The 121,370-nt window shown below is 37.9% G+C and overlaps 13 protein-coding genes across 16 annotated transcripts; 4 read left to right on the forward strand and 9 right to left on the reverse strand.

The window, feature by feature from the left end:
* Positions 1-5,434: 5,434 nt before the first annotated feature.
* LOC134816746 (gamma-glutamyl hydrolase-like) lies at positions 5,435-7,421 on the forward strand. Of its 2 annotated transcripts, none has more exons than XM_063825735.1 (5): positions 5,435-5,815; positions 5,975-6,072; positions 6,284-6,389; positions 6,553-6,653; positions 6,815-7,421. In XM_063825735.1, exons 1-5 carry the CDS (start codon positions 5,611-5,613, stop codon positions 7,319-7,321), a joined length of 1,017 nt encoding a protein of 338 aa, XP_063681805.1. In that variant the 5' UTR covers positions 5,435-5,610; the 3' UTR covers positions 7,322-7,421. The 2 variants fall into 2 exon arrangements, with proteins under 2 accessions (XP_063681805.1, XP_063681806.1); XM_063825736.1 differs by having other exon boundaries at positions 5,984-6,072.
* Positions 7,422-7,711: 290 nt separating this feature from the next.
* Positions 7,712-23,253, reverse strand: LOC134816788 (cytosolic carboxypeptidase 6-like). The gene is made up of 16 exons (XM_063825781.1): positions 23,079-23,253; positions 22,787-22,911; positions 22,170-22,264; positions 21,871-21,979; positions 15,406-15,513; positions 15,152-15,191; positions 12,102-12,191; positions 11,892-11,963; positions 11,554-11,733; positions 11,266-11,393; positions 10,510-10,644; positions 10,172-10,371; positions 9,755-9,835; positions 9,497-9,610; positions 8,379-8,505; positions 7,712-8,171 (listed from the first exon to the last, which is right to left on the reverse strand). The coding sequence occupies exons 1-16, from the start codon at positions 23,239-23,241 to the stop codon at positions 8,049-8,051; spliced, it is 1,890 nt and encodes a 629-aa protein (XP_063681851.1). The 5' UTR covers positions 23,242-23,253; the 3' UTR covers positions 7,712-8,048.
* Positions 19,949-21,655, forward strand: LOC134816789 (cholesterol 24-hydroxylase-like). Its single transcript, XM_063825782.1, has one exon. The coding sequence runs from the start codon at positions 19,979-19,981 to the stop codon at positions 21,479-21,481; it is 1,503 nt and encodes a 500-aa protein (XP_063681852.1). The 5' UTR covers positions 19,949-19,978; the 3' UTR covers positions 21,482-21,655.
* Positions 23,254-24,221: 968 nt separating the features above from the next.
* On the forward strand, positions 24,222-27,756 carry LOC134816947 (glutamate receptor ionotropic, kainate 2-like). Its single transcript, XM_063826006.1, is given in 3 exon segments — positions 24,222-25,006; positions 25,008-26,751; positions 27,502-27,756. Coding segments are annotated over 3 exon segments (2,784 nt in total).
* Positions 27,757-33,101: 5,345 nt separating this feature from the next.
* LOC134816753 (leukocyte receptor cluster member 8 homolog) lies at positions 33,102-41,024 on the reverse strand. Its single transcript, XM_063825746.1, has 13 exons — positions 40,941-41,024; positions 40,225-40,733; positions 38,163-38,243; positions 37,802-38,026; positions 37,196-37,646; positions 36,838-37,033; positions 36,440-36,632; positions 36,040-36,166; positions 35,257-35,356; positions 34,854-35,109; positions 34,648-34,728; positions 34,346-34,480; positions 33,102-34,213 (listed from the first exon to the last, which is right to left on the reverse strand). Exons 3-13 carry the CDS (start codon positions 38,163-38,165, stop codon positions 33,650-33,652), a joined length of 2,331 nt encoding a protein of 776 aa, XP_063681816.1. The 5' UTR covers positions 38,166-38,243; positions 40,225-40,733; positions 40,941-41,024; the 3' UTR covers positions 33,102-33,649.
* Positions 40,941-45,992, reverse strand: LOC134816754 (uncharacterized). Of its 2 annotated transcripts, none has more exons than XM_063825747.1 (7): positions 45,875-45,987; positions 45,568-45,681; positions 44,824-44,973; positions 44,442-44,626; positions 43,065-43,232; positions 42,898-42,959; positions 40,941-42,753 (listed from the first exon to the last, which is right to left on the reverse strand). In XM_063825747.1, the coding sequence occupies exons 1-7, from the start codon at positions 45,984-45,986 to the stop codon at positions 42,180-42,182; spliced, it is 1,365 nt and encodes a 454-aa protein (XP_063681817.1). In that variant the 5' UTR covers position 45,987; the 3' UTR covers positions 40,941-42,179. The 2 variants fall into 2 exon arrangements, with proteins under 2 accessions (XP_063681817.1, XP_063681818.1); XM_063825748.1 differs by having other exon boundaries at positions 41,169-42,753; positions 44,824-44,964; positions 45,875-45,992.
* A 138-nt stretch (positions 45,993-46,130) lies between these two features.
* On the reverse strand, positions 46,131-48,243 carry LOC134816755 (uncharacterized). The gene has a single exon (XM_063825749.1). The coding sequence runs from the start codon at positions 48,231-48,233 to the stop codon at positions 46,272-46,274; it is 1,962 nt and encodes a 653-aa protein (XP_063681819.1). The 5' UTR covers positions 48,234-48,243; the 3' UTR covers positions 46,131-46,271.
* Positions 48,244-48,541: 298 nt separating this feature from the next.
* On the reverse strand, positions 48,542-49,870 carry LOC134816619 (serine/threonine-protein phosphatase CPPED1-like). The gene has a single exon (XM_063825551.1). It carries the CDS (start codon positions 49,648-49,650, stop codon positions 48,733-48,735), a length of 918 nt encoding a protein of 305 aa, XP_063681621.1. The 5' UTR covers positions 49,651-49,870; the 3' UTR covers positions 48,542-48,732.
* Positions 49,871-50,353: 483 nt separating this feature from the next.
* LOC134816620 (serine/threonine-protein phosphatase CPPED1-like) lies at positions 50,354-51,563 on the reverse strand. Its single transcript, XM_063825552.1, has one exon. It carries the CDS (start codon positions 51,512-51,514, stop codon positions 50,618-50,620), a length of 897 nt encoding a protein of 298 aa, XP_063681622.1. The 5' UTR covers positions 51,515-51,563; the 3' UTR covers positions 50,354-50,617.
* Positions 51,564-59,578: 8,015 nt separating this feature from the next.
* On the reverse strand, positions 59,579-61,445 carry LOC134817244 (ELAV-like protein 2). Its single transcript, XM_063826385.1, has one exon. It carries the CDS (start codon positions 61,443-61,445, stop codon positions 60,156-60,158), a length of 1,290 nt encoding a protein of 429 aa, XP_063682455.1. The 3' UTR covers positions 59,579-60,155.
* LOC134817243 (uncharacterized) lies at positions 59,579-63,705 on the reverse strand. The gene has a single exon (XM_063826384.1). It carries the CDS (start codon positions 63,703-63,705, stop codon positions 62,386-62,388), a length of 1,320 nt encoding a protein of 439 aa, XP_063682454.1. The 3' UTR covers positions 59,579-62,385.
* A 4,201-nt stretch (positions 63,706-67,906) lies between these two features.
* LOC134816949 (ELAV-like protein 3) lies at positions 67,907-75,158 on the reverse strand. Its single transcript, XM_063826008.1, has 6 exons — positions 74,095-75,158; positions 70,133-70,336; positions 69,735-69,872; positions 68,816-68,900; positions 68,463-68,671; positions 67,907-68,292 (listed from the first exon to the last, which is right to left on the reverse strand). The coding sequence occupies exons 1-6, from the start codon at positions 75,155-75,157 to the stop codon at positions 68,003-68,005; spliced, it is 1,989 nt and encodes a 662-aa protein (XP_063682078.1). The 5' UTR covers position 75,158; the 3' UTR covers positions 67,907-68,002.
* A 6,404-nt stretch (positions 75,159-81,562) lies between these two features.
* Positions 81,563-99,063, forward strand: LOC134816444 (probable maltase-glucoamylase 2). 2 transcript variants are annotated; one of them, XM_063825281.1, is made up of 25 exons: positions 81,563-81,704; positions 82,066-82,162; positions 82,744-82,823; positions 82,998-83,145; positions 83,265-83,443; positions 83,664-83,851; positions 84,068-84,246; positions 84,508-84,623; positions 85,022-85,132; positions 88,508-88,654; positions 89,031-89,105; positions 91,679-91,761; positions 91,877-91,995; positions 93,136-93,253; positions 93,462-93,598; positions 93,858-93,941; positions 94,273-94,346; positions 95,674-95,791; positions 95,930-96,045; positions 96,351-96,441; positions 96,727-96,829; positions 97,196-97,337; positions 97,812-97,888; positions 98,020-98,092; positions 98,315-99,063. In XM_063825281.1, exons 1-25 carry the CDS (start codon positions 81,582-81,584, stop codon positions 98,381-98,383), a joined length of 2,847 nt encoding a protein of 948 aa, XP_063681351.1. In that variant the 5' UTR covers positions 81,563-81,581; the 3' UTR covers positions 98,384-99,063. The 2 variants fall into 2 exon arrangements, with proteins under 2 accessions (XP_063681351.1, XP_063681352.1); XM_063825282.1 differs by lacking the exon at positions 82,066-82,162.
* The last annotated feature ends 22,307 nt before the right edge of the window (positions 99,064-121,370 follow it).

Consider the following 121,370-nt stretch of genomic DNA (forward strand, 5'->3'; position numbering starts at 1 on the left):
CGGGAAGGATACTTAATATCTATTTGTTTGAAGAAAATTGTGCTGGCCGAAATTAGCGCTAAAAAACCATCCTACAGTCGGCACGCGCGGCTCACTGTCGATGGCGCACTACCTACTCTTAGTACATACACTAATAGACTAAATACCAAATTTGTCATACCTTTTTGGAAAGATCAGTGAGTTTCGCCTAGGTGCCATATTTGATGGTGTGCGGCTTTTGGAGCAAAAGTAGCTGTAAAAGTTGCGTAATTTGACCAAATTCGTCCAAATTTGACCATTTTTGTCGTATTATTCGGATATATCTTCAGTTCCTTAAATGAGATCATTCTGGAAATTGGCGACAACCTTCCAATAGGGCTTTCACAACTGTCCGAAAAATTTGGTGGATATCGGAGTTGATATAGTGATCAAAATGCGGCAAAATACGCTGCTTTTAGCTGTAACATAATGTTTGATAGTTGGATATGCTTTAAATTTTTCGGACACTTTTCTTGTAAGTCTATGAGTAAGCTTACCAATTTTTGTTGCAATTGGAGGTCGGGAAAGATACTCAATATCTATTTGTTTGAAGAAAATTGTGCTGGCCGAAATTAGCGCTAAAAAACCATCCTAGAGTTGAGAGTCGGCACGCGCGGCTCACTGTCGATGGCGCACTACCTACTAACCCTAACCCATCACATTGAAAGCAATATAGTCAACAACAGATGTCTTAACGGCGTTCTTCAACATTTCAAGTTGTTCAGTTTTACAGTCCGAAAACTCTGACTGAGCTTATCGGATAGTTACTGGGCGGCGCTTTGATTGACGATGTCAATCCGTCGAGATCTTCGCAGAGCAACGATCGACGACGAAGCAAGAATGCTAGTTTGCGCAAGAATGCTAGTTTGCGCAAGAATGCTAGTTTACGCAAGAATGCTAGTTTGCGCAAGAATGCTAGTTTGCGCAAGAATGCTAGTTTGCGCAAGAATGCTAGTTTGCGCAAGAATGCTAGTTTGCGCAAGAATGCTAGTTTGCGCAAGAATGCTAGTTTGCGCAAGAATGCTAGCATTCTTATATGCATTAAAATAAACGCAACCGCTCAATGCTCTATTTATTTACAATTTAAAACGTTCGCCAAAATTCGAACGGATATTAAAATGAACGGACATTAAAATGAACGCTAGTAATAGTATTTAACTTGTAGCATCTGGAATTTGCATCTATTAACTTATGTCCGTAAAAATAAAGTCCAATAAGGACAAATTTAAAATTAGCGTTATTGATCATAAAATTTGAGCGCCGCCTGGTAAATATATAAACCGACACAATTAGTATTACAGTACAACTACAACAACTGAAAGTCTAACTTGAAGTCGAACATTATTTGTAAAATCGCGTGATGCCTGCAGGCCTGCTCCTGCTGTACACTGTACAGTACAGTGTACGCAGGCGAGTACAGAATTAGTAATAGTATGTAGTAAATTAGCGCACGGCACATGGCGGATTTTTTTTATTGGAATCAATGACCATTTTGCAATAACTTAAACGAATAACGTAATTGCTCATTTACAATTTATTAATGATGTCAAATGATGCTCTGAATTGTCTTTAGATTTCCTGGCAATTCTGAAAAGTCCTGCCAAGGCCTATTAAAAAAACCCAGCCAACATGGTGGAACATGACTAAAGCCGTGTTTCTAAGTTACATTTTCCCCGATCCATGGCTCAAAGTGCCGAAGGCACAAAAGAGTCAAGGACAAGGGTTAGCAAACGAGGTTTTTTTGTATATGGTAGCTTTGCGACCGTGCGTACGACCGTTATTTCGCGAGAAATTCTGAATTAAATAATTGTTGTCGCGCGGCGCTGAACTGACCAAGTAAATTGTTAATGTTAATTTCATTTCACCATGATATGTTAATGTACGTATCCCAGTAGGCACTATGAGTCATAGTACCATAAAAATAAACTTGCTCGGATTTTAAAAATTTTTGTACCATTAATTGTTTTCTAGAGACTGTGAGAATTTTCACAATACCAAATTTGTCATACCTTTTTGGAAAGATCAGTGAGTTTTGCCTAGGTGCCAAATTTGATGGTGCGCGGCTTTTGGAGCAAAATTAGCTGTAAAAGTCGCGTAATTTGACCAAATTTGACCAAATTCGTTGATTTTTGTCGTATTATTTGGATATATCTTCAGGTCCTTGAATGAAATCATTCTGAAAATTGGCGACGACCTTCCAATAGGGCTTCCACAACTGTCCGAAAAATTTGGTGGATATCGGAGTTGATATAGTGATCAAAATGGGGCAAAATACGCTGCGTTTAGCTGTAACATAATGTCTGATGGTTGGATATGCTTTAAACTTTTCGGACACTTTCCTTGTAAATCTATAAGTATAAGTAAGCTTACCAATTTTTGTTGCAATCGGAAGTCGGGAACTGGAAGGATATTTAATATCTATTTGTTTGAAGAAAATTGTGCTGGCCGAAATTAGCGCTAACATCCTACAGTCGGCACGCGCGGCTCACTGTCGATGGCGCACTACCTACTATGACTAATTGATAGCATACTGTTATTATTGTTAGTTTTTGTATTACTATTTTGCACAGATCCGTGTCAGGTTGCATAAAGTTTAAACAATAAACATACGGTTACTCGATTTTCAAATTCGATATCAGTGAAAGCAGGATTAATGAACGAATAGTGTGACATTGGGTTCTCAACCATGGAAATTTAGAAGTCCCTACATGCTGTTCTTTCTGGCTCCATGTGCTAGTTAGGGGTCTGAGGTATCCGAAAAATCATGTTTTGAGTACCCAAAGTGTTCTGGGTGCCAAGAATGAGGTTATTAAAGCGGCGAAAATGACCGATTTTGGACTATTTATGAGCTTTTTTGCCCATTTTCATGAGATAAAGAATCAGGAAAGCTGCTCTAGATGATTGAAATGGTTGATACCAATGAGGATACACCCAACACACATAAATATTCGTGATATATGTGATTTTAATGAGAAAAATATGATCTCAGGGCCCATTTTATACCAAAATTTGCCAAAACCACTCGCACTTGTCAAAGCTTCCTCATTTTAGACACATTTAATGATTATTATGGTATCTAACTTATGGTGTATCTGATAGGAGTATGTCTTAGCTTCATTTAAGCCATCAATGAGCATGCTGGTGTGTATGAAAGTACTTTTATCCACCCGTGGCCGTCCATTGATATAGTCTGGGCCATGCGCGCGCGCGCGCGCGCGCTTTTACAAACATGAATTTTCTCCCTCAGTATCTATCTAAATCTTTTAAAGACATGATTTGAATGCTATCCTACTCAGCACATGAGTGCTACAGGATGGTGAAAGAATTTCTATAAAAAATCGTTAAATGTGGAAGATATGAGGTCATTATATGTGTGTGCGCGCGCGCGCGCGCGCGCTTTTACAAACTTGATATCCTCAGTCCTTTCACATAAACTGAGATTTTGTTTCAAACTTAATTGACTCTGAACCGAAATTGCCAAAGGAAACAGATAGTGTAACTCAGAAAGACCACAAATGTATAGTTTGTGAGATATTGAGGTTATACTCCAAATAATTTACAATGATGTCACACCAGAAAACCTCTATTTTTGGTATATTTAACCTCATATCTTGAACGCGCAGTACTGGATTGAGCTAAACTTGGTCAGGTTTGGTAGCCCTGACTATCCTTGATCATATGGAACAGGAATAAAACTGTTTAGATGTTCTATCTTAATTATATTAGGCACTTAGTTCTGAAAAGTGAGAATGTCATTAATACTGCTTTCACTGATATGGAATTATAACTGGGCGGCGCTCGGCCTGTCACTCCGCTATATTTGCATGCCTATAAACAGCTAAGACTGGGGACCCAGGTTGTACTTGTATTGAATATAAATATAATAAAGTAAGCCATCACGGATCGGCAAATTGAGCGGCCATCCACAAAAGAAAAGCGGCAGCATTTCTTGTTGTGATTATTGATCAAGGGTGTTCATGTCATTTTGATTTAATAACAGTTTTTGAGAAGTACCTCATACTTTTAACAAAACATGGGGTCAGAGGACTTTTTAGTCTTCGAGAATGTACCCAGTAGAACGCGTGATTAGCTACCTTGTCCTTATAAACGTTAAGCTTACACTTAAGCAAAATTTAGACGCGTATATCAATATCAATATCATTCGTCACAATAATGGATAAAGGGTGTAGCCCGCTGTAGGCAATGTTTATACAATTATATAGTTTTTTGCACAGTTTACGGTGTGGAGATGTTTTACCATGACGGTAAATTCTATTTGTTCTGTATGGTCCTGTCAAAAATAATAATAATAATTCGTCATGACTCATGAATGTAGCAAAAATAAAATCGAAGTTGTAAGGAAAATTTGTAATTTAGCCGAACGAACAGGAGATGGACAGTTTTTATTTGCGGATCATAACACTAACAGTTCAATCAAACTCAAAGACAGCTGACGGGGGGCCGGGGGGCGCCAAATCTTCGTTTGAGTGTGGGAAAATTTAGAAAAACTTAACTTAAACTACAGTACCAGCAAAACTGTGCGTTTTGCTCTAGAAACACACTTTTTAGATATTTTACCGGCTTATCCTCTAATATCATCTGATTTGTTCAATTTTAGGGAGGGGCGCCAAAAGTGGAGGGGGCACCATCAAGGGGGCCCTTTTTTCAGCGGGCGGGGGGGGGGGGGGGGGGGGGCAACAGGCAACGTTACGCCACTGGTATAATAATACTTACTGTAATTTGAAACCACGGGTACCATGTACTGTTGATCACGAGCAAGTTTTTAAATAAGATAATAAATGAATATTGGATTCCGAAGTTCTAGTACTGAAGTACTGAGTACGTGAGGTTTGCCTTTGCCTAGTTTTACGTTTGTACTTATTCAATGCTAATACTCTATAATAGTATATTGAATATACTGGATGATGATTAATCACTCTACACTCGACTATCACGTGACTTACTTAAACATGTTCTCTAGATGTTCTCTACTTTGACCCCAACCCTTACCCGCGGCCCTAACCTAATTCCTAACTAATAGTTAACCTTATGTCACTTAAACATTTCGAAGTGTAGTCGTAGAGTGATTCAGCACGCTTGGAATATAATGCATGTGTTATATTCAGACCACTATAACCCAGCAACTTTCCTTTGTACTGTTTGCATTGTATTACTATATTTACACCTGCGACTCATGTTCACGATCAATTAGCTTCGATTACCTAAACAATTTTTAGACTTTAAGATTCAATTGTTTACATTTTATGGTCCTGTGAGGGTCTCCTCGTTGAGTGAAGCTGATCAGAAAGTTGGTTAGCACCGCGATTTCCATTGAATTGTGGCCTACGTATCCTAGACGTGATCATTGAGTTTTATAGTGAGAATTTGATGGAAAAATCTAGTGTCTCGCGGTCATCGGCTATTTATATAATACAGGTCCCAGATTGTGAGATGCACTGTAGTTATTTCTATCCGGTTTCTGCATTCCACCAATTTAATCTCAAGTTTAATAATTGTTGAAACCGCTGACCAACCGAAAATCGTAAGATTCCAGGCTACAACAGTAGTAGTTGTCAGTTAAAGTAGCAGAAAATGATGACGGGTTATCTGCTCTTGGTTCTGGGTATGGTAGTTGGGATGAACTGTGCTCCAGCCACGGCAAACAAAGCTGTCTCCTACCCTCCAACTTACAAGGGCCCAGTTATTGGCATCCTCACTCAGAAGACCAATGGACAGTTCCAGAGGTACGGACACTCCTACCTTGCTGCTTCCTACGTCAAGTTTTTGGAGATGGCAGGTTCGAGACTATTTTTTTAACTTTTAGTTTTAGTTATGCTTAAATATTTCACGTCCAGTACAAGTCGAAGGTTAGGTTTATCTGCAAATTTCTTAGTAAATAAATCAAGTGATTTTCCCTTCATTTAACTATTCTATTTATACTATTGCACCCCTATAGGCGCACAAGTTATTCCAGTCATTGACTCCATGTCTCCTGACCAAATGAACCGAACTCTTCATTCCATAAATGGAATGTTAATCCCTGGCGGCGCCCAGGTTTGAAGAGGAATTGTACAAATCATGTCCTATCTATACTTATTTACTTATCGCGAAGAATCACAGATTATTATACAATTACTTCTGATAGTTGGTATCCTAATTAAGTTGGTTGGTTGAAGGTGCATTAAAATTGTACATTCTGAAGATAAAGTTTAAATTTTTTGAGTCTACCTTCTCTTCAGAGTTCAGACATCATATAATGTTTCAGATATTCCCCAACTCCAAGTTCTATGAAGCCTCCAAGTACATTTACGACTGGACAGTGAATTCCAACAAAAACGGATCCTACTTTCCACTTTGGGGCACTTGCTTAGGTAAATCCAATAGTCATTACCCAATTTATACCTGATTTCATTCATCATAGTCCAAACTCCAAACTCCAAACCTTAAGAGTAAGTAGAACCTTAGAATTAATCATGTAATGGTCTATCGCAGTGAAGGATTAATTTACTTGTATCGTAACGAAAATTTCCACAGGTTTTGAGGCTATACTGTACGCAGAAGCAAATGCCAACGTTACAACAGACATACGATTTAGGTGCTCCGCTCACATGCCAAACAATCTCACCATTCAGGAGGTAAGTAGATAAGGAAAATGGAAATCTTTATTGTTCTGAAGATTTGAAGGGCAACATTTCGTGCTATTTTCGTAAGGGTATGTAACACTACCGCTACCATCGCTTACCATCTCAATGAAAAAGAGGCGTCAAATTTCTCAAACATTTTAATCTAATTTCAGGGAGCACAGGACTCAAGAATGTTGTCTAATCTAGACAGCAAACTTTACCAAGCTGTTCAAACCGAACAACTGGTCTACAATGCACACTCCTTCTGTATCGGTGCAGAACAGATCGAGAGTCCCGATGGTCCGCTCCACAACAATTTCAACCTACTGGCGGTAAATTGGGACGCTAATGGGAAACAATACATAGCTCTGGTGGAACACAAAAAAATACCGATCTACGCTTCTCAGTTTCACCCAGAAAAGAACGCTTTCGAATGGACGACGTATAAAAGTATTCCTCACACCAAAAATGCGATCCTTTTTATGCAATACCTGGCTAACTTCTTTGTTGGCGAGGCTCGTCAAAGCAAAAACCAGTTCTCCGAGTCGGTGGAGTTCTACAAGAGAAGCATCAACAACTACAACCCCGTTTACACCGCGATAGCGCTCAACTCTTCTTTAGAGTCGTGTTACTTCTTCCACGACAGGAGAGATGACTTGCTCCTCAATACGACCGATTAAACAACTGTATCGGCCATAGAAAAACCCAATACTTCTGCACCAGACTTTATTGCAAAATTCAAAATTTTGAAAAGTTCCTGTTCGTTTGGTTTTGATTATTATTATTTTTCACATGCACCCTAGACCTTTTGTATGTCTCTTACCTACCGAAAGTTTCATTAAACATTTCATCTAAATGATCCTTCACTGCCTTGCAATTTTATGTTTTTAGTTCTTCATCTTTCCTCTAATTATATGGATTTCGAAAGATCTGGTCACTGCAAAAAATTTAACTTGCATCATCAACTCACCGAAAGATTGTCTGAAGTTTGCCTTAATATAAGTTAGATGAAGTGTCATTAAATAATAATAAACCAAATTTGAGGCGAATGAAGAATTAAAATAAACATCTCTCAACCAAACTGATTATTCATCAAACGAAATCTGAGGAAATAAGAACACTATATCAAAGACCTGAATATAATACTCTCAAAGTTACATAAATAAACATTAATTATTTAATAATTACATTTTAAAATATTTACATTTATAAACAATTCATTACAAACTGCATCTGCAACCAACTCAAAGTAATCTCACTGACGCCGAACGCCCAAAACGCCAAACCCAAAACTAGAACTATCAAGATCTTGATGATCATGCTATCGTCAAATTTAAAGTGTTCCTGACCAGGTCCATGCTGTTTGATGAATATTATATTCTGAATCTAAAGATGCTGACAGTCAGTTCACAGAGAATTGTCGTGCTGTAGAGGGTTGAGGAGGTAGTTACCGAGTTTACCGTTCCCTCGTCTTCGATATTCGGAACTTGGTGCGGGAGGCATTGTCGCCAACTGCTGGTTCCTTCGACTCTGTCGGGCAAAGTTATAATAAATATAAGATAATAATAAGTAGTTATACTATTAGTTAACAATGTCAGGGCATTGGTATTGTTCAAGGGTGCAAAAATGTTTCAGGTAAATGCTAAATTGGGTCCCAATTTTAGCATATACTAATATAACTAAGCCGTGTCCGATATAGGAATGAATAACGTCGTGCTACTACTAATAAGAACTAACTTGGTCGGGTAAAGGGTCGTCTAGTCCCCTCAGAGCGGGGCCCCGGGGACTGGTCAGGGCCTGTGGAGGAGGAGGTGGTCCTGGGAGCGGGCTTGTCGGGCTCATCAACGTGCTGGTCAGTTGAGACCTGGGTGAAGGCCTGGGGTGTCAGCGTTAGTACTAGGTGACATGTATTATTATAGGTGTTATTAGGTGTTACTAAGTGTTAATAGGTGTTACTAGGTGTTACTAGGTGGTGTTAGGTGTTACTAGGTGTTACTAAGTGTTTAATATGTCTTAATAGGAGTTACTAGGTGGTATTAGGTGATACTACTATACTAGGCGTTACTGGGTGGTATTAGGTAACACTAGATGGTATTATGTGTTACTAGGCGTTACTGGGTGGTATCAGGTAATACAAGGTGTTAATAGCCAATAGGTGTTACTAGGTGTGATTAAAGAATCTCCCTATTCGTCGATAGGCAAAGACAAAAAATATGGTTCAATACAAAATCTCAAATTATATGGAAAAATAACATGTGGATTAGAATAACTCTCGTAATGAAACTCTCCACTGTTTCTTAAAACCTATAATCCAACCCACCTCCGAGACTCTAGTGAAAGATGAGTTGTTGTGATGGGTGACAGGTGGTGGGTGATGGGTGACGGGTGATGCTGACCTAGCACTAGGCGAGTATGATTCATACAGAACTGTAACAGGTGACAAACTACGCAAAGTTTCGTACGCCCGCTTTGCAGTGAACATACTGCTGAGAAATAGTGAAAAGAGTGGATAATATTAACTGGTATGTACATATTTATTATTATTATTATTTATGTGTATAATTATATTGAAGTTTGTGATAAGTTTGTGAATGTGGAGTCCTAAGATAAGATAATGATTGACTAAAAATGTTAAATGTAAGACGTTGAGTTGTAGAGATTGTTATGAACATTCGCGGCAGTAAATGTGCGGTGAATGTACAGTAAATGTACAGTTAATGTACAGTAAATGTACAGTAAACGTACAGTAAATGTACAGTAAATGTACAGTAAATGTACAGTAAATGTACAGTAAATGTACAGTAAATGTACAGTAAATGTACAGTACAGTCAGCAATGTAGCCTGCATAACAAACCTGACTGTAGAATTAGGGGTACACATCATCTCCTTGGAGGGAACTTGTTTTTGTGTAAGTTCCCTGGCCATCTTGCTCCTCAACTGTTTTATGTAGGATTGTAACGACGTCGTGCTGTAACATGCGAATCAAAAAATTTAAAATTTGAACTTTAATCTGAGGCTTGAAATCAAACATGCACATGCTAGGGCCTAAATACAGGAAAACATCAGACTTTGCATGATTATAATATGTGTTTTACAGCAGTTGGTGTCTGACCTGTTCGAAAGTTGGGCTTCATAAGCGGGTTTATAAATTGCATCAGAGGGGTTCCGACTAGAATCTGTTTGGAGGGTTGTCCTGTGGGAAATATGCTGTGTTTGTCGGTTCATTAAGTTTTATGATTTTAAAAAAAAATTCTATTTGATTACATTTAATACAATTTATCTAAATTCTTCAAGCACTGAGCTGTGGCAACGATACCCTTTAAAGCTATCCGAAAGTCCAAACAATTTTGGACCACCTTGTATGCATAAAACTAAAAATCGATTAAAAATAGAAACCCCGGAAAACTTAGAGGTATTATTAATTTTATCCTAACGCTGAAATGTGCTGACAAGACTTCACAACTTAATTCGCTGGGTCCTGATAACTTAAACGTAACATAATAAAAACTAAAGTGTAACTCCCGCCTACTTTGAAGTATTGTTTCGTTGTCTATGGACCATGAGGACCTCATCTCTAATATGCGCCCTAAGTTTAGACTTGTTAACAGGCGGCATCAGCTGGGTAGCAGTGGGGGGAGTGGTGACTGGTGTTAGTTGGTAGTAGTTCAGGAAGGTTTTAGCCACGTTCCGTCCCAGGCTGATGTATCCGTCTACTGAGTACGGGATCACCTGGAGAAATAACAAAATTGGAGGCTGGCACTGGTATATGTATCATCATGTGTGATGTTAACCAAATTCTTATCATGATAACTACTTACATTTTGAAACTTCTTTTTACAGGCCTGGTGAGAGTGTTTCAATGCTTACCTGGCTATTCTGAGTGGTGTAGCTGTAAAAGGACACTTCAAGTGTGTAACAGTTTGATCTGGGACTGAGGCACGATCCCAGGAAACGCCTACCAGTCCCCGCCTTCACTGCATCTTTGTTAAACGAGGTGAAGGCCTGGGAGTGTAGTGGTTCAGTATTGTTATATATGTAATTATGTAATATGTATGTATTATGTAATATGTATGTATTATGTATAATACATAATACATACATAGCAGGAAACCGTATAACCCTAAAATGGTGTCAAGACTCAAGAGACTAAAATAATTATTACTTTTGTAATTCGCATTTTTGATACCACTTGGGGGTCCAAATTTTGGGCTCTAAAATTCCGATTCCTTGGCCTATTTTTTATTTTTTGATGCTGATTTGAAGGCCATTAAAACATTTGACCCAGTAAAAAACGTTTCAGTTGTTAATCTTTTACGGTTTTTGCGGAAAGTCGCGTTAATTTTGATGCCGTGGTGTCAGTAAAATGGTACGGATCCATATATATATCGTCTCGCTTTATATATAGTAAGATGTATTATGTATTACTATTATCTAATGGGATGGGTCATGGAAGTGCTTAAATCAGCCGTAGCTAATCCACACCCTGGCTCCATAATATGATAGATTTGTTTTCATTCTAAATGAAAAGCTCGAACATATGTTATCAAATGTAATCATAAAAGGATAATATGACAATTTTAGTATTGTGCTCAATATAAACAAAGACAATCACGTGACTCCTACCAGAGAAAAGTCCTCAGCGTTGTTACAAAGGAGTTTGGGGAACACAGCTTGCCGTTCAAATCTGTCATTATCATCGTACACATTGCCGTACATGAACCCGTTCATAAGAGTTGAGTGCGCGTGGATATCTGAACAAGAAGGTGATATTTAAATAAACAGTTGCAAAACATCACAATTGAGAGCACATCTAAAGTTATATTACTATATTACATGCCGTTGCAAATCGGGTGGTGAACCCAAAATGAAATTATGCAGCAGATTGACCATAAAACCTAAACAACAACTGACCGATGTAAAAGTCCAAATCAACACTAGGGTTATCATTGTATTCCAGGAGCAGAGCTTTAGTAGCTTCAAGGGTAGGATGAGCCCACCTGGACGGGTCAGTCCAATGTCTGTTCAGATCAAACCCCATTAGTGAGCACCTGTAGTTACCCAGCGCTACTCCGTCAGGATTCAACATCGGCACTGCAGAACAAGGGCTCGTGTTTAAGGGAAATTATTTAGTTTTCTTAGATTCATTTTAGAGGATTGTAACTGTTCTGCTCTCGTCAAGTGGCTTTCTTTAAATCTGTCTAGTGTCTATACAGTACAGACAGTATACTTCTTGAAGTGAAAAATTGTACCGAATTTAAAGACTATGTGATCCCTTAGAGCTTTGGCTTCAGGTGTGTCCTCCAATATAAATTCCATAAGCCCTGAAATAAAAAAATATTTTCATAAGTCAAGTCAAAATTTAGATGCCTCAATATCTCAGTATTACAGTCATTTTCACTCTTAGACGAAAAGATATCCAGCTTAAAATGTCGCGTCAAAGATAAATTGTTTAGACCTACCTTCGCAGACATACGAAGAGGGTGATTCTCCTGGATGAACTCTGGCAGTAATGAATATCACTCTTTTCTGTTTAGTAGGGTGAATGTTATCTGAAATAATGTCAAAGTCAAAAGTGTAAGTTATCACGTCATATTATGAGTGTACATTTTAAATTTATAGCGGGTAAAGTAAGTGTTGAGTCATGAGCTAGGATTAATCCAGGTCTGAAAACCTCGGGATCATTTCCTCATCTTATTGACCTACTACGAATCCTGGCATGTTCCCAAGTAACCGGTCATGTAGCAGGTCACGTGATATCACTGCTTTTACACGTGATATCACTGCTTTTACACGTGATATCACTGCTCAGGTTTTTTTACATACTTCACTGTGTTCTGGAGAAGTCTCTTCGAGTCACAACAATTTTGATTGATTACTGTCACGGTTGTTTTACTTGTCTAGCGATTTTTTAATAATTGTACTTTGAGGATTAGGTCGTTACAAATAACAAATAACGCGATCCTTTCATTGATAATTTTGCTTGCTAAAACTGTAAACAATATTCTTAGATCTCAGAAGAGTTTGAGGGGGTTCAAATCAAAAAGGAGATGACAGAAACTCTACAGGTTCAAATCAAAGAGGAGAAGACAGAAACTCTACAGGTTCAAATTAAAGAAGAGATAGCACACGCCCAACAGGTTGATACTAAATCAATCTGGCCCTCTTTAACACGCACTTGTAAGTGTGATGACGACGCCGAAAAATACAACCTAAAAGCTGACGGCGTATCGGCTAAACAGTCGGAATTTGATCATGATCACTTTAAAAACCAAGACGCAAACGGTAAAGTCATAACAACAGAGGATACGAGGAATATTTATAGTGTAGTTGCTAAAGCTAAACCTTTTGACTATAGAGAATTTCAGTGTGATAGTTGTTATCTTCCGGTCTCTACATCATCGCATACTGAAGGAAAGTCCTCTCCTATTCCTGAAACTACTGAGCCTCAGGACAGATTGGGTGATCCTCTACCTGTTAAAGATACATCTCCGTCTGGATCTGTACAGAGATCAGCTAAGCTTGTTAAAAAACCTTGCAAATATGCTCCTGGCAATTTGCAAAAGCACAGAAGGATCCACATCGGAGAAAGACCATTCAAATGTGATATGTGTAGCTATTCAGCTGCCCAAAACGGGAGTCTTCAAGTTCACAAACGAATTCACACAGGAGAGAAACCTTACAACTGTATTGTATGCGACTATAAAGCGAGGACGGTAGGAACTTTGAAAAGGCATATGTTGACGCATACCCGAGAAAAACATTTTATATGTGACGTGTGTGACTACTCGACTTATAGAAAGAAATATCTCACTACTCACAAATGGATGCACACGGGAGAAAAACCTTACCACTGTGCTGTCTGCGACTATAAGTCGAGGACGGTAGGAAATTTGAAAAGGCATATGTTGACGCATAAGCCATAACCGAGAAAAGCCTTTCATATATTGACGTGTGTGACTACTCATCTGATTGAAAAGACGATCTAACTTTTCCCAAACGAACACAGACCGGAGAGAAGCCGAGTTCAATAACTGGCGTTGGATTATAGTAGAGAAACTAACTATCTAAACTCAGCACTTTTCACAGTTTTTTTCATTACTTCAATTTCCCACCAGTTTTAAACTTGCGTCATTTCATTTCCTCATTTTAATGACCTGCCACCAGGTCGCCTGTCATGTAGCAGATTTTCCCTGGCGGAGGAAAACTTAAACGCGTGATCTCCTCAAGTGTCACTGGATTCTGTATCAGAAGAGGTCTCTTCAATTCACAACAATTTCGATTGATTACTGTTACGGTTTTTTAACTTGTCCAACGTTTTTAAATAATTGTACGCTTATCTTATCACATGAACAATGGGTAACTAAATGATTATAAAGAAACTTAAATCCAGAAAATATCTGGAATGGGTTATATAAAACTTCATTATAATTGTAATCTGTATTAGAATTTCAGCTACAAATATGGTCATTATTAAATATTGTTTGTTTATTAAAGGTGTCTTAATAATCGATTCATTTCTCAAAGAATTATAACGAGTGTTATATAAGTAAAAACCCTCGAAAACATCAAGAACACACAATCAGAGAGGACACACATTTGAGGAGGCATAATTTATGTTGACTCATAGTGGAGAAAAGCTTTTTATATATTAAAGTCACTATTGTGACGGTACATTAGAACCAGACAGAAACAAAGTGTGAAGGGCCTTAACGGAACCCCTCGGTTTCAGTTCCTTGTTATATGCGAGAAATTTGATTACAAAACTAACAGATCGAGTACTGCTTTGAAGAAACATTTGTTCGCTCATAGTAGACTGTAAGGCCGTATGGCTGAGAATATTTTGACTGTAATATTCAGTCCGAGAAACGTTTGTTAAACATATGCTTCCTCACTTAAACAAAGGTAAATAGATAATTATAAATAAAGTTTATTCCCATGAAATGTTGGGAATGGGCTTCCTTAAGTATAGTTTTTATCAAATAAGTTAAGTAAAATAAGTCTATTTTAAGTATAGTTTTTGTTGAAGTTAAGTTAACTGTAAAACAATCGCTTCATTTCAGAAAATGACATTTCTCAAAGAATTGTGAAAAGCCTCGAAAAAATCAAACTATTTAACTCACGTCGCGCGCGATTGCACATGTTATATTTACACTAGATGCTCGTCATGGCATTTTATATATCAAAATAGTTTCGCGCGTGCGCCGAACGCATAAAATTATTGTGACAGAGACACTAAATCATGTTCTCCCATTCTGTGACCTTTAACGAAATGGTTGATGTAATATTGACAAGCATAGCAATTCGAGTTAGAGTCATTGTATACATGATGCAAAATGAGGCCACCTTCATAACACACTCTTTTAATCATCAAGGCAACTTTTATCGGCTTGAACAATAAATTTATAAACACTGTTTTTACTACTCCAGTAGCGAGCATCAATCTGCAAAATTTCTGGTGCATATTTTCCATTGCAGGATCTTATTTTATTTTTTCAACAAAATGTCTTACCGGGTGAAGTAATCGTGATAATATCTAGATTTCTTTGTTGCTGAAATAATATACTTTGTCATCAAGATAGAGAAACAACCATTGCGAAAAGATTAATAAAATATTTAACTTTTTGTCTCAATGAATAAATGGCGTGTAAATGGCTACCGAAACGAGCAGAAAATCATATTTTATTTTCTATTAAGTACTAAGTAAATTTTCAAGTTGTAATTAATCTCATTTATCACAACTAATTTTCTGTTACCAAAACCTACCACAGTATCACAGAGTACATCTGCGTAAAAGTAATCAATATCTCTTTCTTCCTGCTTAGCTATCCAGCTGCTTAGACGCGCGTTCGTATACGGGAAACAGTATGCAAACTGAAACCATAATATTCATCAGCTTTGTGGTTTAATTACGAGAATATCTTCTTATAATATACCGTTGTCACACCTCAAAGAAGATAAACCGATTAAACATTGGTGTCTGGTATCTGTACTGAAAAGTAGGTGAGTCGTATTATCCTAACACAGTGTTATATTGGGCACCTTATAATGTTATAATGTTATGCAAACAGAATTGTGTTTTGTTGAGAGTTGTTTGTGGAGAATGTTTTGTTGATCATTTTCTGTAGAGAACCACATTTGGTGCCCAATATTTAACCTAATAGTACATTAATATATGTAGTTGTAATACAGTGTGTCGAGGTACTGGGAGCCTGACTACCTTTCATTATTGAGTGGGTAATGAACGAAATGTAATAATGTAAACAGTTATAATGATACACCCATATACCATTCCATACCGCGCTCTCTCTTTCACTCCTTCGTTGTGTTAAATGTACTTCCTTCGCAGTTTATTAGAGAATCAATGACTTCTGTTGTTACTCGCTGCACTATTTATGCAGCTTTTTGAGAAAAAAATCGCTTCATATTTTAAGATTCATTTATACCAGGATTTGTTAAATGGGACTCTAAAGTCGCCTCTTACCCTCTAAATGTTAGTTACTGCTTTAGTGAAATGTTCTGGAAACAAACGCTATTTTCATTCAGCACATTATGTACACGAATTGGAGTACACAGTGTAGATTGGTTCACGTACTGTAGTGCGACACGTACCCTAGTGCGAAACCTCCAAGATCGACACTGTCGCAGTAGAGTACGCTACCTGGATCGTAGTGCGACACGTACCCTAGTGCGACAGAGAATTTTCAAGGCCGACACTGTCGCACTACAGTGCGCTACCTAGACTGTAGTGCGACACGAACTAAAGTGCGACAAAACACTTTGCACATTCAATAAAAATTTTACTTTCCATTTTTAACGACAAGAGTGTAGTCGTGTATGAGTAATGGGGTTAAATATAAAATCAAAGATTGCAATCCCAATATTCAATTCAAAATCATTGTTCAAACACACTTCAACTAATCCATTCTGTCATAATCATCGTAACTATCAATCACAGCGTTCAAGCGACGGTCTTGATTCACGATGTCAATCCTTCGCATCTCGCCGATCTGCGAGAAGCATTATTGGATGCGCGCGCGCGACCCAGTAGTGCATCGCGCTACAAGCGACGGTCGTAATCAGTCCACTTCTTCAGTCGGCGAGGAGGTAGTTGTCTGAGCATCTTCATTCTTCTGGTTGATCTTCCATCGGGTTAGATCATGCTCCTTCTTCAGGACGTCGATAAATCGCCAGATAGTAGGGTTGGTGCAGCCCATCAAGGGGGAGAGGAGTTTTGTATTCCGACCCAGGTACGTTCGTAGTAGTCACTAGGCAGCAAAGGAATCCATCTCCGAGGGAAGGGTTGCTTTCAGCTGCGTCCAGGTCACAGTAGTGTTGTTCGTCAGACTGAGACGTCCGGAGCAGGTCTTCTCAGTGCATCGCCAGTAGGTCTTGTCGTCACAATTCTTATCCAGGCAGTAGCGGTATCCGTCGTGGATAACGTTTCTTGAACCAGTAGTGTGTCCAGGAATGAAGGTGATTGAAGAAGACATGTTGATGTTGTTCGATGCTTTGGTGGAATCATCGTGACCTTATTTATGGCCCAAGCATATGAACTTGTTATCCCAATCGGAGATATACCTTCATACGATGCGTGTGATAGGAATGAGGATCATATGCTGCTTAAGAGTAACCCAGTGGATCACACACTGCATACGTGGCTTGAACTGACCCGAAGGAATTATGATCAGTGGATAACTTCGAAACACGTGATGTGAACTGACGAATCGTATTCGCAAGATCACTTCGAAAAAAATGACGTGAACCGACCCGACGAATCACTTAATGGTCCATAAGAAGGATAGGATGTGACCTGAACTTGAAAATAAGTCAGGATATTTTTTCGCACTAGAGTACGCTACCTGGATCGTAGTGCGACACGTACTGTAGTGCGACAGAGGGTGTTTTTGTCGGACTTCGCACTAGAGTACGTGTCGCACTAGAGTACGTGTCGCACTACAGTACGATTACCGTGTAGATTGTAGACTGTGTTGATCACGATGCAAATTACTCTGTAGTAAACTGTAGTTTGTATATTGTAGTCAATTTCATAATACTTTTTAACATTTTATATCCGTCAACGAGCCCAGCTATGATGTAAAAGCTTCTAAAACTGTCTGGTTCTTTCTAGCTACATTTTAGCTCATTTTTAGAAAAGCTGTCGAGTAGAATTTGCTTTGACAAACCCCGATTCTTGGTCTTAATCACCATGCCATGTAATTGCTCGAAAAAAAGATCTACACCCAATTTCATGCTATTTACATATTATCTTTTCATGTATGAAATATTTACTCATTACTTTATTATTTCAGGTCCTAATTTTGTTACACTACTTAATATACGCTGTAACTACATGTACTTACTCATTCGTTGTCTGACTGTGGGAACTATTGATTCTTGATCTAACTACATACTACTACTACTACTACCCTTGTATTCACTTGAAATACATTTTCACAAACTCTTACAATAACCGATTTGCAAAAAGTTCCTTGATACAGTTTACAGGCTTTGGGCTGCAACCCCACCCAGCACCCTTGCATGAACAGCTGATCAAAATTGAAACGTGACACCAATTACTGATCTTGCATAATGCATAGCTGTTATACTGTGATACCACAATCTATAGAAATTTGATATAGCGGAAATGGAATGGGAAGTTAAAAGACCACTGCTGCCTCGTACCACTTCTAGGTTTCGTTCTAGTCATTTTGTTGAAGAATAGTAGGGTCTAAGATGTACCTATATTTAAAATAATCTTATTCTAGTAATCAGTAATTTAATAACCCGTTAATTTGGTATTTATAGAAAGTTGTGGCAAAATTTGCTTTGACTTATTATCTTTATTCCTTATAATCTTGATTACTTCATCCTTTATCACATTTTCTTTATTTTATCTCATTTGATTACTCTAAGAATACCTCCTTCACATTCATGTCACACCACTGTTTGAGTTCTGTGAGACGGAATCTAACGAGCATGTGTTTCTTCTTGCATCTTACTCCTTAATAAAGATTAGTTGTATTAATGCTTTTTAAACAAAGTTACAACGAATTCTTCAAGTAGTGCATCCTGGGTTTGGACAGGATATTTTGTAATTTTACATCTTACATTTTGTTGCAAATAGCGAGCTCTGTTATAAGCTGTTATACTGTGTACTGTGTACTGCGTACTGTGTACTGTGTACTGTGTACTGTGTACTGTGTACTGTGTACTGTGTACGGTGTACTGTGTGATGTGTACTGTGTACTGTGTACTGTGTACTGTGTACTGTGTACTGTGTACTGTGTACTGTGTACTGTGTACTGTGTACTGTGAACTGTGAACTGTGTACTGTGTACTTTGTACTGTGTACTGTGTACTGTGTACTGTGTACTGTGTACTGTGTACTGTGTACTGTGTACTGTGTACTGTGTACTGTGTACTGTGTACTGTGTACTGTGAACTGTGTACTGTGTAGCCGATTTGGCCGATGACCCCGATTATGTTGATCCGTTCAAGATCAGGCATGCAGACCAGGTAGGGGGGGGGGGGCTAAAAGTAAAAACAGTGTTTTCAATGAGATGTGTCAAGACCTCAGAGTGGAGGACTACGGATTCCTCGTATCAACTAACTTGAACAAGCGATCAGTTTCGAAAGAAAAACTGTCGTCTGTCTTATTGGCTGGAAACTGATTGTCACATTTTTAATTGTTTTGCAGCCCCCCATACGCACAGTAAGCTTATCGAAAAGAAGGATGACGAACTCAAGTCAGTCCAAACAACAGTTCAGACAGAGATGAAAGCAAACAAATTAAGACAGGGGCAACAGTTCATTATATTCTCATTTAAACCTTATAATTGCTATACGTTGTGTGTTTTCCTTCGTTTCCAAAAGCATTATAATTGCTCTGTAAAGTCTTAAAAGTATTTAATAAACTTTTCTTAAACATTTATGTACCCACTGTTGATTTGATAATATAACTTGACTGATATTTTATGATATATGTTTTATATTTCGGTTTGATTTTATAAGATGGTCATATCTTAATATTATGTATTATAATCCCTAGGGAGGGATGGCTTACGACGTTTATGATATGTCACTGCTCAAGAGTTTTCTCACGACTAAAGACTCTCTAAAGGAATATGAACGACTTAGAAGGGACTTGATACAAATATGAGACAATTGTGATATTAATTTGTATTATGAACAATTTGATAAACATTTCATTCAATAAGTGTATTTCAATAGATCCAAGAAATGAGACTCAATTTAACTCAATATAACACCCACTATTTAATTATTTTAACCACTTTATTATTTTGTAGGATATCGACAGCAGAATACAAGCAAAGTCATGTTCCTTATCTTGAAGATGCTCGTTCTGTTCCTTTTGAGCTACATCGCACTTAACTTGTATCTTTTCTGGAAACGACGACAATACCGACACATCGCTTCATTTCCCATACCCATTTCGTTGAAGTGGTTCATGGGCCATCTTCCAAATTTAAGGATGAGAATAAATCAGGCCCCAGAGGAAAACTTTATGCAAATAGTCGGTGAATATCAGAAAGAGTCAGGTGAAGAAACAGTAGTTTTGGCGCTGTTCACCATGAACTTGGTCTTGACTCTGGATCTTAGAATTATACCCAAACTCCTCACCGACCGGATTACTTTTCATAAGAGGGAAATACTGAAGCAAACCTTGGGTTGGTGTGGTAAGACTCGAGCATTCGGAAACCATGGGTTACTGAGTGACCCGGGAGGGGATGTGTGGGCAGCTAAAAGAAGAATAATGGACCCTGCCTTTACCAGATCTTTCCTTCGAACAACCATGGACGGAATGAACAAAGTTGCTGAAAGATTGGTCAAAGTCCTGAATACAAAAGCCGAATGTGGCCAAGCCTTTGACATCTCAGAATTTTTGGACAGAGCCGCTTTCGAGGCGATTTCGTTTTGCGGATTTAACTGGAGCGAAGAAATGGCAGCAGAACACGGAGACGCAGCATTGAAGATGGCCCGAGTGATGGTTCAGTTAACGGCAGTGGTCTTCAAAAATCCACTGTCCTTCAAGAATCCGTGGGGAAGATTACCTGAAAAAGAGCAATTCAAAAATGCAGTTCAACCGATTCGAGATTTAAGTAGGAAACATTTGGAGAAAATAGGAGATAAAGCTGTTACAGAAAATAATGTTTTATCGCATATCATCCGAGGAAATGACTGTTCAGATGATCTGACGATGGAAGATGTGATTGATGACTACAATGTTTTCCTGGTAGCTGGCATGGAGACAACATCCATAACAATGGCATGTGCTGTATGGTTCATATCAATGAACCCTCATGTTTACCAAAAAGCTCAAGCCGAGGTTAAGGATGTTTTCGGAGACAGAGATCAGATATGTTTTGAAGATGTTCAAAAGTTGGTGTACATTGAAATGATAATAAAAGAGAGTTTGAGGCTCAAAGGACCAGCCGTTGGAACTACAAGACAGTGTCAGTCTCATGGAACAAGTATTAACGGAGTATCCTTTCCAAAAGGAACCAAGTTTAACGTCCCATACTTTAACCTGCACGTTGATTCCAGGTATTGGAAAGACCCTGAAGTTTTTGACCCAGAACGATTTTCACCGGCCTCCATGAAAAACATTGTACCCTATACCTACATGCCTTTCTCAACAGGTCCAAGAAATTGCATTGGGAAAAACTTTGCCATTTTGGAGATGAAAGTAATTTTGGCGAATATTTTTAGAAAGTTTGTGGTTGTGAACGCGACCCCACAGGAAACAGATCTTATGATGCTGGGAAACATTACAATTAGACCAAAGAATGGAGTTAATGTTAGAATTTTTACGAAGTAGAAATAAATTGTTTTAAGTTTAGATTACTGAATAATGTGATCTATCTTTCATTTATTAAAATTTGATGTTTTGTGATTTAATTACCTGACCGTACTATATTCAAGATGTGAATTGGTCTGATGTTACATTTTATTGTGCGATTAAAATGATAAAATAATTGTTTACTAATCATTACATTTTGAATTTTCTTTAAATTATTGAAATAAAATTGGCCGATGCTAGACGCTGACTGGTTAACCACTCACCACTGTCTGACTGTCACGCTTATTGTAGAATAATAATTTTTTTAATTATCAATTCATTAGGTTGGTAAAGAAAATCAGAAACTTCTAAATTAACAATATAAAAATCACACAACGAAATTTCTCTCAAAGCAGAGGTAGCCTTACCTCATACACATCGTCCTCTCGATCAAACTGGAAAGCAAAGGACATAACATAGTTCTTTCTGTGGTCCGGACACTTGTAATAGAACACGTTCTTTCCAGGAACTCTTTGCCTAAACAAAAGAATTTTAGAGGTTTGTATACTTTCCAGAGCCTTTATAAATATCAAATTATGCATTGTATTGTGCAAATTATAGATATACACAGATTTATAAAACAGCTCGTCTAAATCTTAATTATGAGACCACTGCTTCAAAAACTATTCGTGGGGAGCCTAAAAATCCAAGACTTTATTTTTCTTACCATTTTGGTCGTGAGGTAGATCTGACAACGGGGCTCATCCCTTCCCTGTACAAACTCTTTGTCTTGCTAAAGTTCACGATGTTGAATATCACCCTCTGAAACACGATACAAGGGGTAGTTATTAATCTATTTTAAAATTAAGTTTCATGATGCACCATTCCTGATAGATGAACTTAGTTGTATTAATTAAGCATAGTTGCGATAGAGTTGATAACTTAAAGTTGATAAATGACTTTGTTTTGACGTGTAACAGCGGTTAATGTGCACGACTGTTTGCACGACGGTTAGCACGATTGTTTGTTATAACTACATTAAGAATTATGTTGAGCCTTCATGTTACCCACACGATCAGTAAAACAACAGAATATTTAGCAATATCAACTAAAAGTAAAAGCATGGAGGAGTATAAAATTTGGGGGCGTACGACGTTTGATTTTCCGTAAACTCGCGGAATTTTACTACGCATTCAACGTTACCTTTTACTCATAATACCGAATCCTCATCCTATTTCTATCCACAACGCTAACCGTGACTCAAACACCAACTTTATCATATTATTATTACTATAATCCAAAACGACTAACTAACCTTAGCTAAGATTATCGTCAACTACAAACCTGGTCAGACTTGACATTCTCGACAGTAAAATAGAACCAGACTCTAAAGCGAGGATTGCAGGTGTCCGGTCTGATAAAGATATCGTACTCTAACTCCGTTATGTAGTCCACCCGCCCCAGATTACCTGGCAAATATACAGCAATTATAATTCAATTATATATCAATTATATAACAATTATGATTGATATGACGTATAAAAAACACTATTCCAACTTACATTTAACTAAACTACCATCGTCTATAATTATTATTGATCAGATTTGCATTATTCCACACACGTAACTAACTAACCACTTTCAAAGTTGGCATCAAATATGAGATGTCCCTTGCGAGGCGGACCCCGGTATCCAGGAGGAAGCACACAAAGTTTGGATACATTCCCCACAACCTCCTCACTGACTAGTGGGTCAGGTTCTCCGGGTTCGGGACTGTCTCCGTATACTGTGTTTCTCATTCTATCAGGGAGATCGCTTTAGTGAACTTAAAATTGAGATATAGGAACGAAATAATTTTAGACCGGCCCTTATAAAATATTTTGAAATCATCGGGTATCGGGATTTTCTTATGTTAAGCTGCATACTCAACACTAATCACTGGATAATATACTGGTAATTGCTAAGTAATTGCTAAATAGGTCTCAGGAAGAGGGGCAATTATAAGAATTAAGGAGGAGATTTCTTGCTAGGTTCTGATATGCTGTTATATAATCAGCAGGAAGCAAGGTGGAATAAGTACCATCGGTGCTCAGGAATCATTGAGCATTATCGTGATGCAATTAATTACGAACAAAAAATTGTCTCAGTACTTAAGATTTCATTGAAGCATTTTTCAGCTAGCTAAGTTTACTTGTTCAAGTTATTTTTTTTCTCGCACGCAAAAAAAAACCTAAGCCTCACGTACTTTGAGAGTAGAAATGTTTAATTTATCAATTCCATTTTCTTCAATCAGTGCACGTTGCAGGAGTCATTAAATATATTATCGATTTCAGCAGCTCAGTCAAATTTCGGACCAGTTTAAGTTCAAACGAATGGCCTGTCGTGCCATTGGTTAGCAATAAATTGAAATGGTTCGATTCTCACCCAAAGTACGACCTTGTAGATGCTAGATGCCCGATAGATTATTTGAAATCTTTACTGATTTTAAATAAGCAAGTTCAATAATAAAGTTTCGAGCTCTTGACACCGAATATTTTCAATGAAATACATTTTAGGTATCAGGTACCACATGCTGTTGGTGTTAGTGCTGTGCAGTCTACACGGAACTGGGGCAATACAAAACTTCACCATAGGTTTTCTCCTCTCCAAGCAGAACACATACAAGACAGCCATAGAACAGTTGGTTCCATATGCAGTAAATAGCTTCAATACTGAATCTAATTCCTTAAAGCTCCAATTGAAGGTAGAAAAGTACGATGAATTCTCACTATATGGCCTGATGAAGGCAACTTGTAAGCTTATGGACAGCAATGTTGTGGCTGTAATATCAGGAGACGGATCAGGTAGCATAGCTGCCCAAGCTGACTTGCTAAATCCACGAAATATCCCACTCTTGTCGAGTGTTGCTACAGACCCTCACCTTATACGTGGGGTTAGGGAGAAGGTACTTCTACTGTCACCAAATGATGGAACACAAGCTCATGTCATTCTTGATATCCTCAATTTCTATATTTGGCAGGAAGTGAGCATAATTGCATCTGACAGTAGCTATGGTATAAACGGGGTAACACATCTTCAGCAGCTTCTTCTTGAGACACACTCACACCGAGGAAAGATACACTCAATTATAAAGTCCATTTCATTCTTTCATGCAGCCGCAAACCCAGAAGATATCGAGATAGTGCAACAACTAGGCAACATGAGACGCTCCTTATCTCGAGTTGTTGTTCTTAACTGTGAAGCACGTTATGGAAAAGTGGTCCTGAGGGAGGCGCATCGTATGAACTTGCTGACTGATGGGTATGTGTGGATTGTTACTGATGGGATTACTGGAAATCCTGAGCATCTCAAAGAAAATGGACGATATCCATCGTACCTTGAAGGGCTTATAGGCATTTCTCATGCTCTTTATACAAATAGTGATGAATTTCGGCATTTTAAAGACCATTTTCTGAAAGAAAACCAGAACCTTAATGTACATCACATCACACCGGGACTTGCCAAGTTGTATGATACTGTACAAATTATTGGGCAAACTTTAAAGAGTTTCAAAGATAATGAAACAAATTTCATTCCCAAATGCAACATGTCAAAACAATTCGTGGATTCAGGGAGAAAAGCTATTTAGGGGATTCACAGAGCAAACCCTGAGTGGAGCATCAGGACCCCTATCATTTGATAGCAAGGGAAACAGCAAAATTGCTAAGTTTGATGTAGTCAATTTTGTTCATCCAGGATACTTCAACAAGATAGGTATATGGGAAAGTGGCTTGCAAATGCTTTACAAACAAAATTCAGATGTTGTTAGGTTTCTTGGTCAAGTGCACAGAGATGATGCTGAAGTACCATCTGGCCTTCCAAACAGTCTGAATGGGCAGCATCTTAAAGTGGGTGTAACCTACAGTCCGCCGTTTGCCTTTCAAAAAGTGGGAGAATGTGTAGGTAACGATTGCTGGGAAGGAGTTTGTCCAGAGATCATAAAGGATTTTGCTGCTCAATTAAACTTCACATATGAGTTTATAATGCCTGATGATCGTAAGTTTGGAAGTTTGAATAAGACTACTGAGAAGTGGAGTGGTCTGATTGGTGACTTACTGGCACACAGGACTGACCTAATAGCCATTGACCTCTCTGTAAGCTACGAAAGGAAGGAATACATCGATTTCACTGTTTCATTTATGGATTCAGGAGTGAGTCTAGCGATTAAAGGGGAATCTGGTAAAAGCAACATTTTCTTCTTTTTGGGACCATTTGATTGTAGTGTTTGGATATCGATTGTTGGGGCAGTGTTCTTTGCATCAGTTATTCAAAACTTACTAAATAAGTTGTCACCTTATGGAACATATGGAAAACGAATACATGCATTGCAGTCTTGTAAATGCAGGAGATGTGCTGAAAAGAGAGCACTGAAGTATTACAGGGGGGTGCAATTTAAAGATCTAACAACAAGTGATTGCTTGCTGGATCAGGCAGAAGAACAGGGCCCTGAGACCTCGGACATGACATTCTACAACTCTCTGTGGGTGATTGGAGCTGGTTATGTAGGTCAAGGGGGCCAATCGTTACCTGAAAGTCCATCAGGAAGGTTCTTTCTCTTCACATGGTGGTTCTTTGTGATGATGATTGTGTGCATGTATACTGCTAATCTAACTGCATTCATGACGCTCGGCAAAATGGGTGTTTCAATAGACTCAGCAAAAGGGCTAATCTCACAAGATAAGTATTCATGGGGTATAGTGGATCATAGTTTCTTGGAATACCTTCTTCAAAACAATGTTGATCCAGAGTACAGGATACTCCTCCAAGGTGCAGAAAAACTGTCAGGTGTTGCTGAGGGTATAATGAGACTTCATGATGGACATTTTGCATTTATTGACGAAACTGTAGGCATGAAGTATTATACTAAGGGGATCTGTGATGTCTACAGAGTGCAGACGGAATTTCAAACATTTGACTATGCTTTTGGACTGCCGAAAAATTCACCCTACTTGAGTCTTTGGAATGGGCTGATTTTGAAAAAGAGAGAAGAAGCTTATTTTTCAGATCTTTGGAAGAGATATAATGATGCTGCAGGATCTAATCATTGTGAAAATGAAATTGGAAGAAATGAAAGTCTTCAACTGATGACACTGAAAGGCATATTTTACTTCCTGGGGATGGGTCTCTTAATAAGTACTCTTCTCATTGCAATAGAATATGCAGTTGCCACAGCCTCTGACAGATCTGATATGAAACATAAAACATTTTGCTCAAAGTTAATGAGACGGTTGCAATTGAAACTTGATGATATAAATTCAGAATGGCTTAATGTAACGACTTATTATTGCATGTTTACAAATACATTAACACTGTCTACGAGACTAAAAGAAGGATTTCAGCTTCGAATGAGTAATTTATTGATTAAGCTCAAGTTGAATGTCGCAAATGTCCAAAAGGCAGCTCTTATTACTATGATTATTTTGGTGATAGGTTTAGGAATATATTTGATGAACAGTCCAAATATGTAGATTTTGAATTGTTATAAAATTAATATTTATTTGCTCTACTAGAAAATAAATAATATTATTAATAAATTGATTTTATTTTTATACTGCACCAAAAGTTCGAAATAATTTAAATTCAACCCTAATGCTAAGCTGTAAGATACTTATTTTAAAATTCGAGAAGTTGTGCATTTTAACCTTTACTTGGAATGAGGTGAAGAAAATAAACTGTAAAATGGTGTAGGTCATAGGTGACGTAAGTTTTATTTTTTGTGTGTTATCCTTGTAATGGCATGGACAATGGCCAAAATCTTTATTGTTCAGAATTAAAAAATTGTAATTGAGATTACAGTAATTTTCAAGATGTTTTATTCATTTTAAAGTACAGTGTCTTAAATTGTTTAAATACATTTAAACAAAAACGACAAACATATCACTATCTATACTATATTTAAAGAAGAGAAAAATTATTCAAACAATATACATAATACACATAATATAACAATTACCCTATATAAAAATTCAATATAAATTCAATAGAAAACTAAATAAAATTAATAAACACCCTTTAAGTAGTATAAGACAGAAGAGATAGAAGCCAACGGATGGGCTTGCAAGCTCCAGACAGTAGAAGTGGGAGCTCGAGGCATTTACAACTATAGCCTCCCAACCTTTATGAACCACCTGAACGTAAACAACAAAGAGAAGAAGAAGGCCTGCATGAAGATCGCTGAGATCAGCCTGAGGGCATCGTATACCATCTATTTGTCCAGAAACAATACCATATGGACAGATGATTGGGAGTTAGTCAAGAGACCAGTAATAGCATAGTAGGAGCGTAGAATGTTTGGGCCCAGAAAAACATGTTTAATACCGCTATGAACCCGTCATAAGCCGGGGACTACTATGAAAATGATGATGCTGTGTTGTTGAAAGACCTTCGACCAATCAAAGATGTACCTCATCACGCCAAGCAGTTATGCTTGTAGGTGAATATACACTTATAGAGTACAACAACTTTATAACACTCCCAGTTTAACCCATTAGGGACGATAGGGTCGTTTTTATAACCCACCTTTTCTAGACGAAAAACCAAATTACTAAACACTATAACGAATCTATAGCATATATGCTCAAAATTTATTGGGCTACATATAAAAACGACCCTATCATCCCTAATGGGTTAAAGAACTGGCTCCAAATTTATATCTATACTATATTTTGAACTTAGTGAAATCTCCCAGCAACGGCATAAACAATAAAAACACACAAAATTGACCAAAAAGTGACTTTTCGGGTAAACAAATTACAGCTCACAAACAAATTTCATCCAAAAAGTCAATTATTAAGAAATTTGATTTCTTCGAACTTATATGAACTAGCGCGCTGCTTCCTTTTTGAAATAGTGCTACGAAGTAGCGCTTGCCAGGTTAGTTTATTAACAATGCAATGGCATGAAGGCGCGCAAATGGACAAGCCTTTGCAGCTCGGCGCGAACCAGTAGTGAATTGAATTGCGCTACAAACGCGTAAGAGTATCGAGCAATAGACTACTAGACTAGCAAACTATGTAAATCACTTTGTAAATTAAAAAGATTATTTACTTTTCTAAAAATTTCAATCAAATGCGCAGGTTCTATATATACAATATATATTGCATGTTTTATTTTCACCGAAAGCATGCTCCCCAAATTCAAAATTGCGCGGCGCGTATTGTTGTAACTTTTATGAATCGAAATCATAAAATCTTTTAAAAAGCAATGTAACTTCAGTTATCCCTTATATATATGGCACAAGGAGCTGCAATTGATCAGCTCTTATATTATTGGGCTGCAATCATTGACAGGCCCATAATTACCCAATTTTAAATGAACAATATCTCATTCTACAAAATGATGAGCGTAAACAGAATGCTTCCCGGAATCAGCACAATGAAGGGAACAAGATGCTGTTGGAATTTCAATTATTCATCTTCCACCGTACCCAGGTGGAAGATGAATAATTGAAATTCCAACAGCATCTTGTTCCCTACAATGTAAATGCTCTAAAAACTGCGAAAGTCGTTCCTATCCACAAAGGTGGTTCAAAATTGGAAGTAGCTAATTATAGGCCGATCTCTCTTTTGGGATCGTTCTCGAAAATTTATGAGAAACTTATGCATGCTCGTGTTTTAGAATTTTTAGATAAGAACGATTCTCTTTTCGAAAATCAATACGGATTTCGACCAGGAAGATCGTGTGAACATGCACTGCTCAATGCCCAAAATTCTATACTACACTCTCTGAATAAGAAACAAATTTCCCTACTGCTCCTAATGGGCTATCTTTAAATGTAAAAAAACGTGTTACATGATTTTCACTAGAAAAAGAATCGACTTCAGCGGCTTTAATTTGTCCATTGACAACACTGTAATCGAACGTAAGACTGAAGCAAGATTTTTAGGAGTGATCCTAGACGAAAAGCTCACTTGGCAAAAACACATTACGGCAGTTAGAATAAAGATGGGTCGCTACCTCGGAGTTATGTATAAGCTAAAGCACCTTCTACCTATCAAAGCCCGCCTAAACATTTTCCAAAGCCTTATCCAATCCCATCTAAATTTCTGTTCTTTAGTGTAGGGATTTGCCTCAAAATGTCACATTGAATCTCTGTTCACCAAGCAAAAGCAGGGAATTAGAGCTGTTATGTCAGGATATGTAAATTATAGATATAAAGACGGCAATCCCCCGGAGCACACAAAAAGTGCGTTTAGATTGCATAATATCCTAACAGTCCATAGCGTCATTGTAAAAAACGCTCTTATTCTACTACACAAAGTAAGGAACATGCCAAGCCTTCTCCCTAAATCCATCAAAGAACTTTTCCCTCACGATATTCCCACCTATAATTCCACATACGAACATAACCTTTCTTGGTTCACAACTTACAACGGCCCAACATTTAGAAATACTCTTTTTTCAAAGGACCCATGTTCTCTATTACAAAACAAAGTAAGGATATAACTATTCCAAGTTCTACCTTTTCAATTGAAATCTTTAAAAATTCAGCTAAGCGCGAACTCCTCAAGCTGCAAAGCTCAGGAGACGATGAAAATTGGCCAAATTTCTTACTTTATAGTATACCTGGGCTAAGAAAGTCTCAAAGAGAAGGGCGCTCGCAAATAGACTACAGCACCGAGTTAGTAATATAAGCGACAACGCGTAAAGAAAGATCACTCGCGACAAATGACTATGATCTTTTATCAACAACATATCATTTTAATTTCACTGCCATTATGCAATGCCGAATTTACATCTGCCGCGCAAAACTTTTTATCAATTATTACTAAATAGTAATTAGCATGTTTACAAATTGCGACTTCAACCAGTTTTATAGACCGTTAGTTATATAGTACTTTTAGTAGGGCATTTATTTTAATATATTTTATTTTACATTATTATATTTTAGTGTGACTATAATTTCATTTATCATGTAATTACCATTGATTAATAAATTGCAGCACACACCAACCTCCACCGTGGGGTTTCAAAACAAACAAAATGTATTCAAAATCGATATATATTGCACGTAATATGCAAATCAATTTATATAATTGCAATACTTTCGAAAGAGGATAACAAGCTATAATACGCTTAGTTGAGGTATTTCTTTGTTGTCTGTGAAACCACAATAGTGTGGGTTGGAGGACTTCGCCGCTTCGACGCGCCGCGCAAACTAGCATTCTTGCTTTGCAGAGCAACGATCTTGAAAAGTAAAGGGTTGAAATCGTCAATCAATAGTGTGGGTAACTTTTGTCAAGATTTATTTGGGGACCTCAGGCTATCATGTTGAATAGAGATTCGGCGGAATGACAGGCTGAGCGCGGCCCAGTGATTCAAGATGTGCCTCGAAATTGTCCATTGTTAATCATTCGTGGATTTGTATTGCGCGACGTTGTGACTTACCTGGGGACCTCAGGCTATTATGTTCATAAACATAAAATAGAGATTCGGCGGAATGACAGGCTGAGCGCGGCCCAGTAACGTTGTGCAAACCCCCCATAGTCGTTAAACTGTACTCGCGTTTCTACGATACAGGTCACCGCGCACCGATTGTGCGCGCCGGGTCATACAATTTATGAAAATAATGGACTAAGCTGTAAGCCAGCGCGCGCTACTTCGTATAGCACTTACCTGGGGACCCCAGGCTATAATGTTCATTCCGCAGAATAAAGATTCGGCGGAATGACAGGCTGAGTGCCGCCCAGTAACGTTGCACTTGCTTCGGGCTAATATTTCGAGAAGAAAGTGGCGCGCGCTACTTTGAAGAAATTAAGCTTAGACGAGTAACATGCGTTCGTCAACCTATAGTCAACCTATAGTCAACTTGGAGGACTTCGCCGCTCCGACGCGAACTAGCATTCTTGCTTCGTCGATCGTTGCTCTGCTTCACAGAGCAACGATCTCGATGGGTTGACATCGTCAACCAAATAGTCAACCTACTAGCTCGAAAGTGATCTCGAACGATCATTCCCCGTTCAATTTTGGCCGTAGAACATCAACTTAGTACGTATAATGTAGTACAGAATTAAGAAAGTTAGACATATTTCATAGCTTATCAAATTGATTAGCTTTCGGTGGGGATATAACATTCGCCTTAAGAATACTATATATAATTACTTATCAAAATCTGACTGCAATTTATGTAATAAATTACTATTAGTCCATTAGCTGCAATTAGACATTTCCTTGACCATTGTTAATGATCTGGCCCGGTGCGCGCTACTTCGTAGCTCGTGCCATAACATTTCGAGTAGGGGGTGCACGATAAAAATAAACTTGCTCGGATTTTAAAAATTTTTGTACCACTGTTTTCTAAAGCATAGAGACTGTGAGAATTTTCACAATACCAAATTTGTCATACCTTTTTGGAAAGATCAGTGAGTTTCGCCTAAGTGCCATATTGCTACACGTTGTATACCTCTCGTGCACGCGAAGCGTGCACGCCGGCCGGCCGCGCGCGCTTCGTGCGCGCTCAAAAGGGGTTACAGCGTGTGTCAAGTGCCATATTTGATGGTGCGCGGCTTTTGGAGCAAAAGTAACTGTAAAAGTCGCGAAATTTGACCAAATTCGTCCAAATTTGACCATTTTTGTCGCGGTCGTATTATTCGGATATATCTCCAGTTCCTTAAATGAGATCATTCTGGAAATTGGCGACGACCTTTCAATAGGGCTTTCACAACTGTCCGAAAAATTTGGTGGATATCGGAGTTGACATAGTAATCAAAATGGGGCAAAATACGCTGCTTTTAGTAGGGGGTGCACCATAAAAATAAACTTGTTCGGATTTTAAAAATTTTTGTACCATTGTTTTCTAAAGACTGTGAGAATTTTCACAATACCAAATTTGTTATATCTTTTTGGAAAGATCAGTGAGTTTCGCTTAGGTGCCATATTTGATGGTGCGCGGCTTTTGGAGCAAAATTAGCTGTAAAAGTCGCGTAATTTGACCTAATTTGACCAAATTTGTTGATTTTTGTCGTATTATTTGGATATATCTTCAGTTCCTTGAATGGTATCATTCTGAAAATTGGCGACGAACTTCCAATAGGGCTTTTACAACTGTCCGAAAAATTTGGTGGATATCGGAGTTGATATAATGATCAAAATGGGGCAAAATACGCTGCTTTTAGCTGTAACATGATGTCTGATGGTTGGATATGCTTTAAACTTTTCGGACACCTTCCTTGTAAGTCTATGAGTAAGCTTACCAATTTTTATTGCAATCGGAGGTCGGGAAGGATACTTAATATTTATTTGTTTGAAGAAAATTGTGCTGGCCGAAATTAGCGCTAAAAAACCATCCTACAGTCGGCACGCGCGGCTCACTGTCGATGGCGCACTACCTACTACTAGACTAGCAAACTATGTAAAAAAATTGCAATCAAATGCGCAGGTTTCTAGCTTATCAAATTGATGAGCTTTCGGTGGGGATATAACCTTCGCCTTAAGAATACTATACATAATTACTTATCAAAATCTGACTGCAATTTATGTAATAAATTACTACTAGTCCATTAGCTGCAATTGGACATTTCCATCCGCCATTCAAGGCAGACTTGTAGCTTGTGATATGAATTGTAACGGTCATCACTATAACATTTATAATAATTATACTGTATAGAAGTAAAAGTAGCTGTAAACGACGAATGACATTTGAACTGATCCTTTATTTCAAAAATAAAGCCACATTTTTTCAATAGTTGCTAAGAAGGAGTTAAAAATCATATGACAGTAACAAACTAAATAACGTCAATTTGACAAAAGTTCGAATTTAAGAAGTGAGCGCCACTTCTCGTTAAAACTCCTCGGTAAAACATTCCCCGAGCTTTTTCTGCAGTCAGCTCTAATATATTTCAAATGTGTGAGTGCCCAATGAAACATTCGCATCGACACTAAAGTCTAAAATTACAACGTGAAACTGAAATGGATAAAAATAATTTTGTTAGACGAAACTTTTCTCCAGCCCACAATGAGGGATAATAGAGAATGTACAAGATCCCAACATCGTTCACAAATCAAAAATCTGATTTTATTACAAATTATTGCAAAAAATGCACAATTAGCGCAATGACTAAATTTTAAACCTAAAAAAGGGCGTGATATTCAATTAGAAATTGCGACCCAGTGTCCGCACTGCACTATTTTATGCATATCAATGAATGTATGTATAATTAATATAAGATATCACAGCTCAATCGTAGTTTTCTTGCAATCCACGTTGGTCTTATTAGGATTAGTGTACACAACCTTCAGATCATCCAAGTAGACCAGGGCTGTTTGAATATCCGGATATCCCAATAACCCTGCTATTTTCTGTACCGAGACAGAAGGTTTGTACGCTTTAAGCAGCACTTTCATACTAAGGTTCCGTTCTCTTTGCACGTAACTGTCCATCAAATAGCCACTCATCTTCGGGGCATCAAGATATAACTTAAAGAACTGGCAATAGTTCCTAGAGCACCAAGCATTGAAAACATTCACCGCAAATTTTACATCGTCGTCAGACTTCTGGACTTGAGTCAATTGGGCAATGAGCTTCATGGCATCAGAGTTGTTGTTGATGTAGATATAATACAAGATACGGTAACAGAGGAACTCCCGGGGGTTGCCCACGGAGCTGTTATTCTCGTACATTTCGATTAGCCGTGTTTGGCACTGGTTGTATTCTGTTGTGTCCAGTTTCTCCATCGCTATCCGGGCGTGGCACTCGTACACCTTCACAGCAAACGCGTTGTTTATGTTCTGAATCTGGGGGAGGGGTAGAGTTTTAACTATGTCAAGGAATGTTGGTTATTTCCAAGACAATTTGTCCATCACAACTGCAACTGTTTTAAGACATTGTTTAAGTAAAAACAGGCAAAAGTTTTCGATGTAACTCACGATTAAATCCTGGCGAATACTTTTGAGCTGCTCGCAAACAAAGGAATAGTTCTGCTCCTTCTTCCACTTGTTCATGATGTGAGACAGAGATTTAACAAGGATGGGTTCAGGGCGAACTTGGTCGGGAGACGGAGCCTGGAATAAAAAGATAAAGTAAAATAATAATAACAATACAAGGTTAATTTTCACGATTGAAAACGGTAATAAAAAATACATTAGCTTAGGGCGGAAAAATCCACAATATCTCTGTTCATTATTTGAAGGGAATTAGGAAGAATTTAAACATCTAACGGGAAACTTACGCAGGTAAGACGAAGATAGGGTTTCTCCAGCGATGTCATGGTTCCCACTAAATGCGTGTCTGAGAAATGAAGATCTTCACCCTGTACGAACAAATGTTATCATCTTTATAACCAAAAGCTAAAAACTTTCAAGGACATAACAATAAATTTGTATAATAGGGTACTTTGACAAAATTGGCCACAAGATACCGAAAAAATAAACTCACCCCTCGTTTGATAGCAGATTCCATCAGCGTGGAGATAGTGTCACTAGCTCCCATAGATATTTCCTTCTTAAACCTATTGGCACGCCCCTCCTTCTTCTCAACTGTATCAAACATTATATTTCCAATACAACTGCTTCCATCTTGCTTTTGTTTCTGTTGTTGTTGGTTTTGACCACGGCCACGGCCCCTGCCTCGACCTCGACCACGTCCAGCAGCACCTCGACCTCTAGGGCTATTTTGTGGACTGTTCTCACCACTGAGAGATTGGTTAACATGGCTTTTTCATTTGAATGGTATGTCAAATAGTTGCACTTGAAAAGTACAACCTATGAATAACAATCTTATTATTAAAGTAATTATAAAAATTACCCATTAAAATAATCTCTTTGTTGCTGGTACTTACAGTCCTGAAAAAGAGTTGATCCTTTCCCCCTGAGGTCTATCTCTACCAGGAGCCGGGGAGTTCTTCTGTTCGCCATCATCTCCAGGCTTGAACATTGCTTCTGAGGAAAACACTCGTTAAAATGGAATTCAATTGTGCTATTCTGCCTCATGGAGTTACCATAGGTCTACAGCGTATTTGTTGGTACTTGGTAGAAAAGGCTAGCCACAACACATTTAGGGGGGGGGGGGCGGGGCACATTTAATGATGACGCCGATTTTGGGTTAAGTTTCAAAATTAAACAATAGATTACTCTTTGGATTGGCGTGAGTTTCTTCTGCCATATTTAAATGCACCGAAAGAAAATGTATGTCAAACATGGCAGTAGAACTAACAAAAAAACATATGTTTTAAAAAAACATATGTTTTAAAAAACATAAGCTTGCTCAAAACACAGGTCAGCAGGATTGACTTAAAAAGACGTGACAGCATTTAAACTGGCATTACAAGTAAAAGCTTAATGCAGTAATGCATTGTGAAACAAAGATCGCATATTATGTAATTGGCATAAGAAAAAAAAATTATCCAAATTCGTCAATTTTAAAACACTGCCAATGGTAGACAGTTTGACAAGACGGGTGTATAATTTTAGTACATACTCATGATTATATTTGAACATTTCTAAATATAAAATCCTTAGTTAATTTGGAAAATTCGTTCCATTAACTGCATATAACATACATAGAATTAGAAGTGTATAATATTTAGCTGTACAATAATATGTGAAATGGAAGGTGAACTCACTTCGCAGTCCGCGGCCCCTGTCCATCATTTTAGCGTTTGGCTGGAAAGAGGGGAACTCCTCAGATTGGGACATATAACTCTCTTTGATGTTCTGTGCTAGCATGTGCTGTCTCTGTAACTCCGGGTTCTGAAACATTTGGCTAAATAAGTAAATATTTTGGCGGTTTTTAAGGCTAGGTGTAGCGAGGAAAGCTACCAGACTTAAAAAATAGAAATCAACTCTTGATATTATACTTCAGCTACAGGACTGAGGGGGGGGGGGGGTGACATGTCCGCCAACGTGACACCCCCCCCCCCCCGGACTGAGGGGTATCTCTTTATTAAACTCTCTAAGCTTTGAAAATCTAAAAATCTAAATTAATTCAGTCATCAGCTATGAAATCTTTCGTACATCACTAACCCGTTGCAGAGCATTTTGTCGGGGCTGGAATTTAGTCTTTCCCTTCAAAGAGAAGCCAACCTTTTGGGGGGATTGGCTGTTGCTGTTATAGTTGGTGTTGTTGTTGTTGTTATTGTTGTTGTTATTGAAACTCTTGTTACCGTTAAAACTGGTGTTGCCGTTGAAGTTGCTGCTGTTATTGCTAACTGATCCACTGAAAATAGACCACGTAAAACTTCATAATTAAACTGGTAAAGAGAGATTGGCAATATTAAGCTTTCAGGTGATTGGCACTTTAAAAACCCTACAGAGTGGACCGATTTGAAGTTGGTCTATGCTACCCTCAGCTTTTTTGGAGAGCCAAATTTCTTTTTATCAAACTTGTAAAAAAAATTCCACCGAAAAAGTGCAAAACTTACAAGGGCGTTGCCTCGTTAGACCAATCAGTATTCCAGATAAAGCCCCCGTCAGTCTCACTTGTCTTCAACCTGTTCTTCAAGAAGACTTCAGCCGCATCCTTTTCTTGATCTGTAGTACAGCTCGCAAAACATCTGGTCACATAATCACGCAGAGATTTGGGCCAGTCATCCGGGTTTGCTCCTTTAGGCCTGCCTGCTGCAAGAGAAATGGGTTTAATTTAGGGCATTTTAAGGTGACAAGTGCCTATGGTAGATGCTAAAAAACAGCTCATATCTATATAATACAAATGTTTGAGAGAAGCAATTGGACTGAAACATGATTAGGACCCTTCACATTATCAGATCAGAGCAAACTTACTCGGAGTGAAAGTGGGTGGAGGTGTCTCTGCACCAATGTTAGCTTGAGTTCCACCTCCCCTGTTCTGTAAACCACCCGTATCAGCTCCAGTTTGCTCTGTTTCGTCCTGTCCCTCCTTGCTGTAATTTCTCCAATCATCTCCGGACTGTTTAACTGGTTTTCCCTCCAGTCCACCACGTGGGGGCCCACTATCTCGTCCTCTACTGTTACCTCCTCTCGTGTGATCTGGTTCTCCTCTTTCAGGGTCAAGAGCGTTGAAATTTGGTTCTTTTCTGCTGCTTTCAGGATCTCGGTTGTTGAAATCCTGGAGTCCGTCTGTTTTTGTCAGGGTCCCGGTCGAAGTCGGGACCACGTGATCTGCTGTTTTCAGTGTCTCGGTATTTTGGGTCAGGTTCCCGGCGATCGTAATCGGAGCCACGGTTCGCTGTTCGAGGGTAAAAATCATCCCGACCTGAAGATGGGGGAAATTATTAGCAAGAAAATAAGAGTTAATGCTTCTGTGTAAAACCTTGTACCTATAATGTATATTGTGTTTCTACGTTCATTTTTATACTTCTGAGAACTTTAAGATTAAGATCACAAAATTGTATAAGAATAAAGCTCCACCTCGATTTCTATCACCAAGTCGCGTTCTAGGACTAAATCCAGGGGGAGGCCCTCTGTCTGATCTCTGCTCCCCTTCTCCCCACTCTCTTCCCTTATAGTTGTCGGTTCGAGGGTGGTCCGATCTGGAGAACTCTGTTCTCGGGCGTTCAGAAGATCTTGAGTGATCTGGTCTTGGATGTTCTGACTTTGGGTAGGACGATTTGCTTGGAGATTGGCGCTCTTTGTCTGAAATGTAAGGTTGTTAAGATCAGCTAACTTTAAATTCTATACATTACTATGTCACGTTGTCATAACACCGCTTATCTTTTCCTACATATACTGAAATTCTAACATTGAAAGTAATTGAACGAAAAAGTCTCACCATCGAAGCGACTATTCACGGAAGAAGATCGGTCATTCCTGGGATTCGGTTCTGGAAATGGTCTTTTGTTGTTGGTGGAACCTAGCGGGGATTCAAAATTAACTCTAATAATAATTTTACCAAGCATCTTGATCTGAAATTAACATTGTAATAAAATCTTACCTGGACGTAGTGAATGAATCCATAGATGATGGGTGACCTCTTCTGTTTAGTATACATGAATAGAATATTGGAATATACCAAATAAAATGCTATTAGGAGGCGAGTTGGGTCCAAGCGATCTTATTATTAGGAACGCTTCCATTATCATCCACATAACCAGCTTGCATTCCCACTCTTCCCAGTTCCCCTCTCGTCTTACAGACCAGACCACAGTGATCACTAAGCTTTTATCAATCTTTGACATCGTCGTAACAGGAATGATTCTTTCAGGGTTGAATTAGTCGTTCTCCAGGGTTGAAATCTTCATCGAAATTATTGTACTGTTAGCAAAATTGTTAACTCCTGGTAAATTGGACGTTGGAAATTTTTTATAAATTGTACTCACGCCTTGAACTTTAGCCATTATACTCACTGGACTTCATCCACCTCGTAATTGGAAAATAACATATTGAGAGAGGGGTTGGAGCCGAGCAATGTGATAAGGCACGCATTATCATCGACAATTACAGGTTGCGTTTCAAGTTCTCCACTTCTTCAAGCACGTTTCGCACTAACACATAAGCTTTTATCAATCTTTGGCATCATCGTCACAGGGGAAATTCTTCCAGGGTTGAAATCGTTCTCGATCTATCTTCATTGAAATTATTGTAAAATTGATAACTCCTGGTAAATTGGACGTTGGAAACTTTTATAAATTGTACTCACGCCTTGAACTTTATCCTTTATACTCACTGGACTGCATTCAATTTGCTAGGAATATACGTCTTTAGTCTTCTAAACGTTGTAGACCGGTAGACTTAGCTTCAGCAACATCATCATCGTTCTGTATTTTAACTAGTTATACGGAGTTTAGGAGAAGAAATTTTAAGGATTACTTTCAGGAGATATTTGAAGGCTTTATCGGCAACTACAGGTCTTGTTGATCTTGTTGACCCGGATGGAGCCGGTGATTCTAATGACCAATTCCAGGTCTTTCTATTTTCTTTGACTGATCCTCGCTCGTCTCGTTCTTAGCCCAGGTTAAACTGAAAGCCTAATTGTGATGAGCTGCATACAGCTCATATTCGACCTGTTTCACAGGTTAAAGGGATTCCATATATTGCAACTTGTACTAGAAACTGACACCAGAAAACCCTCTGAATAAAATTATGTTTCTAATATTTGGAACTGGGCCCCTAGCATTTGTCTTTGCTTAATATGGGGCAATATTTGCTGGATACTGCATACAGCATAACGGCACCGAACAGAGACTTCATTACGTCATAACCGGTGTGTTGACTACAGCAGGCCAACCGTGGAATACGGTTATTATCACTTCTGTTGCAAGTTATGCTCGTCATCCAAAAAACAGCTTTGCTCAATCGTTTGGACGAATATTTAACACATTAAGGAGATTTTGATCGATGATTGCTCCATCCAAAAATATAGAATCTTGTCATTCAGGGCCTTCACTCTTCAGTCGGCACTATCACACTATTATGTATTGAAGAGGTAAGCCAACGAAACTCGGACACTGAGATCACATTAAAAAAACACATGCCAGAGCACATTTTACTTGCTAATAGTAGAGACCATTCACAAATTCACATGTTACGTCAGCAATATTTTGCCCATAACAAGACCCCACCCTCTATTTAAGCAATTGTACACTTAATTACTCTGTAGTTATATTATCGGGCAGAATTTCGTAACCCCCTCTCCAATGATGCTGACGTAATATGTGAACCTGTCTTTAGTGATACAAATCCTCACAGCGTATGTGAACCAGCTGATCATATTGTCTAACAAAGAATGAGTTGTGAATTGTGGTTCATGTCAGAACATGTTGGAATGGGTGAGGTTTTTACGTGCGCTAAATTGGGATAAATTAGTTTTTGGTAGTTTATTTTAGGATCGTTACCAGTTCTATCATCAGATGTTTCGCTTTGTTTACCGCTCACAACTTGGGCGAAAGTCCGAGTAACAGTAGCACCGGAGCTCCAAGCGGTGCTGGTATCCCAAGACGTGGTATCTGTGCTGCTGTCGTAATATCCGCACTTGTCTTTGGGTTTAGCACTGGTTTTAGCAGTGGTGGATAATGTTGGAATACTGCCAGGGGGCGGGGGAGGTAAATCAGTTGGCAGAGCCTCAGTGTGGTCGGAAGAGGTTTTAGCGCGTTTAGGGGAGGGTTGAGCAGCATCCGAAGGAGCACCAGGGGGAGGCGGTGGTACGTCTTCTTCAGGGGGAGGAGGAGGGGGAGGTTGGGAGGGAGGTGGAGGTTGGAATGATGGTGCTACTGTCCATGTTCCGTCAGCACCCCAGGCTCCATAAGCAGCTGCTGTTGCTGCTGCGGCAAAATACTGAGAGGGATCTTGTCCGTAAGAGTAATTGCCATAGTAACCAGCTGCTGTCGCCCAGTAGTTAGGATCGCTGAAGATATACACAATATTAAGTTTGTAAAACGTAAAAGAGAAGCTGTACATGTGTAGGATGTTGAAAGGACGGAAACCGTTTGCAAACAGTGTTGAAATGGAAATCAGAGTATAAATACAACAATTATTGACCGTCTATCAATAAAACCAAGGCCTACTTATACCTAGTAAATGAAAAGTTACACGACTGCAGGAAATAACTCACTTGTTCTGATCCTGTAAAATCCATGTTCCTCGCTCTTCAAGGATATAGTAGTCTCGTCTGGCGGGAACACCTTACATCCTAACAGAAGATTATAATCAGGATAATTTTATAATACCAAACAATCGTCAAGCAGACAAAGTTCCAGACGTTAACTTGATTAAAGCTTTATTCAAAAAGGAGAGCAGCGGTTTGTCTCCGTGACGACAGGTAATATAAAACAATGACTGTGATCGAACTAAGAAGAGTGTATCATATCACAAGTGTCACCGTATTATATTTGCGGGCTGAATATTAAAAGCCGCGCACAGCAAATGCGCAAATTGTGTGCTCGTCACTTAATAATTTTGCAAGTAATAAGCGATGTGCCCCACGGTAGAACGTTTTGTCTTCTGTGTGGCTTACTCAATAACGGAGAGATTCAAGAAACATATGAAATGAAAGTGAAATAGTAAACACATATGAACAAAATTTTGAAATAACATCATAAAACACAGAAATTTTTGGCGCAGCAAGCAAAGTTCAGGTTAATACCACACTTAAATGTTAATTAAAACGTGTTAATTAAAACGACTAATAAACGACACAATCCTACTCTCCTCCTTCACTACACTGTCACTCGCAGCAGAAAATCCTGCTTGATTATTGTCATCGGAGGAACTACCAAAATGTTGGCTCTTGTCCAAAGTTTCCTCGCACAACATCGAGTTGACCACAAAATGACTGTGATAAAGCTGAGAAGCAAGAATATGCACGCAAACTGACGCACTACCGCACTTACATTTAAAGGTTTGGGACCGCTCGTTGTAAGTAACAACGACTCGTTGGCATCTACTGACGTAGGTAGGTGTAGTGCACGTACTGACAGAAAAGTAAGTGTAATTAGATTTAGCAGTTGATGACAAGCTCGGATAAAAAGGTCTGACGATTGGGACCCTAACTTCAGCGCAGGTCTGGGATAGCAGGAAAACCGCGTTTTTCATGCTTTCATCAAAACTGTAAAACATGGAGATTTGGTCGAGAGGCGGTGAATCAGCTCCAGTTTCTGTTAACTCGTCAGTAGATCTAACGTACTCTTCACAAGCTTCCAAATGTTTACATCTGATCTTAGCAACATTCTTATCCATCTTACAGCCATACTCGCAGTGCATAAAGTTAGAATTAGGACCAGCTCTGTAGATCACATGACAAGGTAACCCTGGTCCTTGGTTACTACCCCGAACTAGAAACACTCTGTTTAGTTTATCTATCAGCTCTACTTGTAAGTCTAGTGGTGTCCCACGTGGCTTGGCGCGTGGTCTGGGTTTTGAGCACTTGCTGTAGTGAAGTTTGACACGTGCAAGTCTGCGAGAAGTGTAAACCTTTGCATATGGGACAGTGGTAGTGCGCGCGTCTGTACCGCTCGTTCACAATACAGATCGGAGAACCGTCCATACATTTTGAGAATATTGAGCTGTCTATTTCTGCTAAAACTGAGCTTGCTTTCTTTTGAACTTTTGTTCTCGTGGCTAAAATAGACATGGGATCCGCAGTGACGCTGTTTATGTTCCGTTTTCTGTTATTACTCGCTACAATGGCCACGTGCTGTTCTAACGCAGCGCTGGTCTCCATTAAAAAGAGAACTTTAGGCTGCACATCGTGTTGGTTACCGAACCGGGAGTAAACACAGCACACACGTTGGTGCTTGCGGAGGGTGCGCAGCTTGCTATCGCAGTACATGTTGCAGCACGTGCAGTGGAAGTGCAGGTTCTTGCGCAGGTTGGGTCCTGGTGCTGGGTCGTCTTCTAAACAGTATGAGGTGAAACACAATCTGAACCTGTAAAGGAGACTGTTTTATCATCGGGTAAAGGAAAGTAGCGAGAAATGCAAAGTTGTACATATTTAGATATTTCAATAAACGTAACAAGATACCATTTAAATAATAATGAATTATTGGAAATAGTATGTTTAATCTAGATACCTGATTATATTCAAGTCGTGGGTACACATGTTGTCCGTTGATTGTGCCATCATAGGGGCCATCTGAAACATTACATTTTAGAACTTCAAATAAGCAAGAAAAAGTGTTCAAGGGAGAAACTGTGTCATTGCTCGGGAAATAAAATAAAAAAACTGAAAAGCACCAACCTCGATCTGACTGGGCTGCAGCATAGTCAGAGTCTTACAACAAGTAAGCTGATGTCTGACCACTTGACCAATACTCTGCTGTGTAAATATCAGGCAGCAGGGACAGTGGTAGTGTATCGGTAGTTTTACTTCGCGAGCTGGGCAATCCTGGTCTAACGTCCGACATTCCTGAGACAAAGTGTGGTGTTATTTTTAATTATTTGGTTGATTAATAATTGTTAGATTTATTTATCAAGAGGAATTTGACGCCGCCTTTTTATTTTGCCACCTTGTTATTCTTGAGTTCTGATTTAATGTTTTTCTGGCGCATTTCACTGCATTAAACGTAATAAACTCTGTGCAGTAATTTCATTAAAGACCCCTAAGAGCTGGTACAGTAAGGAATATAATGTATTTATATCCCGCTAAATGTAAGATAAAAGTCATATAAAATCCTGGCTACTTTCCGTAAACCGATAGAGTTCTAAACATCGACATTCTGAACCAAATACCAACTTATAAAAAGAATACCAACTTATAAAAAGAATACCAACTTATAAAAAGAATACCAACTTATAAAACTAATACCAACTTATAAAAAGAATACCAACTTATAAAAAGAATACCAACTTATAAAAAGAATACCAACTTATAAAAAGAATACCAACTTATATAACTAATACCAACTTATAAAAAGAATACCAACTTATAAAAAGAATACCAACTTATAAAAAGAATACCAACTTATAAAAAGAATACCAACTTATAAAAAGAATACCAACTTATAAAAAGAATACCAACTTATATAACTAATACCAACTTATAAAAAGAATACCAACTTATATAACTAATACCAACTTATAAAAAGAATACCAACTTATATAACTAATACCAACTTATAAAAAGAATACCAACTTATAAAAAGAATACCAACTTATAAAAAGAATACCAACTTATAAAAAGAATACCAACTTATAAAAAGAATACCAACTTATAAAAAGAATACCAACTTATATAACTAATACCAACTTATAAAAAGAATACCAACTTATAAAAAGAATACCAACTTATAAAAAGAATACCAACTTATAAAAAGAATACCAACTTATAAAAAGAATACCAACTTATAAAAAGAATACCAACTTATATAACTAATACCAACTTATAAAAAGAATACCAACTTATATAACTAATACCAACTTATAAAAAGAATACCAACTTATAAAAAGAATACCAACTTATAAAAAGAATACCAACTTATAAAAAGAATACCAACTTATAAAAAGAATACCAACTTATAAAAAGAATACCAACTTATAAAAAGAATACCAACTTATATAACTAATACCAACTTATAAAAAGAATACCAACTTATATAACTTATAAACCACCACGAACCTGGAATGTGATGTAGTCGTCATGTTTACAAATAGAGGTGAAGAGCGCGTTCTGGTTAGACATTGTAGAGACACAGTGTCTGTAGTGTTGTTCTATCTCCTGTATCGTAGTCTCGGAGTGTTTTATACAACACGGACAGTGGTAGTGGATCACTGGCATGGAGTCAGCTTCTCGACAAAATAATCCTGGGAATGCACATTTAGTTAACCTCAGTCTTAGAATGAATGAATTCATTACAGTATTTTGAATATTTCAGCAAGAACGTATAGATGCTTTTAATGACTGAAATATATCAACTAATATAAGATGGTTGCCCCATTTTATAGTATGTCATGAATATGAACAAAGAATCCCTTGTGTAAGTTGTAACCTAGCAACCCACCTCTCTCGACACACTCATTAAACTCGATACTGGTGACGTAATCATCCTCGTTGTCACGTGACCCCAACATGTCACCTGACCCGAGCAGGCGGTGGTGTTGTTCTGAGTTGAGGGTCACTGCTCCCGTGTCTGGGTCCTCTCCTGGTGGCACTGTGTTTATCATACATTAGATAATGGATAATATCATGGTTTTAACTGTTTTGTAACTGATATTATGGCACTGTATTTATCATACATTAGATAATGGATAATATCATGGTTTTAACTGTTTTGTAACTGATATTATGGGGAACCATTTTGTAATTAGTACTATTAATAATTAATATTTAATTGTTTTTTTCCTAATGAAATGCTAAGTGAACATTGGTAATCCCATTAAATCCTTATCATGAGTTGCTTTAATCCATCAGTACTACACTTGAAAAGCACTTTACAAAGGTAGTTAGTAAACGTGTACATGAGACAGCCAATATCATCACTTATCCAAAAGTAAAGCTGCTAAAAATATTATAAACAACTTATTTAACTTATTCTATGCGGCTGATAAATCAGCACCCAATCGTTCAACTGAATGACCTTAGACCTACCATAAAAACCTACATACTGGGTACGGGTGTTTAAAGACTCGTGTCCAAATTTTAAATGGCTCACAAAATTTAACAAATAAGACAAACAGTTCGATAATATGACCAGGACCAGTGCAGTTAAGATGCTCAAATTACCGAAGTTGTGCTACATACATACTATGCGGAGGAAAGAGGGTATCCTCGTCAGATCTAGATACTAGATACTCCTCCGGGTCTGAGACAGACATCTCCGCTTCCTTCGCTGCGTCAAACATTCCTTCTGATTCGTACCCTGGAGGGGAGGGTGTTTATAATTTAAGTATTGGTAACTGCGAAAAGTTAAGTTACATAAATCATTTTTGTGTTATTTGTATCAGGAATGTTTTGATAAAGTCATCTTATTGGAGATATTTTAAGATATTTATGATCTGATATTTTGAATAAACTTTGTGCTGATACTGATTAGTCGATATATAAAAACGTACCCCAGTTTTTCATCCATATGTCATCAGAAGTAGCGGTGTAGTGGGGAGCAGTACCTGCTAGTTCGTGTCTTATCTTAGATTTGGGCTTCACCTTACAGCCAGGTCTTATCATGATATCTACAAGATAAGGGATCAGCTGTTAACGCAGTTTTGAGTACTTAAAATGGAGCATTCATCATTTTGGTCTTATTTTGTATTTTTTCAATTTTGAATACCATTTATTAGTACGAGAAGAGGAAAGAAAACAGTTGAAAAATATGATGTCAATAAGTTAAATTATTTTGCTTCAACGCACAGTTTAGTCACAAAATCTACACCACTAAAAACATTAAAACCGTTAAAAGAACAGACGGATCACCACTCCGCGATCATTCCACCGTCAGACAACAAAATATACTCAGTAATTGAGATCATTAGATGTTATTCTGGTTTTCACCTTGCTGTTACCCTTATAATGTTTTTTCCAGGGTTTAGGACCCACTGCTCCTTCTTTCTGATACTGACCTGGAGTCCTCCCATTTACTATCATTTTCACTTCCCTCGGCTTGAAAAAATTGGTCTCACAGCTTTCCTTGGCGATTGTCACAGTAGTTTTCTTTACTTTAGCAGCAGAAGATATGATTCTGGACATGTAACTCTCACAGATAGGATTGAACTCAGGCCCTTCATAATCTGGTGGAGGTTTGACATTTAGCAGTTTACCGTTAACATAGTCCTTAAGAAGGATCCTAGCAGCCCTGCTCTCATCGGGTGTACCGTGGGTTGTCATGAAGCCTCTCAGTGAGCCATACTCTCTTAAAACTTCATGAGCATACGGTAAACGAGCTCCTTCTAACTCAACATCAGGAACCGGCAACTTCATTCCATATATAGACTCCAAAACTATGCGAGGAATTTTATCGATGAGATGGGATATCGGTCCGACAGAATCTCTCATGTGATCGATTGGTAATATACCATTGCAGAACATTTCGCTTTGACTGGCGGCTATGTTAGGAAATACAAGTCCAGGGCAATCACAAAGCATCACGTCATGTCCGTCCAGTTTCATTTTAAACGTTTGGAAGTGCTTCGTTTTACCCGGAGTACTGGACACTTGGACACGTTTTTCCTGCAGTAACGAGTTGAGAGTACAACTCTTGCCAACATTAGGATAACCAACTAGTCCTATCGTAAATTCTACTGACCCTTCAGCCGGCTGATGATCACCAGCCAACTTTGCGAGGTATGTTAAAAGGTCTGAATTTGTTAAGACTCCACCGTCTTCAATCATTTGCAATATCGTGGATATACTTGATTCAGTAGGAACTTCAGCGGGGTTTTCCCGTTCTACAGACTCAACAGGTTCTATCTCAGTAGTCTCGGACATGACAACATCTATTTTATCTGGAGTATTCTCTTCATTGGTAATGTCCTTAAAGATATCAGTGTTCATTTCAGTGCCAGTCGTTTCCTCCTTAGCTGCCTCTGACTCATCGTTTTCAGAAAGTGTCGATAAAGATGACTCAGATTCAGGTTCTGCAGACTGTTTTGCTAAGAGAGAAAACTTATTAAAATTTGAGAGAATAAGCAATTCCTCATCGTCAAGTTTGTTGTCGATGTCATCTGTAACTTCATTTGATTCCTCAGCTTCAGCATCCTGTATTTCCTCTAACTCGTTAATTGCTGAGTAAAATATCGTCTTGATACCTTGCGATTTGAAATAATTAGACCAAACTGTCCTCTGAAAATCTGACAAAAAATCTGATTTATTAACAAGAAGAATATTCCCCTTCTTCGCGTCAATCTCCTTGACATACTTCAGTAAATCAGTGCACCAATAAAACAGGGGATCTCTCGCATCAACAATCTGTATAACCACATCACTCCTCTCTGTCACCCTCCACAACTGACGCCAAACTTCCAGATTCTTCTCAAAGGGAGTCAGGATAATATGTTGGTTCTCCTCTATAACAGCCAGTGCTTTTCTCCAGATAATAAAGGCGTCCCTCTCATTCTGCTCCAGCACTTCTTTGCTCATCTCCTTGGTCCATGGTGGTCTCCGGGGTATTCTCACCTCCTCCCGGTGCTTCATGTACGCAGCGCGTCGCGCCATCTGCTCCTCGGGGTGAGGTATAGCTTCTGAGTAACTGAGTGTCACCACTTTCAGGTTTAGTTTCTCAGCAGTAAAGTCGGTGTTGGCGAGGTCTGCTGTTCGCAGGAAGGAGTCTAGATCGTTCTCCTGGGTGCAGGAGTGGAGGGTGGCGAAGTCTTTGGTGGCGGATCCGGAGGTGTGGCGGTGACTGGCTGGGACATGGCGGGTGTTTCTGATGTTTGCTTTGAGGGCCTGACCCAAACCTACTTTCTTTTGCTTTCCCATACTGAAATGTTTGGTTTAAGTGTACTATGTTCAATACTGTAAAAACTGCAGGAAACTGCTATTTCCTTCTAAGTCGCACACTTCATAGTATTTCGTAAATAACTAGATTATGATAATTTTGAAATATGATATTTTAGGTATGCGGTATGCACTGTAAATTGTTGAATAGGTACTCAAGTTTGAGTTTACCATCAATATAATACCCGATATAGATTCAAAAGCAAAAGTAGGCTAGTAAATCTGAGAAAAACGCTGAACAGCACAAACACATTATTAAAAAATATCAAAAGCAATATTTACAGCAATAATAGGTTCAAAATGTTGGAAAAATCATAATTTCATAAAATATGTCGAATAAAAACTGTCGTGTACTCACAAATGAAATAATTTAAAGACTAAACAATAAACATTTGTAAGTAAAGTAGGTGCTATACCAGATACCTACTACATTTATAAAAAAGGGCTCAAATCAACGAAAAATGAATTACACCATAATTCTTCACTCATCAATGTTGTCAAGTTCAACATATTCGTGACTTATACTTTTCTCTGCTACAGAAACTACTCTGAAACCATTTCTATCCGTTCCTTGTTGGAGTCCTATTGCTGACGTCACAATCAGCTCCATTTTATCATTGTACCAACCTCCTGCATTCCTGTGATAGTGCCCACAGAATATCTTCGAGATACCAGCATCAGACAGCCTTTTCAGCATGTTCTCGCGAAAAGGCTGAGGGAAATTGTAGTAAACTTTAGGCTCGTCAGGGGCATTAAGAAACCAGGGAATATGCTGGAACAGAATAGAATGTTTGTATTTTCCTGATTCAGCAATTTTCAACTGCTCATCAAGCCAAGAATCATGTTCAGCAGCTATTTCCGGGACGAATTGGGGATCGTGATAGTATTGGGAATTAATGACAATACAAAACACTCCGTTACACACGAAACTAAACCAGTCATCCCCGAAATCTGATCTGTATTTGTCAACAGTTTCCTCGGTTGGCGAGTTGCCAACATCGTGATTCCCACAAACACAAACTAAAGGAATGTCCAGCTCTTTAAAGATCTTCTGAAAATCAACATACTGTTTGTCACGAACTCTGAGAGCCACCTCGCCGTTATTGGGCCAAGCATCCAAAATATCCCCACACATGATTGCGAACTTTGGCTTTATCTCCATCTTGTTTACCATGCTAACAAATGAGTTACACCACCTAATCTCATGGTTCCAGGTTGAATTCTCATATTCTGGGTTATCCTGGTAGCCGTTATTTTCACCGTACCCCCCAGCCCCTCGACAGGACCACGTCATGCCCAGTTGACAGTCTGCTGCTTGGATGAAAGTAAAGCCTTCCTTCCATTCTTCACTGGAATCTGGAAGTTGTAATACTCCGTCCTTAGCACGGTATACTGGCATTTTAGAACAAAAAGTGGATCAGGTTAGGAGCGCACAGTGCAGTGTTTACCAAGCTGGGGCAGAAAGGGCGTTCTTTGAAGAGCTGCAAAGAATCGAACTTAGAATCGGATTTTTAATAATACTCGAAATAATAATATATATATAACCGTGGTCTTACAATCTACAATATCATTCTCCTAATACGTGAAACTTGATCTAACTTTTAACTCGTTACTTAATACACGACCAGAATTAGAAGCTAAACGTTATAGTGGGCAGTGAGGTGATTTGAATTTTTAAAATCTTGGTTCTTAGCAAAAATCCCCGGAAAAGAAAATCTAGACATTTTTCTGGTTTGCAAAGAAAAGCATGGACATGGGACAATTAATTTAACTTTAAGCTCAAAGAATCCAAGCTACCATAATATTATGCTGAGATTATATTGGTATAAGATTTTGACTACATAGCTAGTTTAGCTAGTATAGCTTACTAATCAGTGCGGTTTATAATCAAGCTTTAGGTCACTGTGCTTATTGAAATGAAATTAGACAACCAGCGACGGGGCAAGCTCTATATAAGTTCACAATCTAATTTCATTGAATCGAATGGCGTAGGCGACAGGCGTCTTACTGCGATCACTTCCAGACGGAGTGTATTATTTATCTAGCACAATAAAATGACGAAGTAACATTCAAAAACAAAAAGTACGGTATATAATTCAAACATCCCTGAACAGTGAACTGTACACATCAAAATATGAAACTCATAATATTAAACTCATAACTGCGAACTATGAAAAAAGTATATAAAAACACAGTAAAATCTGATTTAAATTCTATAGATCTAAAATTCAAGATCATTATAAATCATCATCATGGACATATTTTTACAAGGAAAATCTAAATAAGAACAATATAAACTTTATACCAAAAAATAAAAATCACAAAACAGAACTCTTTAAATGCTAAAAACTAATCGAAACACATAATTACAAATCTTCAAGTTCAACATATTCATGGGTAATCTCCTTTTCTTGAACCGTCACCACACGAAATCCGTTCTTATCTTTCCCAAGTTGTGCCCCGATAGCAGATGTTACAACTAACTCCATCTTGTCGTCATACCAACCTCCTGCATTCCTGTGGTAGTGTCCACAGAAGATCTTACAAATCCCGGCTTCAGAAAATTGTTTTAACATTTTAGCTCGAAGTTCAGGGACATAATTGAAGTAAATCTTTGGCTCGTCAGGAGTCTCAACATACAAGGGAATGTGTTGAAAGATCACAGAATGCTGATACTTTCCCGATTTCGCTATTTCTACCTGTTCACAGAGCCAGGAATCATGTTCAGCAGCTATTTCCGGGACAAATTGGGGGTCCTCGTAGTATTGGGAATTGACAACGATACAAAACACTCCGTTACACACGAAACTAAACCAGTCATCTCCAAACTCAGATCTGTATTTGTCGACAGTTTCCTGGGTTGGCGAGTTGCCAACATCGTGATTCCCACAAACACAAACTAAAGGAATGTCCAGCTCTTTGAAGATCCTCTGAAAATCAACATTCTGTCTATCTCGAACCTCAGGCCATCTTTCGGGCATAGCATCCAAAATATCCCCACACATGATTGCGAACTTTGGCTTTATCTCCATCTTGTTCACCATGCTAACAAATGATTTACACCATCTAATCTCATCCTCCCATGTAGATGTTTCATAATAATTTTTCCAGTCGGTATTCGCAACATCGTGCTCACTCTCGATCATAACCCACTCCAAACCTAGTTGACAGTCTGCAGCTTGGATAAAAGTAAACTCTTTCGTCCATTCTTCGCTGGAATCAGGAAGTTGTAATACTCCTTCCTTGGCACGGTATACTGGCATTTAGGGCCTGAAATAGACACGTTATTACATGTCCCAGTTGAGGATGGGGATGTTAATGAAGGTGTAAGCTACAGGTTTTAGGTAACCGATGTTCTGAAATATAATCAGATTAAAAATGTAACTAATTCAAGGAGTCATAATATGGCAAAAATGCAATAGATTTTGAGATTTGTTTACTTGATTTGCATAGTCAAAATTCTGTACAATTTTTCAATTTCAAACATATTTGGACGAAAACAGTTTTTTTTTCCTTTAACGATCTAAACTCGTTATAATGTGTAACAAATTATATGACAGCCTTCATGACATAAAATTGTAATTTATGAAAACTGAAGTAGTTATTATACAGTATTAAAATTGAATCAAGTTATCATAACATCAAGGAATATCCAATAAGAGATTCTGCTCATTCATTAAAAGTAACGTGCAAATTGCCTCAATGCTGACTAATTCAACTCATGGAAAACAATGGAAAGCTTAGTACTGAAAGAAATCAGTTGATACTGAAAGTTATAAATTATAAATATAATCATTCTATCATATTCGCTCTACGTGCTCCTACCCAAGCATTAAAAATAACTTTAGTGTACTTTATGCAACATTTATCACTACACCAATATTTCCCTCGCTCGGGTTCGGTTGTGGCTTCTTCAAAGCAACCGTCATGCAAACAAATAAGTTTTAAATTAGCTTTTCGTTCTGATGGAGCGACAGTTTCAATTTTTCTGAGTGGTGGGGGAGGAGTAGATTCTTTAGTGACGTGTTTGCTTTCAGATTTTAAAGACTGAGTTTTTGTTTCTGGCAAGGATGCTTGAACCGTTGGTCTTTCGTCTAGATCTAAAATAGATGGAAGGTCTATATCATCGTTAACTGCCATTTTATTTACTCTGTTTAATCTAGGCATAGTCATGCTCGGTGAATCTGACTCCCCTCTAATTTTCCTTTTAAATTTGAGAGGAGGCATTGACGAAGGAACAATTCCTGCATCAAGGGGTTTAGCAGGTTTCTTCAAGTTCTCTTCAGGTATTTCCCAGTCAGCATCGTTATTATCGTAATCTTCCTCCACATCAAAGAATTTCCGTTTTACGTTCCTCTTTGGGAGATTATAACCACTAGACGAAGTTTCATCTTTCTTCTCTGATTTTGATAATGTAGTTCCTGCTTTCTGGGAACTAGAAATTTTGTCCTTTGAAAGTAAATCGGATTTTGATGATTTAGATGCCTTCTTTTCGTTTTTCACAGGTTCAACAATAGGTATACCTTTCTTAACTTTGTAAGCATCACTGTTTCTTATGTAATGGTTTTTCGATTTAATATCTAGCTTCTCCCATAGAATCTTCGCTTCTTTAGTTATGTCTTTCTCTGTTGGGTTAGTATTCTTCTGCGACAAAAACGGTCGTTGCTCCTCTAAGAAAGCTTGAAAGCCGGTTTGTGGCTTTGCCTCTAGTGCTTTAGCATCTTTTGTGGCTGGAGTCTTTCGTTTAGAAGCAGCCGGCCTCGGATCCTGCTTCTGAGATGATAGTCTCGACAGAGGAACATTGTCAGACTCAGAGCTAGAAGACCTAATTTTTGGTCTACCCCGAGGTTTAGGTTCTGGTTTTTCTGGTTCAGGTGGTGCAGCAGGTTTTGAAGATAATTTGTCGAATAAATTAGAAGGAGCGGAAGAGGGAGGAGCATCAGGTGGTGGATCATCTTCTGGAGCAGATGGAGGGGCAGTTGGTTTGGTGGGTGAAACTGGGGCAGGAGTAATTGCTGGCACAGGGGGAATGGTTTTTGGTAAAATGTCACTTCCCCCACTGGCCTCTGATTCAGCAGCAGCCTGAGCAACATACTTCTCAACAACCCCTGGTGGAGCCATCACCGTCACGTGGGCAATTGTCTGTTTGTTTGGCAGAGTCATCACTTTGACTGGACCAGCAAGTGTGGCCCCTGAAGGGAGATTTATCTTGGCCACTTGTCCGCCTCCGATGTCGATGGGAATGGCCATAGTGGTGCGCACCATTTGCGTAACACCATTCTCGAAATTTTTTGCCATGCAACCTGGAAAAGAAGTGTTGTTAAGCACCCGTTTACTAACAGTAAAAATAATATTGAAATTTGATCCAGCAAGCGGAAAATAGGAGACCAATTTGAATACTCAAAATATTAAATCAAAGTTTTTGAATTTGAACGAGGCAAGAAGACTCAGAATATTATGATAAATAACTTAAAAATGATGCAAATTATGTTAATAATGAAATAAAGATAAATTAAATTCATCATAATTTTAGTGCATGTATGGAAATGCATCAAGCTTCAGCCTTAAAAGGCAATCGGCAATTCCCACTGTAGTTTTACTTCGATGGGAAATAAATTACATTTTATTAAGTGCTGACAAATAATAAAATTGCCCTGTTAATCCGGATATTTGTAAAAAAAGTTTAACGCAGTTAGAAAGGATCAATACCACAAAACATGATGACGAATGAACTATAACCATACAGTAACTGCACTTTAAGGCCAAATTTCGGTCACAGTAATGCGATTCCATATAAACTGACATTTCTTTATCAGAACATAGAGAAATCAAAATTCATCGTGACAGGGTCATTAACGATGAAAAGAACCAAACAAAACTGACGAATGTTTTAGCCATGTATAATTGCTAAATGAGGCCATTATATTATTATGAGTGTAAGAACGTTTGGTATAACACTCTGTTAATAAGCTTTTGAAGTTAAAACATGAAAATATCACAATATCAAATATCACAATACAAAATAAAGAGCTGGAGTATTGCTGTACTCCATTTTCAAAATTAAAATATCTAGTAAAACCAGGTTTCCTTCAAGATAGAACGGAACATATTATGCATTTAAAATTTGCTTACATCCATGCATGAAGCTCTACTCAATTTGATTTCCTAACACAGAGCTATTGTTGCTTCGAATTCAGATTTAAATTATAAATCCAGATGACAGTATTATCATTTACCACTAAAAAGACGAGATGAACTACCACATTCAAACACAGCACACTCAACCACAGAAATTATTTCAAGATTTAACAACCTAGTACATTCTGTATTCAATCATAATTATTTAAGTTTTTCAGAAACCGCCGCTGATCACTGCAATCATCGTACAAATTGTCAAAACCAAAAGCATGATCTGGATTCATAGTTGAACTGTTCTCTGATTTAGTTGCCATGTTGATACTTCCCTCATTAGCAGTCCCATAACAATCCTTCAGTCCTAAACTTGCTCGATACAACTTTGTGATAGTCGTATGAACACATTCCTTATAGAAACACTTGCATAAGTACTTGTGCGTCTTCTTGTTGTATGTGGTGATAACTCTACCAGAGCGAGTGTAGTATCCTTTAAACATGGCGTTACAGACTGAGTAGAAGGTACAGGACGTTTCCTCGCCGTTTGGGTACTTGAAAGTCTGGAACGCTCGGATAACCGGAGTATTGTTTTCGAGACAGTAGTTGTGGAGAGTGTAAACATCACATTTCTCCTCGTCAGTTATCCTGTGAAACAAATCAATTTGGTCGAGGTCAGGGAAATCTTCGTTCATGTCGACTGAATCATTATCTTCATGATCCTCCCGATAGACATTGTTGTCTCGGACATACTTCTCAACTGCAGCTAGATGTTTACACAGTTGTCTGTCCTGCATTTCACAGCCACTTTCACAGTGGAACTCTTTTGGATGGGTCTTCTTGAAGATCACGTGAACGGGAAAGCCAAGACCAACCGCAGAGCCTCTCACGACGAATATGCCAGTGGCTTTGTCAATCATCTGACATCCAAGACCTTCGTTTCGGGCTTTTTTCATGTCATTCTTGGATACTTTCTTCTTTCTCTTACTGGCTGTTTTGACACTGTTATCAGCAGCACTCTTCCTCTTTTTGTCGAAGTATCTCAAGCAACGGGGGAAATGTCTAAGCATGAGTTGTAAGTAGTCTGATTTGGTACAGATTGGGCAATGATAATGTAACGGTTGCTCCTTGAGATCCATCCCAGGTCCTTCACAGCCCTCTAGCTGTCGATTACATGGGATTATCTTGAGGAGTGTCAGCTCTTTGTCACTCAGAGTCTGTAAATCCGGGTATTTTATCATGGGATCATCAGGCATATCTTGTAGAAGAGGAACGTCTAAACTATCCTTGCTGTACCCATAACGAGAACTGTACTTCTGATTCACTACATAGCAATCTCGATAATGAGCAGCAACCTTCTTCTGATTGTAATCTGTGAAAGTACACAAAGAACAATGCCAGTGACCGAAGTAACCTGGTTTCGTTTCCTTGGTCCCAGAGCTACATTTTTCTACCTCAGCAGTGCAGTACATAATGTGAGTGGAAGAGGCTTTACCAGCACATATCTCAGTGTAGTGAGTGGTTACTTTGTTCTTGCGATAGTCTACATAGGGACACAGTGGGCAATGGAAGTGAGAATGCTTTCGATCTTCAGTTTTTCTGTTTGGAGCACACTCAGTGTATTCTTTGGTACATTGCAAAATGTCTAAATCGATTGCAGCATCTGCCATCTGAGACTTCACATGGAATTCAATAAAGTTTGAACAATGAACATAGTGTTTCAGTCCCTCGTACTCAACAAATCCGACCTTATCACACATAGGACAGTGCCAGTGCATTTCTTGTCCTTGATCATCGATTCTCGTATTCAGTGGATACACACACTGATAAACACTTTGACCACAGTAAATCAAGGGTGAATTCGTCATCTTGTTGTAGTTTGGAACTTGGAACATACTGATAGTACTGTTGCTTGATCTACTGTTTAAGAAAGCCTGGTTCTGTTTAGCAACCAAGTCAGGATTGGGGACATTTTTCCGTCCTTTTCTCAAACATTTCACATAATGTTCAAAAGCTTTCCTCTTCGTTGTACCCCAGTAATTACATAAGGAGCAATGCCAGTGTTTCTTGATACACTTTTTTCTAGACTTGCTACAAGACCCAGAGGTATTAATACACGAAAATACTCCATGTACTTCATCCTCTTCTTCATCAGAAGATAAGGGGTCAGCAACCTCAATTGATTCATTCTGGTCTTGCTTTGTAACGTTCTCCTGCTCGGCCATGCGAGCATCTAGGTGGTTTTTAAACACATGACACCTGATTCTATAACGTTTGTAGTCCACAAAATCACACCGAGTGCAATGCCAGTGAGCACGCCGGCGAGGGTCAGCTTTTCTGTTCAGCTTGCAATGTCTGATGTCTTGCTCACACCTTTCCATGAAGTCTAAACAAGGATCATTTGCATCATTAGACACGTTCGATAAATTAGGTCGGAAGATTGATGTATTCTTTGTTGGGGAAGGACTCGACTCAAAGCATAAAGATTTGGATAAATGAGCTTTATGCACATGGTTTTCTGCCCTGTCTTTTCTGTAACTTACATAACTACAAACCGAACAGTGGAAATGTGTTACACGTTTGGAATCTGTAGTGTTACAAGAAGCTTCACGTTGACGACAAACTATGACATTTGGTGGGTTTCTGTACTTGTCCTCATTTGGATCCACACCATCTTTCAAAGCCTTTGCTCTGGCTCTTAAACAGTGTGCCACTTGGTGCTGTTCAAGTTGCTTTCTATTTAAATCTGGCTTAGCACAAATGCCACAATGGTAGTGGATAGGTCTTCCAGGGAAGTCATCAACTGAGCATATTGGCAATTTCTTGTGACATTTTATGACATTAGTAAGGGACTCAGCAGTATCAAAATCAGAAAACATCTCACTTTCAGAATCTTCAGAATCAGAGTGCCGCATAGCAGCAGGATCCATTTCTTTTCTCTTTTGATTGGCAAACTGCATGCTATTCAAATCACTGTTCATGTACGATGAACAACATGTGGAAAAGTGTTTTATCATGAGAGCTTTACTACCAGATATAGTACAAACTGGACAATGCCAATGAATTCTTGAAGTTCTATAACAGTTTCCCATCCCAATCCTTGCACACCCATCCAACCGTTTGAAACAAGGAATGATATTGATAAAGTCTTTACTCTTGCTGTCAATTATCGGGTATTCAACAGGAGAGTCATAATCATCCTCATCATAGATGGGACGATTTGATGAATCCTCATAATGAAATCGAGCTGAAAGTTTCTCTAAACATCCAGGCATGTGAGCTTGAATGTTCACTAATAGAGAGCTTGACCAGGTGCAATATGGACAATGGTAATGCTGTAAACTTACTCCCCGGTTGATGGAGCACCCTTTCCAAGTCTCTACACACTCTATCACTCTGTGATCAAATGGGTCAATTTTCTGTGGTGCGTGGATTGCAGATTTCCCAGGAACAAGAGGCGCACCGCCCTGATTCGGACTCACAACCTCAGTTATAACATCTTCTTGAGGATTAAACAACTGTACGAGATTAGACTTCTGCCGTTTGCTAGCGTGAACAGCAGAAGCTGGGTGTCCATCACATTGAGCGAAATGTGCCTTGACGATAGGCAGTGAACAATCACTGTACTCTCTACACTGGGGACAGTGATAATGCAGTACAGGTGCCATGATGGTCTTGTTCTTTTCAACACGTTTCTCAGCACAACAGGACACGTCTAACGCATAACACTCTGGGATATAGACTTCTGTGGTAGCTGAATTGTAATGAATATGATTGAAATGATCCAGTATTCCTTCCCTTTCAACAGCACAGAACTCACAAGCGGGACAGTGATAATGTTCCTGAACCTCTTTCTTGATGTCAATCCTTTTCATACACTGCTTCTTGGAGCAAGTCTGAAGATTAATAACAACAGAGTCATCTTCATTAGAAACAAGAGCAACAATAACTGGGTACTCCTCATCCTGCTCAGCATTGGAATGTTGATCAGAACCCACCTCCGACATGACATCTGCTTGAGCTTGCACAAAACAACCCACACGATGCTGCTCAACATCGTCTACATCCTCCGTCGTCCACTCGCAGTTATCACAATGGTAATGGAACTTGGTTTCATCGTACTGATGTCGGCAAGCTAGCTCTGTACAAACTGGGTACAGATCAAGGCGCTTGGCTAACTTATCACATGTGAAAATATGTCGTTTGAGAGCATTGAGTCTACTGTTTACATGCATACACTCTGGATAACCAGCACAATGATAATGTTTTTGTCCTGAAGATTTCTTAGCTTTATCATGCCCCGCAACACAAAATGCTTGAACTTTGGAACATATCAAGTAAGACTCCTCTGGTATTGTGGCAGGCTTCACCGCACAATCGTCTATGTGAGCCTTAACAAACGCTTCTTCAAAGGAAACAAAACTGCATTTTATTGACATGGGACAGTGGTAGTGAGGTGTGGCATCTGTTTTGAGGCAGAGCGGCAGAACTCCATAACACTTGGCAAAATACTGCTCACTTTGTTTCTGCGCATCTCGGCTTTCCATCAGGTCATAAGGTTATAACTTACATATCCTGAAATGGTGATATATTTAGGGACTTTAAAGTCGGAACTATTTACTATAGAACTATGCTATCTTCTTTTTGAAAATTTAAATGATTAAGATTGAACAATTCACTCATTTCTCAAAAAGGTGATACAGTATGATATAATTCTCTACTAGACCACTAAGACACTATACTAGTCACTGGTGCCAACGTATTTGTGCAATTGTTCTGCCAAATTTTTATTGTTTCATTTAGTTTGTAACAACATTCTGTTAACTACAATTTTGTAGGCCGACTTTAATAATTTTTATAATAATGTATTATATGAACAGAGGATGATGGATTTTCTTATCAATGTCAATGAAAAATTCCGTCAAGGAAAATAGAATAGAGTAAAATTATGACTGAGAAGAGCAGGAAATTACCAAATTATAAATGCACAAAATTTAGATATAAAGTAAATCACCGTCATTTGAAATAGGAAGTTTGTAACAAAATTGAAGTGCATAGCTGGAAAATTAAGAAATGTAAAACTGCACTTGAAGTTACACTGGAGGTGCAAATTGGAATAAAATTTGAACGTTTTACAATTTTACACACCGTTAAAATTTGAATGAAATTATACATAAAGTCAAATAAAACAACAGGAATAAAACTAGAATCAAGGTAAATTTTAGTTCGTGGCATGGTATCCGACATATTATAATATAAACGAATATCAATAAATTCAGCAAAGCCAGACAGGGGAACATTTTACAACACTCATGTTAATAAATGTTGAGAAAACTCAAATAGGAACATATAAGCTAGCGGTACTCAATGCAATTTAGTTTCATAAATATTCGGATTAAATCAAAACTTTTAACTCTGCGAAATAAAGCACAAACTACCTCCAAAAATAAAAGTAATGGAAAATTTCCGAAGCTCATAATATAAATATCTAAAATGATGCCGGCAAAAACCGGCAGTTTGCAAAGTAATGTCCTTCAACAGTTACATTAAAAATCAGAAACAGGGAGAGTTTGCCAAGAAAAGGAGCTAGTCCTAATATTGCTGAAAATTAACAAACACTCGAATGAAAATTTTACATCTTGAGGTCATGCACAGGTAAAGAGGTTGAATTTGAAATTATAATCAGTGCAGATTTGCACTAAAAGCTCTTTAAAGTAAAAATTTTTGTCTCGTGTAAAGAACGACAAACTAATACTCGGTAATGTTTAGATAGGACTACTTTCGTTTTTCGGTCTTGAAGTCAACCTTGAGGCTTCTTCCATTCAGAGTAGAACCATTCAATGATTGGATGGCGGTAGCTGCATCGGCATGGCTCTTGAAATTAACAAAAGCAAACCAATGGTCGTTTCCACCATCAGGCTTAACATTGCTCATGGGCTTAACATTAGCAATTGCACCATAAGGCGAGAACAACTGGTATAGCAGGCAACTCTTACAGGTAGTTTCTGGTAGATTGCCAATGTAGATACAGTAATGGTTGTTCTTGTTGTTAATAGCAGCTGCAGGAACTGGACCTGGACCTGGTGCCATGGAAGAAGGTGCCATCATGGGGTGAGAGTGAGGGGGAGGGTTGTAACCTGGAATGACAGTGTTGGAGGGTGCAGAGTGCTGTGGTGGTGTGCTGTTGTAAGGACTTGGTGCTGAGTATGGGTTTGGATTTGAGTGAGATCCAGAGGGTGCAGGTGATGAGTAGCTAGATCCAATAGGAGGATATGCACCAGGGTGAGAATATGCACTTGGTGGTGGTGTCTGAGAGTGAGATGGAGGCTTGCTGTAAGGGTTGTAACGGTGGTCAACGTTGTGAGAATGTTGAGTGTACCCGTTGTTTGAGGGGGGAACAGCTGTCATTGCTTGCAATGCACTAGCGGTTGAAGGGTTGTGGTTGAGTACAAGACCAGGAAGGCCACTGTGGTTGATGCTTGCGGCTACTGGTTTCTCCTTCTTTTTTCCATCAGCAATCTTAACAATAAGTGGTAAAGATCCTCCCTCAGGGCATCTGTCATCCATGTCAAGGATAGCTGCAGCAGCCATCTTGGAAGTCTCGTAGCGAACAAAGCCAGCTCCCCTGCTTGCACCTGAAACGTCTCTTAAGATCTTACAATGTTTCACTGGTCCATAGGTTTCGAATCTAGCTGTCAGCTCTTTTTCATCCCAGGTCTTTGGCAGATTGGCAATATAGACATTCACATCATCATTAGAGGCAGCAGGTGCGGCTTTTGATCGGTTGGTATCATCTATTGGAGTGGAGTAGGCCACTCTCAATCTCTTGTCCTCCATCTGATGTCCGTTCAGCTCAATGATGGCACCCACAGCAGAGTTCTCATCTTCAAAGGTGATGAAGCCATAGCCTTTGGATTCATTGGTTGCTGTATTTTTGACAATGTGGGCATTAGCAACTTCGCCAAACTTTTCAAACATTCCTTTCAACTGGTTGACCTCTACTGATCTCGGCAGATAGTTGATCATCAACTTCTTTTTCTGATCTGGTGTCAGTTTATCAGCCATCTTATCACAGTTCTGTAAAGAAAGTTAAAATTGAAAACAAAGGAATAGTACATGATAAAGAATTAATTCATAATTTTTGTTTGAATGAACAACTTGTGTACCTAGTACGAAATAACACAATTATTGCGAGGTTAAACTGACTGATGCAACGGATCGAATATTAAAAAACATCATTCAATAATAGGTACAGTATATTGTGTAATTCAATTTTCAGTGTAATCCCAGAGGGTATGAAAGAGTGAATACAAAATGGAACATTTGGAATGAAATAGTTTTAAAATAAAATCAATTTGAGTAATTTTGATGAAGGACAACCAATTTAAGATTCACAGAAAATAGTATCTAAGATACATCTTGCACGGATTTCAAAAAAACACATATTAATACATTATGTCATCAATCATTGTCTAAACTGGGAACTGCATTGGATGATAAGTCAATAAGTAGTATAATAGGAGACATAACAGTATGGAATTTCTTACCGTATCCGTATAATTTTGAACCAGATAAACAATGAAAGCAATGAATATCATTTAAATATTAGGTCACTTGTAGTCAATAAAAAATAACATGAATTTATGAATCAACGCTGATTGAAAGAATGAAAAACTTTATAATTCCAATAAAACAAGGGTGCAAATATTTCTAGATACTGTTCTCTGTTTGTAAATAATGACACAGACCTCTTGCCACGCGCACGGTTGAAAGCTAAAATTTCAAACATTGTCTTTTGATGCGTCTTAAATCTGTTATGGAAATGGTCTATTCAATAAGTTAAATGAATATGTTTTTAATCGATCATTATTGACCAAAAGTCAAACAATAACAGTAAAGCTATTCAAGTACACTAAAAATCATTGATAATATACTATTTTAGAGATAACTGGATAACTATAAAAACATCTTGATAATAAATATCAGATAAAATTATATTATAACATTAGAACTTGTTCCTAACTTCAAATTTCGGACCACTTCTTCTATCACCTTTATTAAATCCTGGTTTTTCAGTCTTCATAACTACTTTCAGAGTTTGTCCATCCAGAGTGCTTTTGTCCAGTGTGAGAATTGCTACATTAGCGCAGCTGATGTCTTTATAGTTAACAAATCCATACCAATTTGACTTGACATCTTCTCTTGGTGCCTTCACGTCCATAGATTTAACAGAGGAAACAGCTCCATACGGTGCAAATAGTTGATAAAGCAGGCAGTTTCTACAAGTTGTTTCAGGGAGGTTCCCAACGTAAACAGCAGCAGCTTGCTGTTGTATAACCGGGGCATTGGGGGCTGTTGTAAGTGAATGGGGCTCTCTACCATGCACGTTAAACGTAGAGTGAGAGTTCATGTTGTTGGGAGGAGCATCAAAATGTTGATGGAATTGATCCTGAGGAGGGCCAGGGGGAGGTCCTTGTCCAAACATGGGGGGAGCATTGTTGTTAAACGGTTGGTGGGGTGGGTTGGGCATATTGTTACCCTGGTACGGGTGGTGTCGAATATTTGAGTTATTATTATTAGATAAGTTGGCTCTTAAATCCCTGACTGGACCGGGTCCTCCACGGTTACCAGGTCCATTGTTGCCTGGATTCATCATGTGGTTATCTTTAACCACACACATCAACCTAGCATGGCCTCCTTCCAACATCTTTCCGTCCATGGAGGAAGCTGCTCTGACTGCATTTTCCATTGAAGCGAAAGAAACACTACCTCGACCAGTTGTCAGACCTGAGGCATCTTTCACAATGACGGCATCAACCACGACACCAAACTCGGAAAATATCTGATGGAGGTTATGTTCCTTGACAGAGACAGGAATGTTGGTCAGCAACACCTCGGTCACATGTTCGGGAGCTATGTTGGTCGGTTTATTCAGTTGAACTACTATCGATCTATTAGGGATATTAATAGGGTTCATGTTGTTTTGGATTGGTCTAAGATCATTATCGGGTATTATTGGTCTTCTGAAGACTGGATCGTTGTTCATTCTCATACCAGGAGCTGCTCCGAGCAGAGGCTGCTGAGGAAAAGGCTGAGTTGCAAGCTCTACAGTTATCTTTGAAGGTCCAAAGAACTTTCCGTTCAAGTTTAGTGCACGCATGGCATCGTGGGGGCTAAAGTATTCCACAAACGCGTAGTATGGGAATCCTGATTGTATTATAGAGGTCCTAGCAACGTCTCCGGCAACGCTAAATAAATCTGCTAAGTCGGCATCTGAGGCACTGTGTGTTATGTTGGTCACTTGAAGTACTTTGCGATCGGCCATTCTTAAACCTTGTTCTTTATCCTAAACAGTAAAGAGTTTTTAAAGGACATATTTTCAGATAAACAGTAGTATTATCCGAGAAAAAATATGATATTATACAGTTTTAACTCTGGTAAGTGAAGCACTGATGGAATGTTTGGTATTTGGTATTGTGTGGAAAGTGATGAAAATATGTCATTGATTAACTTTATTATGACTGGATAATCCATACTCAGATCTCAGATGATTGCCACCACCATGGCAATTGGCACATTCCTTGAGAAATGATCACTTAAAGCCAGTACTTGATAATATGGTGTAAAATGTAAATGTCCATGTAATAGAGTGAATGTATCACGGAATGTCATGATAATACACATTATATTATCATAATAGTGTTGAATTCTTCTAGATAATCAAAATGAGGTATGTAGGTTGTAATAAACGTATAAATAGTATTATCTTTTGTTTCTACCTAGAGAGTATAGTGTAGATACAATATCTATATTGAAATATTTTATGCTTTGACCAGAAGTCATCTCAGTAAAATTGTGAAGTAATGATTATTTAAAACTGATATGTATACTACAGTAAAAGGAAACAATCATATAAAAATACTGGGTTTAGAGTATTGACGATAATCTATAACTATTTGATAGAAAAGATTGTTGTAGGATTGACATAATATGTATGCGTTTGATGTGCTTTGATGTGGGGAGAATTTTAATGACTAGCTAACAATGTGACTAACTGCAAGAATTGATCCTTCTTTTGAAATTAATAGTCATAAAAACGCCACGATTCGACTAAAACCTCGAACATTAATCATATAATGGAAGATTATTATATTATTATTATAATATGAAACAAATAAATTATTATCCACATTAATCATAACAACTGATATCATATTTGCAATATTATATTCGATAGTACCGAAGCATTTAATTTAAGTTTAAACTTTTTAATTATATAAACATACTATATTTTAAAACCTGTAATAAATATAATATAGATTTAGACAATATTTCTGCTGCTGCATTAAAAACTGAAATACGAATCCCTCAATTACGTGGATTAGGAGCCGACCATTATATAATTTCATGCTGGTAACTTCCATGATGTAGGTACATGTACAGTTAGGTTACTTTTGTAATAGTTTACGGAATAATGTACGGAATATTGTACATTATTGTGCCTAATGTACATGTTGTATCGTTTCCGGATCTACAATTTACAATTACTGTAATTATATGAAGAAAGATGAAACGTTGTGTAATGCAAAAATACAAAATTAGTATAACCCAATGCAATGGAAAATGCTTTTGCTTTAGGGTGGCCTGCTAACAGAACCATGATCTGCCTTGATTCATCCTTCAGCACAGAGTAAAGCTCCTTTTTTTATACATTATGATTACAGAGGATCTGATATTTAGATATATATTGCTGTGCTGTAAAAATTGACTTTATTTATTTATTTATTTTAGAAGAAAATTTTCGTAGGATATGGCGCTAGTGAATACTCATTACAATGCACAGTGAATATTCATTGCAATTTAAATTCGCCGGCTAGTGCTTAATTTTATTATTCTGTCAATGTCTTGTCACTACTCACTATATAATTTTAAAATGTATGAACGATGTATTATGACACAGGCTTTAGCCTATTTATTTTAGGTCATACCCAGTAGTTATTTGTTACTAGACATCGTGTCCAGATTGGTCTGAGGGCTGTAATTATTGATATGGTCGACTCGTTATACTGATGCTAATGAAAATGTCATTTACGTCATAGTACAGTAAAACCCCGATTTACCGCGGAGTAAAGGAAACACCCGCAGTAAATTGGGGACCACGGTAAATCGGGGTTTCACTGTAACATCTAATTAAAAATAAAGTCTAATGCCCTATCATAAGTTCATGATAAAATTGATGGAGGAGCAAAGAACTTCCTTTGCATTTCTTTAAGCTTAAAATGTAAAAGTAAGCATTATCTTAAAGTAAGCATTCAAGATAGACGTCAACGTTACGATGATCAAATCGGAAATAAAGCATGCATTCCTTCACCATTGATAAGTACGATAATATGATATAACTGAGCATGACTTGATGAGATAATATTGAAACAATAACCACTCTACACTCCACACCCTACAGACTCTATTTTAGCAGTTTTTAATGCAGCATATTAATTACAATACAAAACAAGATTCATAGCACATGATATTACAGTAAACTAATAAATTATCAATTATTAATTATATTAATCATAATATAATGCAATATAAATATTATGAGTATCAGCAAAATCACTGCGTTATTGAATACACTTCTTAATATTAAGAAGCTAAAAAGACACACACACACACACACACACACACACACACACACAGAGCATACAGTCAACAATACAGTGACTTTTTGGTACACAAAATAAGCTATTCTAGACAAGTTTTATCATTAACTATGAGATTAGACATATATTATTATGGTGTGGGGATTAAGTATGTAAGTATAGTATTATAGAGAGGTGGTATTATTCAATATTTTACACCTTTTAAACTAGTCTGATGTGATAACGGCTCCTTTTAAACTAGTCTGATAACGGCTCCTTTTAAACTAGTCTGATAACGGCTCCTTTTAAACTAGTCTGATAACGGCTCCTTTTAAACTAGTCTGATAACGGCTCCCGGGCTCTACAGTATACAGAGTAGTAGTACTGGGATTCAGACTTACAAAAGTAGTTTGTAGTTGTCAGGTTATCCGTGATATGACCAGGTTATCCGTGATATGACCAGGTTATCCGTGATATGACCAGGTTATCCGTGATATAATGACCAGGTTATCCGTGATATGACCAGGTTATCCGTGATATGACCAGGTTATCCGTGATATGACCAGGTTATCCGTGATATGACCAGGTTATCCGTGATATGACCAGGTTATCCGTGATATAATGACCAGGTTATCCGTGATATGACCAGGTTATCCGTGATATGACCAGGTTATCCGTGATATGACCAGGTTATCCGTGATATGACCAGGTTATCCGTGATATGACCAGGTTATCCGTGATATGACCAGGTTATCCGTGATATGACCAGGTTATAATTGCTAGTCAGTTTCTCAGGTTTAACCAATACAATATCTTGCTAGGAACATGATTTTTGGCAGATCACCTTCTACTTAGTTGCTTTGTGCTTTAGTGTTCCACAGAGTATGTGACTCAGCAGGTTAATATTACCATGTAATACAATATGTTACCACACTGTTACCACACTGTTACCATGTAATACAATATGTTACCACACTGTTACCACACTGTTACCATGTAATACAATATGTTACCACACTGTTACCACACTGTTACCATGTAATACAATATGTTACCACACTGTTACCACACTGTTACCATGTAATACAATATGTTACCACACTGTTACCACACGGTTACCATGTAATACAATATGTTACCACACTGTTACCACACTGCTACCACACTGTTACCATGTAATACAATATGTTACCACACTGTTACTACCCTGATTAACGTGTCAACTGTAAAGTTGCCCAACCAATATCCGCACTAGACCAAACCAAGACTTTCCTCAACGTATAAGAGCTTTAAAGAGTGTAGCATGAAGATAAAAGCTTAAAGTAGAATGTTACAGTCAGACCTCTATATCAAGGCTTAAAATTCAACTATCGCTCACAACTAAAAGGATCTTATTGAGCTATTTTTGCATAAATTTTGAATTAATCAACGTTACAGTCAGCACCGAATCGTCATTAGATGTCAGTTTTAAGGCAAGTTCTATTGTGACTATCTGAATAACCAGCACGAACGAGGTTATCTTTATATTTTCTGTTCTAAAGTTCTAAAGAGTGAATTAACTAAAACTTTCTACTCTGCCTGCTGGGAATAACGAAGGTCCGACTGCAAGAGTAGCTGTAGATATTTTGATAAATTCAGTAATATTTAACTGATTCAATAATGAAGAAGTCCACATTGCCTAAGATCTAATGTCCGAAATCTAAATCTGATTTTTAGAGTTTTCTGAAAAGCAAACAAATTAATTAACGTGCCCATGAAAGTTACTCTCAAGAACCAAAAAAACCTACTTAAAATTAAATATTATTACTTATATTTATATTGTATTCTGTATCCTTTTGCAAGAGTTTAATATAATCCAATTACCGGTCAATTTGGCACCCAACATGATATAAATAGATTACAACCAAGGCCAGCTCACGCAGTAGTCTCACAAAGTAGATGTGAATAACCATCAACAACTCCTGTCGACAGGAGAGGTCAAGTTCACAACTTGACACCTGAGCTGCTAGGATATCTGTGGTTGTTTCTTCTGTTGGTCTTAAAACTGACACTTAGATTCTTGCCAGGTGCTATTTGGGCACCGTGCATCAATCTGACTGCTTCGAAGGCGGAGTCATATTGTGGCATGTTGACGAAACCAAAACCTTTGCTTTTACCGGTCTCAGAGTCAACCATGGCGTTAATTGAGGAAATGGCACCAAAGGGTGAAAATAACTTAAAAATGGCAAGCTCGTCTGCATTTTCCTCTAGATTTGCAATGTACAGACTCCATCCTGAAAGAAGAAACTTTCTGAACAACTTGTTTATGCGATGATTAATTTTACAATCTGCCTACAATACAAATTAACAAAAATTACAACAATTACAACTTCTAAAAGCTAGTTAAATGAGCCTAACTACACATAACACATTACCAGTCCTAAGCTACCATTAAAAACCTCACCTTGTGTATGATGGAAACAGTTAGAGATCATTTCCTCGGTCGGAGCGGGTATATCATGGTTGGGAGGGGGCTGGTCCGGGTTTGGGGGTCGTTGGGCTTGGTCAGGAGGGTGATTGTACATGTTTACAGGTGCGTTTGTAGGAGGGTAGTTAGGATAACCCTGACCGTCTCCGTTGTGACCGTTGTTTTGTCCACCCATCGGATTGAACCTGTGATAGGAATAGTTCAATTTTTATTAATTAATCGCTTACACAAGCAAAGCAGGGAGTTTAAATAACAAATGGGCCGATTGCCGTATCATTTTAAACCTTGATCACCACCTATAAATTAAAAACGTCTCAAAAGAGCTGTACCTGTTGGAGGGATTTTGGCGGTTTCGGATCGGTCCGCCAGATTCTTGGTTGTTGAAACGACCGGGCATGTTGGACACTCCTCCTGCTATAGTAACACTATTGTGAGAATTATAGCACTTGTATTTGAACTTATCATTTCCAAGTACTCATTTCAAGTACTCGATCAGTTGTAATTTGATTACAGATTGAAAAGTGTATTTCATGAGGATGAGCGTGATTTAAAGCGATTTGAAATGGTACGTTACAGTTATAGTATTTTGTGGTGATATTACTTCTGCGTTAGGAATAAATTTATACAGGCATATTAAAATTTCAAATGTTATGATCTAATGTTGAACAACATCGACATCAAATATTTCATTAGAGCATTAGATAAGAAATACTTTAAAGTTAAATGAAATCAAAATACTACAATATTCTCCAATAATATCTGGGTTCCGATATGATTCAATTATCTGTAAGTATGAGCTCTTATCAGTTTTATCGGTGAACAGCTTGTACTTGATGGCGCCTAGCTCAGGTTGAAAATGTAATTTTTTCAATGGTGTAACTGTTAAATAGCGAAGCAATATCACAAGTCCAAGCCTTCCCCACAGAATAATCGACGATTGTAACAACTGCAACGGTTGCCCATGAAATCAGGGATTCGATAAAAATGATGTGCGATGACGGGGGTGTGTGTGGACCCACATTCCACAACTCAATAAATTGTTTGGTATTTCAAAATATGGTGCATGTTCGGTGCTTTGAAATGCATGGTCGTCTGAATGTGAGTCAACCCATTTTTGATGTGAAAGTTTTATGCTCAACAGATTTTGATTGTAATAAAAGTGAGGATACTTGATCGAGCTGAGCCCCTGATTTATTCTAGAAAATACCAAGAGGAACGGGTAGGTAGGGTAGGGGGCCTGTAACTTACAGGCTGATCGGTTAGCAAATTTGATTTGTAAAGGCTCAGTAGGGCTGAAAAGACAGGAACCGTGCAATTCCCTCAGGGCTTGTTCTGCGTGGATCTTCTCCGCAAACTTCACAAAACCTTTACACCGACTCTTCCCAGCTGAAATTTGACAGAATTGAAATTTGGGTCTATGCACAGTTGGTAATCATGCCCTAATAAAGAATAATAATGATATGCGAATAATCATAATATGCAATAATAATATTATGTTATAGTTTTTTTGTGTGCAAAAATCGATAATCATTTAATCGAATAAATAATAAATATTATGTTTATGATCTGCACATAAATAATAAATATGTAGTATTATTATATTCATTCCGTTGATGACGGTTTGTCATTATCTGAAGAGCGCTTACATTGGTCTTTCATGACCCTTGTAGAAACAATTGGGCCAAATCTTCCAAAGAGCTCATGAAGTTGAATCTCAGAGAAAACCTCAGGAAGCTGGGTGACATACAAATTAGTTTCGTCAATGTCAGAGTGTGGTCCCGGCACAGGGTTCATCGGTGGAGGTGGCATGTTGGGGTAAGGAAAGCCCGCCTTATGCATTACTACCACAGCTAGAAGATATTATATTATAGATTATATTGGAGTAAATAGTATTTTAGTGTACAAGATAATAATATTATTTTATGAATTTATGTGGTTTTAAGTTCAAAATGTGGAGTATTTTCCATGTTTGTTGATGTTGTGATTCGGTGATTTTGAAGATTGGTCTTGAATCCAAATAAAACTTCAGTGTTTTTAAAAGCGATTATAGTAATATGATATATTATATATTGATATAATGATAAGATAATAGTATAATATTTTAACGAAAACGTATTATATGCTATGATAACATATCATAAAGTAGAGAGAGCGATAAATATTTTTTAATATTTTTACTAGATAGGTAATACGTAGAAACAGAAAGCTTGATAAGAACCAACAGAACAATATTGTAACTTTTAACGCAGCTTTTAAGATTTTAAAGAACTTATCATCATATCAACACTATCTATCATAGTATAATTGCCTTAGGTCACTCGGTACTACAGCACCGGCCAATAAAGGTTTCTTCGATGCATTCGAGGTTAATTGAGTTCAAAAATAAATGTCTATGAAGTATCAGCTATTGGCTAGTAAAGTTATTTATAGGGATCTTTTCATTCATCTAAGATACTTCAAATTACATTTAATTTGTGGTCCGGGTCGCAATAAGACATTCGTTGTCATTATGGGTGATTTATTTTTAGAAAGTTTACACCTTTATTGGAAAGAGCACCTAAGACAAATATCATACGATTAGGAATTCAACTTATCACTGAAATAATATCAGGACAAGTCAATAAAGAAAAGATGCTATAATACTTTTTTATATTTTTGGTTATTATAAAGAGTAATAACTAATAATCTATAAGTAGATAAGTAGATAAGTAGAGTAGAATAATATGTTAAGATATATCAATACTTGATTACATACAGATAAAGTAAGTCGATAAGATTAAGAACTTATTATATGTAAAGGTAAAATCATATCATATCATCCATATCATATAAGATGCAGGACTATCTTTCAAACATCGTGTTGTTAACCACCTGGTTGTTAAAAAGTCGCCAATATTTCTATTTCAAACAGCAAAAAAAGTAACTGACACTGAACTGTAATTTTCAGAAAACAGTAAAAACTGTTTTTATAATGCAAAAGCAGTATAATTGATAACACTATAATGTACTAGAGTTACTCATTTCGCAATATATTTAACAAACGGTGGTCACAAACGATGTTTTGCAAGACTTCATGCATCCTGGCTACAAGAGTTTTATATTAGCAAATCATAATTCCCATATTAACCATAGCTATAGTATGTGCCTCATATCTTTGTATTAATCCATAAAACTATAATGTATTCCATGTATTTGACTAAGCTCTAAAATATTATCATATCAAGCTCACCAGCTGTTGTGACAAGGCAATAGAGGCTGGCAATTTTTGTTTAAGGACATGATAACGATGCCTGCATGGTCCCAAGCTATAATCTAAATTGAAGATGAATAATTACGGAACTTGAGAGTAATTTTTGTCAGTTTTAAGTCAAACTTTGAATTCGGTTCCGATCATAATAGAAGTGCCGATTCAATTTCCCTCGGATAAGTTTCTGATATAATGGTGTATTAAAATAATACTATTGTTTTCAATAAAAATGTTCGCCTTGCCATAATCTGATAGTAAAGTGTCCTCCATTACCTTATTAGAACAGCCGGTGAACTTTATATAGCATATTATAATGTCCATTGTAAGCCAAAGTTCTCTTGAAAAACTAGCTAGTACTCTAGCAGTTATTGATAAAAGAACAAAGACTTCGGACTCTGAAGATCAATATTTTGAGATAGCATAACTTAATTAACAACAATTCGTGTAGCAACATTTTTATAGTTTGGAACAAACAATAGTTGGAACTGCCAGCTATCCTCTGACATGGCGAGATATTGTAACTACATATTCGTAACACATGTTATTGGGGACTTCTCAGAAGAACCTGGCATTTAAGGCTCTAATTTGATCTACAGGGTCGATAAAAGAACAGATATAATTAACATGAAATCATTCCCTGAAGTCAATTGCAGTTTTTAAAAGGGCCTGTTAGTCAAAGTTATTTAGCAGATGTAGCTTTGGCAGTTCCTTTATCTTATCTATTTGCACCAAACTCAAAATGAAAAGCTGAATTAAATACAATAAACCTCCTCTCAAAAGCACCAACAAAATATTACAATTTAAAATTAAAAATGATAAAAAAGTAAAAATTTGTTAAGTTGATTAAACTTATTACAATCTAAATACTTTCCACCAAAATAAGTTCTACCATTCAAGCACCTTCAATTTCATACTACATAGCTAAGAACTTGCAAAATTAAAGAGAACAACGGAAGATAATCATCATACGAATAGAAGCTAAACTACGTTCATGATATAATGATATGATAACAATTTTCCTTTGTTACACTGACAGTAAAGGCCCAATACTTTTTAAAACCAAACATCACATGATGGCCTTGGTCAGTCAGTTGAAAACTCTTTTTCAATAAGTGGCTTAACGAAAAATGTTTATCCTTTAAACATATTTTTATACAACTACCTAGATCATGTCTTGTCATTATTCTTAAAAACATGTGTTCATGCAAACTTACAGTTTTAGAATTGGAGCTCCGATCATATAAAAAATTGGGTCACCATAACAAGTACGAAATGTTTTGAATGTTTTGCCATTGGTATTACAGTCCATTTAAATGAAATTCTATCTATAATGCTTGTTTTATAATTTATGTGAAACAGCAAAAAACCTTTTCTTCATCATCATCAACATGCACTACATAAAATAAGATTAACAATGGTTAATTGAAAAGTTAGTAGTTTTGCCAAGACTTTAGAAAAGTGGAAAATATGGAGTTAACTCAAAAGATTGTAACATTGTCCACTTGATACATTAAAAGAATGTAAAACTTCATATCTCATAAATGGGTAGAAGTTTGCCAACAACTTATAAAAACTTGTGAAAATGGATAGAAAATTACAAAATCATCATTGGATGGTAAAATTACGACCACTATCCCAAAATTAACAATTGCATTTGTAAAATTTCAAGTTAATTCAGTTAAATAACTTTTCTGAAAATTATGGATATGAAAGCTAAAATTTGAATCCAATTATTTAATTGCTGTCAACAGATGGCAAACTGATAATGAAAATCATAAGCACACTCAATAACCAATTATGCCCACTAGCTAAGCTGTGCCACCTTAACGATACAAAACCCTTAATATACCACAGGCCAAACTTGCAAAGTTTGTTTCCGAAATATTTCAAAATACACTACAGCAGTATAAAATGTATTCGTGGCTGCATCATCATACCTCCAGAATCCAAATAACTATCTTTGATAAAAGAAATTGACCAATTTTAACAAACTTAAAGGAATGCTCTGACACACACCTTCGATCAATAGACAAGCTAAAGTTTACAAAGTTTTAGATTGCATTATATAGGAATTGAAAAGCTAAAATTGGTAAAACACAATACCGCTGAAATGGAGACAGTGTTGCAGAGATACATTCTCCAGACAGTGGACAGCTTGCCTGAGGGTCAAATATCATAATACAATAATATTCAATTCCTCAAACTTTTGTTACTTTGATAACTTTTGTATTCTAATTACTATTACTTTCAATCAAACAAAATAATCAGGCCTCTTTAATTATGATAGTTATGTGAACACATACACAAACCATGCAGTGACGACTACCAATAAAGCAGGGTAAATTACTCACTTGAAATATTAGTTCTGTCGAGCTTTGAGGGAATTTTTCTTGAACTCAACTTGAATAAGATTGCCATGAACTGCAGTGCCATTCAATGCTTTGATGGTAAGTGCAGCTTCTTCATAATGGGGCATGTTGACAAATGCAATTCCTTTGCATGTTCCATCAGGGTTAGACATGCACTTCACGCTACTAATGGCTCCAAAGGGAGCAACCAACTTGTACAGACCATGTTCATTCATGTTAGGAGCGAGATTGCACAGATACAGGCACCATCCTTGAAGAGGGGAGTAAGCAGACCGAGCAATTTCTTGCAGTTGAGGGGGAATAGTGTTTTGGATGGGGGAAAAGTGACCTGACAAAGGATGATCCCTTGCAAAGATAAGATTCCTGTGCCCACCTGAAGGATGAGTAGTCATCAAAGGATGGAAATTCTGTTGAATTTGAGGGTATGCTCCGTTGAGATTGTCTCTCAAGGACTGATTCATGGTGAATATGTGGTTGGTTTGGTTCTCTATCTTCTGGTACTTTTCTGAGGGCTTGTCTGCAAGTTTTACCTGAAGGGGGAGACTGCCTCCAGCTGGAACCTTTCCATTTAAACCTTCAATAGCTCTAAGTGCTTCCTCATTAGTGTCATAGCGGCAAAAAGCTATCCCTCTGCTTTGGTTATTAGCATCCAAAAGCAGCTTATAAGAGATGATGCGTCCATACTCATGACACATTTTGGTGATGTCTGCCTCAACCAGATGAGTAGGGAAATTTGCAATGTAAATGTTGGTGTTCTTTATTTTTTCAGATGGAGGCCTTGCATAGTTGACACGCATTATTTTCTCTCCAATTTGGAGACCATCAAACTCTTGCACAGCCTTATCTGCAGGTTCGGTGTCAAAATATTTTGCGAATGCATAACCCATACTTCTTTGAGTTGCCTTGTCCCTAATGATTCTAACATATTCCACAGCACCTAATCTAGAGAACAGGGATTTGAGGTATTCTTCATCAATGTCAGGAGGTAGATAATTGAGGATGAGGTTTTTCCTCTGCTCAGGTGTCAAATCAGGGTGGTCTAAAAGAGTAGTCATCCTAAATTGTAATTGTGATATTAAAATTCGCTGTTAATCATTACACTATATAAAATAAGTAATAAATAAAAATAACAAATGTTTGATAAATCTGAATTGAAGTCTATTTTAAACACAGTACTGGTTTTCTTGATAAACTTGGTGCTGTGCATGTCTACTGATTTTCAAAATCCAGTATAGAGAAATCCACATCCAACACCTAAAATTTCAAAATGCAACCTTACAAATGTAAAGAATGTACTGATTTTGAAAAGCTAGAACATCTTTATTTTGGATCTAGGAAACGGACATTTGAGCTAACAAATAAAGAAGAGCCGAAATACGTTATAAAATGATACATCAACCAAATATTATGAGGAGTGTGCTAGTTATAGTAGCAGTTAGAAGTGTACGTGAGAAGGCAAAGGCATGGACCACCCCTATATTCAGTGTCTCCTTCAACCTGATAAGTGATACCTGAGAAGAAGAGCTACAAGGGATAGATGATATTTATTGAGAAAAATTTGTATATCAACCAAATTTTTACATCAACCAAATGCAATGGGTAGAGCCCAGTTATAAACTGGGGAAATGGTCCATTGCTACCAATTTTAATGTAAATTACGTCCAAAAAGAGATATAAGTGCTACCCGTAATGTCATAACTAAGCACCATGGCCATATAAAATCATACCCTGGTACAAAATAGTGTATTGAAGGGCTATATACTTTGTAATACTACACAAACTTGTACAAATATCACTGCATCTTAGAATTTTCTAAGATTATCAAGTACCACTGCCCATACTCCCTTTATGAGGCTATCAACATTTCAAACCGTGCAACGAGTCTCACTGTTATTCTCGTGAATAAATCAAATACCTTTTTGTTTAATGCAGCCAAGCTTAAGTTAAATTCAAGCAATTGCTTAGAACCGTCCATTAGCTTGATAAAACTGAGAACAAAAGCACTATTAATACAAGCACAGGCAGCTGACTTAAAAGATACTTGGACTCCAAACAATTTTAAATTGTAGTCTTCAAATCTAATTGCAGCGGCACACACTTACTATTACTATCATGATTGTACTATAGACAGAAAATCTTTCAAATCGATTTTGGGCGCTTTTTAACCATTTGTTGTAATGTTTTTAGATACTAAATATCTAAATTTATAAAATTTCTTATCGGAATGAATTAATTGATATTTAATAATTTATTCGGTAGGTTTATCTGGTATTGATATTGATTATATTGATATTGTTATTATTGAACGAAGCTAACTCTAGACATAGTTAATACTACTTCTTTTAAGAAAGGGACTTGGAGTATAAACGACCAAGTTTGCATAAATTTCTATCCAACCAAGAACTCAGGAGGCAAAGGTGGGTGCGTAAACTTTTGGTCTGCACTCTCCGATCCTGTATCACCCTGGATTCTTCTCGACGTATCTTTGTAAAAGGTATATACCTTCTAGTCAATCTCTTGCTACTCCAAGTCCCCTAAGATATCTGATCTAAAGTTCGTGCTAGTTATATATATATAAAATATGTTTTTGTCTGCTTTAATTGATACTAAATAAAATTGTTGTTTTCTTGAAATTGTTGTTTTCTTGAATCACAAGGTCAACGGAACACAGACATATAATATGACCATAACTGCGATAAAGGCCTGAAATGATTAGCGAAGATAGGTTTTTTCTAGCAATACTGTAGAATAGTACTGTGTTCACAGTACACGACAATGTAGATGAGATTATTCAGATGAGTATGCCGAGGAAACATTTTACAGAATATGTCCAATGTCGCATAGATTTATTGGATCCGTAGCTACTAACGCAGTACATACAATTTTTCAAAATGTATCATGCTAGATAAGTACACACAGAAAATACATCCGATGAATTTTCCAAATCCATTGGCTTACTGGATCCATTGATATAGATAAGCTACCATAAATTGTAATGTACATTAACTTTATCTACTTAAATTCTTTGACTAATGAGTAAGATAAAAAAAGGCCGACGTTAAAGTAATTATTTGATTCATTCATATCCTATCATAATTCAAGAAACTCAATTTTTGTCAATACAATACCACTTTTGCTTTTAAAAAGAAATTAGTATGCTTCAAGCACTTGTTATTATTTTAGCGAGTTAATGATTTATAACATATGGGAATCGTTTTAATTTTAATAAATTTCCTAAATTTTAGAGCAGAGGAATAAATTAAAATTGTATTGTCATGCTTAATTAACAAAGTTTGTTATCCGCAACTTGTATGCATATCTCTGCGGTATAGTGAAAATCGTTATTTGATGCGCAGCATGCGCCTAGTAGTGCATTGTGTTACAATTGCATATTATTTTCATGGTTCAAACATCAGATTATTTTATTTTATTTTTGAATTTAAAAATAAAATGTCAAACCTAATATATATTTGTATCACGTGGTGACCCCCACGGTCGCTTCACCCTGTGTCGCTTCACCCTGTATCGTCTTCGACGATACAGGGGGAGCCGCGCACTTCGTGCGCGTCGGTCATACAACGTATGACAATTATATATATAACATTTCAATATTATCAGTTTGCGCGGCGTTGTTCAATTTCGAATTCATCAAATGTTTATTTTTGCTAATATTTATGATTGTAAACATTATGTTGTTATTATATATATTGTTAAAGAATTTTTGATTTTTGATTGTTATTTTCTTTAATTTAAATTTTTTTGATGTTTAGGTTTTTGATGTTTAGGTCTAAATTTTTTATTTATGCATTGCATTTGCATTAAAAGCTTAACAGAACGTAAAACAAAAATTAGCTGGATCAATGCGCGCGCATGGGTGTGTGTGCAAGCTGCGGTACATCCGGGCGCCGCCACCCTATTCAGTTTTATGCTTGTCATACGATGTATGACCCGCCGCGCACGAGTGCGCTGCTCCCCCTGTATCGTCAGGACCTAGTGAAACGACCGTGGGGGTCACGACGTGATACAACTTTATTTTGCTAACGGACCTTATATAATTTATAAAAATATGCAATATTTGTTGATTACAAAAAGTGGAAAATTAAATTTTATATTATATAATTGCTTAAATATTGATTACGTAATATGTGAACGACCCCTAACGATGAGCTATGATATACCGTTCATCTTAGATTATTGGATCAATCTTATTATAAGATACAAGGATACAAGGATACAAGGATACAAGGATACAAAAGTGATAATTATTTTATTGAATTCACAATAGTTATAATTCTGAAATAATTTAAGGTTACACAATTCTAGTTATTTACAGATGTGTAGGGATAAAATAGAAATGTTTTATAAAACTATTTTTGAGGTCCTATAGCATTATGCATTGGTAGTCTGTGTAATAAGCGCCAAGCCCGAGCACAGAACTTTTTTTCTCCGATTTCGATAAATTTGGTACCAAAAGTTGTCTAAAAATGTGAATAAAATAAATCCACCGTGTAGCAATTTTCGGAAAAAATGCTACACGGCGCTTGTTCGCCGCGCGTGCTTTTTTCGCGCAAATTTTTAGTTTTTGGCCTATAACTTTCACATTTTAAATTATTATCACATAGTTATTATGGTATCGTAATCAGCTCATCGAGACGAAACTTTTAGTACTAATATTTTAAGATTTAAAGGAAATTTTTTTTCAAAAGTTTTTAATCTGAACACAAGGGTCCCCCCTTGTGTAAAATTTTGAACAAATTTTCGAAAAATTTGGTGCTTTAAATATTATAATTTTGGTATCAAAAGTTGCGTCTGATTAAGCTCATTACGATTCTGTAAGAATTATTTCAAAATATTCAATATTTTAGGAGTTATAGGCATTTTAAGCAATAAATTAACCATTTTTCGTCCATAGTACACTTTTGCAATGCACAGGAGGCCCACATACATCTCAACGAATCGTGCTACACGGTGAATTTTCATTATTCACAGTTAAAGGCAACTTTTGGTACCAAATTTATCAAAATCAGAGACAAAAAATTCTGTGCCAACTCATGGCGCTTATTACATAGACTATGGCCAGTATTTGAGTGGAAATCTGGGCTCTTATAGTAGGCTGTAAAATTTTCGTTCACAGAGAGAATTGAATGGATTGCTCTTGCTGTGGCAGTAAATTTTGTAGGGTCTAGTGTTTTATCGGATAGCAAACCGGCTAGGTCAGTAATATTTTTGGGATGGAAGTTAAATTTTTCTCTAACTGATAGGAGGAGTAGAGTAAAGTATTATATGATTAGATTTTATAAACGAACTTGGCACACAAAAGATTATAATGCGGAGGTTGGCTGGCTCTTCTATAATAAATACGACATTTAAATTTACACAGTGCTTGCTAGAGATAAGACAAAATATTATCAAACTATACATGCAGCATGAGTAACTGGTGGATAAGCCTTCGGTAAAAACGGATCCGGAAAAGTCAATGCGGCACTCGGGTCTTTGGTATTGTCGTTGGTATATTGTCCATTATCTACGTTCTGCTTTCGTAGTTTAAACAATAGTGAGTTCTAAATATACAGCTTTAAACCGATTAAATATGAATGAATGAAATACCTGACAATCCGCACTCTTATAATCCAAAAGCATGAGTAACTCTTAGACTTTGATGTATGATTTCTAGAAACTTTAAATTAAATTTGGTGCTCACAGGTCGTCATGAATATGTGATCGCCGCATAAGGTTCTGTAAATGCGCAGGGCACCTTCAAGATTAAATTATTCGCCTTACTGAGGCAGTCAACCAACGCGCGGCTTTATTTTTATGATATGATATGTTTTGATTGTTATTACCAAATACCAAAATTTAAATTTGTTTTCCTTTAAAAAATTTGTTTTCCTGTATGTATATAATACGATATTCATTGATTGTAAAAATGCCGTTAATAAAGTTTTTGTTTAACTAACTTTAAGTTTTTGTTTTCTTGTTGGATAATGGTCCAAACTGCTTTTTGCAGTGAAAACCTCCACTGTGTAATTTTATCTAATGAGTGGTTTTTACTTTTACCATTTATTTTTTAGTGAATTGTAATTTAGTGAAATATTTTGTTACCCCAGCTTTTAAAATTTTTTACCATTTTCATAGCATTTAATCCATTGTATTGATTTATTAATTTTTCGAGGGTGTCTATCCTTATAGCTAGACAATTACCATTGCTAAAGTTATCTGTATACTGTTAGAAACATTTTTTTAAATACTAAAAAAGATACTTTTAGAAATCTTTAGAGGGTGATTAACCACATGTAGTTTCATAAGAACCATTGCTGGATATATCTTTTTGAATAACTTTCCGCACAACTTCATTACACAGACGTGTACTTTCACTGAGATTCGATGTATCCTTAGCTAATCCCTAGACTAGATGTCACTGGGGTCAGATTTTAGTGTTTCACTGATAACTCAATAGAGAAGCATTTTCACCCCAGATGTCGTGTTGGGTGATTTGGAATTAGCATTCCAAAATGCATCGATTCAAGTTTGTTCTTACTGCCATAGGATTTAGCACACTCGATTTAGATTTTTATGCAGTAAACATTTTTTGCAGTTAAAATTGGGTTAGAATATTTAGTAATTTGCACTCAAATTTTACAGACACTCTGGGCATGACAACCATTGGTGGTCATTTCACCATTGCGGGTCGTTCACCATGGGGGTCGTTCACATTTTATTATTAGCCCATTTTTAACCCCCTTCCCCTCCGTAATCAGTTTTACACAGCTATTGCGTTGAAATTACACTAGCGTAATCATGAAGAAACCCCCTCCCTCCCCCTCAGCGACTTCGTAATATGTGAACGACTCCACAGCTACAGGGTGATAGCATTTTCCCGAATTTCAGCTCTTTGTGTATTATCCTGTCTACTTGAATGTTCTAATGGACGCAAACAAATATTTGGGGGTACAAAATGCTCCCAGAAGGTGGCAAAAAGGTGTATAGGGGCGGCAAAAAGCTGTATGGGGATGGCAAAAAAAATCACCGGATCGATCGGCATATAACTATTAAAGGTACGTTTCGCCGCTGCATAAAAGTCCGTACTCTGCAGAGGGTTCAGAAAAGCTCACTGTAATTCAATGGCGAAATGTTGCAGGTTGGCACCCCCGCTGAAAAGTTGTCGCTTTTAGGTGATTTTAGACAATCATCACTGATAAAATCTCCAAAAAATGTGTCTCTAGAGCAAAATGCACAGTTTTGCTAGAACTCAAGTTAAGTTTTTGAAAATTATCCCTCATTCAGACGATAGTTTGGCAGTAATTTCCACATAACAGCAATGTACAATTCGTGTTATCTAAATAACTTTGGTACTTTCTTCTTTTTTTTGTCAGAGCCTCACAATTGATTGTAATTTGATGTACATTGCAATTATTACACTTTTGTTTGATTAAACTTTATCTTAAAACTTCTTCAATATTAGGAATGTGAAGCTACAGAATGGGAGACAACATACACCAGTTAACGAGCTTGCCATATTCAAACTTTGAAGATGAACATTCTGAAGATGCTGATCATGCACATGGTGAACATGGACATGGTGATCACATACCCCACTTACATGTGAGTTAATTTTGGTTCTGTTGACTGGTAGAATAGTTTCGATAAATCTGCGTTTACTAGAATCAATGAATAGCAGACAGTAGTAACTTGTGTTGCTTTGATAGGTTACTAAGATCTGAAGAATGTAATTATTACAATACATTAAAACCTCAATTTAACGAACCCGGATTTACCGTACCTCACTTTTACTGAAGCAATTTCTTCCCCCCCCCCCCCCCCCCCCCCCCCCCAAATATGTTTATTATAGATAATATGAACAAAGACAACCCTGATTTGCTGCAACACTAATTTACTGCAGCTTTTTTCTTTTCCCCAAACTCAGCATTAAATCGAATTTTACTGTAAACAATTAACACCACAGGTTGAAAATGTAACATCAAGTGGGAGAAAGCCTCGATTAACAGAAAAGTTTAAAACATTAACGAAAGAAAAGAAAATAACCATCATACTAGCATCTCGTAAGTTTTACTAAAAATTTGTTTTACTTTAACTTAATGAATAATGGCACACTTCTAATCATTGTTCAACTTTTCTATGAAGGATTGAACGTATAGTAATCCGATCAAGTGTCAAAAATCATCATTTAATTTTTTTATAAAGAGCAATTATGTGGGCCATGAAAGAGTTTTAAAAACTTTTTGTCATGCTCAATTTATCGCCGTTATCTTTCTCCAAAACATCAGAGTTGTCTTTGGTTACGTTTCCTTAATTGTGTTCTGACAAGTTTCTAACCGAGTTAAAGTTCTGATATGATTTTTATGAAGGAACATAAGTGAAGGTTGCTACATGGTCTAATGTATCAGCCCATTTTTACCAGCTAAGGTACTAGCTGGAACAATTTCATGATTTTCGTCATTGTGACACCAAATCAATTCCCGACAGTAGCATTACTCCTATCTAAGATTGTGATCTCGTTATATTTGTAAAGCCTCTTGTCACTGTTATCGGTTTTTTATCTAAAATTGTTTATATGATAATCACTTTTAATTCACAAGATTTAATTAAGTTTAATTATTATCTAATATACAATTCTTTTCAGTTTTAGTTATATTGTCAGTATTTACAATTGTCTATGCCAGCGTGGAAAAACATAGAAAGCCTCTTGAAGATCATGAAGCTGTGAGTTTATTTTAATCGTATCTTAAGATTAATCTTATCTTTGAATTAAAATTATGAACAATAATAATATACACTATTTGTAGCTGTTTGAATGGGTGCGTATTTAAAGTAAACCTTTATTCTATATCAAGAGTTACCATTACAAATAACAAACAACACACTGTACAATTTCAGACTTGTAAAGCTGTTGAGAAGTTTGAAAGAGTAGATGCTGGTTTCAACATTACTAAAACAAAGAAACAGTGTCTGAAATGGGGGGCATGTTGGGATTTCACCGCTCTTGGTTCCCCTGAATGTTTTTACCCATTTTCTAATCGCAGAGGTGAGTTCAATGAACTACAATATTAATTTTAATACATCATGTACAAGTACGTGTACATTATAGTGCTTATTATAAAGTAACAAGTAACACCAGCAAAAATACAACGAAACATATTTCAGGTTATCGTGTTGTAACAAGCAAGGTTCAGGTTTGGGGAATGGAGATAGATCTGGAGCGTATTGATGCTTTAGATAGTATCTTTCCTGATGAGGTTAAAACCTTAAAATGTATCATATCCTATGAGACGGACAGCAGGTTACGAGTTAAGATATTTGATCCTGCAAAGGAAAGATATGAGGTACAATTTACTTTAATACTCGCAATTATTGTAATACAATTATTAATGTAATACAATCATTTTAACACTATTAACTTACACAGTATTACACTATTTCATTTCTGTGGTTTAAAATTTCTGGACCTAGGCTATTTTAATATTAAGTTACACCACACTTTTCATGAGATTTTCCAAAATTAATAATTCATGAATCATGACGAAATTAAATAACCACTCTCAGGTCCCTATGAGCTCGCACCACGAAGTATCTGGCCACCGTATGCAGTACATCCTCACCATAACCCGTCAAATGTTTGGGTTTTCAGTGTCCCGAACTCACGAAGCTACCTCTACTATTTTTAACACGACTATGGAGGGTCTCATATTCTCAGATCAGCTACTTCAGCTCAACATGGCACTTTCCTCAAGGTTTGAGAGCATTTTGCGTTAATATTTGTTTACATACTCTCGTTTATACTGTAAATCTTTTGTGTTATTAGGCAACTGATTAATAAAGCCTTGTTTTCGAAAACTCCAGAAAATTTATAGACGAATTGGTCAGTAATGATAGAGAAATAGTGATTAAAGGAACCCCAAATCATTTGCAAACTAGATTCAAATCATAAACAATCTGTTGATTTCCAGTAATGTGTATGGACTGAGTGGCGACCACAAGGACGGTCTACTCCGCAAAATGGAGTTTAACTATCAAAGTGTCTGGGCGACCTCGGTCGAGAAACGACACGGCGCGCACCCGTTCTTACTACACGTGGAGAAAGATGGTCATGCTAGTGGTTTCTTCCTACAGAACTCAAACGCTATGGGTTAGTTTTACATGGAAATAAGTGAGATTTACATCGTGAGATCTGTTATTCTACTCAAGATAACATTAAATAAGGTCAGATTTAAACCATTACACTGTCTAGCATATTAATGTACCAACTGGCACATTGTTATACTGTGTTGCACTTCTAAAATAAGCTATAATCTTCTCCACTGCTCCTTTCAATAGCTTATCTAACCTATCTAAAATATCGGCATTACCACTCACTAAACTATCTGTTGTACCTACTTTTATTTTCCAGATGTTGTCCTGAGTCCCTACCCCTCTATCACATTCCGCACAAGCGGTGGAATTTTAGATTTCTACATCTTCCTTGGGCCCACCCCAGCTGAAGTGATGGCCCAATTCTCTGACAAGGTGTGAAGTTATTTAATTAATCAATTTTCTCGGTCTTAATCGTTAAATCTGGTATCATGGAGAAAATTTTGAGTTTTAACAGTATGATTATGACGATACATACCTCCCAAATTTATATCTCAGACATGTTTTTGGTAGGTCTGTTTCCGCTTTCACCACGAATTTCACAGTAATCATGTTATCTGGCAAACTTCAATTCAAAGCATGTGAAAAATTTAGCTACTGGCAACAGGTCAAATTACAAAACGAAATGTAGCTGTAGGATAAGTCAACGATGTTGTCACAGCAACAATTATAAGCATCTGACATAATGAGTCAAAACAGCACTTTGAGTTACTTTTATTGTGCCACATAATGATAATATTTTATCGTTATTATTATAGCCCGTATAATTTCAGATTGGAAAACCGTTCCTACCGCCGCTGTGGGCCTTAGGCTACCATTTTGGTAGTGAAAACTTCCAAACCGACGAAGAAATCTCGGCTCTTGTCAACTCTACGTTTCCTCTGGTATGTACTATGTATAATGTATATTGTATCTGTAATCTGTCACTTGATTTTAAAAGGGATTCAAAAATGTACATACCCTAGATAAGGGATAAGTTTTAAAAAACCGTTTCAGGCAAATCGGTTTAAAAATGGACGTCACAGATGAAATGTTCTGAATTGTATCAGCTTTTCTAACCGACTTTAGTTCCTGACAGTCTGGTTTATTATCGAGATATTTAAACGATTTTATAATGGAACACGATATTGGACACATCAAATGGATATGTTGTATCCTAACCGTTATCACTGTACCTAATCTAACAGAATTACAATGGACTTCCCTGGCATCCGCCCCTCTTATTTTAATGAAAATATAATGAGCCCATCAACGATTTGATATTCTGCCTTTTCACTTTACCTGTTTATACGGATTATACGGATATTTTATTTCGTGTTCGTACTAATCACGGTAATCTAACACAGAATTACATTCGTCTGACTGGCATCCGCCCGTCCTATTTTGGTGGAAAGATAATGAGCCAATTAACGGTCTTATCACTCTGCCTCAGAGGTACCATTATTAGGGTGCGATAGGTGCGGAATGCAGACGTGCATACTGCATACCTTTCCGTATATTTCCCGCATTTTCTGCATAAGTTTGCAGAAATACTCAGAAAATGTTCAAATAATTAGCAAACATTTGCTGCACTCAAATGGTACCACTGCTCTATCTTTCAACTTTTTTATGCGTGATAAAATGAAACAACATGTTGAGCTGTCTGAAATTATTTTAGATTTGAAAGAAGGATATTGAGATTGGAAACTTTCGGTTGACCTTGAAATAGACAGTAATGAGTAGATACTTACTTACTTACTTGATAAGGTCTCCTCAATCATTCGAGTGGCCTGCACCAAGGAATTGCCGCTTATGTCGTATCATCTCTATCCAGTGCTTTCGGTTTCCTGCCACGTTGGTGATGTGTGAGCTAATAACACTGTGGGAATAAGGTGACCTCTTCGTTCTCATCTGCGTCCTGGGGTCCTTGCGGCTTTGCCCAGACCGCTTCATACTGGAATCACCGTTCCTTGCATCCCGAGAATCACTCCTATCACAGTTTTTCCTTGTTGTTTCTGTAGCGTTGTTATTTGAGGTGGAAGGGATGCTGGCCCTTCGCACCCGATGAACCGCATGCAGTCCTAACGAGACAGATGTCCCGGTTATATTTTTCGACCTGTACTGGTCTAGAGCCGCAGTGTTCTGTTACCGTTCACCTGTTTTAACTGGAATCACCCAGAACAGGTTACTAAGCTTAACAGTGGCACCTCGAGAAGGGTGTGGCTCTTCACCACGCACTACGGATCTTGGGCTCGGAGAGGTTGTGTAAGACACTTCACGAGCCCCTGGAGTTTGGAAAACCCCTTAGCCAACCAAGTTTGGAAAACCCCTTAGCCAACCAAAAGTATGAGTAGATAATGGGGATCTAATTACATTGATCGACCGAGTCCGAGGTCTCGACCTCGGTTTTACCGAGGAATGTCGATTTTGGAAAATTGGTACGCAACTTTTGTTGAAACTAAATAGATTGTTTAAGATTGAAAACTTTTTTTTTTATTTGAAAATTCAATTAATTATTATATATACAAATCAAGCGTTACATTTCAGCCATGCAAAATTACAATGACATATTTTAATATTCTAATTGAAAAATGGTGCTGCAATATAAGTTGCTTAATGTTTGGCCGGATGACAACTAACTAAAAGAGAAAAATAAACTTGATTACATAATAATTAATTCGGCTGAACCAACACATAGCAAAAGCCACATTAACGTTGGGGCCGTCTACCAAATTTGAATGACATACAATAACAAGAAATCAAACATATCATAAATAATTATATATGGATTTTGTTCATTACAATTCCGTCACAACTGATAGAAGAAAAAGAAGGACAAGCAGATAGGAAATTGGACGGACAGAATTGTAACCAACAAAAACACATTTCTGAGACTAGTCTGGCCAGACTGTATCGGCAGCCCAGAGGTACTTGATCAGATTGGCCTTAAAAGTAGAAATCCGCTCTGACTGCCGGATACATACTGGTAGACTATTCCATTTCAGCATAGATCTATAAAAGAAGCTATTTCGGAAGGCATCCGAGCAGGGCACAGTGGTACTCATGTAAGTTGAAGTATCCGACCTATCAATTATTTGAGCATTGTGCCTAGTGTATCGGGTGCCCTCTGGACGGCATAGGACTATATAAGTAGGAAGCGAAACTGGGATTATGCTATTCACTATTTTATAGAAGGTCATAAGATCGTTATAAATAAACTTCTGCATGACAGGGAGAATATTTAGCTTCTTTTGCTCTGTAGCAAGTTTATCGTCATTATAACTGGAGTAGGGTTCACCATTGATCCATTTAATAGCCCTCTTTTGGATAGCAACAAACTGTGAAGATTAAAACAATAACTATATCAATTTAATAATAGAGCGTACATTTTTAATGTCACTTTTTTGTACCGAAATTCCTCGGCCTCGGTCAAAATTAGTACTCCTCTGCCTTAGCCTCGGTTGAAAAAATAAAACCTCGGTTCTCCTCGGCCTCGGTTAAATTAAAATATGCCTTCCTCGGCCTCGGTCGCAAATCCGGCCCTCGGTCGATCACTGGTGATTACCAGGTAATTACTCTTAGAAACAGACCAGAAATTTTCTAATTAGGTAATTAGGCGCCCTCTCGAAGTTAACTATGCCAATTTGATGCTACAAAACTGTAAATTTTGGAAGAGTAAAGGAGTAATCGTTTTGATCTAAGCCTATAGAAGCTAATGTTTCGTGAACACCCTGTATAAGTAGTAGTAACGGTATAGAAGCATGGAGGTCCTAGGTCTGAGAAAATCGCTAAATCGGTAGATTACGATCATTATCAGTGTAAATTGTACATATTCTAAAGCTCTTAATCTGACCCTGCCTTTGTGGGTAAACGCCGCAACAAAGGGAATGGTGAAACTCATCAACAGTGGAAATCTGACCCTGATTTTCAGCCCTCATGGGAAAAAAATTGAATAATTTTGCGGATTTGTTCGCGGAACTTTTTGAAATTGTCGCGGCAGTAAGTGGAGTGACCAATTTGAGCACGCTAATTTGTCGACAAAATATGAATTGAAGCATTATTGATAATGATCGACTCAGAGGGGATTTACATTACATATAGCCGAATATAGATATTATATGTGTATACGGGTTACGTCAAACAAATGTTTGGTCAATAACAAAACATTATCTCATATTATATAATAAACTCTTTAACATATTGTCTGTCTGGACACGTGCTCAGGGCAAAGCTCTCTGACTTTAACACACTTAATTTAAAATTTAAACAATTTCTTACAGGACGGAGTATGGGTAGGTAAGTCAACTCTAGAGGAAAACATGGAGTTCACAGTGGATGCAGCAAGATATCCGAATATAGAGGATACAATATCTGATTTACATAACAAGGAGAAAGTGTTACTAGTGGACACAAGACCTGCTATTCTCGTATGTTATTCTTTAGAGATATTGTTAAATTAAATATTATTAAAATAGTGATCATCAAATTGCTTATTGTTAAATTACTTATTATTAAATTACTTTAAATTGTTAAATTTAAACTAATATTGCTGGACAAGACTATATTATTATCTACCTGATCTACGAATATAAAGTTATATTGATTAGTAATAACAAAAGTAAAATGTGTAGTTTCGCCAACATTTTTTTATAAGCTTCAAATACTGATATCATTAATTAAATGATTAACCTTTAGTTTTCTATAATTCATGAGTGAAATCTGTTATTTACCGTTATATTTTGTAAATCATAGGAGTAAGATGATACTGGTTCTTACATCACATTATTACATCTTTATTTTCAGTTGAACAGTTCCCTGTACGACGAAAATGCAACCAACTTTGTCAGGGACAGCGCCAATAAAACGATTATAGCGAAGGTAATTTCATCTGCAGCCAACACTTGCACATTATATAATATCTTTTAATATTTTATAACATTTAAAACACTTTCTTCTTACGGAGCCTACCGTTCGTGTCTAATCAAAGCAAGTTTTGATATTTAATTAAATTTTTGTTCCTGCCGTTTCTTCGCAGCTCGTTTCAAAATGAATGAATCTCATCAAATTTCTGAAGGTTGCCTTTGCTCACGTCAGATCTTTCATTATATTATTGGTTCTTTTCATTATAAAATCACAAACCATGCATGGCCATTGGCCATAGAATGGTCCATAGGCCTTAAATACTCTGGGTCACTGGGTATGATATGGGTAATAAACCAGAAATGATGGGCGTTGCTAAATATCAGTTCATGACTGCAGACCGAACTTTCTTGACGGAACAGCCCCCGATTTTTCAAGCTCCACCTCAAAATAACTGTGAAGGTAGCTTCTTGGAGTGACAACCAGCCAGTTACTGAGCCAGAGTTACCTGCAGTGGCGTAACGTTGCCTGTTGGCGCCCCCGCCGAAAAAGCGCCCCCCTGTTGGCGCAGTTTTGCTAGTACCTAAGTTCAGTTTTTCAAAATTGTCCCACATTCAAACGACGATTTGGCGCCCCCTAAGAAGGCGCCCCCCGCACAGCGGGGCCCTTCGTTATTCCACTGGTTTCATGATGTGCTTATTTAACCTGTAGGTCTGTCTGTCAGGTAGTTTAAGCACATCATGCAACAGATCTAACAATTCCAATAGTTCTAATTAGTCTAACTGGTCTAACTGGACATGAACCCAAGGTAAGGTGGTTGATTATGGCCTGTAAAGTGTTAAAACTAGGATTTGACCAGGCTGCGAGAACTACTAGGTTCTCGTGCTTTATTTTACATAGTACGGTTCTCAGAGGCACACTGAGTATGTGGCTCCCCCGTATATATGCGAGTATATATATACTATATACTAATATACTATACAAATAGAAATTAGAAACGGCCGGTTGAGTCAAACCGGTCGTTTCTATTTGTATCTAGCTCTCGGCTTGCTGATTGAGCAGTGTCAGCAGACGACACCAACCACAATTACTATGTACTATATATAGTCAGTCTGACTGTCTTATCAACAATCTGAAATTTAATTTTATGTTGGAAAAGTTAGAAAATCAAATCCTTCTTGAAATCTTCTCGAAAAGCCTGTCAGGAATTTTTAGAAATACTTAATTAATTTGTGGCAGTCTGTACCTTACATCGTCTTGGATGGTTAGAAAATTGGATGAGTCATTATGGATTCCAGATCTGAGATCATTGGAGCACGACCGGCTGTGAGTTAGGTGTTCCTTCAAGAAATTTCTATTTATTCGAGCTGATTTTATGGTTGGAGAAATTACTGATAAGAATTAATAATCTTAATCTACAAATTTTCTATAGAATGAGAGATGAAAAATTCGGATGCTCTTATAAACTGCACTTTTGTGGCTTTAGGTCTTTAAGAAGAGTTATGGAATATCGTTAAAAGTCTAGCTGATAAAGCGTAGTGCATACACGATCCTGACACGAATAGCTGCAACTGTGACGTTCAGAAATCATTGTATGGAACGAGACAAAAGAACAGAACTGATTCTATTAAATCCACGACAATCCAGTGCATTTCAACCCAGTGCATTTGAATCACACCATGCCTCGCTGCAAGAAATACCGTTATCGCTATTTCCGAACAAGTTTTTCTGGATGGAAACGATTACTGATAAGAAGATTGTATGTGATTTAATAACACCTGTAAACTGCAAATCCCACACTTTTATAGCTTTACATCTATTAGAACACTAGTGGAACTAATTCAACGACAATTCATAAATTTGCACGGTGCACTGTGCAGCAGATGTACCGATGAGTCTTTATCATGAAATGTCTGTATTACAATCACACCCTGTGACCTCCTCTCCGAACAGTGAGGTAGCTCACTGATGACACGTGCTTCTAGACTCAGATCCACTAAGTCAGGTACTACTACATAACTACACTGATGACACGTGCTTCTAAACTCAGATCCACTAAGTCAGGTACTACTACATAACTACACTGATGACACGTGCTTCTAGACTCAGATCCACTAAGTCAGGTACTACTACATAACTACACTGATGACACGTGCTTCTAAACTCAGATCCACTAAGTCAGGTACTACTACATAACTACACTGATGACACGTGCTTCTAAACTCAGATCCACTAAGTCAGGTACTACTACATAACTACACTGATGACACGTGCTTCTAAACTCAGATCCACTAAGTCAGGTACTACTACATAACTACACTGATGACACGTGCTTCTAGACTCAGATCCACTAAGTCAGGTACTACTACATAACTACAGTGATGACACGTGCTTCTAAACTCAGATCCACTAAGTCAGGTACTACTACATAACTACACTGATGACACGTGCTTCTAAACTCAGATCCACTAAGTCAGGTACTACTACATAACTACACTGATGACACGTGCTTCTAGACTCAGATCCACTAAGTCAGGTACTACTACATAACTACATTGGAATGTCTTGAATCACGTGACCATGTTTTACAGGTAGCTGGAGGCGAGGCGGCACTACCGGACTACTTCCACCCGGCCACCTTGAACTGGTTACAGGGGGCTCTAACTACCTACAGGTACAGTTTTATAATATTACTATTAATCTCATCTTACTCTTCCACTATCTGGATAATATATTTACTGACGTTCTGAGAAATTATTTCAACAAGAAACTTGACTAAAACTGCACAGGTCTGCTCTGTCGTTTGCTGGGCTGTTTATTGACGAGAATGAACCGAGTACCCTAAGTGATGGGAGTGTTGGTGGCTGCTCAAATACTGACTCTTACGATGATCCTATTTACAGACTCAGTTAGTATATAGCTGGGCACTTTTAGAAAATTAAAATGGGTACTTTTTTAAATGGGTACTTTTTTAAATGGGTACTTTTTCATCACAATATATTTTATCAAAATCTATTTGATCGTTATTATATAGTATACACAAGATCATTTATTTACAAGATTACAGCAAGCTAAAAATCAACCAAGAAGATTCAAATAAAATAGTAACCAGGCTGTTTCCTTCCCATTGATTCCTCGGTCACAGATCCGCACGAAATATTCCTCTTGATCGATACTAGACACACCTTTAACCTCGACATTCCTCCTTTCTTCTTCTCTCCCCATCTCACTTTATCTGCAGACCTCCTCCCTTGTTTTGGTCTAGTGTCTTTCTCAGTCACCGTGTTATCACCTGTGCTACTCTGCACTGTGATGAGGAAGGGTCGGAGGGAGGGCTGTTTCTGTAGTTCCTGGGTAGGCCTGTGCAGGTTATCTAGAGATAATCTGTTATTTAGTGCCATTGGTTTGGGTCTGGCAGGAAGGGTTGGCATGGATACGTGGTGGGTCTTGCGGAGGGTTGAGGCGCTGGAGGGGTTGAAGGGGTTGATGTTGGAAGGTTCGTGGATGTAGAAAGAGAAGATACTCTTCTTGTCGGCTGAAGGAGAAGGTGGGTCTGTAAGGGAGGCGCTCTGTGGAGACATGTCAGTGGCGTACAGTGAGGTACAGAGTTTCAGTAACTTGAGAGAAGATAGTGGAGATGTAGAACCTTGACAAAACTATTGCTCCTTTATTGCAAAAGCAGGAAGGAGTTTGGAAGTAACAAAGTAAACAAATGTATTTGTAGTAGGAATGAGAGGTTGGTATTGTATGTCTAGATATGAGGAGTGGTTACCAACGTTCTCTTATATAACGTTATGCTTGCTCCAGTCATGTGACCGATGACGGAGTCATGTGGCACGCCTTGTCACCAGATCAGATATCAGGCGGTATCCTCTGTCCGGCTGACCGGTCTTAGTATGTGATGTGAGTCGGGTAACAGACTTGTGGACTCATAACTTTGTAGTAGTTCCATTTTCATGGTGTCTACTTGAAGCTTCAGACTATATCACTTCTTTACTTCAGACAAAGTAAATCAACAACTTCTTTCCAAAAACCTCATTAAACCCAGGAAACGTACCTAAGTTGAAGAAGAAGACGTTGTGCCCCAGTGCGCGCCACCACGGAGGTCTCCGTCACTACGACGTGCACAACATCTACGGATGGAAGAGCTCTGCTGTCACTAATGCGTGAGTTGGGAACTTTGAACTTTCTTTAAATTTTCTTGGATTCAAATAAAATTTCAGTAGTACAGCTGATTTTAAGCAAATGAGGGATTGTCTAATCCTTGTCTACCTGAGATTATATTATATCTTTAACAATCGAATATAAAGGATTAAAATACCAATTAAATGTATTTCTAACCAACCTGCCACGTCACAATACCAATCTCTACAGAGCACTGTCTGGAGTGATAAAAGAACAGCGATCCCTCCTTCTCAGCAGATCCACATACCTGGGCTCTGGAGTTCATACTGGTCACTTTATCAAGGAGAACAAAGCCACTTGGGAGGATATGAGACATTCCATCGTCGGTATGTGTAGACAAATCTTGGGATTATTTTGATTTATGTCAGTTTCGCTCTCTTGAGTGGGTCGATCATGGTCTCCACTCAGTTTATCTGATACATTTTGTTTCAACTGATTATTAGGATTGATATGAGCCAGGTACTATTGTACCAGGTACTATTGGAGGACTATTAGACTTCCTCTAAGTACTATAAATTTATCTGAACCGCTGAACGTAACCGAGCCACGTGGTTATCATAATAACATGATTCTATACTATTTCAGCGATGTTGAACTACAACATGTACGGAATTCCATTGGTTGGAGCTAATATCTGCGGATACAAGATCGGAGATGATCCTGACGAGGGTTAGTTTCAAATGATTGTTCAACTTCATTTCAACTTTATTTATCATTATAGCGAATTCTAGACCCCTGTTTGGATGCAGTGCAAGCGTTTTATATTAGTTACAGACACAGTACAACTTTTAGGCGGCCATTATTATTCCCTTCACGAATTATCATGATATAAACTGGTTGCTGGTTACTGGTTACTGGTTACTGGTTACTGGTTACTGGTTACTGGTTACTGGTTACTGGTTACTGGTTACTGGTTACTGGTTACTGGTTACTGGTTACTGGTTACTGGTTACTGGTTACTGGTTACTCTAAGATTGTGGCACTCACCCTTTCTTTTCAGCTGGAGAAGAGTTGTGTGTAAGATGGCATCAGCTCGCTACCTTCTACCCTCTAGCTAAAAGATATCCCGCAGTTGTAAGTTTAATATTATATTTAATGTTAATGTTATATTATATTATAATATAATATAATATAATATAATATTATATAATGTTAATGTTATATTATATTATAATATAATATTATATAATGTTAATGTTAATGTTATATTATAATATAATATTATATAATGTTAATGTTATATTAAGATTGACTGTCAGACCGGACTAGAGATAAGACCCAGTCTAGTAAACTGACTCTAAGACTAAGGGTTATCTTATTTAAATTACTGGAATATAATTATAAACTTACCTCATACATATTCTTAAGTTGTGACAGTCATTGAATAAAATCTTACTTTTTGGAATACTTTCAACAAAATAACTGAAAGAAAGTACATATAATTCAACATTTCATTTGATGTAAATTCAACATCTTAAAAGGTTGAATTTAAATCCTGAAAAGATGTTCCAAGTCTGAATTCATAACTGTGTAAACTAAAGAATTGCAGTACCGTGTGTTAATTCACCATTTACGGAGATCAAAATTGTCTTAATTTCTAGACGTCAGATACAAGTTACTAGGCCAATGCTAGCTGTTCCTCTAGCCAGCTCTAGGAAATGAGTCTGACTAATTTTAATTTTACTTCTCAAAATTCTGGTGAAATTTGCTGCGGTAATTCAGAATTAAAACGTACGTTTGGATGATTGGGTAATTGAGTAATCAGTAGTAGTTGGGTAATCAGTAGTAATTGAGTAATCAGTATTCATTGGGTAATCAGTAGTAGTTGGGTAATCAGTAGTAATTGGGTAATCAGTAGTAATTGGGTGATCAGTAGTAGTTGGGTAATCAGCAGTAATTGGGTAATCAGTAGTAATTGGGTGATCAGTAGCTAATAACATAACGTAGTGAGCTAGTTTACTCAACTTTAAAATGTTACTGGATATATTCGGTTATGAGCGGGGTAATTTTCATCATGAATAGGACATTTAAAAAATAAAAGATAGAATAATAAAATTCCAGTATTTATAACACGCCTCAATGATAAAAACGTGACCGAAAAGACATATTCGATCCACCCAAGCGTGACCTAGTATGGAAAAGTAACATTACGTTAGACTTTAATCACTAAGTACTAATTACTCAGGTATCATAAATATTTCTCGCAATTGACATTCAGACCCGAGACGCCAAAATGAAAATCGACCTGAGTTACTGATTTCAATTTTTTTCGCCATTTAGTGCACTCTTTGTGCAATTGTGACCTTTAACAGCTGAAATGGTAACCTCAGTTCTCTCTCTATTCCAAATGTGACAGGTATTGTTCACTCTTAATTCACTGATCACGTGACGTCTAATTCAGGAGACACAAATGTTGAACTTTGGTAACGACACCGTGAAGAGGATACAGGACGCAGTTGAGCTGAGATACAAGTTGCTACCTACACTTTACACACTGTTTTACAGCGCCCATACCAGAGGTATTGTTAGAATCTATTAATCCTAATTTGTAATATTACTTTGGATTATCTTAGAGTGTTTAATAAAATATGTACAAATATAATTTACATGTGCTTTATTAATATAAAAGTGTTAAATAGGTATCATCCTCTCTTCAGGTTTGACAGTGGTATCGCCTCTCTTTTTCGACTACCTAGATGATAAGAACACGCTGTCTATAGAAACTCAGTTCATGTTTGGTACTGGAATCATGTTTGCTCCCGTTCTCAAACCGGTTAGTTAACACGTTCCATATAAATAACAACACGTTATCAACATATTAGCAGTCAAACACCGGCAAACAAATTTATCTGAATATATACTTGGATCAAATTTGTTTTTTTAAACAGTTTGACTGTTATCGTTTTTAACGTAATCTATAAGATAATATCTACTGACAAGTGACTAGTAACTAGTAACTAGTAACTAGTAACTAGTAACTAGTAACTAGTAACTAGTAACTAGTAACTAGTAACTAGTAACTAGTAACTAGTAACTAGTAACTAGTAACTAGTAACTAGTAATGATTTACTGCTTCAGGGGGTTACAGAACACGAGGTGTATTTCCCAAAGGACCTGTGGTACGACTACAACAATCCTAACAATGTCATCGATGGGGTTAATGATCATGGTTAGTAGTTTTAGGGTTCCTAATCGTGAATCGAATCGAAATTTTTTTTAAGTACCGTACTTAGTACTTACCTTCCTGGAAATTGAACAAATCTGAACATTTCTCAATAATTCCGAATTCACGTCGGTGAAAATGGCACAAAAGTGCTCTAAATAGATATTGTATATTTTATACATTAACCCACCATCTTTTGGTGCTGTTGTTATTGTGGGGAGGCAACACAAAACAATCACCTCCCTATATTTAGCAACATATATAACATGTCTAAGTTCACATTATCTACAGGTTTGTCTAACCAAAGTGTTAGTCTTGATAAACAAACATACTACGCACGGGGCGGACATATCATAGTTACTCATTTCAGTTCCTTCTCTAACACTAAGGAAACGTTAGTTAACCTACTAAATTTAATTGTTTATAATTTTGTAGTAAACTTATAAGTTTATTGTGAGTTTATTATATTTACTTATGTATTTATAGATATATTCATTATTCATACAGGGGGCATTAGTCAGTGTGCAAACTTGTGGGCTTATAGTTTACCTTTTTGTGATTAATAAATTTACAGACGAGACATACTGTGTAACTCGAGGATTGATCGCCTAAATTTTAGCATTCTGTTGTTGGCGGCCACGCCATTTCAACGTTAAATTGCCTGTACTATTTTTGGCGAGTATGGTAAAATTCACTTTAAAGGTTCAGTACATATCACTATAAACATGTGATATGATTTGTATAACACGTGATATTGCAGTAACGAGAAGGGAGATTACGTATTGGATGTATATCTCAGTGCCTCAGGCCAGAGTTATGGTGAACTGTACACTGATGATGGGGTGTCCATGCACACCATTACACATGACCAGTTTCTGTATGTCAAATTCAACGCCAGCCAGGTAAGAAGATTACTTAATGTCTTAATTAATTAGTGTTTAATTAATTAGTAGGATTAGGTAATTTTTGTGAAATGTTTGAGATCTCTGGTTTAATTTTGTTTTATCTTGTCTGTGGACAGCAGTGAGTGTCGCGGTATAATTTCAGGGTCACAAAATTAATTGAATAAATGATTATACATTGCCCGGATGTAGACCGGACAGAATTTCGTATTTCTTTAATAAAATGACTCAAATATTCTAATTTTAACCACTAAAATGTTAAAATTCGGTCTTACCTTTTGAGGAACCTCTTAACTCTAAATATTATACTTGTTGGTAAACAAGTTGGATGTTGGTACCGGGGGGTACCAGTCATATAGCGTCCATTCACAAAGTTATCTAATCTTGGAGATAGAGTTAAAGTGTTATAAAATTTAAAATTTATAAACCAAGATTCTACAGAAATCAGAGCTGTTTAAATATTATAAATTTCAGGAGCACCTAAGATCAGAAGTAACGTTACGATTCCCTGGTCATGACAACAAAAACAAGATACAAGAAATAAACATAAGGTTATTGAATTTGAATATTAAACTTTTACCATTTTTAGTCCAATCAATGATCATTTTGGTCTTAGCTGTCATCAATCCAATCTGGTATTAGTGATTTAAAATTTGAAATTCTGATAACTGTGATATCACAGAGGTTTGACGAATCACACTAAGGAAGTTGTGGTCGGTGATAGTACGGATTTATGGGAGAACTTTACCTTCCAGGTTAGTTTTACTCCTTAATAACTTTATTATTTATAAGGTTTTACAGTTGTACATAGTAAATTGTTTTTAGTTGTGTGGAGAGATTTTATATTCTTGTTTAGAAAAATAAGATAAAATAACCGAAATTATGACACCTTCATGGAAACAATTGAAAGGAAACTAGCACTATGAAATTATCAATAAAATACCAAATTAAAACAATAATAACAATAATAACAACAGGACGGAGTGCTATGTGTAAAGTCTCTAGAATTGCCCATAGTAGAGGCATTTATGCTCACATACAGATAGCATCAGATTGACCCTCTATGACGACGTTATCGACTCTTTATGACGTCATGTTCTAGCTAATTGGTTAATTAGGTTTGGGGACAAAATCTCCAGTGTCGAGTTTTTTGTCCATTTTTGTTTGATGGCCTGCTGATTGTTTCTGTGTGAAATTAATTGAAAGGATGTAAAGAAGAGACGAGCGGTAAAACTCAAGACTTGAAACTTCCAAGCGGGACTTGACTAAATATTATACCTTTTGTAAGAGAAAGAGAGAGAGAGAGAGAGAGAGAGAGAGAGAGAGAGAGAGAGAGAGAGAGAGAGAGAGAGAGAGAGAGAGAGAGAGAGAGAGAGAGAGAGAGAGAGAGAGAGAGAGAGAGAGAGAGAGAGAGAGAGAGAGAGAGAGAGAGAGAGAGAGAAAATTGAATGTTTTTATTCAATCAATCATGATTTGATTGGGTGTTAATTATTAATTACTGATGATTTTTGTTGCAGGACTTGTATATAAACGAGTGTGTATATTTATCTCTGATTGTGTATTATATGTATTATTTATCAGACGATTTTGTTTTCCATAATTTTTCCTAATCGAAGATCACAACAATAATGTAAGCTGTAGTAGTCCTTGTTTTTTGATATGTATGATATTAAATTATGATCGATTTGATGTTGTTAGTTGGTATATTTTTATCTATTTTTTGAAACTTTTCGTTTCTATTTTTCCTAAATTTGCAATGATATGGTCTCTAAATAGTAGGTTAACAGGAAAATACAGCAGTTGAAGTAGCTCGTCCTCGGAGGACGCTGAAATATACATTCGAGAAGTAGCAAGTTCAAATCTCTTTAACACCCTGAAGGGGGTGAGCCTATTGAACGTTCTGTATATACTATACGGTATTTAAGGTTCGTCTAAGGGTTCCGTCTTTAAAATTGGCCAATCAGCTAATTGTCCCTAATTGGTATAATTGTGCCAATTAGTTAATTGTAATTTATGATTTAATTAAATTGTTCGGGATGATACAAAGAGTGGATAAAATATGTATTTCAAAGTGTTGTACAACATTTTCCGCATCTTCCTGGAGGCAGTGATTTATGTAAACTCTGTCTCTTTGAAAATGCGTCTTACAGTTTGTGCGAAACGAAATTACTTGATTTGGAACATTCTTGACGCACTCTTAACATTTAAAGTAACACTGCATGTAGGGTCTACCTAAGATATGTAATGGAAGCGGTCAACAATCTTTTATGGAGTTATGTGCGCATAAGTGTGGTGCGCGCGATAATATTTCAAGCGCGGCGTACCAAAACAGTTCCGGCCGCTAGATGCCGGACATTACATGTCCGATAGCGCCGCCAATTTAAAACTGTGCTACTGAAATCTGGAGTTTACCTGTAATCTACCAGACCCGTGGTGATAGATCTGCATGACATGACGTGCACATTGTACGAAGGCTCGTAACGTAACAGCCAGGTAATGGTTTGATTTGGTTGACGATGTCAACCCATCGAGATCGTTGCTCTGCGAAGCAGAGCAACGATCGACGATGGGAAGCAAGAATGCTAGTTCGCGCGGCACGTCGAAGCGGCGAAGTCCTCCAATGGTTTGATCAATGATCAGATGCCATGAAGTTGCTCTAACCAGAGCCCTCTCGCTTGTGAAACAAGCGCAGTACGCGTAGACACATGGCTATGTGAAGCTATAAAGCATTTTGTTTTTAAACTGCATGGGGGTTTCCAAGCTCATTTTGGGCACCCAGAAAAGGCAAAATTGGGAGAATGAGGCAAATTGATTTTTACCTGAGGACCCCAGGCTATTATGATGAATAAAGATTTGGCGGAATGACAGGCTGAGCGCGGCCCAGTAAATTAATTTAGTTTTCTGAGTCCTTTTTTAGAGGCAAAATCGGTTTATTCGAAGTGCATACTGCATTGCACTAATAATTTGAGGCTGTGCATTGTCTCCCATGCTATTCAATGGTTTATTTGTATGTTTTTAACCTACCAGGACTTGACCATTGTTAATGATCTGGCCCGGCGCGCGCTACTTCGTAGCACTTGCCATCGGGCCAATAACATTTCGAGAAGAAAGCGGCGCGCACTACTTCGAAGAAATTAAATTTAGACGAGTAACATCCGTCAAACCAGGACGCGCGCCGAGTTGGACTCATCGACGGTCCTGGAATATATTTGTAGCGCGATGCACTACTGGGTCGCGCGCGCGCATCCAATAATGCTTCTCGCAACCACAGATCGGCGAAATGCGAAGGATTGACATCGTGAATCAAAGTGGGAATAACTGTCTTTTGGCCATGTCGGAGTGTTGTGGAGAACTGGATGGTGACATCATTTGGGCACTTGCCGTGCAGCACTTTCCACATGTGGATGATGGTTGTATCACGTGGTGACCCCCACTGTCGCTTCACTATAGTGTCTTCATTATATCGTCTTCACTATATCGTCTTCGACGATACAGGGGGAGCCGCGCACCTCGTGCGCGGCGGGTCATACAACGTATGACAAGATGATGGTATATCGTTCTCTCCTCCGTTGCAACGACATCAAATTTAAGGCCTTCAGTTTCTGCCAGTAGTTTAGATGCTGTATGCCATCTATTCTCGTTGTGAACGTGCGCTGAACCCCGTCCAGCTGTTGGACGTCTGCACTCTTGGAAATATTCCATAAGAGGCAACAGTACTCGAAATGGCTTCTGATGAGAGATTTGTAAAGGGTCAGCATGGTGACTTTTTTTTTTTTTTTTTAAGAGAGGCTGGGCCAAGATAGCCCACGAGAGGATAGCATTGAGATGCTCTGCCTACCTCTGGGGTGTGGCAACCTTGGGGAAGGTTGCCGGTGAAATCAGAGTGATTGGTGGAGGATGGTGTAAGATGATATATGAGTCAAAATGATACGCTTAAATGCCAGCTGGGTTTGGAAAAGTAAAACGAGACGAGACAGCATATGAAATAATACTTTAAGTCACCCCGGTCTGATCCAGCTCTTCCGGCACAATTAAGCGTTTGGTGCGGTTTGCGAAATTGACAATTGTGGTGATGTGTTGGTTGTCGAATATGTCATTGACAGAGAGGTAGTAGTCCTGGAAATATTGACCTCTAATTTGGGCAATAGCTGGACACTGTCCAAGGAAGTGTGAGACAGTTTCCTCTCCGTCGCCGCACATAGGACAAGCACTGGTGTTTGATTTGCAAATGGTGTGAAGGTGTTTGTTTAAGCCGCAGTGACCCGTGATGAGGTGAACTGCAGTTCTGTAATCTTGTCTGTTTTTGCTGAGTGTAGTGTTGAGGTTTTTGATGATTTTGGCATGCTTGTGGCCGAGTGTCAGTTTGGTGTGTCTGGGACCGTCAGTTAACCAAGTTTCCTGATTCAGTCTGTTGACTTTGTTGTCGATTTGACGCTTGATGTAGGATTGTGGAATTGGACACTTCAAAGTGGATTCACTGGTTGTACCAAGCTTGGCCAGCTCATCTGCTTTTTCGTTCCCCCACAATCCGATGTGTGCTGCAATCCATCGTATCTCTAGCGTGTTGTTGGATCCGAGTGCATTAAGAGAGTCGTAACAGTCTCTTGTAGTTCTACTCCGCGTTGAAAGCGCAGAGATAGCTTGTATAGATGAGAGACTGTCAGACCATATGATGATATGTGTGTTGGTATAGGTAGAGAGATATTTGCAAGCTTCAATGATGGCGGTGAGCTCTGTTTGGTAAACAGTGCAATAATCAGGGAGCTTGAATGATCTTTCTTCAAGGGTGGTGTTATTGTTGTCAGTTGTGATGATATAGCCAGCCCCGCATCCTGAGTCTGTGAGTGACCCGTCAGTGTAGCAGGTGATCGTTTCACTGGTAATGTTGTCAATGGTGTTTTGAAGTGAATTTCTATATTCAGTGTTATCGGCTCCAGGAGTTGTGACGGTGAAGTGCCGTCCCAGCATCATGGTTGGTGTTGTTAGGTCTCTTGTTGCTCTAGGTGGAATAATGAGATCTGCCATGAATTGTTTGTTGATAGTGGTATGATTTTTGATAGTTCCCTTCCTGAAGGCGATAGTTTCAAGAGTGAGGCTGCCATAAGCTTGTAGCCTGGCCGCACCCTTTGCTGCTTCGCCTTGCAGGAACAGTATGATGTCAGAAGTGTCGGTGAGGTGATTCAATGCGATAAAAGGTGTGCTTGGCATGGCACCAGACATCATTCTGAGTGCCAATGCCTGAACACGTTTGAGTTTCTTCGCGTTATAGTCCGTTTGAGTGGCCCTGATCCATATACTACAGCAGTAGGATAGGATTGGACGGATGACAGCCGTGTACATCCATTTGCATGTTTTGGGGCTCATACCCCATGTGGGGCCGACAGCTCTTCGACATTGCATGAGGGATGCCGTGGCTTTTTTGGTGGTGTTGATGATATGTTCATTGAAGTTGAGTTTGCTGTCCAAGGTCACTCCTAGAAATTTAGCAGACTTGGAAAGACCTATAATGTTGTTGCCAACTGTTATAGGTCTTAGAGTCCACTTACTATTCCAGGTAAACATGACTATCTGAGTTTTAAGGGCGCTAATAGATAGCTCTTTGGTTCTGCACCAATTTTCTATCGTTTTAATAGTTTTGCATGTTCGGTCCCAGATGATGTCTAAATCATCCCCTTCCGCTAGAGACAACAGATCATCCGCAAAGGCTTGCAGGTAACCCGGGATGTCTTTTGCGGTAAAGGAAAGGAGATCGTCGACTACCAGGTTCCAGAGAAAAGGAGAGAGAATGCCTCCTTGGGGGCAACCTCGCCTGATCCGTACCCTTCTCGACTTATCCTTATGATTTAGTGTGATGAATCGATTGGTTACCATGTTGATGATCCACTGCGCTGTAGCCAAGTCCACTTTCGTAGCCTTGACTGCTTCAGAGATAGCCTTGAACGAGACATTGTCGAAGGCGCCCTCTATATCTAGAAAGACACCTAGGACATATCCTTTCTTGGCTATTCTGCGCTCAATGGTGTGAGTAACTTTATGAAGTGCCGCTTCTGTGGAGCAGCCCTTCTTAAAGCCGAATTGTCGTTTGTTGATATCATTAGCTATGTTGAGGTCATGTTGCATATGCCATAAGATCACTTTCTCCTGCAACTTTAACATCACAGGCGAAAGAGTGATCGTTCGAAATGACTTAGCTTTGTTGTAGTCGGTTTTTCCAGGCTTAGGGAGAAAGATTCCAAGAGAGTCCCTCCACAAAGTTGGTATGTGTTGCGTTTCATGGTTTTTTGTCATAATGTTTTTTGTTATGTCTTTGATATGAGCCCAGGCTTTCTGGAATATGATAGGTTTTAGAGTGTCAGGTCCTGCAGCCTTCAAGGGATCGAAGGATAGGAGAGCCTTTTCGATTCTTTCAGGGCTGTAGATTTTGTCTAGTAAGTCTGTGGAGATGGGTAAGGGGCAGAGAGGCGGAACTGGCGGATCAGTAACACTCTCCTTGAAGTGGGTTTGTGTCATGACCTCCAGTGTCTCCTCTGCGTTTTTGGTGAGTTCGCCATTTGGTTCATAAACGGCCTCAAGTTTGTTATTGGTGTCAGTACAGGTTTTCAGAATCTTGTTCATCCTTCCAGATTCCTTAACCGATTCTGTGTCTGCGCAGAATTTCCGCCACGCATTGCGCTGGGAGTTGGACAGGATCTTGTTGTATTGCTTGTTGCTTTCTCTAAGAGCGAGCCACGAAGCATCAGTTTTGATTCGACGAGCTGTGATGAGTTTGCGTCTTATACCCCTCTGTGCTTCCTCAACTTCTCGAGTTAGCCAGGGTGGTTTTCTGACAGCGCTGGAGATGTAAGTAATGGGACATGCCTCCTCGAAGGCCGCTCGGAGAGCAGTATTAATGGTGTTAACTTTGTGATCAATGTCGTGTGGTGTGTTAACGCAGGTGTTGTGGAGATCATTGTTGTTGTAAAGAATCTCGTCAAATTTCGCCCAGTCAGTGTTCTTGACTAGGCGTATTTGTCTTGGTTCTTTTTTGGTGACTTTGTTCCTCGTTTTAAACGCACTCAGAACCCAAGCAGCAACTTTACGAGCACGTTCGGCTATAAGGGTAACGTGGGGACTCCAGGATAAGTCAGCTGAAACCATCACCCCTAAATCTTTAACCATTTTGGAAGGGTATAACATGTTGCCGTCTGAGACTTGGTATACTTGGGTTAGGATGGCAAATGGGTGGTCTAGCAACGTGTTACTGTTTTGAGGACAATGTTTATGGACAAGTAGCTCTAATTTATTCTCGTGAAGTGCCATGTTGTTGCATTTTGCCCATTTAACGACACAGTTAAGATCATGCTGTAATATCTCAGCATCTGCTAGACTATAGATGTGCTGTAGAATTCGGGTATCATCTGCAAAGAACCTGATGATTGATCCGGTGACACTCAAATTCATGTCGTTGATAAAAAGTATAAAAAGCAACAGACCCAAAACAGTTCCTTGAGGCACTCCGCTAAGGATTACAGCAGCAAGTGATGACACTCCATCCAGTACTACACACTGCTTGCGGTTAGTCAAGAAGGATTCGATCCATTTTATCAGATTTCGTGGAACCCCATCCGTTTCATTTTCAGAAGAAGCAACCGGTGATCCACTTTATCAAAAGCAATTTCGCGAAGTCCAGTTAAATGGCGTCTGTGTCAGCATTGTTAACCAAGCCTTGCACTATGCCATCCACATGACTCAGCAGTTGGGTCAGACAGCTCCTCCCTGAACGAAACCCGTGCTGGTTGTCACAGAGTTGCTGATTCTTCTCTATGAAGTCAACCATTACTCCCCGGAGAACACGTTCATACACTTTTATGATATGAGACGTGAGAGCAACTGGCCGGTAATTCGCAGCTCTGGCTCGCAGCTGTCTAACTTTGATGCACAAGGTTTATATGGAGTAGCACCATCGAATATCTGTAGTATATTTGAAAAGTCACCGCGCTTAGACAAACGGAAAGGAGAAATCCAAAGTATTTTGAAATCAAGTTCAACAGATTACGCATCACCGATTATAGCATCTCTATTCTCTAACGTAGGACCACGATTATATGACAACACGATAAACGAAATAAATAAAATCCTTTCCTTCAACGTACCTAAGTTACAAGATAAATTTATAAATTCATACAAGGACAACATTGTACGTTACTTACTGGACAAACAAAAACTTGACGTAAAAAACTTTTCGTGGACGGACAAGAACTTTGTCCTTTACAACTTTTAAACAAAATATTAGCAAAATATAACAGCTGTAAGAATCCTAAACGTTGGTGCAGTCAAATAAATGAACTGCGATAATGCATTTGACAGTCAGTCACTGCAATTTATTCTGCAACTTATTTTTCAACTTTCACTGCCACACTTATTAGGCTTATCTTGCCTACACATGTTTTAACCAAATTCCTTGCGCACCGCGTATTAAAATTACTTGGATCTCTACCGCTTTGATAAAAAATGACTACAAGAAGATGGGGAGATAATATTGTTGATTTATATAATATAGATTATTTATTCTTAAGTGTAGATTAACTTTATTTTTATATATTTTACTAAAGTATGAAGGATCAAGCATACGTTATTGGTATTGTTGAAACAATATATTTAATGATAAATTGATATGATAATAATTAATGATTGAAATATTTTTATTGAGGCACATGCCACCCCATCGCGGGTTTACTACTACTGTCATCTTTTTTTGAAGATTGGAGTAATATGTGTTTCCTTGTAGAACTTTGGTACTGTACTGCACTCAAAAGATTCCTCCCAGATTATTCTAATTGGGAAGCACAGCACAGTTCTTCAGGAGAATTGAAGGTACCCCATCAGGTCCACTGGCAGAATTAGGGGGTATACTAGTGATCGCAGACACGATATCCTCGTCACGAAATTTAAAGTGCTCCGACTCCTGTAAGAGTTGGATCGGTGGTGAGGGGAAGTCAGGATCCCGGACATCTGGGGAGTTAGGATTACTAAACACTGAGCTAAACTGCTCCTGTAAAAGATCAGCCATCTTTCGGGGTCCGTAGTGATATCCTGGTTGCTGTCAATCAACATGTTGATAGTTGACTTTATCTTCGACAGTTTGTTTTGTTTTAAAGACCCGAGGGCCACCCTTAAGGGCTTTGAAACCGGTTTATTTATTACAATATAATATATAAATAGACTGCAATCGTAACATTCATGTCGATACTAACTAAAATAATATAATCTGTAATTAAAATGATAATACTTACTGTCACTTAATTAAGATAAATGATATATATATAGCAAGGAATAAGGGCTATTATGCCTGGCTTCGTAAACTACTACTTTAAGGAAGGTGCCTTACCACAACACACAAAGCCATTTTTCAGTGAACATGAAATTCTCACTGTGCATGGTCTTATCGTTTACAACTCAATTATCTTGATGCATAAAGTTAAAAACATGCCACAATTAGTCCCCAAAAACATCTCTCAAGCTTTTCCCGCCGACATACCCACAAAAATTTCTGATCACACGTCAGCCTGCTCCTGGCTCCAGTTATACGGTAAAAGACACTTTCAAAACAGTATTTTCTACAAGGGACCACTGCGCTCTGTCTTCGCAGACAAAGCAGACGTTACTACACTTCCGACATTATTTTCGATAAATCTGTTCAAGACTAGTGCCAAGAAAATGCTACTTAATCTTCAAAGTGATGGTGATGTTAACGAGTGGCAACCATTCCTACTGCACAATGTTCCTGGCCTAAGACAGTCTAGACGTGAAATTTAAACTTATAACATTTAACCTGAATCGAATTTCAACTGAAACGAATATAATCTAAGTTTAAATTAAGTCTATTGTCTAATTAATCGCATGCAACAGGGAGCAGTATGAAAATCACACAACCCAGCACATAGAAACTACACTAAATGACACGAATTTAAATAACAACTTGCAATTACTGACTACCAATATAATAACTGCTCGCATAACTACCCCCACTTAGCGTAGATAGGCAAGCATTTCACTGCCGCTAAATTCCTTTTCCATACATTTATCTCAATCGCGCGCTCATAATTACTGTAAGCGCTGAGTTACCGGCCAAAATCATTAATCACTGATGGTAAAATTTTGCACAAAATTTTAAAAACAATAGTCCAAGCTGTTCAGTGCAAGTCTAAACTTCTTAACCTATAGGATCGATATTATGGATGTGTAATATCATATCATGTGTAGCGTGAAGCGTCGTGTTTTTAAATCTGTAGTTCATAGTACTTCATGATCACAGTGTACTTTTTGATAACAGTGTGCAGTGCCCTTTCCAGAGGGTTTGTTTTAAAAAGAATTCTTTAACATTACTATTTTATATCTATTACTGTTTGTATTATAATTTTGAGTAAACATTAATCGAGTAAACCGCTCGATTCCCAATCAATCAAAAATCATAATAAAATAAATATCTCTTTTATTTCCACACTAATTCTCACACCAAGCTTTAAGTTTAATTCAATTAAAATAATTGATCACGCCGGATCACGATGTTATTTTTATCAAAATCAGCTACCCGTTTAATATCAGAATATGTAATATAAATTAACAGATTTCTGGTTCATTAAAAGATTCTGGTATTGAAAATACTGAACACGGCATAAAAGAAATTAGGAAATTCCGTTCTCAGCAATAATTCGATTTTCATACAATATCATTGTCTGCGTAACTGCGGCTATCAATCAACTTCTAAATCATTGTCCTCGCGACTGCGGCTATCAATCAACTTCTAAATCATTATCAAAATATCTTCAACCAACTTTAAAAACAACTAGCTCCTAAACTTTCGTTATCTTTAATAGGATTTATAGTTATCAGGATTTATCTTTATTCTTAGAATCGGGCTTTGGCCGTAATATTCATCAATCATTTGTCAATCATTCGGTATCGTATTGTACCATGCAGTTTATCATTTATAGTACAGACAGATCCGTCTGAAAAAATCGATCTGCTGAGAATGATGATTAATCACTCTATACTCGACTGTCACGTGAATTTTCAACCCGTTCTCTATAACTGGTCCTGAACGACTATTCGAAACCCTAACCCTCTTATCTTATCCCAATCCTAACCCTAACCGACCTAATCCTTAACAAAAGCATATGCTGAAACCCTAACCCTAACGAGAAATTAGACTAACTTCCTTATACGGTCATATCACGTGATCAGGACAGTTTTTCGCCAATATCTCGTCAGGGGAGCATTTTAACTCTATGTCATGGGGGTGATTTGGAATCAGCGTCCGAAAATACATCTATTGAAGTTAGTTTCAACTGTCGGGAGCCCTTTTAGAACAATCTCGAAGATCTACTGTAGAGTGATTTATCACGCTCGTCTGCCGACACACAAAGCTTACAAAGGATTTTTGACGTTTTTGAGTCCCATTATAGCTAGGTGGCCTTTATGGCTGACCAACTTTTCCAAACTTTTCCACGTGTCTTAAGGCCACTTTTTGACACTTTACCACTTTTTACCACCTATCTTGTTTGTCGATTATCTTTAGTTGTGAACATCGTAAAAGGTTGCAGATTAATCGAGGGTGTTCATATTATCAGGAAGAAAAACTTTTGTAAAGACAATTTTTACGTCAGATAATCAGTTAATTGGATAATTATCAATAAGCTAATTAGCAAAATGATTGGAATAGCTTAAAACACGGAGAAAAGTAGTAGAGAAAAACTTCGAAAATGTTTCACTTACATTTTTTTCAGGTCAGAAAAAATTTCGAAAAATTTTGTTTCCAAGAATACTAAAATCACAAATATTTAAATCTCGGCAGATTTTAGTAATCAGGAATTACTAAATCGAAATAAATAAAAGGGCTGAAACTGAAAAACGTTAACCACAGGAGTTTCATAATTAATTACAGTAATACCTTACCTTTGATACCTTTGATCTGCTTCGTCGTAACTCGACAGGCCATCAGAGTTGCTGACCACCCCAGAGAGAAGATGCCTCTCGATCGTTACGCCAGTCCAGTATAGAATTGGAGTTCGGTGATGTGAAGCCCCGGATTGGCGGTTTATCCGGCAAGGAAAGCATGAATGCCGTCATATGATGCTTGAAGCCATCATGTTTGGAGACTGCACGTATGTGCGAAGGTATACAGTTCCAGAGTCTGGGACCCATTACATCAAATAATGTTTCATATAGAGTCTGGTGAGCAGCTGAGCTTTTTGTACGGACAGCTGGAACCTTAGCAAGGGTACCCAATCGTGGATTTACTGTGAACTGTACTTCAAGGTCGTTGGATGTGAAACCATGTAGGATTTTCCACATGTGCATGACAATGTAACGTTCTCTGCGCCTCTGAAGTGACATGAGGGACAGGGTTTTTAGGCGATCCCAATAATGGAGATGCTGTAAACCATGGATCTTTGAAGTGAAAGTTCTTTGTACACTTTCAAGCTCCTGAATTTCATACACTTTCGCCGGATTCCACAGAGGAGAGCAATACTCTAAGTGGCTACGGACTAGTGACTTGTATAGTGTTAACATAACACCAGTATTGCGAGAGTGGAAGACACTGAATACCCATGCTGCCATCTTCCTCGCTTTATCACAACTAGATCGTATGTGTGATGTCCAGGACGTATCACTGGATACTGTTATACCGAGATCACGGAGCTGATCCACAGGACTGAGTATAGTACCAGTTGATGTTCTGTATTGGAACTGTTCATGGACAAAAGGAAGCTCATAGAGAGGATTACGTTTGTTGGCAAGATGGCATATGTACTCAAACTTATCCTCATGTAGTGCCATGTTGTTTCTTGATGACCACTCAGTGACTTTGTCAAGATCAGACTGAAGCTCAGTAACATTATGTGAATCACTGATGGATCTGCAAATTCTTGTGTCGTCAGCGAAACATCTTAACGTTGAATGCAACACGCAGCTAGCAATGTCATTAATGAATATTAAAAACAGTATGGGACCTAAAACTGTTCCTTGGGGGACACCACTCATAATAAGAGCAATGATAGACATGTGACCATCTACAACAACTTGTTGAGTTCTATTTGTAAGAAATGACTCGATCCAGATGATGATTTTGGGATGAAAACCATATAGCTGCAGTTTTTTGATAAGAAGTTGATGATCTACTTTATCAAAGGCCTTGGCATAATCCAAGTATATAGCGTCCATGTCGTCACCATTTGATAACGCCTCGATGATGTCATCAAAATGATGAAGCAGCTGAGTGAGACAACTTTTCCCCGATCGGAAGCCATGCTGTTTGCTATTGAGAAGGTTGTTTTCTTCGAGGTGGGCCACCATCTGTTTTCGTAGAACTCGCTCATAGATCTTAATGACATGAGAAGTTAACGACACAGGTCTGTAGTTTCCCGCAATAGCACGACTGCCTTTCTTGTGAAGTGGAGCAATGTTTGATGTCTTGTAGAACTTCGGCACTGTGCCTGTAGACATAGAATGCTGCCAAATCATGTGTATAGGTTTGGAGAGTGCTTCTTTGCACTTCTTCAGAAGCAGGACTGGAAGATCATCAGGCCCAGCAGCGGCACCCGGCTTAATTTCGTCAATAGCCTCCATTATATCAGCAACCGAGAATGCCAACATGTCATCAATGAATGGCTTCTGTAGAGAAGGTGACTGAAATAATGCATCATTGATGTTGGTGGCTGAAGGGTCACTGAATACACTGCTGAATTGACGCTGGAGGATGTTAGCAATCTCTTCAGGATTGGGGCAAGTTCTCTTGGCTTCATTGAAAAGCATTGGAATACTGCGTTTCTGCTTAGAGAACTTTTTAGCATAGCTGTAGAAATATTTTGGATTGCTGTGCACTTTATCTACCGCCTGTTGTTCACGGTAGTTAAGGTCGTGGTTTATAGCGTCTCGCATGTCAGCGTACACACTCGAAATCTGGTTTCTAAGTGACTCCAAGTGAGCTGTTGTAGCGACTGGATTTTGTTCAGCCAAATGCAACCGAAGTTTTAATTTGCGTTTCTTGCGAGACAATGTATTAACCGGTGAACCTCGCCTTTTGCTAGTACATAACAGCCTTATCGATTTTCACAGAAACTGCACCAAAGGCACATTTAAGGTCGAACCGATAGCCTGCTGTACTACTAATATCACTTTATTGATTTCAATGATGAATCAGTGGGGTTAAGATAATCGCATAATATGTAATAAATAAAACCTCTCTGAGTCTGTACCGTCAATCGTGTTAATCTGAACCGGCCTACATGGGTTACCATCTACCTCTTCTTTTCCTCAATAATCAGACCGAGTTGTGCAAGAAATGTGATTTATCATAGCTCATATTATTGCATTTAGTGGGTGATGTAATTACTCATCGAGCTGTATTCAATCACAATAGTAATATACGACACAATACATTTGTATTAAATGGCCATTAATGCGTTATACTTATATGAAACGCTTTATACCTCGATAGACCCGGTATATTTTATCACGAAAACGTCTATACTTGGCCTCATGACTCATTTACAGCTATAAGAAGGCAAGAAAAGACCATGGAAATTAAGGAAGAGCTAGGAAATAGGAAGCAAGTGTAAATACACCTTCCAACAGCAACTCCTGCTAGCTGCACGCCAGGACTCCCAAAGTATATACGAAATCATAAAATAATAAATATCAATGCAACAGGCCCCTGGAGTCTTGAAGCTGTCACTACCTGTCTCAGAGCAAACCCACTTCCGTTGTAGTACTTCTGCGGGCAGACAACGGACTTCCGAGCAAGGTCAAAGCCTGGGAGATATGTCTCTATGCGGAGATGGGCCTAGGTTGAGTTCCTAGTATGGGATTTAGCGAAAGTTCCTGGCGAAGAATTCTAGGAGGTTACCCAAAAGGGTTTTCCCTATCCAGTCTTGTCGACTGTTCCACAAACTTGAAGAAATTTGAAGGTAGAGTTTACCAATTTGAAGGTAGAGTTTACCAATTATCCTCATTCTGAACGTCATGATCTGGATGCACTTGCATGAGAGGAGGTGCTGGGATGTTTCTGCTTCTCCTGAAAAGTATTCACAATCTTGCGTCTCGAAGTTGACGTTGTTTGCCACGTTCTGAAAATAAACTAGTGGGCTGTGACCTATCCTGAAAGCGACCATGTTAGCCATCTGATGTGAGTTCCATAAAAAAAAATTTTAAAAAAGTATTCACAATCTTGCGTCTCGGAGTTGACGTTGTTTGCCACGTTCTGAAAATAAACTAGTGGGCTGTGACCTATCCTGAAAGCGACCATGTTAGCCATCTGATGTGAGTTCCATAAAAATTAAAGTTCCTGTATTTATATTTGTGGAGGAACATCTCAAGTGGAATATTCCTTTGTCACTGAGTGTGGCCTAATTGGGAGGAAGGGTTCTGGTCCTATGGGGATGTTGTTGGATTGATCGTCCCTTGCGAATTCGTCCGCTAGTTCTTTACCGTATACTCCTTCATGTCCTGGAACGAAGTTCTACTCGAATCTGAGAATACCTAGTGAGTTGAGTTGGTCTGAGATGTTCAGAACGAACCTGGAGTTAAAACTGGTGCTGTTAAGCGCTTTAAATGCAGCCTGGGAATCTGAGAGGAATTTATGATTGATGGAGATCCTAAGTTATCATTAGTCCAGATACTTGCCATGTATAACGCAAATAGCGGGTACGATTTCCTCAATGAACCTGAAGAAGGAATATCTGTCCTGAATTGATACCATATAACGTCGAGCTAAAAAATGAATCAAAAGTTCGAGTAAATCGTTAAACGTTGTATGTCCTATTTGCATCTCCTAAGCATTGCATTGATGTTTATTCCTGGTCCGGTTAGCTTTGCGTCTCAGAACTAAAGAGGTCCACTATGCTTTAGTGAGCTATGCTGTCCACCAGGGTATTTTAGATCTAAGGGTTCCCCGTGTAATGGGGCAGGCTGTGATAAAGCATCTCTGCAGGATGTCCGAGATGAACTTTTTTTTGAGTGTTGAGAACTTCCGCTGTAGAAACTGAATAGAACCAGTAAGCTGTAAGGGTGTCAGTCAAACTCTGCTGCTACTAGATGATTGTAGAGCGTCCAGTCACACTTCAATAAAGAGTGTGGCAAAGCTAACCCGGTCCCCTGAAAAGTGGTTACTGGAGGAAGAATTGCCAGGAATTCTCGCTATCAGTGTGTCCTCGTAGTCAGAGTTGAAATCCCTAATTCTGTCTTATCACGAGCCTGTGTCTAGCGTGTGTTAGCCCTTACGCATTAGCTGTCTTAACTGAAAATACCTGAAAAGTGGTTACTGGAGGGAGAAGTGCCAATACTACTCATTATCAGTGTGTCCTTGTAGTCAGGATGAGCGAATTGGAATCCCTAGCTCTGTGGTGGGTGACTTCGATGGGACCTGAAAGCTGAAAGAGAATTTCCTGGTGATTTAATAGCTCTTAGAGCTAGGTATCTGTGTCTAACGTATCGTCATTTGTGTGTGCACTATCTTGTAACCTGATATCTGAAAGAGAAATTTCCTGGTGCTTGGTAGCTGTTAGTGTTGACTTCCTGGTTCCTATGGGAACTTTGAGTTGACAAGTCCCAACCTTTGTACTCAACAAGAGAGCACACCACCCGTTAGTGCCAACCAGGCCACACCACGTGGAGGTTCGGAGAGGATTTCGTGACCCCCTTTCAACATCTACTGTGACGTGTTTCGTATTGTTCTGCATACCGCTTCATTTACGATTGGGCGAGGGTGGTTTTCAGTGGTAATCCAAAGCATATATCTGGCGATCCAACGATACGATTTTCTTGAAACTTTCTAGATAGTAAGATAGCTTTACGACAAATAATTTGTGCAAGTTTGGATAAATTTCTATGTGCCAAATTTGAGATATCACTTCAATTACACACGAAAATAGTGCTGTCGGACAGATGTCGCTGTCGGACAGATGTCGTGTTACCTCATTTGCTATGCGAGATACCTCAAATCACCCCCATATGTCAGGGTCGGCTAATATCAAAAAGAGTAAGATACGGGCAAAGGTAAGATTTAGATACGAGCAACGGGCAAAAGCCGCGGGGTAGTAAAGAAACGGTAATAATTACGTTGGTTTGGAATCCGTATGTTGTGAAGTAAAAAGACAGGTTCTAATTGCCGCAGGATATTTGGGGGCCATGATGATCAGCTCGGGATTATAAATGTGCGACGGATAGAAGAGCATTGAAATGAGCGAGTTGACATTTTAGGTTTTTTCTTGTCTTTTCTTGCCTTCTTCGAGCTGTCAATGAGCCATGATGCCAAGTAGACGTTTTCGTGATACAGTAAAACCTCTCTATACCGGCCTTTCGCGGGAGAAACGAGATGTGTACGGTATAGTCTATTTATAGAAATTAAAGGCCATATAATGTACACATATTGTGTCTTATTGTGATTGAAAACAGCTCGATATTATTTACATCACCCACAAAATGCGATATGACTCATATCGCATTTGGTGGGTGACATGTAATTATTATGAGCTATGATATAAATCAAATTTCTTGCACAACTTGGTCTGATTGTTGAGGAAAAGAAGAGGTAGATGGTAATCCAGGTAGGCCGGTTCAGATTGGCACAATTGACCGTGACGGTACAGAGAGGTTTTATTTATTACATATTATGCATTAACACGGACTCATCATTGAAATCAATAAAATGATAGTTTTAAGTTCTAGCAGGCTATCGGTTCCATCTTAAACGTGCCTTTGGTGCAGTTTCTGTGAAAATCCGCCAAGTGAGTAGTGACCCTTGAAAACATTATATACTAGTAGAGTTTTCTGTGCCTCCGGCAGACCAAGGAGATTGGAGAACCTTTCCGTCGTTAACTTACGGCACAATAAAGTTCTCATAGTTGTAATATTTTGGACAAAAAGTTCGAAGTGGAAAAATTTTTGAAAAAAATTCTCTTCTCGTCAAAACAAGCGTCGAAATGCTGGTATAGTTCCGATTAGAAAACAAAATTTTATAAGGAATTGCAACGTTTCATTAACCCGCTCGTTGCCACTATTTTTTAATCCCCCGGGGAGAAGGGAGTGTTTTCGTGTTCTTAAACCATCGCCAATCAATTTGTCGAAACATTTTAGGTCAGAATGATCGCAGATAAAGCTCCCACTAATGTTGGTGCACTTAAGCACTTTTCTCAGAAAAAGAAATTTTCAATTTTCAAATTTTTTATTTCAGCGTGTCCCTATATTACAACTAGTGTTTCATCACAATTCACAACAGTTTTAGACTAATTTTTCGTCATATTTTCGATGATCAATGGTAATTTTCATCAAAACATGGACTTTTTGTCGATGTGGCTGTACTTAAGCACTTTTCTAAGAAATTCAAAGTATAATTTGTGATTTTGAGGCACTTTCCGAGAAGTAAGGATGATGAAACCTTGTCATAAGTCTCAAAAGTCGACAAAGCACCTTAAAAACATAGTGGGTACAGTTTAAATTTGACAGCAGCTAGCTCAGAGCAATTACAGAATTGAAATCTTTAAAGTCAATTTGCAAAAAAAGAACCTTGGTGTACTTAAGCAGTTTTGTCAGAAAACGGCAGTAACTTGTTGTTAATCTTTGTTTATCGTTTCTCTTACAGTTGTATATAGCACCCCTATTCGAACTTTAACACTTAATAATTGATTGGAAGGATCGAAAGAAGTAAACGCTTTGTTGTCCATTGCTGGAAAACTTATAGTATCAATGCATTTTGTGTTTTTCTAGGTATCGTGATTCTCGCTAACTTTATGATTATCATGATCACGCCTGGCCCTGTGTCAACTTAAATACTGCATTTACGACTGTATAGCCTTCGAGCGTTCATTTTCATGTCCGTTCAAAATTTTGTCCGTTTACAGGATCATCTAAGTTATGGATTCTGTAATTCGACGAAGCGACTTCATCGAATGCGACGAAAGAAATAAAGTTCAAGAGATAAGGAGTTTTTCTGAAGAACTACCTCAACCTGATTCTAACGGAGACTCCTTGACTGCCTCCCTAGACCAAGCATCTCTCCATAATGATAACTTCGATCAGGATCCCTGCTTTAAAATTACACCTGAAAATCCTGAGATAATTGAGGAGTCAAGCGTTCAACGTGGAGAAGAGAATATGTTTCAAGAAAATACTCCACCTCATTTGGTAGAGACTGAAGGAATGAAAAGATTTACTGCCCATTTTATTACATATGAGGCCGCTATGTGGATATTCCATGTTGTGTTGGTGACATTGGCGTGTGCAGATAGGTTCTCTTGGAATATCTGGCCCAGACAGAACACCTTTAATATCGGAGGGAAACCGGCTGGGTGGGACAAGTTAGACGGGCTTCTAGACGGACCTTGGTCTGTGAAGCTATACGACATACTCGTGCGATTATCTGGCCGGTTTTTGATCCTGGCGCTGAATTTGGTGCTTTTCGTCAGATTGAGAACAGTAGAAAGTTGGATAGCTTCCTCCTGGGTAAGTCGGCACATCGTTGATTGTAGAAACATCGTAAAAGCAAACATCAGGCTGCACATTTGCAATGGATTTGCAGTGGTAATTTTTGTTTTGTTGCACATCTGGTCAATCTTCCTCCCCTGTATAATTCATGGGTATGGGGCTCAAGTAGACCCCGGTCCCTTCGAATGGCCAATCTCTGAAAGAAGGGACTCAGATTTTAAAGATGTGGATGCTGCAGCTAAAATGGTGAGCCTTCAAATTGATGATATCTACCGGATAATATCTGCTACAGTATTTGTGGGCATTTTGGCTCCTCTCAGTTTCTACTGGTTGTCCAGATATTGGGCCATCGCCATTCATCTTCACAGATTTATGGCAGCAGTATTCTGCATAGAAATAGTCCGGAGGTTTGCCCACCCGCACTCCATGATATTAAACATACCAGTCATCTTCCTGTGGCTCGTGGACAAGGTCATTTTCCACCTTCGAGATCACTCCAGTCTGGACCAGTATCAAAGGATTATGCTTGGGGAAGACTACATGGCTTTGCTGTGGAAGGCTGGTCGTACCACTGAGACTCTGGCACCAAATTTCTACCTGAAGCTCAAAAACAGCTCAATGATTGAAGACGTTCACCCGTTTACAGCATTCCAGAACAGACGGGGTATCCAAGTGGAGAGCGTTCCTGAGGAGTGGACAACTGGGATGGTCATTCGAGTTTACAAAAACGAAAGGAAGTTTCCCCTAGCTAGCAAAGAGAACCAGTCTCACACTGGCAGGATGGCTTCCGACGACTCCGCAGTTATCGAGGCACGTGGACCATACAGCGGTGAAATGTCCGAACTCATCGTTCATAGTCAGAACGGTGTTCCATCGAAATATTCTTGCAGTGTTCTTAAAAGCCCCAGCTGGTGTCTGAAATCCATTTCAAGAGCAACCCAAGAAAATTCACCAGTGGTTCTCGTCGGAACAGGATCAGGTGTAAACTACCTTTTGGACGCCACGCAGTACCCTTTTAAGGGGGGTAACCAGCTTATCATAATTTGGTGCACTGGAGACAATTTCTTGTTCAACTGGGTGAGAAAGTTTGTGGACGAGATTTTGTCACCTGAAGATACAAATCTCAAAATCACTCTCGTTAACACCCGGAGGATTATTAATATTCGAGAGAGACATTCAAATACATTCCACAATTCTCACCCGAGAGTTGTCAAACACATGACGGGGAGGATCTCTTTCGAAAATGAAGTACCAAATAATTCCCAAATATTCTTTCAAGGATCAAGATCAGTTCGAAAAGCCCTCTACAAAACCTGTAGAAAGAAAAAGTGCTCACTGGCCAGGTGGGAATGCCTAAACTTCTTCAAAAAGAAAAGCTTGGAACAGATCGCTGAGAAGTCGCTTGTTTATGTTAACCAGGGAATTAGTCTTCCATTCCAACGTAAAAATGGACCTCCGCGAACATCCGAATCATTTGAATCTGTGTAAGTCAGTCCTGGTCCTCTGCAATCTGCATACTTGTGAACTTTACTGACAAGATTATCAACACTTGAATAATGAAAAATGGATGTATTGGAAGCGTATTAACAGAGCAATTTAACAAATCGTGTAAGCAGAGCATACAAGTAAAGTAACGATAATATCCTTTTTGAAATTCAAAAAGTAAATCTTGGACAACTCATACATATACGCTGAGGTAGTTGTTACCTATTACATAGTTATATAGGTTTTTACTAAATTTTATTAACATTAACTCTTTCAGTTTATTTCTATAGTAGTGATTATTATAGTTTATCATAGCACAGAGCAGTTTGGATAAGGATTATATTGATAGTATTTACACGCACAGATATTTTGCTAATAAGATATTTGTTGGCAACTTTTTATTTATCAAATGAGGTTAAAGTTAGGTTAAATTTGTCTGGGTTTAGCATGCCACATGCAGATTGATTACGAGTATTGTATACTATTATAGTGTAGAGGATAATTTGACCAAAACCCATAATCATGGGTAGAGTGGACCGCTGCCAGTGTCTCTCTTTCCCAAACAAAAGGAAATGATATTAATTTGATTGACCGTTCTCAAATGCAAAATGATACCGAGAATGAAATCGGTCGCTCGCTTTTCCCATTCATTCACGGCTTACGAATTGTAATAAGTTTCGATTGATTAGGTACATCAATCAGATGCTGTAAAAATCTCTTTGGGTTGCGTTCGGGTCGATACCTAGTATTTCGGGGTAAGGGTGGTAGTTATTACTTATTGAATTAGCTGAAGTTTATTGAATCTTCATTGCCGAGTACAGCTGCCTTTGGGTAGTTCTTCTTAATCTATTACAATTGTAAATGAATGGGAAAAGCGAGCGACCGATTTCATTCTCGGTATCATTTTGCATTTGAGAACGGTCAATCAAATTAATATCATTTCCTTTTGTTTGGGAAAGAGAGACACTGGCAGCGGTCCACTCTACCCATGATTATGGGTTTTGGTCAAATATCATCTCTTTTTGATTATAATGTCAGGGTACTTTATAAAGTCGAAATATAAACTGATATCTTCATTAATATGGAGGAAGTTTCAACAATTTCGAAATTTTTTCTTTAAAAACATTTCCTTGTGTTTAGGTAAGCATATCGGTCGATCACTGACTGAATATGCCACTTATTACTCATTCAAGTTGGCATTAAATTCATTTATAATGACATTAAACTGTCGTGGCAAAGCAGAATTTGTTGGAAATCACGAATGAGCAAAATTCTCACCTTTCGCACGTGCAAACTTTGAGCGGACGTTGCGTGCGCATCCAATATTGAATCGCCGTAAATTTTTGCATGTACTTGTTTTATATATAGCTTGATAAGCACGCAAAGTTTCAAAGTATTTTAAGAAGAACTGTAATCACAACGGCACTCTAAAGTTGACAGAAAATGACGAAAACAGCAATTTTCAGTGATTTTAGCAATTTTCTATCAATTTGGGCGTGTCCCCACGTGTGCAACTTTTCGATTTTTAACTTTAAAACTAGCCTAATGCACAATTTATACCTATAGAAAGCAGAACTGAGCTCCACAACCCAAGGCATGGCCCAACACCAGAGAATACTAAATCGCAAAATTGACGTTTTTATAAAATAATTCTTCAAAAAAGCACAAACTTCAATGACGAATATCTTTATGAAGGAGCAAGCTAGAAAAACTTTCCGGTAGATTTTCAGAATGCTTGAACAATTATCTGAGATAAAAATTACTTCAGATTTTGAATAAAATTACTCCTTAATGGTTTAAAATTAGTTTTAAAAGTTATTACTTTGTCAAAAATCAAGTTTTAAAAACGGTTAACTTGATGACGTCATCAAGGGGTGTTCATGACGTCAAATAATTTGTTTATACAATGTAAACTAAAGTGTAAACAATTATTTTCAAGACCTGTGGTCGGAAATGGCTGTATCTTTTATACTTTTGAATCTATGGACAATTAAATACAGGCTACAATTGACTGGCAAAGCGTCTATCCCTGAATATATATATATATATGTATATATATAGATAGATATCACGACAATCTGTCGTAAAACAGGGGTTCTAGAAAACCCACTTCCCGATGTTCCTGAAACCTGAAACTTTTTTTGCAGTCGATTTGGTCAACGTCTAGACGCCCTGAAAAATTTCAGATCTCTAACTCGATTTTAACATGGTTTTTAAGGCACCTGAATATGGCGATTTTGGGTTTTTTACCGAATTTCGTATAACAGTGCTGGCGAGTATTTTATGCAAATTTCTTAAAAATCTCAACATAACTATTTTTTATTCCTGTCATCTTTGACATCAAATTAGAATGTTTTGAACTAAAAATAAATCTGCTGAACGACTTCCGATGAGTCTTAATGCCTGAAAAACTCCTGCCGGAGGCGGCGGCCTTCGGCCGCCGCCTCCGGCCGGAGTGCACGCTTCGCGTGCACGAAAGAGGCTTGTAACGTGTACCAAAGGGGGTATAATAGTAAAGGGGGTATAATAGTAAAGGGGGTATAATAGTAAAGGGGGTACATAGTATACCCACAATAAATGCACCGGTCGTGCTTGCCAGCACTGTGATTTGGAAAATTGAGCTATTTTAAGGCTCCCTGAAAATTGTAATTGTTTTATATCACCCCTCATCAAATATTATTATTAGTCTACACGTAATTATACCAAAACCCATAATTGGGTAGATTGGACCGCTGCCATGAGTGACCCCCTTTCCCAAACAAAAGGAAATGATATTAATTATAATGAATTTGGTTTGGACACATAGTAAGACAGCACAAATATAGGTGAATTCTTCGTATATTTACATCACTAGCCTATAAAAATAAAATTAGGTTAGACTAATGAAAGCAATTTAAAAGTTAACAACTTGAAAATTCAAAACAGATTTTAATCTGAAACTTTACTAAAGAGCTCAATGTGCTAGGTAGAATGGACAACAGAGCATAACAGATTATTCAGCGAGTAACTACAATCCTATTTAACCCAAAAATATTAGTTCTAAATTTTGAAATAAGAATGCTCTCTTCTCTATCAAGTGCTGTTGGT

The sequence above is a fragment of the Bolinopsis microptera genome, chromosome 6 (assembly GCF_026151205.1).
Source record: "Bolinopsis microptera isolate Bmic1 chromosome 6, MBARI_Bmic_1.0, whole genome shotgun sequence".
Taxonomy (NCBI): domain Eukaryota; kingdom Metazoa; phylum Ctenophora; class Tentaculata; order Lobata; family Bolinopsidae; genus Bolinopsis; species Bolinopsis microptera.

Coding starts and splice junctions, on each gene's coding strand:
- LOC134816746 (XM_063825735.1), top strand. CDS start 5,611: ATGATGACGGGTTATCTGCTCTTGGTTCTGGGTATGGTAGTTGGGATG. Junction 5,816..5,974: donor CAAGTTTTTGGAGATGGCAG/GTTCGAGACTAT, acceptor GCACCCCTATAG/GCGCACAAGTTATTCCAGTC. Junction 6,390..6,552: donor ACTTTGGGGCACTTGCTTAG/GTAAATCCAATA, acceptor AAATTTCCACAG/GTTTTGAGGCTATACTGTAC.
- LOC134816789 (XM_063825782.1), top strand. CDS start 19,979: ATGTTCCTTATCTTGAAGATGCTCGTTCTGTTCCTTTTGAGCTACATC.
- LOC134816788 (XM_063825781.1), bottom strand. CDS start 23,241: ATGAGAAACACAGTATACGGAGACAGTCCCGAACCCGGAGAACCTGAC. Junction 11,734..11,891: donor TCACATAGTCTTTAAATTCG/GTACAATTTTTC, acceptor CTTGTTCTGCAG/TGCCGATGTTGAATCCTGAC. Junction 10,645..11,265: donor ACGCTGAGGACTTTTCTCTG/GTAGGAGTCACG, acceptor CTACACTCCCAG/GCCTTCACCTCGTTTAACAA.
- LOC134816753 (XM_063825746.1), bottom strand. Junction 34,729..34,853: donor AATCTGCTATCAAACGAGGG/GTGAGTTTATTT, acceptor TTGTTCGTACAG/GGTGAAGATCTTCATTTCTC. Junction 34,214..34,345: donor GTATTCGCCAGGATTTAATC/GTGAGTTACATC, acceptor CCCCTCCCCCAG/ATTCAGAACATAAACAACGC.
- LOC134816754 (XM_063825747.1), bottom strand. CDS start 45,986: ATGATAAGACCTGGCTGTAAGGTGAAGCCCAAATCTAAGATAAGACAC. Junction 45,682..45,874: donor CATATGGATGAAAAACTGGG/GTACGTTTTTAT, acceptor CCTCCCCTCCAG/GGTACGAATCAGAAGGAATG. Junction 43,233..44,441: donor ACGACTACATCACATTCCAG/GTTCGTGGTGGT, acceptor ACTTTGTCTCAG/GAATGTCGGACGTTAGACCA.
- LOC134816755 (XM_063825749.1), bottom strand. CDS start 48,233: ATGGGAAAGCAAAAGAAAGTAGGTTTGGGTCAGGCCCTCAAAGCAAAC.
- LOC134816619 (XM_063825551.1), bottom strand. CDS start 49,650: ATGCCAGTATACCGTGCTAAGGACGGAGTATTACAACTTCCAGATTCC.
- LOC134816620 (XM_063825552.1), bottom strand. CDS start 51,514: ATGCCAGTATACCGTGCCAAGGAAGGAGTATTACAACTTCCTGATTCC.
- LOC134817244 (XM_063826385.1), bottom strand. CDS start 61,445: ATGGCTGATAAACTGACACCAGATCAGAAAAAGAAGTTGATGATCAAC.
- LOC134817243 (XM_063826384.1), bottom strand. CDS start 63,705: ATGGCCGATCGCAAAGTACTTCAAGTGACCAACATAACACACAGTGCC.
- LOC134816949 (XM_063826008.1), bottom strand. CDS start 75,157: ATGACTACTCTTTTAGACCACCCTGATTTGACACCTGAGCAGAGGAAA. Junction 70,337..74,094: donor CCTCAAAGCTCGACAGAACT/AATATTTCAAGT, acceptor AATATCTTCTAG/CTGTGGTAGTAATGCATAAG. Junction 69,873..70,132: donor AAGGGTCATGAAAGACCAAT/GTAAGCGCTCTT, acceptor GTCAAATTTCAG/CTGGGAAGAGTCGGTGTAAA.
- LOC134816444 (XM_063825281.1), top strand. CDS start 81,582: ATGGGAGACAACATACACCAGTTAACGAGCTTGCCATATTCAAACTTT. Junction 89,106..91,678: donor ATAAAACGATTATAGCGAAG/GTAATTTCATCT, acceptor CATGTTTTACAG/GTAGCTGGAGGCGAGGCGGC. Junction 93,942..94,272: donor CGGAGATGATCCTGACGAGG/GTTAGTTTCAAA, acceptor CTTTCTTTTCAG/CTGGAGAAGAGTTGTGTGTA.